General features: G+C 42.5%; 6 protein-coding genes and 1 non-coding gene across 21 annotated transcripts in view; 3 read left to right on the forward strand and 4 right to left on the reverse strand.

Moving 5' to 3' along the window:
- ZHX2 (zinc fingers and homeoboxes 2) overlaps positions 1–21,237 on the forward strand; it is a 76,485-nt gene extending 55,248 nt beyond the window's left edge. For all 5 annotated transcript variants that reach the window (XM_027684488.1, XM_027684487.1, XM_027684489.1 and 2 more), the window contains 2 exons: positions 12,076–14,763; positions 19,972–21,237. In XM_027684488.1, the coding sequence (XP_027540289.1) occupies positions 12,261–14,759 (2,499 nt within the window). In that variant the 5' untranslated portion in view covers positions 12,076–12,260 and the 3' untranslated portion in view covers positions 14,760–14,763; positions 19,972–21,237. The remainder of the gene's footprint in view (positions 1–12,075; positions 14,764–19,971) is intronic.
- A 13,931-nt stretch (positions 21,238–35,168) lies between these two features.
- DERL1 (derlin 1) lies at positions 35,169–52,580 on the reverse strand. Of its 2 annotated transcripts, none has more exons than XM_027684492.1 (8): positions 52,258–52,580; positions 50,110–50,221; positions 46,895–46,959; positions 44,276–44,302; positions 40,909–41,004; positions 40,182–40,234; positions 38,955–39,065; positions 35,169–37,866 (listed from the first exon to the last, which is right to left on the reverse strand). In XM_027684492.1, exons 1-8 carry the CDS (start codon positions 52,408–52,410, stop codon positions 37,728–37,730), a joined length of 756 nt encoding a protein of 251 aa, XP_027540293.1. In that variant the 5' UTR covers positions 52,411–52,580; the 3' UTR covers positions 35,169–37,727. The 2 variants fall into 2 exon arrangements, with proteins under 2 accessions (XP_027540293.1, XP_027540294.1); XM_027684493.1 differs by lacking the exon at positions 52,258–52,580 and adding an exon at positions 51,888–52,017.
- A 513-nt stretch (positions 52,581–53,093) lies between these two features.
- TBC1D31 (TBC1 domain family member 31) lies at positions 53,094–77,683 on the forward strand. 4 transcript variants are annotated; one of them, XM_027684483.1, is made up of 22 exons: positions 53,094–53,174; positions 55,860–56,006; positions 56,582–56,697; positions 58,572–58,750; positions 61,731–61,882; positions 62,302–62,461; positions 62,691–62,891; positions 64,074–64,250; positions 65,055–65,134; positions 65,239–65,385; positions 65,655–65,788; positions 66,765–66,898; positions 67,593–67,772; positions 68,801–69,033; positions 69,639–69,791; positions 70,928–71,063; positions 71,985–72,077; positions 73,818–73,958; positions 74,805–74,999; positions 75,423–75,573; positions 76,527–76,643; positions 77,337–77,683. In XM_027684483.1, the coding sequence occupies exons 1-22, from the start codon at positions 53,098–53,100 to the stop codon at positions 77,477–77,479; spliced, it is 3,246 nt and encodes a 1,081-aa protein (XP_027540284.1). In that variant the 5' UTR covers positions 53,094–53,097; the 3' UTR covers positions 77,480–77,683. The 4 variants fall into 4 exon arrangements, with proteins under 4 accessions (XP_027540284.1, XP_027540285.1, XP_027540286.1 ...); XM_027684484.1 differs by having other exon boundaries at positions 77,346–77,683; XM_027684485.1 differs by lacking the exon at positions 73,818–73,958.
- Positions 77,684–79,347: 1,664 nt separating this feature from the next.
- On the reverse strand, positions 79,348–79,420 carry TRNAM-CAU. The gene has a single exon. It is a non-coding gene; the product is annotated as a tRNA-Met (tRNA).
- Positions 79,421–80,962: 1,542 nt separating this feature from the next.
- On the forward strand, positions 80,963–91,938 carry FAM83A (family with sequence similarity 83 member A). The gene is made up of 5 exons (XM_027684509.1): positions 80,963–81,114; positions 81,200–81,809; positions 84,673–84,840; positions 86,813–86,937; positions 91,357–91,938. The coding sequence occupies exons 2-5, from the start codon at positions 81,231–81,233 to the stop codon at positions 91,901–91,903; spliced, it is 1,419 nt and encodes a 472-aa protein (XP_027540310.1). The 5' UTR covers positions 80,963–81,114; positions 81,200–81,230; the 3' UTR covers positions 91,904–91,938.
- Positions 91,939–98,943: 7,005 nt separating this feature from the next.
- CUNH8orf76 (chromosome unknown C8orf76 homolog) lies at positions 98,944–110,842 on the reverse strand. 2 transcript variants are annotated; one of them, XM_027684498.1, is made up of 6 exons: positions 110,216–110,842; positions 110,024–110,122; positions 107,556–107,699; positions 106,250–106,767; positions 103,201–103,333; positions 98,944–99,233 (listed from the first exon to the last, which is right to left on the reverse strand). In XM_027684498.1, exons 1-6 carry the CDS (start codon positions 110,321–110,323, stop codon positions 99,027–99,029), a joined length of 1,209 nt encoding a protein of 402 aa, XP_027540299.1. In that variant the 5' UTR covers positions 110,324–110,842; the 3' UTR covers positions 98,944–99,026. The 2 variants fall into 2 exon arrangements, with proteins under 2 accessions (XP_027540299.1, XP_027540300.1); XM_027684499.1 differs by lacking the exon at positions 110,024–110,122 and having other exon boundaries at positions 110,216–110,678.
- A 6,320-nt stretch (positions 110,843–117,162) lies between these two features.
- Positions 117,163–143,045, reverse strand: part of ZHX1 (zinc fingers and homeoboxes 1) — a 27,541-nt gene continuing 1,658 nt past the window's right edge. Inside the window, exons 3-4 of one of the 6 annotated variants that reach the window (XM_027684356.1) lie at positions 125,401–127,742; positions 117,163–120,890 (exon numbers count right to left, since the gene is read on the reverse strand). In XM_027684356.1, coding sequence (XP_027540157.1) covers positions 120,876–120,890; positions 125,401–127,515 — 2,130 coding nt within the window. In that variant the 5' untranslated portion in view covers positions 127,516–127,742 and the 3' untranslated portion in view covers positions 117,163–120,875. Of the gene's footprint in view, positions 120,891–124,361; positions 127,743–143,045 lie in introns of all 6 variants that reach the window. The other 5 variants (XM_027684355.1, XM_027684354.1, XM_027684351.1 and 2 more) reach the window with 5 other exon arrangements.

A 143,045-nucleotide genomic window follows, 5' to 3' on the forward strand; every position in this document is an offset into this window, starting at 1 on the left:
GTCAGGTTTGAGGAAGGAGATGGCTTTTCCTGGCAATTTGGGGGTTCATCTGTATCACAGGAGTCTCATAAACAGAGATCCACATTGGGAAGCACATGTTCATCATCTGCCAGCAGTGTAAGGTCATTCATCTGAATTTGTCTAGTGAGTGGGAGATCTGACCTGGCTATGGGTACAGGCAGCATGGGTGTCTGCAGTGTGCTCCCCAGAGCCAGCAGCAGTACTTGTATGGGGTCTGTTCTACATGGCAAACAGAACGTGGCATTTTTGACGGGGGATGCCTGAGGTTTGCCTCCTCTGTTCATCGGGGTATTGAACCATGTGAGTTAAGCCAACGGCTGACTCTTCATGTGCTTAAAACTAGAGCTACCCTGAAGTGCCTTGGACATCAGATTCGTTTGGTATTCTCTGGCTGAGTTTGGAGGACACTGGCTGTTCAGGTCCTCTGAAAATTCATGTGGCAGTTTCTGGGGGGGGCTTTGTTTTGAAAGAGGTGTGTTAAAATTCCTGCTTCTGGAAATGTCCAGGTGAATGTTTCTGTTTCATTGCTGTGCAAGTATTTGGTATGGTGGGCTGCAAGACACTGCTTTGTACCCCAAACCCAGCTTTTGGGCTTCCTTTGATAGTGTCTGGCATTGCAGCTCAAGAGTTTCCATTCAGGAAGTGAATATTTTTAATTGTTACGGTTATAAGCCAAACCTGATGTTTTAAAAGACAAAATTACTGGATACTGAAGCTTTTGTCAGTGGTGCAAAGGTTCAGACTGTATAAGCAGTGTCAGTCTAGATGACTTGAAGGGATAGCTGTTGAGTTCACTGGCGTGTAAATGAGCGGATAGAGGGAAACGGGGGCAGGAGAGAACAGCAGAGTTTGGGAGGCACAGGTAAAACCATGCTGTGAGAGGGAGACGTTATGTTAATCTGCTTGAAGTGTTTTATCTTTTCATCTGTATTTCTCCTTGGGGAACGTGAAGATACACAGAGAAGCCCTTGGGGGGGAAAGGAAAGAGGTACAGTGACTCATCAGGTTCATAAATCACAAACCATATGCAGTTTTTCTAACGCATCATGAATGAGTCAAAGGGGAGAGGTGTGCAGCTGTAGACAAGCAGAGGTTACTAATGTTTTTTATTAATTATTGAGCTCCTTCCTCTCTGTGGCTTCTGTGGGCTTCTTCAGTGCTGCAATTTTGTTGAATGAGGCTGATGCAAAGGCTGCTTCCCATATTGGACAAATAGAGTTGGCCAAGCATCGCATAAAGTCTGTGTGTATTGCTTGTCTTGTTCCAATGGGACATCCTGGTCACATAGATTTCTTCTCCTTTCTTTTTCCCTGAGATCGGAACACTTCTTAGAATTGGTCTGCAGATAGTCTCATGGCCTCAGCCTTCACTCATTCCCCTCTGTCAGGTCCTTTGGGCACTTTTTTCCCTGTTTCCTGCTCTGATGTGTGCCCGTCAGAGCCAAGACATGCAGGGCTGTAGGGACTACTTGTTGAGAAGTGAAAGCTTTTATTTTTTGAGAAATTCAGAGCTTATTTCTACCCTGTAGCCCTGCAAGAGGGATGCCCAGAATGTGCATCTGCAAAATCTGCGAAAACATTTGTGAGTGCCTTGATCATTTTATTTGGAAAAAGTTGACACTCAACTGACTAAAGTTCTGCTGTGGTTCCCAGAGCAGAAAAATGTGATGAGGGAGCTAAACAATGTGAAAAGTACTAAAGTAGGAAAACTTCTGTACTGTCGCTTGTTTTGTAAGCATGTGGAGTAAAGAAATCAAGTGTCTTGATTCTGTCATAGCCCATCTTCTTTCTGTTTTGGAGGCATTTAACTGATAGAGTCTCCATGATAACAATAAATCTGATGAGAGAGAATATATATGTGTGTGTGTATATACAAAAAATATGTATAGTAATAGTGAAGTGTACCTTGCCTAGGTGGCAGTATTATGGAATGATGGATGACACAAAGGAGAAAGGGGACCAGACATTGCTGTTAAGATGTTTGATCTAAGGAAATGGGAAATGATTACTAAAAATTGTTTTAAGCAAAGAATACTTGTTTTAGCACAACCCCCTTTCCCAGAAAAAATCACTCTTTAAAAGCATATCTGAAGAGAAATGAAGCTGAATGTTTTATTAGAATAAACTGGTTTTTTCCTGCATAAAATCAAAGAAGGATACATCCAGGTTTTACCCACATAGCTGAAGATAGCGTCTATAGATAACTTTTGGGTTGTATCTGTGAGTCTCTTGTCCTCCCACTACATGGTGCTGGCTAAAAACTCAATATGAAAAATTACTTAAATCTAGTGACTTTAATCCAGTCCAATTATGAGAATTCAGTGAGTTGCAGAGACAAGTAATTAAACTAATTAGAATGGATGTTTTTATAGCAGTTCTATTTCTCTCTTAAGAACTCTGTTGGTCTTTATGTCTCTCTTATGAACATGCAAGTACCCACCCTAGGAGTAAACACACTACTGATTAAAGGAGATAATTTTGATAGGGTACGTGACTATTATTTTGGAGCTCATTGCCCCTGAAAGCCACCAATGGAGGGTGTTGGAGAGAGGTTCATTCCCCCTGCAGGTGTTGAGAACATTTGCTGATGTATCTGACTGTACTTTGCATGGGTGGTTCATGCATCTTCTTGGTTGGAAGAGGTCAGTCCGTATCTCTCCTTAACAAAGCAGAGAGCAAGACCCCAGGAGTGCACCCACTGTCACCTTCTGGGTTTTGAGTGTGTACAGTCACAGGTGATACTGGGATTTTGGGTCCTTTTGTGTCCCTGAGCATCTGTGACTCCAGAGGAGGGCACCAGCTAAGCCACGTGTTCATCAAGACATAGATGCAGGTGCCTCTGACAGACACACTACAAAGAAAGAAAGCTTTTCCCAGACTGCACCACTCCCCATGGGAGCTGCAGCACTTGCTGATCACATTTGCCCACATGCCCCGTTTCGTGTGCAAGCTGTGTGTTTTCAATCCTTTTTTGGAGGAGAAAGCAGTGGCTGGGAAGCAAGGAAACCTGGATTTTGTCCCCACCTTGGCACTCCAGTTCTCTCCCTCCTGCCCATGGTTTGCCCCATCTGCTCCAGTGTGTGCCCTCCTGGAGAAGGACCATCTCCTGCCTACCCTGAGATTAAGGCCACTGTTATATGTGGAGTAAGTGACTTGCTACAATAAAAATATTCTTTCAGGGCATGAACCAGTTTGTAAAGTGCTGTTTTTCGTCACAAGTGGATTATTCTATCACTTTTCCAGAGAGCAAAAAAAGCTATAAAGCCAGACCTAATCCAGTTTTTAGCCTGAACTTAAGCCTGCATTCAAAAAAGGAAAAAAAAGTACAAGCCAGTGATTGCAGATTGGTATTTATAATAGAAAATTCACAGCACACAATGTTCAACTTCCCCTTCTCTGGGAAGGGGTTGGCCTCTCGTGTTCATCCCACCATTTTCCCCATGTCTTTGGCCTTGCAGCAGCATGAATAAAAACATTTTAGTTCAAAAGAATAGCCTGTGAGCAGAGTACTTTGAAATAAGCCTATTGCGTGGTCCTGCCACACAACCTATTTTGGTCAAGCCTAAGAGGGTTTTTTTTTTTCCACAAATACCTGTGTTTTTCAGAGGAAATTTCTCTCTCTCTCTACACAGTGGTTGCATCACAGCTAAGTTGTTAACATTAAAAGTCAGCTTTCACGTGATTAATTAAGGCATGCGCTTCTTTGGGGTTTTCTACAACTGTTGGTGTCTTTTGAAACCTGTTTCATCCTACCCTCAGCCCACATCCACCAAAACCTCGGATTTTTTGAAGTGTTTTTACAGAGTCTCTCCGTGACTGTGCTGTAGAGGTGCATGGCAGAGGTAGGATGTGTGCTGGGTTTGTTTCTTCCCCCATTCCTGTGTTGGCACGCAGTTTCACAGGACATGTTGCTGGGGGAGTCAGGAGTCCTGGAGGCAGTTTGATTTACTGATGGCCTTTGAAAGGTGTGAGTCTCTGGTCCTCAAAAGAAAGAAAAATTATCAATTGCTGCTTCTCTGTAGACAAAAATTCATGGCCACAGCACCCTGCTACAAATAGCTATGTGGGAATTATTTTTATAATTAGAAATGTCTACACCAACATATGCAAATTGAAAATGTATAGCACTTTCAATTTTATTTTTTCCACATGCCTGCAAAAATTATTGCTGTAATGATCTGTATACCTCCCCATTAATTGTGGTTTATTCAGCTTGCAAAGAACTGCAGAAGTGTTGAAGCTCTAGGCTGCTCTGACTTAAATGCTGTTTTAAAAGCTCTGCCCTAGTTCACAAAACCTGTCTTTCTTTCTATGGTTTTCTTTTGTAAATTGTTACAGTCCTAATCCATGATGCAGGAATTATTTGCCCTGGTTAGCTTCTGCTTATTCTGCTGCATATAATTAAGCGATGTTTTAAGTGTTTTATCACAGTGGAGAGCAACAGCATGTTTTTTGCTGTGCTAGCTGATGTGCTTTTTGATATTACTGTAGCAGCTGCATGCTGAAAACAGTTGTAAGGAAGGAAGAACATCACCCTAGGCACGTTCCTTTTTTGCACCATGAAATGTGTATTTCACCTCTCATCCTTGTATTTGTAGGAGAAAAATATTACTGCAACCTTAGGGAATGTGAGTTCAGTGTGTCTGATATGGAGCAGGATAATAGCTCAGCTCTGTGCTGCATGTGTTTGCATTGCTGCAGCCTTTGTGGGTGAAGAGCAGATGGTCATGGGGTGTTATGATGCTGTCAAGTAATGTCCATTAGTTTCTACTCTGCTCTGCTCTGAACTCTACAAGCATGACTTCTGGTCAGCCACGCAGGTTGGAGTCAAGTGTTAAAAGCAGAGATGCTCACAGGGATACACAAGCTTGGAAGGTTGTGGGAGGGAGAGGATACCATCAAAGCTAACCAGAAATGAACAGACAAGTGAGGTCCGTTGTGGTGTGGTTGGTCACGTGCCCTGGAAGGGGTGGAAAATTCTTCAGCTCAGGAAAAAGGTGGTACAGGTGGTATCTCTGCTTTAAAAGCAACCGGTGGTGTTTGCAAGGCAGTGGGCAGCAGAGCCTGGCTGACATCTGAGGGCAGAGCGTGGCATCTGTGTTGAAGTTTGCTGAGATCCACTTAGTGAGTGATAAAGTGGGGATAGTGCTGCAAAAGAACCCACGGACTGAAAGATTTGTGCCAAACAAGTCCTTGCTGGTGAGCTCTGTGCTATGCACCTCCTCTGTCATTTCTGCTGCGTCCCTGGGCTGGGGAAGGGGTGTGGGAAAGCTGTAAGGAGGAGTTTGTATCTTTGTGATATTGAATGTCATGTTCAGACAGGGGGTGTGTGTTAAATTACATGGGTGGAATTTGCACTTGCTTGTATTGCATAGCAGAGAGGATGCTGTTTGTGGAGACTGAGCTCCTAAGCAGTAAAGCAATAAAATACTTCTCCCCTCTTTAAACATCAGCCAGCCCCTGCAAGTGAGCACTCCTGTATTTCCGTGCCTGTTTGCAGGTATCCTCATGGTAGTGGTTTTCCCATTGTTCATTTTTTCAAATGAGACCAGGTACTGGGAACTCTCTGCCAGCACAGGGCTGAGCAAACCAACACAGTGAGATGAAAAATAAGAAAGATTTTATTGGCAAATTACATAAGTGTCTTTAAAGTAGTTTTGAGGGTTTTTTTCTGGTTGGTTTGCTTGTCTTTTAAAAGCAAGGTGTATCTGTGAGAAGCAAAGATCCATTTGCACCAGCTAGGGGGTTCAACCTGTTTCAGCCTCTGTATTACTTTGTTCCAGCCCTAAGCTGTAAGCAAGATGCAGCACAAAGTCGTGATGTTTCTGGTGCACTTTTCCCTTTCTGTGAAAGTCAAGGTTTTTAATTTGACATCTCTTCAAATTGGGCTTTTTAATTTGACATGTTTTCAAATTTGGTGGTCTTTTAGACAGCCTTTTTCAGACTCAGTCATGTTTTGGGGTATTAGAGAAAAGAGGCAACATCTCACCCTGTCTCCTCACTGTCCTACCACGTCCCCAACCACAGGTTTCAGGGTTTTGACTGATGCTTTGTGCTGCCAAGCTGTGTCCCAGCTGCCATGGAAAATTCCTGCTCTACCATCACTTTGGAGGAACCTGTGGGAAACACCACTGCAGAAAAGGAGTTCAGTTTCTACACAAATATTTGCCTTTTGTTGTGGGGGAAGTAGGATATAAAACTAGCTATGTGCACAAGGTAAAGATGAGAGAGAGTGAAAAGATTTCAGTATTCAGCAAGAGAAAGCTTTTTTAATTTATTTTTTTGCATCCATTAGCATGAACCATACAGTTTGCTGCTGGAAGGTGGCAGAGCTATACAGGCAAAAGTTTTCCAGTGCCATTCAGGCCAAAAAAACATGGTCTCTTTTCCCTGTGTGATTCTCTGCAGTTTCCCCAATCTAGGGGCCAGGTGACCAGATAGGAAATTTGGCATTTCCTCAGTCATGCACAGAGTTGCCATCAAGGTCCCGCTTCAGTCTCTGAGCCATTTTAACAGGGGTTTGATAGGTCACAGGACTGTGGCTGGATTATTTCATTAATTAAACAAATTTCAGAAATTAAAGCCAGATTAAGGTCTCACTCGTAACTGCTGAGACACACTTTTGGAGAGATAGTTTTAAAAGAACATGTTGCCTCTGACCTGTGTGTTCCCATCCTGCATGGCTTTGCTAAAGCAAAACAAATGGAAAGTTTTTGTTCCTGCACATGGGTTCTCTGTGGTTTGGTTTAGACCTCATTCACAATGACACATTCTGCTTGGAGCCAAGCACTTTTGTTTTTCACCTGGTTGCCTTTTGCTGTTTTGCACATTTGCTCATTTAAAAAGAAAATTCAAAAAAATTAGTTGGTTTTATTTTTTCCAACCCCCTGCAGTATGGGAAGATGAGCAAAAGATGTGGCAGGTGAGCTGGGGTGGGTGAGGGCTGACTTCCCCCCCCATGCCCAGGGGGTAATGGCTGCTCACAGAGCCAGCTGCTGACAGCACCCCTTCACTCCATGCCTGTGGCACTCCACACTGGCAGCAGCCCTAAAAAGAGGTCATTTGTCCAGGGTCTTGTCCATAACAAAACAATAATAATAGACTGAACAGGGCCAGCTCTAGGAATAGAGGTTGACCTGACCATGGTGCAGCCCTATTCATCGAACATCAGATATGGATTTTGCTCCTTGACAGGATGTATGTGCTGTGGACACGGCTCAGGTGATGAAGTGTAACTCGGGTTCCCATCAGGGTGTGCTGGTTGCTCAGCCATTGCTGTAGGGTAACTTCTCATCTCCCTGCAAATTTTGGTAGTCTTTGCTAGCTGGAGAACAGCAATCTGCAAGTAAAATCCAAAGGTTTGTTGGGGTCAAGTTTGCCTGCCTGCTGAACTCCAGTGGAGTGACAGCCTGAGAGAGCTGCCTCACTCCTGAATCGGAGGAGCTGAAGTGGCATCATTTAGCAGTTTTGTCAGGAGCAACACCATGTATTTAAAGCTGTCTGCTGGGGCTTTGATTTTCTGGCAAGCAGCTCATGTTTGAAAGCTGTGAGATGCTTCTGATGCTTTCTCTAATGTCCTCAGATGGGATGTGGCAGGACCTGCAAATGTATGTGATGCAGCTCCCAGGGATCTGTCATGGGGAGGGGGGCCCATCCTCCTTTGAAACTGTGTGTTGTTTTATGCCAAATGACATCCCTACTGAGGTCCTGGAAGGGCCATAGCTTGGAGGTCCCAATAAGCCTTCCTTGCTTATGCAGTTGTTGGGCCTCTTTTCCTTCCTGTCTTTTAGAGTCTGGGTTAAAGGGACAGAGACAGTCTCTGTATGGTTATCAGCATCTTGGACTAAAAGTCATTTGTTTTTTTTACTGACCTCCAAAAAGAAGCATTTGACTTGGGCTTGATTTCTGTGGTGGATGGTGATTCTCATGTGGCAGAAAAAACTATTCAAAATGTAGGGTTAGAAACTAGCAATTAGACATGCAGAAAACCACTATGTAGAATAGAAGATGTAAGAGAAACAACTATCTGTACAATTTTCTGGAAAAACTGTAGCAAACAGACTTTTTTATTTTTCCACCCACTTATATATGTTTTGGAGGGACCTTGGTCCTTTCTCTGTATCAGAACATCCTTGTTTGGGGCCACTCCTCCTGTCCTCAGAGTTGGGAGATCAGCTCAGCAACTGAGTGCAGCAGAGAGCTTGCTGAGCTTCCAGAGACTGAGGAATTCAGAACATTGAGTCTGACTTTTAAGAAACCTTTGACTGATTCAAAGTTGTAACCTAGATTGCAGACTATCACAGAATATGCTGAATTGGAAGGGATCCACAAGGATTATCAAGTCCAACTCCTGGCCCTGCACAGGACCATCCTCAAGAGTCACACCATGTGCCCAAGAGTATCGTGCAAACACTTCTTGAACTCTGTCCCACTTGGTGCTGTGAACACTTCCCTGGGGAGCCTGTTCCAGTGCTGAGCCACCCGCTTTTTCTAATATCTAACCTTAACTTCCCCTGACGCAGCTTCAGGCCATTCCCTTGAGTTCTGTCACTGGTCACCACAGAGAAGAAATCAGTGGCTGCCCCTTCTCTTCCCCTCAGGAGGAAGTTGTAACTGCAATGAGGTCTCCCCTCAGTCTCCTCTTCTCCAGGCTGAACAGACCAAATGCCCTCAGCCACTCGTCATACGGCTTCCCCTGAAGTCCCTTCACCATCTTCGTTGCCCTCCTTTGGACAGTCTCTAAGAGCTTAATATCTTTCTTACATTGTGGTGCCCAAAACTGCCACAATATTCAAGGTGAGGCCGCCCCAGTGCAGAGCAAAGTGGGACAATCCCCTTCCTCGACCAACTGGCAATTCTTTCCCCAGTTTGTACATACATCCAGGGTTGCCCCATCTCAGGTACAGAATGCAGCACCACCTTTTGTTGAACTTCATATAGTTCGTGATTGCCTAGTCCTCTAATTTATCAAGGTCTCCTTCTCCACTCTTCCATCCCATTGTTTTATCTTTTTGTTCTTAGCTCTTTCTTCTTGTGGAAGAGGGGGGATATTCGGTGAAATATAAATAAGCCTTGCTCTGTCTTTGTCTTTTGAATTTTCTTCCTTTTGCTGATGTTGCCACATGAATTTTGCACGAGGTCATACATTAGAAAAGGAGCAGACCATTAGGTGCAGCTGTGGCCTGGGAGGGAGAGCAAGCCACAGAGGAGCATCCTGGGAGCCATGGCTCCATCTGCATCTTCATTGCCGTGGCCCAGGGCACTGCCTTACACCTCCCTTCCCTCATCTGAGAAAGTCAGTGTAGTGGGATCTCCAGGGAAGAGTGGGGTGACATGATCAACTTCACTCTCTTTCCAGCAGCAGCTGGGCTTACAGAGCCCATTCTGCCCCCTTCTCTTATTTTTTGACCTGTTTCAGCCAAATTTACTATAAGAGAAGAAGCTTCAAAGATAATTCATTTTCTGCAAGTGTGATTAAACATGGGTGACCAGGAAGATGGGTATTTGGACAGTTGTGTGTTTGTCTCTAGCTTCTGATGCTTTCTTCAGTGGGACAGAGCAGATCACTGCCAAAATATCTGTGGGAAGATAATTGTGAGGGGAAGTAGAAGGGAATTTTGAAGGAATAGGTGGAAATGATAGAAAATATTCTGTGTAATCCAGTTTAAAGGTCAGTCAACACAAATCTACAGAAAACCAGGCATCAGTTCTTCCACTGTTCATGTGCTTGTTTATTATTAAAAGGCAGGAGGAAAAAAGGGAAACAGAAGAGGAAATTTTGGCTCAGAGGTGCTGACACTTTGGGGAATGGTGATGACAACACTGGTGATCCCAGTTTGGAGGGAAATGGCACTCTAATCCTGACCAAGGCAGAGCTGTAAGCCCATGGGCAGCCCCATCTCTGTTTCACGGAGCTCAGCAAAGATGCTCCATTTCCCAGAGAAGCACACTAGGAGCTTAAATGCACCCCTGAAAGTCAACCAGATGGTCTCATGCTTCACCACATCAGAGCAAGTGTGCGGGAGCATCGTTGCTCTGTGTCAGGGCTGGGCAGTGCAGGGGAGGCAGTGACTGTGAACACAAAGCACCGTGCAGGTATGCTGAGGCATCTGCACTGTAACAAACAGTGTCTGTATGGCATCGTGTCTGTGGTGTGTTTGGTGTTTCACAGCTTGTGTTTCACCAGAGCCTTATCTGTGAAGGTGCTGCATGGAGAATTCGCATGTGAAGTGTTTTGTGTATGGAGAATTGCTTCACACTGGGGTTTGAGTACATGGAGCTGGAAGCTGCCATCCCTGCTCTTATTCCCAGCTGGAGGTGCTTACTCTGGCAGTATATCATTTTGAGTTTCCTTATATACAGGAGTGGTATGATCTGTGATGGGCAGAGCAGCAGAAATGTGCTCTAGAGACCTGCAGAGTATTCCTCAGCTGCAGACAGAACCAAGAAGTTAGCGTCTGCTTTTACAGTGGCTATTTCTGACTCTCATGCCAGGGCTTAAGCAAGAGAAGGCTCAGGGACAGCATTTGGGTGGTTATAAACTGCTGATGTGTCCAGATGTAACTGCAGTAGAATTTTATTTCGTTAGATCTTTATATCTTGGGTTCTGAATGCAGCTTATCATTTACAGGCTTCACAAGGAGAAAATCTGCATTTGGTTAGACATGAGATCATAGACTCACAGAATGGTTTGTATTGGAAAGGATCTTTAAAGATCATCCAGTCCATCTCCTCTATAATGGGCAGGACATCTTGCACTGGATCTCTAATTCAGATTCTCCATTTAGTACACTTCTACAGAAATCAGTGCAGGCCTTACCCACTCTGCAAATCTCCACTTTCCAGCCTCCTCCAATTTGTAAACCCCAGTGCCTCTCCCACCCCATTCCAAGTACTTCTTGAGTTTTCTGTTAAGACTGGGAATTATTATGAAACCAGAGACCATCTGATCAGGAAGAATAGCAAGTTGGATTCAGTTATAAATTAGAAAAAGCATCCTGGCAATTAGGGAAGTGACCTTTTTTCTTTTTTGGATTAATGAAACTTTTGACAACTAAATTCCTCTCTTTCGTTCCACCCACTCTTGATGAGTGCAGGTAGATCCTGAAACAGCTGGTGTAGTTTTTCTTCATGCTTTTTTTTGACTCATGTTGGCCTCAGATCCTTTTAAAAACATATTTTACAGAATTCTTGCATTTGGGAACTTCCAAAACTACTTCAAGATATGAATTGTGCTTTAAAATGTTTTGGGGTAATGTTTTGGGGTTTTTTGTTGGTTTTTTTTTTTTCAATTCTGTAGGGAATAAAATGCACAAATTGGGACTTGGTGAGACTATCACAGGAAGGGACCATGTTTAAAAGGTATCTAAGGGCTTCTGATACCTTTGGTAGCTACCTCTGTCAATGTTGAGTGAAAAGTGGTGTTGTAAGGAAACTTTTCTTCCAGAAAAGACTTAATAGGCCTCCACAGATCGGCTGCAGTTTCTTTGAGCCCACTTTTCCTTAAGGCACAGACCTTAGGAAGTGTTGATTTGCATTAACTCTTCTTTATGCCTTTACTTTTACAACCAAGGCAGGCTCTATAGCTTTATTTAGAAATCACCCATCATTAGTAACCACAGTCACTTAGTAGACATATTTACAAGGTAAGTGACAGTGGGAAGTAATTAAGTTTAATATAAATCACACTCAATTTCAAATCTGCAGGCTTCAAAATAATAATTAATAGAAACTGCAGCTTCTATAAAAAGATGCAGTATTTATAGCACTATCTTCTTTCTTTTCCAGCTAAACACATTGAGTCTAGTGGAAATTAAAATCCCCTGTCTGTTCATCTTATTTGTTTCAAAGTAATTTTCTTCCTGTGGTGCACTTCATTGCAATTTACCCACTGCTTTTTTTCTTTGTGGGGAGATTTTTGACTCTTAATATGATGGTGGGGAGGAGGAAGAGTTTGGCATTATCCAAAATACCCTTACAAATGCACATACAAGCTGTGGCTTTCTGATAAATCTCTGTTAAATCAGTGCCTGACAAGGTGTGCTTTGTTTCACAGGTGTCATGCAGCTGACAGGTCCACTGGCGGAGCTGATGGTCACAACCAGGGCAGAAATTCATTAAGCAAAACAGAGTAAAATAATCAAGGTGTTTTGGAGCTGTTTGCAAGATCTACTGACTTGGTTGCTCATCCTGTCAAAACAAGACACTATTTGGGGCAACAGTGTGCTGCCAGTGGCTGCCATGGCCAGCAAAAGAAAGTCAACAACTCCCTGTATGGTGCGAACTTCTGAAGTCATGGAGCAGGAAGGCGCCGAGGGAGTAGAGACTTCTAAAGAGAAGGGGACTGGTGCACCACAGCAGGATTCCAAAAAAAACTGGCCTTCAGAAAACTCAGTCAAAGACTGTGAAGTGGTTGAGGCAAAGCCCCCAGCTGAAAATCAGTCTAAGAAACCCCAGGGTGGTTATGAGTGTAAGTACTGCCCTTACTCAACACAAAACTTAAATGAATTTACAGAGCATGTTGACACTCAGCATCCAAATGTCATTCTAAACCCCCTGTATGTCTGTGCTGAATGCAACTTCACAACCAAAAAATACGATTCTTTATCTGACCACAACACAAAATACCACCCGGGAGAGACTAACTTTAAACTGAAATTAATTAAACGCAATAATCAGACTGTTTTAGAGCAGTCCATTGAGACCACCACTAATGATGTTGCTGTCACGGGTGGGGGGCTAGAAAATGCAGAGTGTGATGATTCACTTCATGGGGGAATTAGCACAAATAAAGTGCCAATGATGAAACTGGGAAAGCCTAAAGGGGAAACCAAGAAGGGATCCAAAAAGCCAGAAGAGGGAGTTATGGAAAACCATGTGGATGGTGCTCTTCCCCGTATCATAACTGAGGCCACTGAAGCTATTGCTTGTATAAATGGAGACCTTCTCCAAGATGTGTTAGCCCATGTTATGCCCTCTGTACAGCTGCCACCAAATATCAACCTTGTCCCCAAGGTCCCAGTCCCTCTGAACAGTACCAAATACAACTCTGCACTGGACACTAATGCAACTATGATCAACTCCTTTAATAAGTTTCCATACCCAACACAAGCGGAGTTGTCATGGTTGACAGCAGCATCGAAACATCCGGAAGAACAGATCCGAATCTGGTTTGCTACGCAACGTTTGAAGCATGGTATAAGTTGGTCTCCTGAAGAAGTGGAGGAGGCAAGAAAGAAAATGTTCAATGGTACTATCCAGGCAGTTCCCCAAACCATCACTGTCCTACCAGCTCCTTTGGCAACTGCAAAAATGCCGCAGCCCATCATCCAGACAGCTTTGCCTTGTCAGATACTGGGCCAGACTGGTCTGGTTTTGACTCCTGTGTCAAATGGTTCAACTGTTTCCTGTTCACCAATTACACTCGCTGTTGCCCCAAACCAGGGGCAGAAGAGGACAATACAGACCTTATCAAGTGCCCCAGAGGCCAAGCGTCCTCACGTAGTTCAGGTGCCTGAGATTCCTGCCAAGCTGACAGCTGTGCCCCTGACACCAGCCAGTGAGCGGAAGAAGACGAAGGAGCAGATAGCAGAGCTAAAGGCCAGTTTCATGGCAAGCCAGTTTCCCGATGATGCAGAAGTCTACCGGCTCATAGAGGCAACAGGTCTTTCCAGGAGTGAGATCAAGAAGTGGTTCAGTGACCACAGGTACAGAAGTCAGAGGGGCATTGTGCAAATTCCTGGCGATGCTTTAGGGAAAGATCAAATAGCACCTTCAGCTGGTCGACGCGGCTGGTCATTTCACCCATACACAGATTTCACTCCCCAGAGATTCAAAGAGATAACCCAAGAGCAGCGTAGGGCCCTTGAGGAGAGTTTCCTAAGATGCTCTTTTCCTACCCAAGGAGAATTGGACAGGCTTCGAGTGGAGACTCAGCTGAGTAGGAGGGAGATAGATTCATGGTTCTCTGAGCGGAGAAAGATAAGGGACAGCATGGAGCAAGCTGTCTTGGACTCAATGGGATCATACAGAAAAATTAAAGCAAAAGGAACTCCCAATGGTGCAATAAGCCAGGCAGAACTTCTGAGTGGCTCTCAGCTCCCTGGTGCTTTATCTGGGTCCTCAACCACATTTAAGAAAACACAAGAGCAGATTCATCTACTGAAAAGCACATTTGCAAGGACCCAGTGGCCGTCACCCCAGGAGTATGACCAGTTAGCATCTCAGACTGGGCTCACAAGAACTGAAATAGTCCGCTGGTTCAAGGAAAACCGGTCTTCACTAAGAACAGGGTCACTTAAATGGATTGACCAGTACCAGCAGCAGTATGCTGTTGATGGTCATAACAAGCAAAGCCAGAAAAAGGGCTCAAAACACGCTGAGAGTCCAAAGAACGGTAACGAGGTGTCTCGGCAGCATTACCAGGATCATAAAAAACTGAATGAAGAGAATGGGGGTAAACCAGTGGTGAGAGCAAAAAGAGACTGTGAACCACTGAAAGACTCTTTGTTGGGGAATCAAGGAGAGGGTATTGACAGGGTGGAGTGCAACAGCCACGATGGCCACGGCAGCGAGGAGAACGAGGAGCCGGCAGAGGTGAACTGGGTGGAGGTGACGGTGGGTGAGGACGACGCTGCGTCGGACTGTACGGACAGCTGGAGCCAAACGGCACCCGAAGGCCAGACAGAGCTGGCAGACTTTGACTCTGAAAGTATATCTGGAGACAATTCCCACATATAGACAGGTAATGCTGATGGTGCCCTGTTTCTCTGAGCCTGCCTCTGTCTGAGTCTGCTTCCAGCATCCTGTAGCCCCTCTTCAGTATAAATCCCTGGAACCCATCCCTGCTGGATCCTTGTGCCTGATGGATGCCTGAACAAAAGGGAGACCCATTCTGCTTGTAAAGTAAAGCCAACTGTGTGGTAGCAGAGGAGTTAGTGCCATTTCCCTTGTTTCTTGTCTCCTTGTGGGTTAAGTCCTGGATAAGGGAGATTTTTCTAGGTTTTTTTTCAGTAAGTGATTAAACCTTAAACTTTCTGCCTTTAAACAACCTATGAAACCTCTGCAGCACTTGATATAAAACATACCAGCTGAGCCACACAAAGTAGTAGTAAGTAACACTAGTTGCTAATATCCCCCTTGCTAAGAGATCATTGATCTCCTGTGAATAGAGGCTGTGGCTGTTTTTGCGCCTCAGGTCCTTCCTTTGCAGCATCCTGCCCGGCTCGGAATAAAAGGTCAGTGGGGGAAGGGCCCAGGACAGAGATGCTTCTTTATGCAAAAGCAAGCAAAAAAGCAAAACGTTGTGGAGACTGAAGTGGCTCATGCAAATGTGCTCTCTTGCAGGTGAGAACTGTCTCCAGCCTCGCTTTGTTCTGCTTGCTCACACTAGAGGCTTAGGAAGTGCCCCAGACTAAGCTGTGTGGGTGTTTTAGCAGCTCTTCTTCACAGGATCTTGAATTTAAAAGCAAGCTGCAGGGCCTTGCTTTAAGGGGGGTTTGTACCATCTTTCACAATGTGAAAGGATGTGTTATTTGGAGATCTGAAGTCTGTTTCTGATCACAGTTGCACAGGTATAAATCTGGAGCAAGCACCGTCAGCATTTCTTGACTTGCATGTTGAATTGAGTTCACTGGAGCCTGTAACATTTTGTGCTCAACCGAATCTGTTTCTCCCAAACTGGAATTTCCTTAAGCTAGAACTTACCCTACAGAAAGCTCAGCATCCTGCATTAACAACCATAGTGAGAGAACACCTGTTTTAGAAGGAGTTAGTTGTTTTCTGGTGTCTAAAATTAAAATATACTTTGTCATTTCTTTTTAAAGAAAAAGAAATACAAAATACAAAAGCCAGGCAGGACTGATAAAGTGCCTCTACGCTTGCACTGAAGACTTTACTGTTATAGTTGGCAGTATTTGGATTGACCTTCCGGTTGCAGATGTGAAGGTTTTGGTAGCAAGCCCTGCTGACTAGCACACCATTTTCTCCATGTGCAGTACTTGTCCAGAAGTCTCCTGGGGCATCTTCTCTGAGTTGAAAAGGAAAACCCTGCAGTGGTATTATTTTTAACTATGAATTGTGTCAGCTAATCTTGAGAAATGTCATGACATCATCTATATAACAAAATATGTTAAAGCTTCAGACTGCAGTGCAAGGCACTGTCGTGCATTATCCTTGCAGAAGTTGTTAATTAGGGATATGAGTAACAGGTTGTGTTACCTGTCTGGCAAAGGCACAGATTAAAGGAAGAAGGATGTGGGAACCTTGGCTGGAGGCACGCTGGGGTGCCATTGTTGTACAGCCACATAAGAAGGGAGAGCCAGGATCTGATCTGCCTTTTAAAATCAAATGTGTGATGAATAAATGCACTGTGGGATTATTTGTTTTCAGGATTGTTATTCCAGATCATTTCCTCCTTCCAGCTATGAATATCGGTTCTGGGGAGAGGGAGCAGACCAGGGGTTAGGAGGGGAAATGGGGAGGAAGGCAGGAGCTGGGGGAGTTGCCTGAAACCGCTCTTTCTTACAAACCTGTTGTACTGTGAAACAAGGCTCTGCAACAGTGCTCTTCCAGCAGCGTAGGTTTGGTGCCTGCACTTTTGTCAGTGCAGGTATGTTGGAGTGAACCTCCTGCCTCTGTGCCCTGGTACAGATGCTGACCATAAAGCTCCAGGGCTTTGGGGGTGCTCAAGTGTTATCAGAGAGGAATTTTAATAAGAACTTTGATCTCAGTTAAAGTTTTGCTGAGTGATCCCTTTTGATGAGGAGCTTTCCGGTGGTTGCATGTAAAATAAACCTACTGAGAAAAGGTGCACTGGAGCAGGACTTCTGCTGTAAACAGCATGCAGTAAGATCAGAGGGCATTTTGTCCTGCTCTTTGCCTGTCTCTCAGCGTGCTGGCCTGGGGACTTGACAAAAGCCCAAAGTCTTTTTAATTTTCCTTTATTCTGCCTGTAAGTCTCAGCGCAGAAACGCAAGTGCCTGCTCTCTGGCACCCATGTGGAGGCATTGTCACAATTATTGTGACACAAAAGTTGGAAGCTTTATATCCCACACTGGTGGGACCCATGGAAAAATCTCAGCTACTGTCTCCTTTTTCCTTAAGGATAAGCTTTCACTCTTTGTCCAGAAATGTTCAGCTAACAATGTGTTATGTTAAGTGACATTCAGGTATGACTAAAAACGAAAGACTGTGCAAGATTGAGAGCTTGTTTCTGCCTGTTTTCATATAAAAGCCTGATTTTTCCTAACATCATATTCCTCAGGTACCATGTGTAAGAGGTGGACTGAAGAGCTGACAAGAGACTTCTCTTGAGTCTCACACAGCCACACTTCCTGGGTGAACCTTTCACTGCTGAGCCTTGCATCAGGCAGAAGCATGCTCCTTTGATATTCATGCTGTTGCTATTTTGTCAGCTTGATGTACATAGTCTAAAATGATCGTTTGTTGGTGATTGATCTCCATACTCCTCTTGGCTGAATTTGTGTGCAGCTTTTGTAAAACCTCATCTCTTCCAGACTGTCTTGGTCACTCTCTGCTCTGGCGTGTAGCTTTGAGTTTCTGGAACTATTGGAGAGCATTTGTGTTACAGCTTAGACAGACCTTAAGCCTTAAAAAAATTGAGTATTTCGAAACTGATCCCTGTTCAGCAGATTCTGCTTCTGCTGCTGCTACAACTACAGGGAGTTTCACAAGTGCATGACCTCCTTGAGAGCAAGATGCATGCTGGGCTCTGAAGTACCATCTCAGAACTAAGAAAAGGCTCTGTTACTAAGTCCATATCTGAAGCTTTTGGCAATATTGGATTTATTCTGTGGAGCAGGTCAGGTTTTCTGAACAGTGAGGCTGAGAGATCTGTCCCCTAGAGTAACAAGGCCTTTAGGATGTTGAGTGGCTGCTGTCAGGTGCACTAAAGCCATCACTGAAAATGTTCCAGATGTTGCATCATGCAGCCTAACCCTAACCCCTTTGTGTCTTCTTTGTAATATGGCCCAACTGCTCTGTCAAGAGGGTGCTTTAGATCCCTTTCCATGAGTATAAATATTCCTGTCTTCCTACAACACGGGTCAAAATTAGGTCTGTTGTCCCCATTTGTGCAAAACTGACAAACAGAAACTGGTCCTAAATTAAGTACAGCAAACTACAGCTCAGACAGGAGAGCGGGACTAGAGCGTGTGTGAGTGCTTGGCAGCTACTGCTGGCTTTCTTCATGATGTTGTCTCCCTGTGGGGTTTTCCCAAGATCAGAGCTTTTGTTTTTTCTCAGAATCATACTTCTTCCCCACCACCACCACCTTTCTGCAGTAAACTGTCTCTTTTAGAGTTATTTCATGATCTCCATTTTTAATCCTGAACCTTGCAAGATGCAGACACTAAAGTTTATGGCTCACAGTGGGAGCAAGGTAGGCGGACACTGGAAGATGTGTGCCCTGGCTCTGGGTGGCTGTGACCATTGCTTTTTTGTGGAGATGTCCCAGAAAAAAAAAAAAAGTCTGAAGGCAGTTGCCCCTTGCAGATGCTGTATGCAGATGCTGGGCATCAGAGGTAGTCTGGGTTCTTTAGGCATTTCCAACCCCTTCTGCACTGCTGTGGGAGCTGAAATCACGTGTTTGCTGGTGGCACAATACGTTCCCATTCCTTGGTGTCCGAAAGTGGTAAAAGGGAACAGCACTGGGGCTTCTCTTGCTTTCTGCTCAAGTTTTCACTCTTCTTGTGGTTTAGGGTTTCATCTAAAAGGCTAGCTACAGTGCCTGTTACTGGTGCTGTGCTCCAAGGCACCATCCTGAAGTAAATCAGCGTGGGATTGACCGCTGGTTTTTGCAGATTTGGGTCACCCTAAAGCGTTTGAAGGAATGAGAATGAAGTAGGGAGGATGTGCTTTTTCCCCTGAAACCAGTGAGGCGCACTGAAGACCTAAGTTCTAATGTAACGAAGGACTTCAGGGGGAGATGCAAAACCCAACGCTGCGATTAAAATTTTCCAGTGAGTCAAGAGGAGCGGGGGCCTGTTTGAGGAAAGGTCTCAATGATGGGGAGGACTTTTCCCTTGATGTTGGTGCGAGCCAATGTCCTTTTCCTAGGTGTGACTGTGTTGTTCTCTGTGTTGCAGATGCCAGACAGAGCTCACTATTTCTGTGGGAAATAACAGACAAAATAGCAACATCTATACAAGGTGTGAAATAATGGGTTAGTTCAGGTTTCGGGAAGCACTGCTGCAGGATGAGTGAGGAGGATGGTGCAGGAAAGCCATCTCATGCAGCTCCAGCATGAGTGGATGTTTGCACTTCTTGCATGTTTACACCTGAGAGGGGAAGAACATGCTGAACATAACCCTTGTCATAGAGCCCTTGCTCTGTGCTGGGAACTGAGGATACATGTAGATTAGGGGCTATTTGAAGATTGGGTGTTGAGGGTTTATTTTTTAATCTCTGGTCCATGGTGCAGCCTTTATGTAGGTGCAGGAGTCATAGCAGAGCCAGGGAGCTGCTCTGCAGAGCACAGGCACATCCAGTTTCTTCCCCAGTAAATTACCTCATAATACTTCTTGTTTTGCACTATTTTAGAAAACGATACACACTGCAAGACAATGGAAAAAAGACCTGAGATCGTCTCGGTTTTAGCACTATATGTCCTGTGGTCACAAAGTAGCTGCCCCAAACATGTGTGCACATCATCTTTGAGTCAGTGTGAGAATCTGCTGAGTCAAGGCTGGACTGTATATCCATGTTAGAAATCCATAGGGGATTATTAGCTGGGTGTTAACATGCAGCAAAACTACAGCACCCTACCACATCAGGCTGTGATAAGGATAGGCTTCAGAGTACAGTTAATAGAAAATACAGTGTTACTGTGTGTGCAGGGATGTAAACTGGAATGCCGTGTTAGTTAACAGCTGGTTAGTTAGTTGTTCATAGTGCCTTCAAAAATAATATGCTACTTTTATAATTTTTGCAGGGGTACTCCTCAGCTGCACTGTCCTGACATTGGAGGGGAAATGCTGTCTGAAAATAGAAGAAAACTCTATTTTCCTGCCTGGGGTGAGATAGCGTGTTGCGACTCCAAGTCTCAAGCGCCACTTGTGGAGGCACAGCAAGAAATACTCTTGTGGAGTGTCATCATGGAATCGTTGATAGTGCCAAAGTCCTACTACTGCATTTCAAAAGAAAAGAAAGAAAGAGAAAAGGGTCCTTGTACATAGATTTCTCTTCAGTTTCTCCCCCACCCACTTTCCTGCCCAGCCTCTTCCTCTACTGGAACAGATTTGTACAACATGAAAATTTTGTTAATTTTTTTAATAGATGCAAGTTATTCTTGCATATAATGCAGAATTTTGGGGTTGACTTGGGGGAGGGAAGTGTCTTTTGTGGGGGAGGGAGAGGACACTTTTTTTTTTCTGAAGTGTTTTAAGACAGAGTTGCAATCTTTTGGAGTCGTCTTGGTGCAGATCAGCATCTGAGCCCAGATCCCCACCCCAGTTTACATTTCAGCCCAGTTAAACATGTTCTGGAGTGGTGGGTTTTGTTTTTTTTCCTCTTGTTGTTTTGAATTTTTTGTTTTGTTTTATGGCCACCTGCTACTGGTTAAAGTATTTAAATCTCTGCTTTTATGTGCTCCTACAAGGCAAGTCTTCTCCAGCTCCTGTACTTCACTTTTTACCAGCCAGCCCCAGCTGTGGGTCTCTAAAGATTTGGCTAGAATGCCTTTTTATGTTTTGGTTTGCTGGGTTTTTTTAGCACTTTTTGTTTAAACTTGCAGTACAACCCCCAGAGGGGTTGGAGTGAGGAAAATAAGATGCTTCATAACTCAAACTTGTTTGTGTTTCTTTGGCTGGTACAGTGATGGACACCATAACCAGCAGTCTGCCCTCCAGCTTTAGATGTTATAGCGCACAACAGAAATTTCTTATTAACCCTTGCCACTAAATTTTTAGATCAATCCTAGGTTCCTGATTGCACTTTTTTTTTTTTTCAAATACTGCTAATATGGATTTGTGTGGGAGTGTCTGTCCGTGCACACGTGAGGAGGAAATGGAGAGAGAGCAGGAGCCTGGGTGCAGGAGCCGTCCAGTGCATTCCTCTGATGAGCTGGGTTTGGAAAACTTGCCCACCTTTCAGTACGCTGCACAAATAGGATGCTAGGGAGTTTGAATAAATCCAACTTTTCTAACTTGTTGCTCAGTTGTTGTAACTCAATAAAGCAAAGGCTAAACATTTTGGTAAACCCTTTCTCATCTCTTTATTTTATTCCATTTAAAATCCAAACTCATCCCAATCTTGGTGCACAAGGACTTGGTGTCTTCAGAGTCACGGTTAGAGTTTTAACTGGTTTTGCAGTATTCAGCTTGGCAAACACTGACCGGATTGAAGTGAACTCAGTGAATACTGATGTTCATTCCCTCTGTGTCAGTCAGCTCCTTCCTGCAGGAGGGATTTGAATAGCGCTTGGGAATGGAGAGTTGGGAAACACCTTTTATTTTGGTTGCAGTCACAACTGAATGAATGAATGAAGCCGTCCTTGTGACTCACCCAAATGTAGTTATTTTTATTAATCATCAGCACAACATTTAAGTATCGAGGGAGGTTTAAAGTGGGTGGCAGCAAGCACTCAGTGACTTTTCTTACAATAAAGTTGTCTGGTTCATTGATGAGGAGGAGTAACTGCATGGGGCACCACTTTGCTTGCTGCATTTGTGTAACAACAAAAGGTGGGGAAATGACATCAGCTCCTCCATGGGCAAAGGCTGACAGAGGATGAGTCTGCACATCTCCCATCACACAGCTTGGATGTTGATCTCTGTGGTGGAGGCAGAGGCAGTGCAGTCATGTATGTACCCCCACATGGGTTGTCAGATCAAGGGATGCAAGCATCAGGTGACCAATAGGAAAATGCAGGACTCTGAAGTTGTAACTGAAACTAATTGCTAGTTTTGTTTGCTTTGCTTACATGAAAGGATGCTAATATTTTAATTGCCCTTGTGAAGTTTTTAACAGCCACTTGGCGGCTTAATGTTCCTGTTTGCATCTCTCATGTCTGATGCGTGTTGTACATCTGTGACTTACTTTGCTCAGCAGGAGGTTTAGGAGGAACAAGACTCACCTGGGTTTTTCTGTATTTGAACATCCCAGACGAGGTGGGATGAAGGCCCAGGACTGGGGCTCTTTAAGATCTCTGCAATTCAAGTAAAACAATAGCAGTGGCCCTGGAGTCTGTCATCACACAGGTACTAAAGCTGAAGCTGTCCCACAGCAACCAAACAGGCTTGCTAAAGACTGGCACAGTCTTTGCCAGCAAGGGCAGACCAGTGGCACCAAGGAGGTTTTTGCAGGCAGGTGGTGGTGTGGCACCAAACCTCAGACGCTGGGGCTCGTTGGGGAAAGCCGAGCCCATGTTTTGTCTTAGCTTAAAGTAACCTGTGTCCCCCCAGAGATTGCTTCAGTGTGGCTGCCAGAACGGGTTCAGAAACTGAGCATTGGAAGCAGGCTTTGTTTTTAATTAATAGAGACGCAGTGACTGTTTCTAGGAGAGTCCCAGCAGGCAGGGGCAATCAGGACATTGTTTGTGCGTGGCGGCCATTAGGGAGAGGCTTGGCCTTGGGATTTCATTGCACATGGATAAAAACAGGCTGCTGACACAGAATTTCCTCCTGCATGGCCCTGCATCCCCTGTGCAGGACCCTGGCATTGGCACCATGGTGCGTGGCTGTGAGCAGGGCCTTGTGCCTGGCAAAGTCCTGCTGTGAGGAGATGGCTCAGGACAGCCTTTCCTGAAAAAACCAAACCAAACAAACAAAAAAAACACAAACCAAAAAACCCCCAAAACAAAAAACACCAAACAAAAAAAAACAAAACAAAAACCCCAAACCAAATAAAAAAAACTCCCAACCAAACTCTTTCCAATCACATCTCTACAGTAGCACCATTTCTAACCTCAAGTCTCAGATTCTGACCTTTGGGAATTTCATTTAATGTATCACTTTGTAAGAGGGAAGTCATCTGTCCTCATTTGATCAGTAACTAATGGAAAGCAGTTGTGAATGGGGCCTGTGACTTTTGAGCATAATACTGGAAATATTCTTAATACAGCAGGAAAAGTGAATGTATTGAGAGTGAAAGCAAGAGAATACACAGTGAAGGAATGAAAAAGCATAAAAAACCAGGACAGAGTTTCTCTGGTGTTAGGCAGTTGAACCATATCCCAATCAGATTACTGCAAGCTCTGGTGAGGACGGAGGTAAGAGCTGAGTGACCGGGTAATTGTCAGACTAAATCACACACCACATGTCTTGAGCACAGCAAGAAAAAGCAGGGTGGTTCTAGTGTTTTCTTATTTCCACCAAACCTGATGCTCCAAAGTGATAGTTCCAATTATATTAAAATTCTCGTAATTTAAGTGTACTTTACACATCCAGCAAGTTGGCTCAGGCACAGTAAATGAGACCCAAACTCTCCATCACCTTCCTCCTTTTTTAAATCTTTCTTAAAAATCTAGATCCTCCCAGACTAGTCATATAAAACTTAGTGTGCAGCAATTTTAATCTAAAAAACAAATAATTTTGCAACACATCTATAAGAGAGTGAAAGGAATAATAGCATTAACCCAAGTTTATGGACAGAGAAGCTGAGACGTGTGTAGTTATTCACAAGACTGCTGAATAAATGTGCTAAGGGGCAAGAGCTGGAGTTCAGCTTGGCCTTGTCTTGACTTCTCAGCGAGGAAGCTTCATTTTATATTTATATCATATCATTGCTGTTCCATTGGCATTTCTGTCTTTCACTCAAAGCCTTTCCCTCTACAAGAGGCAAAGGCAGAAGGGCAGAAATGAGAAGGTCAGGACTAGTGCTGGGGCTTCTCCACATCATGCACAATCCTGCCAGGACATCCTTCTTCAGCACAGCTCTCCAGGCAAAGCTTTCACCTTCCAGCCTTAATTCCCTCCACCTTTAAGTCTCTCCCTAAACATTTTCCCTCCATCTTCCTTTCCCAGAGACCTGTTTTGGGGGGTTGTTGTGGTTTAACCCCAGCTGGCAACTCAGCCTCACACAGCTGTTTGCTCACTCCCCCTCAGTTGGATGAGGAAGAGCATTGGAAGGGTAAAAGTGGGAAAACCCATGGGTTGAGATAAAGACAAGTTAAAAGGTAAAGCAAAAGGTGTGTACACAAGCAAAGCAAAAAAGGAATTCATTCACCACTTCCCATGGGTTGAGATAAAGACAAGTTAAAAGATAAAGCAAAAGCTGTGTACACAAGCAAAGCAAAAAAGGAATTCATTCACCACTTCCCATGGGCAGGCAAGTGTTCAGTCATCCTCAGGAAAGCAGGACTTCATCACATATAACAGTGACTTGGGCAGACAAATGCCATCACTCCAAATATCTCCCCTTCCTGCTTGTTCCCCAGCTTTTATTGCTGAGCATGATGCCATATGATATGGAATATCATAGAATCATAGAACAGTTTGGGTTGGAAGGGACCTTGAACATTCATCTAATCCAACACCCCCTGCAATAAGCAAGGACATCTTCAACTCGATGAACCACAAATCTAAAACATACCCCCATACCAGCTATTGTGAAGAAAATGAACTCCAACCTAGCCAAACCAGCATAGGGGGCACCTAGGGAAGGTGCCAGGTGCCATCCCCCACCTTGGTTGGCATTTCTGGCCATTGCTGCAGCTGCTCTTTTATTCCCATGGAGGGGGAATTTCTTCTTCCTTTATAGTAGAAGCTCACGGCATACTGTGGGGTGCTTTATAAACACATTAGCATGCATATGTGATTAAATCCCTCATGGTATTAGGAGCATTGCTATCTTCTCCAACTGAGAGGAACAGAACTGTTCAGCCTCTTTGGCCTCCCTGAACCACTCACACGAAGTCATTAATAATACCAAAAGGCATTTTGCCACACGATGGCATGTGAGACACATCTGTACCTAAATGTTCAAAGTTGACATATTTTGCTTTTTTATCCTCCCATAACCCCAGCAGTCCCTATCATCTAAGCTGGTGAATGATGATGCAGCTCTTCAGGGAAGTGGAAATACTTGACTTTCCCTCCTGCTTTGATGTGCTCCCAAGACACATATTAAACAGCAGCATCATGTCTTTTTGCCTGACTGTTAAACCTCTTTATAAAGGGATCTTCCTCAGTGCCTATTCATTGTAGCTAGGGTTTCACACAAACTCAGGCTGCTCCCTGATGGTCTGTTGTCTACAACTCTACTCCAGTTCTCCAAGGCACTTTTGAACATTTACCTTCACTTTTGTTGGCTGTAGCTTCAATTGTTTAGCCCTGTGGGTTGGCTGCTGTCTCACCCAAAGGGCCATGTTCCCCCAGAACTGTCTCCAGGCAAGGAGAGGATGCTGAGCGGGAGAGTTGGAAAGTCAGGGAGGTTCCATGCAAGGAGAAATTTAAATCAGCACTAATATTGATTGATTGGGGTAGTTATTCACTATTACTTGTGACACATTTGCACATGCTAAGAGCAAGGGGACATAACTGGAGCAGCTGTGACAGAAATGGGATGGCAGAGGTTTTGGCACTGTTCACCGCATTATACAGAGGGTGAGCAGAAGCACCCCAGAACTGGAAGCACAGCTCCAAACCTCTTCTCCAGCACAGATTCAGCTACCACCAGACTTCAGCCACAATTGAACGAACAGCAGGCAAAGAGCACCAGTGTTGGGGTGAGGGGGCCCATGGGTTTGACCCAACACAGCCCAGGTGAAGAGCCCAGAGCCAGGAATGCAAGCCAAGACCTATCCCTGCATCTGAAGGCTGGCATGCTCAAAGGCTCCCTTATTAGGGATTTAAACAAAAGGAATTTTAATCTTTTTTTTTCTTCTTCTTTTTAATGCCAGCATTTGAATGGGGGGGAATGCAAATTTTAACAAAAAGCCACACACTGAAGGTCATGGAAAGGCAGACATTGTCTTCAGTAACATTAAAAGGAAGACCAACCCTGCTGTATCAGAGCAAAGAAATGAATACTTCTTTTGATTGGAGAGAAAGTTTCTCCATGCCTGGTTGCAGTGCAGCATTGCACAACAGAGGCTGCTGTGGCTGAGAGCAAGGAGAATTAATTACTTTGCTTTTTGAAGCATGGACTGCTCTGCTCTGCTGTGCCAGCTTCAAGAACGATAAGCACTTATCCAAAGAGCGCAGTTTTGTCCTCCAGCGCAGGAGTTTTGCCTGTCCAAGTCACAGGAGGCTGCTGAATATTTGGTTTGTTTTCTTCATACTTGGCCTATACTTGAACACTTGAACCTGAGTCTTTTCAGACTCACAGACACCAATGTTATGCCATCTCAGGGAAGGACACTGAACCGAGCACCAGTGTTGGCCACACAGCGCCGTGGTGTCATTGCATTTGGCACTGCGCCAGAGTGCTGGCTACTGCCACCACAGCACATTACAGCCCCACAGCACAGACAAGGTTTTGCCAAAAGCACATTTATCTCCAGATCACCTCCTCTCAGAGGATTTTGCTTTCAAGGGCATTTCAGCATCTAAACACAGATGAAGTACGCCTCTCTGAGGGAGCAAGCAGTGGGGTGGTGGCACCGAATGATGTCCTCCACGCTTTGTCCTCAGCTAGGGAGCAGCAAGTTAAGCCACAGAATGGGCTTATTGATGATGTGTTTGGCCTTTCAGGGGGCTGAATTATTTTCTTGAGTCTCTTACACCTCCCACCTCCACTTATTCATTTAGGAGGAGATTGGTTTTTTTATACAAGTGACTTGGAACTGAAGTCATACAGGTCAACAAAGCTTTACTCCCCTACTCACAAATAACTTCCAGGTGGCCCTTGGCAGGAGAAAAATGGTTTCGTTCGGTAAAAGCACCACCCACCAGTTCAGGGTAGCTGCAGATGCTGCTGACTGACCTTCAACAGGCAAAATCATATGGCATTTAAATTTCCACACTAGTGCTGAAACCCCTTCTGAAAAAAAGCAGTTCCCTCCTCTCCCAGAGCCACTGTTTCTGGCCACGTGCAGCTCCAGCTTGCCAGTCATAACTCCTAGTGCTCTTCCTATTCCCAACTTTTTAGCAAAAGCTGTTGATTTACCCAAACAGTCGCAAAAGAACCAAAGGACACAGGCATAAGGTAGTTTTTACATGAACAGCTCCTGCTGGCCTGGTGTTAACAGATGCTTCCAGCAACACTGAGAGAACCTCATCCCAGGTCTGTGACTGTAGAGCCAAAACCAATGTCTCCTCAGCATCCTGCACATTGAATTTCTTAATTCATCTTCACAGTCATAGCATCAATAATTTTTTTTTTTTAAAAGCATGCCAAACATAAGACTAAATATAAAAGCTACACAGAGCTTATCAAGCTTTTATCACTCATTTCTTGATACCAGCTAGAATTGCCCTATTCCCATGCCTGGCATAACTGATTTTAATTTGATACTCCTGAACCATACTCAGCTAGCACCTAAGCAAGCCAAGAAACAAGCTGACAGGTAAGAAAGATCAGCACTTCTTTTGAATTATGTTCTTCCTGAATTATCATGTGCAGATAGCAATTTCTTAATTGACACTTATGCTTGTTCAACACTAGATCAATCCTTTGAATATGATCCAGACTACCTGCTTCTTAAAATCATCATCACCACCACAGATGTACAGGGGTGGGGGAAAAAGACAGTTATGCCCCACGTGCTCTCTGCTGTAACGGATATTCAAAAAGAGAATTCCTGCAGATCCAGGGCATCAATACACTTCTTTTTTCCAACTCCCTTCCCATCTCTTTCCCCAGCTCTTTACCGGGGTTGCAGTGCCAGTCAGTGGCTGTTTTTCTGGCAAACGTAGCAAAGCTGAAGCCTGACACACAGTGGCATACTCAGAAATAAATTCAAGTCCACAGAATTGCCCTAATTTGGGCAATATTTGGCTTACAATTGCCCCCTGTCCAGCAAGGAACATCTAAGAGTAAGCTTACCTTTTGGCATTTACTTAACAAAGCTTGCAATTTCAAGACACTCCTTTGAAAGGGAAAAAGATTAAAGCTTTTTAGGTTAGATAGCGGGTGATTTCGTCCAGAGATTCATTTACATCTTAGGTCAAAAAAAAAAAAAGCAGCAATACAGCAAGGTACCTGAGTGATCTTGGCAGTGGCATCAGCGCTGTGTTAAAGATCACCAAACATGAGGGAGATGCCATGTGCTGTCCTGCCCCTCACCCTGGCTGGAAGGGATGCACAGCCCAGACCCACTGTCCCAGCCCTTGCCAACCCACTGGCACTCCCAAACTTCTTCACTGCCGAGACTCTTGTGTTCCACCCAAGTCCCCAGAGAGCAAGCAGGAACGAGCCCAGCTCCAGGCATTAAAAAACAGATTAACCCATAGAGTAGGACTGGATTCCCTCTGGCCTGTTAGCTTTGGAGGCACCTAGACTAAACTACTCTTGGACAACCTTCCCCAGAGTCAGGGTGCTGCCTTCATGGTCACAGAAGTACAGTTGTTTTCCTGCTTTCCACTCTTTTCCCTAGATTACTCCTGCTTTCCCTCCCCTTCAGTAACATGCCTATGCATCCTCTTCAACATGGTTTTTCCTTTGAACAATGCAGCCAAGGGTCATGATTAATCACAGAGTTTTCCATACTTCATTTCCCTGCTCATTGTCCTGTGCCACTTGTTGAGAACCTTATCTTTATTAGCAGGTCTTATCACAACTTGATTACACATTAACAGAAACTCTCCTTACTCAGCAGGATTTCCTTTTAGCTTCAGAGGGCAGCCCTTTGGAGCAAGCCACTCCAGCCTAGGAAGTTACTGATCTCATTCAAGATGCACAAGGGGACACAGAAAGCTCTAGGACAACTGAGGAACTGGCAGGGACAAATTTAGAGGACAAAACACTTCTATAGGGGACCAGACCCATTAGCTTATGTTTTTCATATTGGCATTAAATTATACAGTGAATATTTGGTCCCTGTGAACTGTGCTCTAATAGCAGCTACAGAGATATCTCAGATCCTTCAGCACAGGGATTGCATCCAGCTAAAACATCCCCCTACCCACTTACCCACTCAACCAGATAATACAGCCCTAGGGCCTGTTGTTACCTGTCTGCTTTCAAGAAATTAGACTGATACGGTTCTTAAAAAATTACTAGATCTTCAAGTGCAGTATCATCACACCTACAAGTCTAACAGAGGATCTTTCTCCTTCAATGCTACTATAACCTTGCCCAGGAAGGTTAAATGACATCAACTTGTATCAATTGCTCTTGCTTTTAATTCTTTTCTTAAAAAATACATTACACAGAGGAATTCACTATTTGGAAAGGACAGAATGATGAGTGCAAAAGGAGGAAATGTTAGAGATGAGAAAAGCAATTCCTTAATAGGTGGCTCTGTGAACCCCACAAATCCATCTCTTGTGAAGACAATGGTCCATCCAAGAACTCCACAGCCTGGTGGGACCGCCCAGTGTTGGACAGTCCAGGTGAGAAGCAAGCAGAGCTCACCATTTGGTTAATCATAGCTTCCCTTCTATTTGGGAAGAGTGGCTTGTCTGCAGACATGCCATTCCCGTGGCCCTTCACACTCCCCTCTGCTCTCAACAGTCCATGCACATCTCCATGAGGTGGCTCCAAGGAACAGGAACAAGAAGGTTTGGAGAATTCATAAGACACTCAGCTAAAACAGCTAGAAAAAGAATGGGTAAGACAGAAAGTACAAAACCTCTTCTTCTGAGGTAGCAGCTCCAAAAGCAGTCATGGCATTTAAGGACCAGAACTCTTGAATTTAACTAGTTCCATTCATCAGATCATCTGAGAGAATGAGTAGCTGATATCTGGAAAACAGAGATGGATGTAAGCAAGGGAAGAGGTATTAAAGAGGTTATTACCTACAGGGGAGATAAAAAAAGAGAGATTGGTAATTTACTGCCTGCCTGACAGCCAGCAGAGGAGGCAAGAAAAGATTATAAATCGCTATCAAACAAATATTGCTACCGGGCACATGATTTTAAGTATCAAGACTCAACTTCTGTTTGCATTTGGAGTTCTTTATGTACGATGGCTGTCATGGCCAGCTTGCTCAGTCTTTCTAAACTCATGAGGATTTACATTCTGCAGTGGCATCTGATGATTCCTGTAAGTCTTTCCTGCCTCTGCAGAATGCAGGCAGTGGGTGTGGGTACAATGCAGTAGAGCTGTGAATATCCCTCTTCTTCCTCTTGTGCTATTGTGAAGCATTAAATTAGGCTGTAACACTTTGAGTGCAGTTTCAGATGAAAAAGAAGGAAGGTAGATTTAAATGCAATAATACTGCTCTTACTAAAATATAAAGGAAAACTAAAACTGGGATTGTAACTACCCCAATAAGAGCAGCAGACATGCTAGAAGCTTTCACCATGAATGCAGAAACTCTCTCCTCAGAAGCTACAGGTTCTTAAACCTCTCCTGCTCAGAAAGTGAAGGAGATAGAAACCTCTTGACAATGATCCAAGACAGGCATTTTTGCAACATGCAAATCCCATCTCAGACAAGAGTCACAAAATTATTTCTTTTTATTTTATTGCAGTGAGAAGCTGCCACCACAACACTTTTAGAAACAAAGGCTGCAGAAATGTTTTGCCCTAATCAAAATAGTAGGCTCTGATTTCAGCTTTTAAGGTTTTATTTGAGCTCTAAAAGCAAACAGAAAACCCATCATATCTCCTAAGCTAAATGAAGTCATTTTAGAAATAAAAACCTGAAGCATTTCCTCCTCATCAGTATCACACAAATGAATTATTCCCCTGTTGCAAACCCCCCCATCCCCAACACAATTTCTTTCCAACACTATTCCAGTGAAACCTGCACATGCTGCAAGCACACACAAGTCTGTTCTCCAGCTAAGAACCTTCCCTCTGCACACACCAAGGCTTTACCCCTTTATTTGCAGAGTAGGAGCCACCTTCCCCTCTTCAGCCTTCAGGAACAGCAGTGTACATCTTCAGGTTTCCTTGAAACACTTTGGGAAAGGCTCTACTACTCATGAGGGCCCAAACCAGAGCCTCCTCAAAATAATATGGCCACTTCTTCATCCTTGTCTGTCCTACTCCCTCCTGGACTGTGCAAACCCACCAGTTCAACACAACTGACTATGGAAAGTCAAACAAAGCAAGCTCACAGTCAGGTCATGCCTCACACTTTTCTCCTTCCTCTTAACCCAGTTTCCACAGATTTTTTTTCAGTGTGGTTAGGTGTGCTGGTCTCCCTGGGGAGCCCCTGCCCCTAGCTATGTGCTACTTGTACTACTAAAGCCAAACCAGATGTTGACACAGCCAGAGAGGAACACCCATCCCTGTGAACAAGTGAGGCTGCACTTCAATTTGAACATTGCTAAGACCAAACTGTGGGGTAGAAAAAAAGTAAATATTCCCGTGCTGGATGACCCAGAGCACCTCTAATTTCAGCAAAAGTTTGAACTCTTGCAGAATTTTTGCACTCCTGCTTGTAGATCCTGACCAGGATCTTCTAAGAATATCAATCCCTTGAAGATTAATCTGGTTTCTAATTCTACACAACACAAGGGTTGAAAGAACAATGCCACCAATTGCTTAAAGCTTTGAGGTCTTCAAGCTTCTTGACGCTGCCCCAGAATCTTTGCTGTACTTTTTCAACATTAATTGGATTTTGATCTTAAATTACATACCTTGGGGAAGAAGGGTGAGACAGAACAGAACACAGGACAAGACTAACTTTCCCCCTTGTTATACATTAAAAACCCCAAAGCCTCTAGCACCTGAGCTTTGAATCAGCTTTTAAGAAAATTACTGTATGTAAAAGCTCTGGAGTGAAAATACCAAAACATTAACATCAGTTACAGTTAACTCCTTAGCTTAAGCTCCTAAAACAAAAAAGGCCAATGCCCAAGGCACACACATGCCATTTCTTTTTGCAATTGTTTAAATTCTTAACAGCAATAAGCACAGGCAGTTCAGTCAACAAACAACTGCTTAAAAAGACAGCTACAGTGGTGTTGCAGGCACATGATCAAGGCTTCCTTCCAGCCAAAGGCTTATCCCTGAGTCTAGTTGTAGACACAAATACCAAGCAGTGTCTCCCTTTGACCCTCCACCGCCTGTAGGAGTAAGGATTCAGTAGATGAGGACAGAGACAGGTGTTTCTTTCCTTTGCAGTCTGAACAGAGACTGCCATTTTCTGAGCCCATATTGCAGAAAAAAAAGCACTTTGAAAAACATTCTTTGATCAACAAATACAATCCCCGATTAATGTTTTTTCTTCCCATTCTCAAGTGCACTTAAAAAACAATTTCTCAGCAACTTTAGATTCCTTCCTGACTGATTTAAATTATTCTTCCATCCAAAAAACATTACCTTAGGCTTCTCTACCTCATACATCCACCACCACCACACACAAACTACTTTCATGAAAAAAAGAAGCAAAGATGTAACCCGAGGTTGCATTCCTCCATCACAGTACTTGTTCCCCACAGACTGGGGCTATGAGCACTCACCTCTGCCCAAGTACCAGGCAACAAAACCAGTTTTGATTGCACTGATCTGAGACCCTCTCCGTTGTCTATGAACAGCTTCATGCACGAAGGGCACTGTAGAGACTGCAAAGGGGGGGCAGCAGCTCCTCCAGCCTAATCCCAGCCTCATCCAAAAGGAGATGCACCCCACCCACAGCGCAGGGTGGGAAGGACAATGGGATGACAGCCCCCTTCATCTGCCCTCTTGACTGTGAGTGAACTCTGTAACCATGGCCTGATGGAGGTTTTACAGCACCAACACTGAGCAGTGCCAGCCAAGCAAGTTTAACGAAGCCAAGTGCTACAAAAAGCCTTCCCAGTTGGAGTAGGTGAGGGAGCTCTGATTTTAAAACAGGCTGAGGGGTCTGGTACGGTTAACTACTAATTAACCTACAGGTTAATTAGGGCTAACAGATATACTAACTTGAAAGCAAAAGGAAACATTACTGCAAAGAAACTTCCTCCATTTAACTACCTACCTACCTACCTACCACAAGGTGACCTGAACTCTGTAGTGTGAAGGGAGAGTGGGCTGGCTCAGTTGGTTAGAATATGATGCTAATAATGCCAAGGTCATGGGTTCATTTCCCATGAGGGCCATTCACTTAAGAGTTGGACTTGATGATCTTTGTGGGTCCCTTCCAACTCAGAACGTTCTGTGAATATCTGAAGAGATTCAACAAGCAGCTTGGCAAGCCCAAGGGTTGGCACAGGCAGCATCCTCACACCTCTGGGGACAATTACAAGTGAATCAAACAATTGATAAAGGGATCCACCCTCTGTCCTTTAATCCATGGCCAGTCCAGGGACTAAATACACCCCTAAGAAATACAAATAAACATGCAGATACAAAAAGAGTGCTTCTGATGGTTTTGATTTAAACACTGCCTCCAATTGCCATGATCTTCATCACAAAGACTTATGGCTGGTTTAGTAGTCGAGAGAAACCCAGCCTTAAAAGCTGATTTGATTCTAATGGCATTTTGCAAGTGTTTTGTCCTATGGAGGAGGGGGCAAAATAAAAAAAATGAAGCACCAGAATTAAGGTTTCATCATTACTTTTTGCCCCTCCAACATCAACAGGATTCTGTAGAGGCCTTGCCAGCATCCCATTATTACAGCTCCTTTTATGCCCTTTTGCTCCCAAGCAGTGTAATCACTCCTAGATCATGTTCCAGATGATAAAAGGGTGAGCCACTGCTGCAAACAGAATTTCTTTCATCACCTAAGCACTGTGCTTGAAAAATACAAGCAGCTAAAATGTTTTCATCATTTCAGTTCTAGACAACAGGACATCATCGCTTTGTACATTTAAGTATTTCTGCTTAATATGCACATATTACAAATTTTAACTCAATCAAATCATCACAATAGACTCAATTCTGAACTTCAACTCACACTGTTACTATCATTCATGGCAAAATAAGAATCTACAGATGCATAAAACAAGAAAAGCCATTTACTAGTGAAGGTGATGGCAATGCTGAGAACATCACCAAAATCAGCGTTCTGCCATACTACAGCAAGTGCAAGTTGATCCACCATCCTAAGCGTAGTACAGAACAAGGGAGAATATGAATCATCTTAATTTTATGGATGCAGAACAGGATTACAAAGTCATTAGCTGACTTGTTATATCAGAAGCTTCAGACTGTAATTTAGTGTTATCTCTCCAGCTCACTACCTTAACCATCAGGGCAAAGCAGTCTTCCTCCCTGATAAGCTACACAGGGATATACAAACACAGAATCTTACGTTGTATTGCAAGCAATATGCTACTCTGAGAGTTAAATTCTCAGTTTTTCTAGTGTGACCATTAGATGGCAACAGATCCAGCTTCTCATTAAGTCACTGGTAACACCACATCACCAGGCTGTGTTCAGAGAGGAGCTGTCGCCAAGACAAAGCAATAGGAATGAAAGATGAAGCATTTGATTTCATATTCTTGGCTCTTCTGCTGACTCTTTATGCAGCTGGAGCAAAATCAAAAGGCACACACTTGCCACGCTGTTCTATCTGGTGTATTTAGTATGGACCAAGACTTTTCAGTTCAAGGAGCACAACAAATTCACACAGTGCTTTATGCACCAAATCCGTGATTTTCTTTGATGCCACTGTGGTAACAAGCAGAAGTGCAGTCAGATGAACAACAAGGACCAGAAGAGTCATTCACAGGATGCCCAATGTGTCTGTCTCCAAATCAGTTGAGGTAAGAGCCTCAAAAGGAATTCTGGCAGCTTTGCACATCTGTCTGGACAGAGAGAGTATTGCAGAATTCCAAGCTTACCCCTGGAAAAGTATGTGATCTGTATCAATTCCACAAAGTTTAAGGGTGAGTAGAAGGATGCTTTCTCCCAGAGGACAAAGGATTAATAATCAAGCACACAAAAACCAGCTGTAAAGTGGTAATAGCCCAGGAAGGACACAGACTGTCAAAACTCATGGTATAAACAGAGGCAAAGAAAATGCCTTTACGATTTTGCAACTGATCAGAGAAGACAAGACTCCCACCCAAAAGTAGATAATTTTCTTGAGTACTTTTATCAACAGCAGGAGATGGTGTCACAGTGCAGCTGTCATACAATCCCCGGAGATGTGCAGATCACAAGGCTTGTCTTAAGCTGAAATATGATTTAACAAAACAGAGACAGTAACAGAGATTAAAATTTTAATTTAAAACTTTGCCAACAAAAATTGATTACAAAAAGGGGAAATTATCTGTACAAAATAAGAAAGAAGGTACTCATTTAACAAGAGATTGCCATTGTCAAATGTATGTGGGAGGACAAACAGTGCTTCAGGTCAACTGACAAAGTGAGAAAGTAACAAAGTGAGCTTGTAATATGGAATTTGGAAGTGAATTTTCCATAAACAAAGTAAATTGACCTGAAGCAGCTCAAAAGCTAATCAAGGTTCATAAGAAGTCTATATTCCTTGCTAACCTTTTCCTCCTAATTTAGAGAAGGAGGATGTACTAGAAAGCAAAACCCAGCACGGTGCAATGGGCCAGGACAATTACTTTTGCCATGCTGTCACTCACTCAAGCCTTTCTTCAGGCCTTCCATACAAAGATACTCTACAATTTGAGTGTGCCAGGGCTTCAGCTTCACTTAACAATTGGGTCCTGACTCAAAATGAAGACAAATGCTTTGGGCACAGTGATATCACTATGACTGAAAATACCAGCTGTACCATGACTCCTATCAAAATGATGGTTCTCAGACTGTTCAAGTTCATATCAAATAACAGCTGTTGGTCAATGATAAATTTGTATTTACAACACTGCACTCCTCTTTTCCACCTACCATTTTATACACAGAAAGACACAAGAGCATCTTTAAAACTCATCACTGAATCGACAAAAATGGTAAGTGATTGCTGAACTCCAACTTCCTGTAAAAATAAAACTTAAACACACAATAAGATCACTACCAGTTTTCTACATTTTTCCACAAGCCAAATCAACATAATTGAGTTGCAGTGAAGAAATGGAACATGCACTTATTTCAAGCAGGCCAGCTGAAAGCTTCCAGTCTGACTGTTTATTTTCCACTTGGCTTCCCCTCACGTAGTATTTACAAGTTTTTACACCTTCAAAACCCAGCTTTAGTGAAGAAACAAAGCAGTAATAAAAATGTTTCAGCCCAGATTGACTTCACCTACTTACAGTTACCTGAGATACCTAAGGTGGGGCGGAACAGGTTTCTGTGCCCTACCTACCCAGTAAAATAACAGACAAGTGCTAAAGGGCAATTCAGCCAGACTTGAAACTCATCCTAGTGACAATGCTCTCCTTCCTCCGACCATAAAACAAAAAGTGAGCAACTACATTCCGACTTAGAAGTCTTGGTTAAGCTTTGAGTAATTGTGTTCCTATGTGAAGTGTTGGATTTAAGTGAACCTAAGCCTCACCTGGCTCACTAGCAGCTCCATCCAAGGGAGGTCAGGGACAGCTGTCTTTAAGAATGCTGTGAGACATGCACGAGTCCTCCTTACAGCTGGGAAAGCTGGGATAAGTAAGAAGTATGCTCAAGTCCATGCAGCGAGTCAGTAACAAGCTGGCATTACAGATTCCTGGATCTTAGCCATGTGCTCTGCCCATGGGAACCCAGTGCAAGGAAACTACTGTACAGAATCATTCCCTTTTCCATGTAATAATTTTTTACCAAAAAAAAAAAAGTACAGCTACTAATAAACTGTGTACACAATTTCTTATTTGACAACGAAAGAGTCCTGCAGTAAAACAATCTGTTCTATTGTATCTTGACCCTGCAAAAAATTATTTCCAGCTTTGATTCTTTGATGTCTTAAAGCTTTTAAGAGAAAGATGAAGATTCAGTTAAACAATGCTGCAATCAGTACCCTTTGTATTAACCACAATGATATGTTACATTTTCTAGTTTAAGCAGTGCTTATGCTACCCAATTTGGCAATCAAAACAGAAACCTTGAAGCCAAGAATTCACAGATCTTGAGGGGAAAAAAAAAAGCCAGACAATTTCAGTTTTAACAGAACAAGCCTTGTAACATGCTATGAAGAGTTCAGAGATTTCAATTCTGTGAATATCTGTTATTGACATTTCAAACAAAAGCCCTCTAGTTCTTAGGCTTGCCCAGCCCATGATGTAGCAGATCAGACAAATCCTGCACAGCAAGGAAAAAACTCTCCTCAAAACACAGCTTAATAACGGAAATGAAACATTTGCAATTTGCTTTATGAATGCAGCAGAGAGATATCACTAAAATAATGTTTCCAAAGAACCTGGGACTTTAACACAGCTATGGAAAAGGTCAGCTTCCTAAACTTAGGGGCTTGTTTGAGCCATCTGCCTCACACTGGATCCTTATTTTACCATGGTCAACAAAGCTTTTAACATACCAGGTGAGATAGAACACCATCAGCTTGTTCCATCACATGATGGAACAAGACAGCCAATGGATCCTGTTGTTACAGACAGACAATACTGTATGAAGAAGGCTTATTTTTAATGGCAGAATCAAATTGGACACTACTGGCTAACCTGGAGCAAGATCTACATTTTTTTCCTTCTGGAGTTTTTAATTTTCTCTTGAACCAGAAACATTCCTTCTAATCAGTTAAATCCAAGAGTACTACAGAGAGCTCAGTTCTTTAGGCATGCTCTGCACCAGGAGGGGTCGGTTCTACATCCAGTTAAAACCGAAGAGTTGATGTTTTCCAAGGGCAGGAGTTCTTCACTGGTCACCTAGTCGGAAACCTTGGCCCCAGTTGTGCCTTCCACCACCCTGCTGATCTTCTGCAGCTCTTCTCATGCTGGCAGGAGGAACACCAAACCCCGACACTCCCCCTCTCCTATTTGGCAGCCAACGGTAACTAGGACAAACCAGAAGAGGAGTTACAGAAACAGCTGTACCCTGGGAGTAAATGACAGACTACTTTTCCATGCACTTCCTTTTAGCTGACAGACTTTGCAATAAAACTGGCTTTTCACAGTAGAACTTCAGAGAATCCTGTCCAAATCTAAGCCCTCAGCACATTGAGAAATAGGAATACTGGGGAAATTCCATTTCTGGGATATGTATGGAATCAAGAGAATTGCACATATCCAACAAGACTGATGGCACTTTCAGAGCTGTTACCACCTTGAAAGACATTTTTAAAAACAATCTTCTCTTCTAATCCTTATAGAAAATTAGGTTTACTAGACAGGCTTGCAAACATAGAATTAGAATATAAGCTTCCCTACTGATTAAAATCTGTACACAAAGTATAACTGTAATTCAACAGTTTATGCTATGAAGAGGGTTAACTGAGTTTCTAACAGAAGTTTTATAGAGAAAGTTTCTAACTAAAGTTTGATAGATTTACAGCCCAAAAGGATGAGGACAAGGACAACTGAAGCTAAAAACTTAGGCTTCTGATTGTAGTATTTCAATGCCAAAACAATGAACACATTACAAGAAAAAGCACTTCAGACTTACAGTCTCAGTTAAGGTGACTGGTACAGACTGCAAAGCAGAATCATATTATAGTCCTGAACAAGTCTACAACTGACTCCTATTATTGTTAGACGTTGCTGAACTGGTAGCTACTGTAATGATACATGGGAACACAGAAAAAAGATGACTGACAGGATAAAACTTTTTTTTTTAATACCATCTGATAATTGTTAGGGAGTTCTCTTTATTGCAGCTCAATTCACTAGAAGAACTATGACTTTCACTTTTAAGAGTGGGCAAAGGACATAAGTCATCCAGAGGGGTAACAGAGAACTCTCACATGGACCGTTTAAAAGAAACTCAACATTTCTGATGACTCATCAGCTCAGTCAATATGACAGTCTAAAGCAGGTTGATTTAGCAAAGTATTTTACACTTTAAAATCCCAGCAAATATATGTCTGATGAATCATACAAAAAATTGGACCAAACAAACAGTGAGGTAAAGAATAAGGTCACTTACAGGAACTGAGGTGTGGACAGAAAATTCCTTCCTCCCAAATCCACTGGATATTTAAACATTAAGAAGAAATACAGGTGTCCAACCAGATTTCCTATCAGCTCATTGATGACTCTGTAAAGCAAAAAAAAAAAAAGAACTGTTTTACATGCTGTCTTCTCCGAAAATAAGTGATCACCTTGTGTTCACCTGCCACGGGCATTGCCAGGGCTGTGAGACACAAAAAATTTCCCTTCTCTCAGCATTTTGCAGCCAATTCTTTAGAAGGGCCAACTTTCTGTGCCAACACTTCCAAGCCTTCTCTACAGCCTGTACTGAAAATGCAATTAAATACTTATTTACATCAGGGAATTAGACCGTACAGCTATTAGTGCCTAAAATAATAGTCTGCAGAGCTAGAGAAGTTACTGCTGTTTTCACTGGACAACCTGTCTCCTGCTGTACTGAGCTGTTTTGTTCCCAATTTTACAAAAACACAGCTGACTGGAGGCCCTTGAGTATCTTCTGTCATGCATAGAAACAGCAGGTATCTAACAGCAAGCAGTTCTCACAAGTGACGGATGAGTCAGTAGGAGGCACAGCCAGAACAGGGAATTTGGTTCTGCTGTGCTATCTCCTCCTTTTATAAATCAACCTCAAACTTGTTATTGTCACTAATTGTGTTACAGCGGCACCAAGAGGCCCCAGCCAATGCAGGGCACCAATGAGACACAGAGAGGGGATTTCTGCATCATGGAGCTTACTCAAAGAAACCCAAGACAGACCAAAGACTTCATCAAGTGCTAATATGGCACTCTGTGGACTTATTCCCATTTTCCCTTGTTTCACAAACTGAAAAAAAATCAGGATAGACAAGACTGGGAGGGAAAGAAGTAACAGCACTGTCAGAGGCAAGCTAACTTTGTTTCTAAAACCAGTAATGATTGCTAGTCACGTGAATGACATCTTTCTTTACTGTGTGTTACTTTTTTAGCATGGAAAAGGCCTAAGGCATACAGTCACTAGAAAATAAAACAAACTTATTACTTTCCCTTCATCTAGATTCTCTAGTTCTCACATGCACACCTCCTCTTTGCTTTTATCTTAAATCATCACCATGTGACACTAGGCATTATCAGTCACATTATATGGTTTTAAGCTTATTGGAATATTACTTCTAAATTCAGCAGCAAGTTAAATAGCTCTAAAAGCTTTTATAACTTCAAATTGGCCATAGAAGTAAATACATACGATCCACCAATGATGTAGTTGAATCCCAGAATAACCCATGGAAGGTAACAGGCCTGAAAAGGAATGCAGTGAAGTTTTAAGTACAAGTTAAGGATGTAAACCTGCTCTCAACTTCCCACTGCACTAATGAGCATGATCATAATCTCAGCGGGTTAGGTATTACACAAATCCTGATCTATTAACTGAAAGAGATTCAACCTACAAGGGAAGATACTCCAAACTGAGTGAAGACTAACATTTTTAGACAAAACATACTCATTTAAACATTAAAAGTAGACATGCGTTTTGCACCCCATGTTCCACAGCATGCTTGCATCTGGAACAAAGTCCTAAAGTTTCCGACTTTGAAACGGACTTGAAACAATGATCATAAGAGTTTCCACTACAAGACCTGGCAGAAACAGACAAGGTCACCCAGTAAACAACAATTTAAAGTATCAGCATTTTGTCACTACATTCAGCTTTTATCCAGGCTAATGTTTATCAGGAATTTTTTCTTTTCAGAACGATGAATTTCAGTTATCAGGACATCTTTTCAGTAAAGCCACACTGAGTGACACCACATGGAAAACCACGAAGAAATCTGTCTTTGCCGCATCTCAAAGAGTATACAGCTATGTAAAAGTGTGGAACATCTTTAATAAGAGAAAATATTTATATTTTGCCCCTCACACCCTACATATGCATCTTATGGGCAGGAACCTTTCCAATATCCTGCCTGACATACCTTAAATCTTGTTCCAAACCAAAACGATACAATCATGTCTCTGTTCAGCTGGGCCCACACATAAAGTACTGACATGATGAGTGGAATCATCAGCAACTGCAATGTTAAGAAAGAAATAAAAAAGGCAAACAGTTACAAACACTTTCACAGACACTAAAGAAACTTAGGCAGCAGGAGCTATAAGCTTCAAAAGTGGCTTGTAAGCATGATACGTCAGTAAAGTCTTTACAGACTGCCCCAGAATCTTTGCCACCACGTGTCATGGATCTGTAAAAAAGCCATTGAGAAAGCTAAGGAGGAGAACCTATTTGGGTCATTCACTTTTGCAAGACCATGCCAAAGCAAAGGGCTCCAACTTGCACCAAGTGAAAGAGCAGCTGTGGAGAACTCCTTTGCTCCCAGCTGCCTGGTAGGACACCTACAGCAGAGCCAGCCATGGACCAGTGCCACAATCATTTCCAGGGCACTAACCCAAACAGTTACTCCACTGAACTGCCACCTATGAGCAAGCCCAGAAGGAAGGGGCACCCGTAAATCACCATTTCAGGGCACCACAGCCAGCATTGACAAAGCTGCCTCGGTGTAGTGGTTTGAACCAGGTTTTCCCCCTGAAACTAAGAAAGTGGTAACCCCCAGGGGGTGGTGACCCTTGGGGCTTGACCAATCAGTGCTCCTGCAAAATATAAACATATCTCTGGAGACTGGAAGAGAAGCAGTGGTTCTTGTTGTGAGAAGAAGAGGTGGCCATGTTGTAGAGGCCACGAGGAGAAGGGGCTCCGGCCCCTTAGGGGGCTCTGCCCCCCCCAGCCCCCGGTTGGGGGGCTGCAGGGACTCAGAACTGGGCTGAGTGCCTGTGGCTAAGAGCTGGGAGAATTTCTCCCGGTAGGCAGCCTTGGGAGACGCTGGGAGCAGACGGAGCAGCAGTAGACACAGCAGCGTCCGAAGAGCAGTGGCAAAGAGCCAACTGATAAGGACCAAAAGGAGCAACACAAGCCGGTATGCTGCATGGAAGACACAGAGATGTCTGAAGAGAAGGAAGAAGCAGCAGCAGGAGTAGAACCGAGCCAGCAGCAGGAACAGAGTTTTGGAGGGTAAGAACTGGACAAACCAAAACCCCCAAACTCGCTAGAAACCCCTCCGAGAAAGAGGAGGGGGTGGTGGACTGAGAGGAGTCCTAAAGTGCAGTATGCACTGCTGAGAGGAGCTAGGAAGCTCATGGCCTCTTGAGAGATAAGCCAGGACGGCCGAAGGAATGTGTGTGTGGGGGGGGTGACCTTGGCCCCCCCCTGCTCCAGCTTCAGAGAAGCTGGCAGCCATCTTTGAGGCAGAGCATGGGAGCTCTGCACAGGGGCTTGATTTCCCCTGAGGATACCAGACCGTCACGGAGACCCCGGTGCTTCGTGATATGACCATGGTGTAGCGGCCGTGTCTGGGGTTACGCAGCCCATGGAAAGACCCCTTGTTTGGAGACGGGGGCCGAGAGAGACTTGGAAACCTCCCTCGTGTGTGCTGGCAGAGAGCCAGCAACTGTTTCTGGTGGAAGAGAAGAAGAGAGCCTGCTGCCTAGAGAGGAAGACCTGCTGCTCACAGACTGGAAGGGGTCTTTTCTTCTTCTTCTCTCCTGGACTTTTATTTGGAGAGAGAAGAGATTTGGCCCACTGTAAATATTATTGTCATGGTAGAGATAGATATAGAGTTAAGATTGTTTGTAATGTATTATAGTATTTATTTATGTGTATAGTCTTTGTAATATATTCCTTCCCCCATATTGAGTCTCGTGTTTTTGTCTGGAAAACCCATCTCACATGGGGTTGAGATGTGGGTGGGGGGCTAGGAATAGGAATTGGATTTTGGGCCTTACTGAAACCATGACACTCGGTAGAGCTTGGAGTTAACCCGCACTCCACGCCAGGAGGTGAGACTGTTTCAAACGCTTCCTTACTGTGACTGTATATTAGCTGATTGGACTATTTCTAGTGAAAGAAATACAAAGCACTATTTAGCTATCTGATGATTTCTGAAGGCAGACTGCACCAGCAACATTTCCATGAACTGGCTGAATGCTACAAACCAGCTCCTGTGTTTAAAAGAGGTTAAAACTCATCCCTTAACGGGAGCTTCTATCCAACAGGTTCCACATTAACGCTGGCACACCCCCACCAGCCCAGCCTTCCACAAGCCCCACGCAGCAGCACTCTGACTCACCACATGAGCACCTTAGGGTCTTTAGTAAAACTCTTTTCATTTTACTGGAAAAACAAAGCAATATCTAATTTCTGAAAGCATTTGACATAGGAATAGTGCCAGCTATCCTACTCTATCTTCTCAATTTCAAGTAAGGCCACTAAACACAATCAAAAAAACCCCCATTTTTTTTAAGAAAACCATGTTTGTACATCAAACAACTGATTCTCTTTTAAGCAATAGTTTGTATCCAGTTTAAAAAAACCCAAACATTTTAAGTACCTATTTTAAAATGTACAAATCAACACAATCAGTCTAAAATTCATACAATGTATGGGTGACTGCAGCATGCTTTTGTAAAATTTTGAGATGTCTTCCCCACGGCAAAGAAAGTTTTAAGTGCAAAGTTATAGACAGCCCTTAACAGAACTCAGTCCTGACTAGAGATTTTTGGTTTTGTCTACCAGGGGAGCCTGATAAGTGATCCAATAAATGCTAAAATAATTTTGTACAAAATACTACAGATACTGGTGCAGGCTTTAGGTGCTGGGGACAGATAAAGATAAGGAGAGAACAGCAGAGGCAGGCTGAAGATACTGATACTCTGCTGTGCCCAAGACACACTTCCCAATTTTCCCCTTTAATATCTGGGGTGATAAGAACTACCTCATCGAAAATTTACACCACTATCTTAATCATTCTTGTGAGGATTTTGCACTTCACAGTTCTGATCTCAATCTGAAGCTGCGTTTTTCATAAAAAGATCTTCCATTGGCAAGTAAAAGGTACACTAAATTTGAGAAGATGAATGAACCCAAGAATCATTTTTAAATAAAAAAGTAAGAATGGAGATCCACTTTCATTAAGGGAAACAGCGCAGAGGTGACATCTTGTGTCCATTTTAGTAAAAGGCTGAACACTTCCTGACTGCACAATGAGTCAATTTTAATTCCTGGATTCCCTAACTGGGTTAGGTGTGACAGTCAGATCCAGGCTTAAGCCATCAGCTGAGGCTAACCTGAACTAAAAAATTAACAGCACACACAGCAGTCCATTCTGATATAAACTGAACCAGCCTAGCTTAACATTGTTCTGCAGTTAAGTCGATAATGATCTCTATAAAGTTATTAAGTAGTCATAAAGTTCCTCAAAATTATTATTTAAGAAAGGGCACCGCACTTACCTGCATGTCCATTGCCAGGCCAGTTATCTGTCATTGCACCGTTAAGGAAAATACAGCAAAACCTGACAGACTAAGACAATAAAAAGAAGGTGCAGACACACTGAACACACATGTAAAGGCCTTTAATGTTTAAAATAGTACTACACAGGAACACTGTTTTAAGTTAAACACTGAGTAAAAAAATAAAAACATCCAATGATCAAGAGACTTACACACTTAGTTTCAATAATTGCCTTTTGGTAGCCTTTCAAGCTCCCACCTCCAGTCATTACCCTGAGGGGTGAGGGATGCACTGGCCTTTCCTCCCTGATGGAAACTGGCTAACTACAAACTCAATCAGCCCTTGCTTGCATAAGAGCACATTACAAGTTTAACCACTGGATTCTTTCATTTCTTCAACATTGAAATTTTGGGTTTCTAGCTAAATAAATATCAGGTCATAAGAAAACCCAAATACATTGCCAATGAGTCATAGAAAAGAAATAATTTCTTGAAGTGCATCAATGCAGGCTTTTAATACTCCTCTCCCACCCTGGAGCCCAAAGGATCTGTTGTAGTGACTGCTGAGTAGAAACAATCACTGAGGGATTTTGCTATGATCAGAATGCTTTTAGCAGTTCATGAGTACACATAAAATTACACCCACCCTTTTCCCAGACCATGGATCCAGGTTGCTCCTTACATCATATAGGGAACAAGCAACTGGAAGCTTTTAAATGACCAGTCTGAAAGTCAAGTCACAATTAGATTCATTCTAATATCTCACAGTCAACAACCTGCAATCATAAAGAAAACCCTTGTCTTTGTAACAACATAACTAACAGCACATTGTTACTGCTGTGGCTCAACAGGACCAGCAGGAATAGCAATTCCCTCCACAGAGTGGAATGCAACTGGAGATAATCTATTGGTAAGGCATTTCTACACACTAGCTCTCCTGACTATATCTGGTTCGCCCTGATGTCATTGCTCCCTTTTTTCCACATGCTGTGCCACTACAAATTGCTACAAGGAAGCAGCAACAGCACAGACAGAACGGGAGCATCTCCAAGGATGGAGGTTCCACAGTCTTGTCAGTGTTTGACAAGGGGGTCTTTCTTACATTTAAATGGAATTTCTTGTGCTTCATTTTGTGGAATTGGTGTCCAGCTACAGAGTCCTTAGCACAGAAAAGACATGGACGTCTTGGAGTGGGTCTGGAGAAGGCCCACAAAAATTATCAGAGGATGGAACACCTCTCTTATAGGGAAAGGCTGAGAGAGTTGGGGACAGAGCATTTTGTAAGGCCTGTTGCAATAAGAAAAGGGGTAATGGTTTAAACTAAAAGAAGGTTGATTTAGATTAGATATAAGGAAGAAAATTTTTACAATGAGAGTGGTGAAACACTGACAGAGGTTGCCCAAAGAGGTGGTGGATGTTCCATCCCTGGAAACATTCAATGTCAGGTTACAGGGCTCTGAGCAACCTGATCTAGTTGAAGATCTCCCTGCTCACTGTAGGGAGGTTGGACTAAGGACCTTTCAATCCAAAATACATATGATTCTATGATAAAACACTCCAGGCTGCACAAGCCCAGCTCTCCCAGCTTCTTCTCATGTGACAGATGCTCCAACCCTTTCATCATCTTCATGACCTCTCACTGGACTCACTCCATTATGTCCATGTCTCTCTTGTACTTGGGAACCTGGAGCCGGATGCAGCCCCCCATGTATCTCTCAAAGGCTGAGCAGAGAAGAGCAATCACCTGCCTCAACCTGGGGGCAATGCTCTGCCTAACACAGCCCAGGATGCTGGTGGCCACCTTTGCCATAAAGGCACGTTCCTGGCTCATGGTCAGCTCGGTGTTCAGCAGGACACCCAGGGCCTTTCCAGGAAGATACTCTGCAGACTGTCAGTCTCCAGTCTGCTCTGGTGCCTGAGGCTGCTCCTTGCCAAGAGCAGGGCTCTGCAATTCCCTTTGCAGAGCTTAATTCCTGAGCAGCCCATTTCTACAGCCTCTAAAAATCCCTGAATGGTAGAACAACTACCTGGTTTATCAACAAGTCCTCCTAGTTTTGTATTCAAGATCTAAAATAAAATTCAGATAGAACAGCACATGGAAAAAGTGTTTCCCAGCATTCTCAAACCAACAAGCCCATATTTTTCAGGAAGTTGGCTCAGTTCAGGTATTACAACACTGCTTTCACAGATGACTTTTACCCAGCATGTAAAGGATCTCTCCATGAGGTACCTGAATTTCAGGGAGTGGCAGTGATCAGTCCTATTTGCACATAGCAGCTTGAACACACTAAATTCACTCAGCTCACACAGCAACCCACAAAAGCAGCTCAGTGAAGTGATACAGAGAACACCACAGAAGCACGAGCAACACACAACATGAGCTGAGCTTTATGTAAGCAGAATTCTAGTCCCCAGATTACATACCCCTATCAGCACATTTATTAGTGTTCTCCCTGCAAGCCACTACCTTTCCAGGAAGATTACACACTTACAAACTCGCCTGTGAACATTTGCTACATTCCAAAACTGTTCCTTGATAAAACTCGGTCTTTGAACATACTTAAGGCAGAAACAGGAGAACCAAAATATTCTCAAATTTGATGATGAGCAGAAGGATACAACAATGCAGATCCAGTTAAACAGCAGCATGAACATGTAATCTGCTGGCCTTCCATCAAAAGCACCTGTAAACAAAAAAATTATTAGGAATGGTAATGAAATTTTGATAAGAAATTAAGACAACTTTTTTTTTTACTTTTTGGAGTCTAAGAACAGCTTAGTTATTAACAGTTGCTTTACATGCAGTCTGTGGTTTACAATTTATTTTTTTTTAATTTTAAAAAGCCTTAGAATAGCACAACCTACAGACTGAAAAATAAGACAGCCTACTGCAGTGTCTATGCTTAAAAAGAACACATTGATTCTGGAGATAAGTGGTTTTAACTACATAAGCCTTCAAAATGGAGTTAGATCTCATCCTTCATATGAAACTGCCAGTCAGAAAGACAGAATAAGAAAATACACGTGCACAGCAAAGGCAGAGACATTAAGCACAATGACTGAGTCATGTGAAAAACAGCCCTTACTTAGGCAAATTGCAACCTCTTTGCATCATCTAGTCAGACTCGAGATATGACAGTTTTTACACTCCAGAAAAAAAATAGCATCCATGACAAGGAAGGTACACATTTGCAGCACATTCTGTTCCTTCTTCTAAGCTAATTTCCCATTTCAAATGTGTCAGTTTTTTGAGGACAGTGGAAACAAACAAACAAACAAAAAAAAGCAACATTCCCTGCAAGTCATACTAAACAAAATTATCTTTAGATGCCCAGTTGGGTTTGTGACCTGGCAGAGGCAAGAGTTAAAAAACAACCCCTGTAACAACTCCTTGCAAACATGAAAATTTGAGGCTCTCACTCTGGCAAAGTGTGGTAAAAAGCTTACACAGACCTTGACACCTGTGCAAGACTCCCATCAACTTTCATAGAGTCCCAGGCAGGCAAGGAAAGCCTGAGAATGTTGTTGAAAAAGACCCAGACCAGTGACAAACAGTGCACCACAGACAAGCTGAATTACATGCTCATAATTAAACATCAAAAGGCCTAGGAAGAAGGCCATTGCTTCATGTTAGCACTATTTGGCTGCCTACAAGTATTTTACATGTCCCAAAAAAATGTAAAGGAAGAAAACCTATTTTTAAGCAATAGCTTTTTAGAATAGCCTATGTAAAACAAAATTACTAAAATAACAATTTTAAGTTTATTATTTAAGCTCAGCCATGCAAATTACATGACAGGAAAAAAAACCACTTAGAAAAATATATTGGAAAGTTTTAAAGTTGAAGAAATGCATAAACTGAAGTTTTCTCCTTACTGTTGCTATACAACAAACAAATAGAAACAAGAAAAGAGAAGAAGCTGACTAAGGTTGCAGAAACACCAGCTCAGGAAACCCTCCAGAATACGAAGAAATCAAAGCTCTTATTATGCCCTTAAGTTTTTTCACTTCTCGTTATCTAGGAGACTGCTAACAAGAATATTAGACAAGCTATTTAAGTTGACTTTTCAATGAATATCTAAGAAAACTGAACTAGAGATGCCAGAAAGCTCAGAACAGCTATAGGTTGAGCTCTATTCCACTGGGTCCTTCTGTAAGGCCCAGGGTATAATCCAGTCATCCGGAAAGAGCTGCAGACTCATAATCTCATCATTCATACTGTTGGAGAGTGAACTCTTCATATTCTGCTTTCTATGTTGATATTTGTTATGTTTGTCACCAACCCAAACAAAACAAAAACATATCAATCTCCCTTTCCTCGGGAAGCTACAGGTCAGCTTGTTACAAAAGCACAAGCACAGTACAAACCCATATGGATATTTTTGACAACTAAATTTGAAGCTGGCATGCAGCACCAGTGTGTGCTCAAAAAAAATGTACAGTGCTGAAAATAGAAGTTTCACTTCCTCAGTTTCACAGACAAAAGGAGGCAGAGACCAAAACTGATTTCCACCTGCAAACATTATCAGCAACTTATATACCTCCCACATGTAGAAGGATTCCAACCTTTTTCACAGAAAGAAGGGCCAATCTAAACAACAACTTAATTTATAACCAGAAAAATGACTGTAATAAAAAAAATGCATTGGTTCAAACAACAACACAGCTGACTTTCCAGTTTCAAAATTCATATGTGTTGCACAGCTGGAATTTACTGCTAAAAGAATTTACTTCCTTTCCTGAGACCTGTGCCACAGCAGAGACAACTTCAGAATTTTCTAAGTGTATGTGCATTCAGTGACATCTTAATTTGCATCTATTAACCAGGAACTCTTCCTACACCTGGCTTTGCCTGGTAGAATGTTTGAACTGCCACTCTCACATGTTCATAATCTATTGCAGAAAGGCTCAAAGAGGAGGAACCATTTCTAGCTGTAGAACTACTACTTTCTTTCACTAAGAAAACAACCAAATACAATCTGGCACCACTCCTCCCTTTCCCTGCTACTCTTCTTAAGACTTAAATGGGGTTCCACAGTAGTCTCTGGATGGCAGGTCTACCAGGGATCTCTTTACTGTGGGACTTCCCAAACATCACCTTGCAATGCATTCCCCCTTACACCATCAGTTCTAAGACTCCATTAGAATTATACTGAAATTCTTGTTCACAAAGGCTTCTGGGAGGAGCTTGGCTTTGAAAAAACTTTTATTTCTTAATTCAACTAAAACAATTTTTGTCTAGCTTTAATGAACTGTGCAGTGCAAAATAAAACTAGTTTTGAAGCTACCTTGCAACAACAATCACTTTTTTTGAGAGAAATGATCCATTATCTGATCTCCTTTCTTCCACTGAATTTTTCTCCTTAACTAAAAATCCTATTAGTCCCTTAACTTTTCCATGTATCTGTTTGGAAGAATGGTACATTTCATTTGTAGAAGGTATGTCTCAATTTAACACAAACCAGAAAATAACACAAGAAAGCATCCCTAATAAAAAGAGGAAAAGCTGATGTTATTTTCTCCCAATGGATATACCCTTTATTACATATGCTTTAACATCCTCCTGTGTCAGAGGACACCAGAAACAAGAAAACAGAGGTAATATCATTTAGTCTGTCTCACTCCCTGAAATCCAACAACTAAAAGCACCAGGCCCTCCTACTAAAACAAGTATCAAGTTCAGATCCTAAATGGCCAAGGGAAGGCACCAGTCCCAGAAAATCAGTTTTCGGAGCAGTTTCACACCAACCAACATAAGCTGGTACAGAGACGAGCCACCTTTATCAGCTTCAGGTAGAGTTCAACACATGCATAAAAATTAATAGGTAACATACCTGTTTCTAATCGTGATGAATATTGATACAAGAAATACAAATTCACCAAGTAGAGAAATCCTGTTCCGGGTCCCACTGGGAAGAAGAAAGTTGCCGTTATCGGCCGCCAGATCTGTCCAAATAAAAAGAGAAAGATGTATTTATATACTGTAGAATGAACTCATATGCACAGGCTTTTTGTTTCCATTCATTTTCGATTACTTGGAAGATCAAGGAAAGATTAAAAACAGTCCAAGCATCAATTCCTGATGCTTGAGCAGCTTTCACAGGTATGGGGTTTTTTTTAATCTGATAAGCAAAACTGTTAAGATTACAACAGAAATCACACAAAGTTTCCCAGATTGCTTTCATTACAGCTTTGCAGTACTGACTCTTTACTGCAGTGCAAAAGGATGCTACGCTGTTCTAAAAGCATCCACACAAACTCCATTCTTCCCTGTTGAACAGAGGCCAAGCAACTCACACAACAGTCTTTAGTGTACCATTCCAGACAGCACATGCTGCTCTGAGCATTTTAGACCTGCTATAGAGTCTCCCAACAATCAATAGTGGGCACAGCCAACTGCATGGCAGCACGTAGCAAGGACAGAAAGTGGCCATTCATAATTGAGCTCCCTAAGCAGCAACAGTTCCAAACAGAGTATTAGGATCCTGAACATCACAGTACCAGGAGAAATAACAAAACTAGAGGGAAAACAGTCATCTAAGCTATTAAATTTTGGGGACGATACATGGATGGCCCCTCCTAGAGCCATCTTTTAAACTTTTTTTTCACACTCAGCCTTTTGCACTGAAGATATAATGAGCAAATATAATAGAAATGTAAAGGTCAAGATCTTCCCTATTCCTTCATCTTCTGTTCATCCGAGTCCTTTCCCACTACACACCTGCACAACAAAACACTGAACTTGTAGCATCACAATGCAAGGAAAAATACTATGTCCAGCTTGTGAATACTTCTGACATTGCTAATGCACTCTACATCTGACACCTGGGGTTTTAGTTGTTAGTTTGTGTGACCCGTACCTACGCACAGAAGCTGACAATCCCAAGCAGAAGCTTTTTCAAATTCCAAGCCAGAAGGTGCAAAAGATGCACTTTTTTACAGAATCACAGAATGGGTCAGGTCAGAAGGGACCACACCAGGTCATCTGGTCCAACCTCCCTGCTCAAGCAGTGTCATCCTGAGCACAGTGCACAGGATTGCATCCAGACAGTTCTTGAATACCTCCAGCGAGGGAGACTCCATAACCTCTCTGGACAATCCGTTCCAGCGTCCAGTCACTCACACAGTAAAGTTGTTCTTTCTTCCTCACGTTCAGGTAGAACTTCACGTGCATCAGTTTCTGACCATTGCCTCTTGTCCTATTGCATGTCACCAAGAAGAGTCTGGCTCCATCCTTTGACACCTCCCTCTAGATATTTATACATATTGATAAGGCCCCCCTCAGTTGCCTCTTCTTGAGGCTGAGCAGGTCCAGCTCCTTCAGCCTTTCCCCATAAGAGGGATGCTCCAGTCCCTTAATCTTCTTTGTTGCCCTCCACTGGACCCGCTCCAGGAGCTCCATGTCTCTCCCATAGTCCCGAGTCCCCAGAGCCACCCGCGGTTTGGGATGTTTGCACAGCTGACTGTCACCTCTGCTCCTGGAGTCACACCCACACGGTCACACAGAGTCACCTGAAGCCACAGCCACGGGTTTTGTGGTCACAGAGTGCCTTGGCACAACAACCAGCGCCAGCCAGAACAACTCCCACAAAAAAATTAGGGAACGACACACCAGAATGAGACACAAGACGAACTGCGGGGCTGCCAGGAGCCACAGCCCTCTGTCACTGTCACTCTGGCAGGGTCAGGCACCGCCGCCCGGGCCCTGTGAGCACAGCACGGGCTAAACCCGGGCCCTTAACCCTGCACGGGTTAAGCGAGAAGGAGGGCTCGGCTCCCGCCGGAGGGGCTCTGGCCGCCCCGGTGACCCCCGAGCGCTGTTCTGGTGCGAGGCCGCAGGGCCCGGGGAGAGCGCCGGCCCCGCCCGCAGCCCCGGCGCAGCCTTGCACTACAACTCCCAGAAGGCCGAGCGCGCGCCGAGCCCCGCTGCCCTATGGCGTGGGCGCCGCGGGGCACGCCGGGAGCGGTAGTGCGGCCTGTACCTGGAAGCGGTGGATGAAGGCGTCGGGCCAGAGGAAGAGGCTGACGGGGCTGACGAGGCCCAGCTTGCCCACGAGCGGCACCGCGATGGAACCGGCGAACCAGTAGCGGGTGATCAGCGGGATGCTCCGGAACCAGTCCCCCAGGTCCGACATGTCGCCGCCGCGCCCGGCCGTCGCCGCCGCTGCCGCTAAGGCCTCGCCACGAACCGGCCGCTGAGGGAAAGGCGAGACCAGGGTCCGGCTGAGCCGCCGCCGCTGCCTCTCGGGCACCGAGGGAGCCCCGAGCCAGACGTGGCGCCACCGAATTCGGCCGAGCCGCCGCCGCCGCTTCCGGCCCCGCCCCGGCCGCCCGCAGTCCCGCCCCGGCCTCCCGCAGTCCCGCCCCGGGGGTGGAGCGGGAACGATCCGGGTGACGGTGCCACGGGGTCCGCCAGTGGGCCCGCCTGGAGCGGTGCTTATGAGGCGGGGGGGCAAGAGGAAACCGGCAGCCAGTCCCGCTGGAAAAGCCGTGTTCTGAGTGACCCCGCGCACTGCGTTATAAACAGCTTTGCCTGCGGGAACGCGACGTTTTCACTCCACTTTACTCACTGCGCAGGGCTGACTGCGCTCCGCTCCCCAACCGCGCGAGGAGAACTACAACTCCCGGCAGCCCCCGCGGCCGCCGGTGGGGCTGTTCCATTTCCCGGCAGGCCGATACTTGCGGGAGGGAGTTTCCGCCCCCGTTCCCGCTGCCCTCTGTTGAGTGAAGCGGGGGCGGGCTGTACCACTCGCGGGGCGTCCCCCGGCGCGGGCGGTGGGCGGAGCTCCGCCGGAGCGCGCCAGCGGCGGCGCCGGGCGGGGATGGAGCGCTGCGACTTGGGCGGGCGGCGGAGCGGCCCCGTGTGGGCCCGCAGGACCGGGCCCGCGGCACCGCGGGGGTAACGGGGCAGGGCCGGGCCGGGCCGGGCCGGGCTGGGCCGGGCCGGGCCGGGCCGGGCAGAGGGGAGCGGCAGCCCCAGGGGAGGGGGCGGACGGGGCACGGTCGGCCCGGGCCCGTCTGAGCCTCTGCGGGCTGGATGGAGGGGCAGCTCGGAGATGCCCGGGTGGAACGCGGGGGAACACGTTCCCCTTGAATCATGGAATTGTCAGGGTTGTAAGGGACCTCTGGAGATCATCCAGAGCAGGTGACACAGGAACGCGTCCAGGTGGGTTTTGAATGTCTCCAGAGAGAGAGACTCCACGCCCTCCCTGGGCAGCCTGTTCCAGTGCTCAGGGTAAAGAAGTTCTTCCTCATGTTTAGGTGATACTTCCTGTGTTTTGGTTTATGGCCATTGCTCCTCCTCCTGTCGCTGGGCACCACCACCGAAAAGAGTCTGGCACCATCCTCTTGGCACCGCCTTTGAGATGTTTATTGCACTGATGAGATCCCCTCCTGAAGGCAGAGCAGGTCCCCCAGGAGGCTGTGAAACCCCCGTGCTCAGGCTGCTCACAGCTTGGCTGAGCACTTACCTCAGTTTAGGACTTCAGTTTGTTTGTACTGAATGAAATGTCAAGGGGAATTCCCAGAGTTTAATCACAGTATGGTATACCTGGTGGCCTAGTGGTTAGCATGCGGGACTCTCACCGCTGCGACCCAGGTTCAAATCCCAGTCCCCCGGGCAGATGGAGCTCGTTAGCCCTGTAAGGCCATCCATCTATGAGAAGGTCACTCTAAACAAACCTACGTCCTGAGGACCTCACTGCCATTGTCCAAACTTGCTTGGCCTCGGCAGATGAACCTTAGGATTAAAGGGTGGGCTCAGTTCAGCGCATGCTGTGTCTCACCTAAAAAAATCCATTGCGCAGGCTGGAAAGGTAAAAGACCTTTCCCAAAATCTTCGTTCGCAAAGATGGGCCATTATATATACAATGAAAACACTGCCTGGTCCAAGCTAAAGAGCAGCAGCATGTATGCTGCTTTGAGTGTATGCTGCTTTGAGTGCCTCTGCCCTGGGGACTCTGGATGCAACCCTGTGAACTCCTAACTCTGTTCTCCCGAGTCTGTTTAGTAGCAGAGGAACTTTTGAAAGGCAGAGAGTGGCATAGAGAAGGTCGTGGGAGATGCTGTAACTGCACTGATAAGTACTCAGGTTTCAGGGTGGTTTTAGAAGCAGAAGTCATACTTCACTTGTCATAAAAACCCCCACATCACTAGTTGTCAATTATAATTTAAAATACCTTATCTTTCTAGTTTCAATTTTATGGCCCTTTTATTGTAGAAAAGAATGGGCTTAACAGTGATGTACAATTAGTTTTGTCTCTAGTCTGTACCATGGCTGTATGGCCCTTCTTCTGGTGTTCACTCAGACTTTGTATCATACCTCCACAGCTGCATGTGCATGCTGGGTGGCATATTCTGTGTCTTAGAGAGGTGACAGCATCTTACATAGCCACAGTCACAACATCCAGACAGTGCTCTGCAGTCCTTAATCAGCCTGCCAATGTCCTGCAAAGTTTTAGATGTTTAGTTTGACTCTGAATTTATATCTAAGTGATGATAGAAAATAAATTGTTTGCTTAGTAAGCTTAATAAATCCAGGAATAGCAGATCTCCCAAATCTTAGTGTCCTGCTTCCTGGGAAATCCTTACTCTTGCAGCTTATTCTGCACATGGGTTTCATTTCTGCATCTGGCTCTGTTTTAAGGGACAGCACAGTACAAGTATAGAAGTGAAAAAACAGAAACTTTTGTTCGGTAATATCTCAGATGAATAGTGATAAATACAGCTTTCTTCATAAAATCATAGAATGGTTTGAGTTGGAAGGGACCTTAAAGGTCATCTTGTTCCAAGCCCCCTGCCATGGGCAGGGACCACGTCCCACTAGACGAGGTTGCTCAGAGCCCCATCCAACCTGGCCTTGAACACTTCCAGGGATTGAGCATCCACAACTTCTCTGGGCAACCTATTCCACTGTCTCACCACCCTCACAGTAAAGAATTTTTTCCTAGTATGTAATCTAAACCTATTCTATTTCACTTTGAAGCCATTTCCCCTTTTCCTGTCACTACATGTCCTTGTAAAAAGTCCCTCTCCATGTTTCTCGTAGATTCCCTTCAGGTACTGGAAGGCCACTATTAGGTCATCCCAGAGCCTTCTCTTTTCCAGGCTGAAGAAACTCAGTGCTTTTGAAGACTGTGGAAAGAAGTGATATTAGAGCTGATGTACCCCCACATCTAATCAGAGTGGTTTCTTACAGTAATGCACAGCTTCTCTGTTTTCTAGCACGTTTCTTTGCATTGGTAATGCAAGCACGTTCCTTGCTGAGAGCTGAATTGGGCTTTCAGATGCATTGGTAGATGATACATCAGGATATATGTTAGTGTTATTCATTAATAATGAAAATCAGGCAACCAGGAGCCACATAAGAGGATTGTGAATGGTGGATTTCCCCCATCTGCTTTATATGCCTCCTACCTACCTTCCAATACAGTGAATCACTTCCTTTGTAGTATATTTTTTATATTAAAAATACATGGGTTTATTGAAGATTTTTCACATAGAAGCATTTTAATCCTAGGTCTTGGAGAAATACATAATAATAAAATTATTCTAAGCACAGTTGTTTTGCTTGCTTTCTTCACAGACTTATAGTGAACATAATCCATAGTGTCCAGGGGTACCATTCAAAGACAATACGTTTTCTGAATGTGGCTTTTGACAGTTCTGGAGATTCTCTCCTCGCTGGGGACCGCCAGGGGAATATATATGTGTTTGACTTGAATGGAAACAGGTAAGAATATTTCTGTCAAGTCATTTTAATTGTCTGAGACATCCGTAACCTTCAGGGGTGTGGAACTTGCCTGGACAGGATCCCATAGGTCAGGTTTTAACCCTCATTTTCCCGTGAATGTGGAAATAGATAGTAGTTTGCTCAGAGCTGAAACTACAAGCCAGTGTCTCATGTAGCCTCCCTAAATATTATTTCTTTAGTTTAGCTGCTCAAAAAGAGCAGAGGCTTGTAACTAAACAGAACAGCAATTTCATAGAACTTAAGTACTACCCCAAGGAGTTATTCTTTGGTCAGTACGGATCAATGAATGAGCCATGAATTGCAATAAACTAGTGGATTTTTATTTGCAGAAATACATCAACCAGTCTTTTCAACTTTCCACTACTGAGTTTTAAAATATTAGGACTGATTTTTAGATTTATTGTAATTAGATATGATTTACTTACTCCTTTTGAGTTGATTTATTTTTTTTCTCGGTGAAATATATATTGAAACTGATTAAGTTATTACTTCAAGTATTGCTTCACTATGAACCAGAGTTTCCTAATACAATGAGAATGTGTGTTTTTAAATAGGTTCAACCTTGTCCAGCGAACGATGCAGGCTTGCACTGCTTTGGCATTTAATCTTCACAGAAAGACAGAGTTCCTGGTGGCTTTGGCAGATTATTCTGTTAAGTGCTTTGATACAGGTAAGGAGAAATTTGAAGGATTGGTATGAAAACTTATATCATTTTAGTTTTGATCTTGAATTCTTGGACAGTTTTTTTAATGGAAATCATACTGTGTATTTCATGCCATCTGTCCAAAAAAGAAAAGTTTAGGCCCATGGGGGTTATAGTTCTGTGGGTAAATGAACCTAAATCGACCCTTTTCTTTGCCAAAGTTCCTTGTTCCCACTAAGTCACCCAGGCATCTGTTTAACTGAAGTCCAGCACAGATCACAGTTATGTATGTTACCTTTTTTTTAAGCAGCTCTGTATATGTGTGCTTAGAATGAGGTGCTCTATTATAATTAAGTCAAAGTCAGTTACAGTATGTTAGTTTAGCAACTGAACCAGTTCTTAATTATATTTACAGTAAAATATTTGAACAAAGTGACAGTATAGAATAAAAGAACTGTCAATACTTTTGAGTATTCAAGTAGTTCTCTATCCTTGTTCAAAAGCAATGTTAAAAATTAACTTCACAGGCCAACTGTGTGTCTCTGACTTGATTAGAAGTTAAATGGTGAAGGGCATTGACAATTCATTCTTCTTAAATTGATCTTTTTCAAAAAGTGCAGTTGTAGTGTCTCATAATCTGGATTTAAATCTTTTTAAAAAGCTGTAGGAATCACTCATCTGCAATTTGAGGGTTTGAGACTGCTTTATCTGTGAAGATTTTAATGTAACACAATGTTCCTCAAAAGAGAGGAAGCATCAAAATTAAGGTCTGAAATCCTCTGCAGTTGTTCTCTTCCTTTCAACTACAGCGAGACCAAACTTGGATGTTTGGATGCACTTAGAGCAATCTTAATTATTCCAGAAAGTACTGAATGTTTATATGGTGCTGTTTCCAGATACCAAGTCATACTCAGAAATGTTTTAAAATATAAATGGTATTCACATAAGTCAGTATTGAGTGAACTATCCTTAGAGGTGTATTAGATAGTACTTGGTGGGCTCCATCCCCTTCTTTAGAAGCCATGCTGTCTAATCCCATGTCACCTCTCAGGTGATGATAGCACTCAGTTGTCTGTAAGCACAGCAGAAAGTTTGACTGGTATTCTTTATGAGCTGCTCTATAGCCATTTCCCATGTTTGATGCCACAGCAGTAGGTCAGCTGGAACAACCCCATGGGCTGTCAGGCAAACCACCCACTGTAAACAAACCCACTGTATTTGCCAGAAGTGCAGTTTGGTTGCTGAGGGAAGATTAGTGGTCATGCAGTCACAAGTGGGAGACAATGTAGTCAGAGGAGCCGTTTCCTTAGTATGCAGTGCACAGTATAAAAATGTTTTGGATCCTAAAGGAATTCATGAAGTGTTGTTTTCTGACTGTACCTTTCTGTAGTCATAGCCAGTTGCCATTAAACCTTTCTTCCTTGCACCTGTAAATAGCTGCATAATCATTCACACACTCTGTCCACAAGTAAAAACAAGTGGAGAATTCTGACTAGAACATTCAGTCTCAACTTCTAGAGATTACTGTGGGTGTTCACATCAGATATTCTCTGAGGCATGCTGAACTTACCTGATCACGTTGTTCATGGCTTTTGAAGATTGATTTTTAGGCTTAATTAAACAAGTCTGTGCAAGTTGGCTTTCTGTGTATAACTGAGCATAATTTATAAAATCTGTTAGTAGGAGATGTGGAGAAGGTTATGCCTCTCTAAGGTATAATAGCTATGTGAAGACTGATACCTTTATTTCTTGTTTATTGGGCTGATGGTAAATGGTTATATATTAGTAATGTTTATAAGTCTATTCCACTGCATAGTGTTGGCAATACAACTAAGGTAGTAGTTCTTTCACTTTGAATTACTTTCATATCCTTTCCATTTTTTTTTCAACAACTTCTGCAGAAACCAAGGACTTAGTTAGTTGGATGAGAGGCCATGATTCATCAGTGTCTTCCATCTCTGTGCATGGCTCAGGCAGGTATGCTATCACTACTTCCACTGATACAGCACAACTGTGGGACTTGGACACCTTTCAAAGAATAAGAAAGCTGAATGTTCATCAATCTGTGGGTATACAGAAGGTGAGTAAAGAGCAGTTGCTAAAGGGTGAACAAGCACACCTCAGTAGGTGTAACACCACATAGCAAAATCACATTTGTAAATATTATTTCAAATACAGCTGAATCTTTTCTGTCTTCTTTGGGCATATCATCTTAACTGTCATCCTAACACATCACCCAGACCACTGAAATACTGACTCAATAGTTGCAGAGGTCTGCTGGGAACTTTTAAGGAACTTCCATCTTTAGAGATACTCAAAAGTTGCTTGGATATGACCTTGACTATCCACTTTAACCTGGAAGTTGGAGCCATAGTTTAGATTGACCTTGCTTTGACCTGTCCCAGGGGACAGGACCAGCTGCCTGTGGGATCCAAGCCTTGCACAGTTACAGCAACAGCCACACAGTCATGATGGTGGGCTCAGAGGACCTCCATAGATTGATTCCAACCTGAATGATAGTGGCATTTAAGGGTGTTGTTAAAAACAGTTTTGGTGTTATAATGGTCCAAGTCACCACCACCTGCCCCATTCAGCTGCTTCTTCCAAAGCTGCTCTTCTGTCTGCACACTAAGAACTGAGAGTGGGAACAAACAAGGCTGAAAAGGAACTCAGCAAAAACAAATTGCTGCTTTTCAGCCCATTGGTTTCTTTGTTTCTGTTTGCTGCACAGACACTTATACTGGGACAGCACGGGATTACAACGATGACATGTTTATGTCAGGGAGTGGTTCAAATAGGTCTTCCTTAGAGTTACATTGTTTTAAATAGGTCTGCCTGCGCCACCAAATGTCACGCTGTGGCATAAGTACTACAGAAAGCCCTGACGAAGAGCCTGGGCATGGCTTGCGCACGTGCTGCCCTGCAGTGAATACTCTGACAAACACCACTTCAAACCAAACTTCTCGTCAGGCTGGTCACTAAAAAGCCATGCTGATTTTGCAGAGAACAAGGCTATTCATTTGAGTGCCTTCACTGTTCTAGGTCAGGCAGAAATTCTGACAGCTTAAAACAGTCACCTAGCAATTACCATAAAAAATGATCCATACATCTTTGTTTGTTTGTTATATTGAAACTGTTGTGTAGTGCATGTTGCTAAAATAGTTATAATATCTCCCCTCCAAAGATGGCTACATTTCTTTAGTGGACAAGATCTTTCTACTGCTCAGTGTCTTTCTTTTTGTAGGCCATGTGTAGGGATTTCTTATTGATCAGGATGTTACAGTATGGAAACAACCTTTAAAGCCAAACAAGGGTTGAATTAATAAATTGTGTTTGGGAATCAAGATCCTGCCTTTTTTTTTTCTTTGGTGCTGCCATTTCTGATAGGACATTATGCAAATAATCTGGATTTCATTTTCCTGTCTTTAGAATAATGATACTTATTCCCATGCCATGATTTAAGACATACAGATAAGTAAGTGCTTTATTGAAGATTAGATTTATTATTAGACTGCAGCCCTGACACTCAGTGTCTAAATCTGGATTCTTGCTCACTGTCTGAGCCTGTGGAGTAGAGCATCAATCTCATGTGCTTTTTGGTGCCTCTTTGCTTAAGCCCAGCTGCACTCTATCATATGCCTTCTGTTAAGCTGGTGTGGGGCAAAGCTAATTTAAAATGAGAGACTGAGCTGCACAGTGTATGGACAGCAGGTGAAACAAAGGAGAAATAAGACAACACATCTGTAGTGACCATTTCCAAAGCATCACTGCTTATTCAACAGCTGCTTGTGACCATCCTGGGGTATTTTTCTACAGCAAAGCAGAAAATTAGGAGCTGTTCAGTAGTCCAGTTTGCCAAAAATTAAACTTCATCCATCTGCATGATAGACATCTGCTCTCATTTCATTGTCTGGTCTTCTTCAGGGTCCCTGAAGGAGGACAGACAGCTCAGTCTGTCTGAAGATAAGTGACTGTGGTAGGTGAGGCAGCTCTTTCCCTACAGGTAATTTTTGCTCACTGTCAAGTGATTAATTTGGCTTGAACGTCCAACTTTCAGTCACTAAGATGAATCCCATCCCACTTATCCAGATTTACAGATTTTCAAGGCTGTAAGAGACCATTCAGTCCAAAACTCTGAACTTTTGTAGCACTGACTGTTAATCTCAGCCAGTGAGTACTTCAGGTAGTCCCTCAGTGTTCAGATATCAGAAGACATTTTCAGTTTCACATTCAAAATTATAGATACTGGGAATTTGCTGAAGCTGCATGAGCTGCTGCCAAAATAGAACCTCTGATCTAAACCAATAATTTATCATTAAGCAAGAATGTATTTGATGACATCCAAAAATGTAAATAATCCAATTTTTATTCTTTTGGAAACAGGTTACATATAAACAATAAACATGTTCACAATAGTTGAAAAAATATATATATTTACAGACTTTTTTGTTCTACCTTTATTCATCCTCACAGTAAAATCTGCATTTCATAGTTGGAGAATACATTGCTAACCGTTCTACAATATTTTAAATAGTTGTATGCAAAGCTAAGGAGTTTAAGTCTAGAGATGAATGTTTCAGAGAGTGCATTTGCAGGCTCTTGGTACTGTTTGAATGCTTTTTAGTTTGTAGAAGATGCAGGAAGCAGTTGTTCACTGAGCAGTTCTGGTTCATGTCTCCCATCCCTCCCTGCTCCTGGGTTTATGTTCCCACTACTTATATTGCATCCTCTGTGGCACCCACCAGAAGCCTCCACAACACAGTTTTAACAGTCATAAAAATAACACAGATAAAATTTGTGTCATTTTGGCAAGTTAAACTGGCTTAGCAAAGGGTATGACAAGTTTTGAACCAATGCAAGGGAGAGCATGCCCACCCCTCTCTAGGCTGTCCCAGGGGACAGGACCAGCTGCCTGTGGGATCCAAGCCTTGCACAGTTACAGCAACAGCCACACAGTCATGATTTCCTGCCGTGTTTTATTTTGCCATGCACTTTCGTTCAGTTTAGAGTGTACTTCTTTGACAACATCCCATTTTTTTTTCTTTTCCATATTCTTCCAGGTTTTTTTTCTTCCATTGAGTAACACCATTCTCAGCTGTTTCAAAGATAATTCTGTTTTTGCATGGGAATTTGATACTCTTCACTGTAAATACCAGTTGCCATCTCCTGTAGAAGGTTCTGTATTACTTTATAAGGTGTTTGCAGTTACCAGGTAAATTGCTATTTTAAACATTCTAAGGCAGACTACAAAAATTGTAGTTTTAAACAGGTTCTCCTTTATTTGTAATAATTTATGGAAGTACTGAGCTATATAGTAAGATAAGCTTTTGAAGTCTGCTGTGACTGGTACTTTCAGCAACGATCAATAGCAGTGTTTATTATAGTCCAATAGCAGTTGAAATAAATAAAGTTGATTTTTAATGACCATTAAAATAAGGTTTAAACTATCCTTTACCTTAGCAAAGGCTATTGTTTAGTAGGTGTTTTGTTCTTTTGGGAGAGTATGACAAAATAATGGAGGATTCAAAAGTGACTTGAGGGCTTAGAACAAAATGTACAATCTCTCTCTTTAGCTAATACTAACTAAAATTATAGTATGCTGATGGAAACTTTACTTCATCTGTGATCCAGAGATGGCCGGACCTTTGTAGCTGGTGGAAAATCAAATCATCTTCACTTATGGTGTTTGGAATCAAAGCGGTTGATAAAAATAATCCAGATGCCTGAGAAAGTGCGAGCTGTCCGTCACCTGGAATTCCTCCCTGACAGCTTTGATGGGGGCTCCAATCAGGTCAGTTTTTTTACAAAGCTTAAGGCAGGAATATTTGGTTAGTTGATTCAAGACCTATACTTTGAGGGGGGACACTGGGGATATGGGCCTGTACCAAACAAAAGGAAAGTGACTGTGCTCCATCTTTGCTCAATTGCTCTTTTAGCTTAATGGAATATCATTGCTGGATTGGGTATTCCACTTTGATTTACACTGAATATATTAATTGAGGAATCCTTTTAACTTACAGGTCCTTGGAGTGTTAAGTCAAGATAATATTATGAGGTTTATCAATATAGAAACATGCAAACTCCTTTTTGACATTGGGAGTCCTGAAGAAGGAATTAGTACAGCAGCAGTTAGTCCCAATGGACGGTATATTGCATCAGTAATGGAAAATGGAAGCCTTAACTTATACAGTGTCCAAGCTTTGACTCAAGAAGGAAATAAGGTAGAGTGTTTTACATTTCTTAAAACAGCAGTAAATCCCCTTGAAGTTAATATTTGTCTACATATCTTTTGTACCAGCAGTAGTTTGCAGACACATGTTGGAGTGCCATATTTAATAATACAAGTTCAGAAAAAGTGGTTTGTAGAGTTTCCTTCATAGTTCCTCCAGTCTGCCAGATAATTTGATATTTTTAAGGTATATGTATCACTGTGTTTCTGGTGTTGGAACAAGGGGGAGATGGTATTTCTTTCTACAGCAATTTGCATGCATCAGTTCTTTGTGGAGTGATGTTTGAGGGGATATGGAAGCAGCATAATTGTGCTGCTTCTGTTCTATTTCCAATAAGAAATGTTTAGCAAGTAATGCTCTCTTAAAGTGTGGGCATGAATGGTATTTTTATTACTGGTGATTTTGTTCTTCTTACTGTGTTATTGGATACCAGCATCCATGATTTATGGCACAACCATACCCCTAATCTTTCCTAAATAAGAAACATTCTAAATACCAGTTCTTATTTCATTAAAGTAATTTATTAATGAGAGTTAGGTTTCTAAATCCAGAATTCCACATATCTTTAATCACCATGTCTTTGAAGTAAACAGTAACCAGCTCTGGGTAATGATGGAGTTGGAGCTGAGGAAGGATGTGTAAAGATGTCACACGCATTCCATTTGCACTTTTGCTGACGGTTTGACATGGACTGGGAGATCCACTTTGTTACTTGCTTTCCCAATCTCCAGCGTTGAATTAATTAATGCCTGCCTGACACTGAAGACTAATTAAAGTTTGTAAAGGTCTTCTGTATTCTTTTTAACTGGTGCTATAGAAATGCAAAGTATTTTAATGACACTGAGAAACACACTAAAGTAAATAACCTTAACAGTACATGATACACATCTATACTATTCCAATTATATTTTAGTGTTTGCTAAGCAAGGAAATAACACGATTGAGTTGGTTTGGAAGTTATATAAACCTTCTTATAGTTAAAGCAGTTTTTATTCACTGACATTCTTTTTCAGAAGTATACAATCCATATATATCTATGGTAGAAATGTGTTTCTATTGTTCTTCTTATGGCCATCAAACTCAGAAATGTGGCATGTAAAATAAACAACAAATTATAGTGTTATGTAATCTGTCTTACAAGATTTTAACCAAGGTATTTGCACTTAATATTAGCCTCCACCATCCATGTTCAAAGTTGTACAAGATGGGTCCAAGTGCACATCAGAGACAAATAAACTGATAATGAAAGTAACTCCAGGAAGGTCAGAGGGGCCTTGGAAATCCAAAGGAAGCAAAATTCAAACCAGATTGCTAAAACTGCATGGAAACGCATCCCTTGAAAATAAAGAGGTAGGAAGAAGTTGCAAATATTTTGTTCTCCCATCTGCAGCATTTAAATTTCATTGCCATTTATTTTAAAGAATAAGTTCAGGCACTGATGCACTTGGATGTTTGAGCAAAGAAAGGATTAAGGAAATTTTAGTACCATTTTCTCTCTCTCTTTAGCCCTCCTATACTCCTATAGTATGTGACACAGCCAGAGATACCTCCAGTCATCTTGGGGTACCTCTGAGGTTGTTCAAGCAACTTGTGACACATTTGGATATTTGCTAGATCTGATCTGCTTCACTGCTAGCAAACTGGCACCTTTAAAATGTCTGCCTAAAATAATTTCATTTTTATTAATTATTTAGAAGATGAATTACTGTTAAATTTATTTCCCTTCTGTCACCACTGTGCCATTTTCTCTCTCTGTCTTTATCTTGTGTCTCCTATGTACACACATACAGACATACACATATCTGTGTGTATATATATCCTCTTGTAACATGTGTCACCATATGATCTATTCCTTATGTTAGTGTTCTTTATGGTTTGCTATATCCATCATTTAAATGTACATGGTTTAGTCAGGGTCTGATCTGCTTCTCACTGAAATCAATGGCAGCTGTTCCTTGAGTTCACGAGACAATAAATGATGTTTTGAATTATCTTTTCTTTGTTGTTGAAATACCTAGGACTATGTAACAAATAGCAATAGACATTTTATTTTTTAAATATTATGTCAGGAACTTCAATATTTCACTACTATCATCGATCAGAGTGCAAAAGAGAGCAAATCATTACATTTGTTGTTGATCCCCTATTTTGTAGAATGAATTGCCGGGTGGATTAAACAAGAAACGTCTGCGGGCCTTATTGAAAGGATTTGGAGAATATCCAGCAAAGTACAGGTATTTTTTTGTGTGCAAGGTCATGCTTGCACAAAATAAAATTGCTTGTATTTACTGGCCTATGAAAGAGAAGTTGCTTGACTAAGGCTGCATTTTAATTGCAGGATGTTTGTTTGGCGTTCCTTATTACAACTTCCTGAAAACCACCTGGCATTCAGTAGCTTAATAGATAAGGGAACCCACAATGCATTTGTAAATATTCACAATAAGTATCCCATCAAAAGCAGGAAACTGCTGAGAGTTCTACAGAGGTAAAATATATATTTGTATTTATTTAAATATTATAGATTTTTATTTTCATATGGTGATCCAAAATGTATCCACTGAGCTGGAATCAGCTGTAAGGAAAATTCTAAAATGAAATAACAGTGCCCTTATGTAATTTTGTTTTGATAACTCATACAATCTTGCATCTGTCTTGAAGTTCACAATCTTTCTATGTTGTGGTTCTAAAATACATATTATATTTTTGTCTTGTTTTATATTGATTTTCTACACCCTTGTTTGCCCTTGTGCACAGGACCTTATCAGCTCTAGCTCACTGGTCTGCTATCTTTGCTGAGACACCTTATATTCCTTTGCTGGCATTCCCATTTGTAAAATTATTCCAGAACAACCCGCTGATCTGCTTTGAAGTTGTTGCAACAGTAGTAGGTAAGCAATGATTTTAAAAACTCAAATATGCTGCAATGCGGTTAAGCTTTCCAATGCAGAAGAGCATTTCCTGCTGAAATGAATGAGGTATTTCCTAAGAGGTCATCAGGCTCTCTTCTAATTAATATGTAGCAACTGTGTGCCTAAAACAAAAACCTCAAGATATTAGACTTCCTTTTGCAGTGTATCTAGCAAAAACTTAGCAGTTTTAATAGTATTTGTAAAGTCTAATCAGCAAAACCAAGTGTATCTAGCATAATTATATCATAATAATTAGGTCTCTTAGACATGGGAAAAGTAGTCACACCCACCTACCCCCTCACCCGCTGCCAGTCAAAAGGGAATGATCTCTTTCAAGGTTTTATTGCGTTTAGTTGTCCTAAGCATGTGGCAACTCAAAACTAGACATTTGTCTGAACACTGGCTGTGGCTGTCTTCTGAAGAAACATTCTAAATTAAAGTGCTTTACACTTAAATTAGTTGTTGCAGCTGCTGCTAAGTCTGCAGAAGATACGTGCTGCCAAGCATACGCACCCGCTTTGCAAACACATGCTGTTAGTGGACAAGTATCCAAGTTTACAGAAATTATTCTTAGTATGTTAAAAATTACTTGATCCAGGCTTTAGTTTCACGAGACAGAAATACTAGTTTAAGTATTGCTGTCTGCCACTGATGCTTTAGTCCCACAGCACATAGACTTTTTTCATTTTATATTTGAGCCTTACTAGTTCTTCAGTCTGATTCACAGTGTGCTGACACAAAAACTCATGCCAGTGCAGCTGGAGGAGCAGTGTACTGTGGGAATGGTTTAGGAATAGATGCTAGGAAAGAGAAGAGATGGGAGTATCTTAAACAGCCTTTGCTGCCTGAAACTACCTCTTAAATTCATGGCTTTTGTAACCAAACTTGAAGGTTGTCATGAGTCTGTCACTCTGGATTACAGTGGATTGTGTTGGGCTTTTTATTCTCTTTTCAGTTAATTTTTGCCAGCACTGGTTTGAATATTTTCCCAATCCTCCAGTTAATATCCTTAGTATGATGGAAAATGTTTTGGCACATCATGACAAAGAACTACTCCAGCATTTAATAAAATACAATGTGACTTCACAGGTAATATTCTAGCCAACTTTTGTATACAAAAATGTACTGCAGTGAATACTAGGGCACTAGTTTTTTATTTTGATGTAGTTCTATTTTGAGGAAGTTTTCATTAAATAACAGTGAATGATATGGGAGTGTAAAGAATATACCATTGCCTTCCTGTTGTTCTTTCTTGTCTGTGATCATAAATCTCATACACATGCTACTGTATTTCTTAGAAGTTCTTTGCTTTCAAGTCCACATTGCTTGAAAATCCACTCATCAAATTATAAATGTACCTTTTTTTTTAAGTGAACATAGAGGGCTGCTCTTCTCCCATTGTGGTAAAACTTGCAGACACACAGAAGGACAAAGAGCAGAAACGAATTGCTCAGCAACTCCAGCAACAAATGCAACAGATCAGTGCTGTTGAATTAATTTTGTAATTCCTATTTATCATTTGGGATGATTTTAGCTTCACAAATTTAAACAGAACATTTAGACATCCTGTGAAATAAGAAACATATTTATAATCACCCCGTATTTACTCTGAATATTTATAGTTGGTGATGAAACTTATCTTCAAATGGTCTGGTTTATTTCCTGTTTCTTTCAAAAATCAATAGATTCTTGGTATAAGGCAAGAAAAATCATATTATGTCTTTTAAAGGGATGGTAAAATTGTACTAATGGATTATTTTATCTTTTTTCCTAATTAATTTAGGTTTATGCTTGGCCTCTCCTAGAAACGCTGTTATCTGAGGTTCTAACAAGAGAAGAATGGCTGAAAGTCTTTGACAATATCTTCTCCAACCATCCTTCATACTTTCTAATGATTGTTGTTGCCTATATTATATGTTCCAGAGCTCCCTTGCTTCAGTGTAATCAAGCAGCCGATTTTGAGGTAAACTTCTTTATATTTAAGTCAGTCATGTGCAAGAGATGTATAAAACATTGTATCTGTTGTTAGAGAAGTTAGAAGGAGATGTTTCATTTCCACATTAATATATTAATACATGTTTCTGAACAAAGTCATCTGGTACTTGACAAATATACAATAAATGAGTAAAACATTGAGCAATTTCCTGCATTTCATGCAAGGAGAACTTTAAAATCTTTCATAAGCTTTCTAATGCCACTAAATGCCATTTTGTAAATTTCAGTAGTTCATCAACCACAAAATAATTCTGCCACTTTTTTGGGGATCTGATATGGACTTCTGCCTCTGGAGACAATACACAGTCGTTCTGTTATGTTGCTTCATAATCCTGTTTTCACATTTGCAAAATTAGGCAGTATTATTGAATGTCCTCTGAAGCTAAATGAAAATGTTTCCTTATGTTTAGCCTTACATGGGGGAAGGAGTTTTTTTCTTATGAAAACATTTCTGTAGGCAAACAGGGTTCCACCTCTAAAATGTGCTTTTAGAGTCAATTTGACTGACATTGAAGAGAAAACATTATTGCTGTGTTTAGTAATTACCAATTTAGATATTTTCTTGGTGAATGAGGTCTTTGATGGGAAGAATAGTCCTGCAAGAAGAGAAACTTCCAAGCTTCATGTTTGAACACCAAAAGTCAAGGGAGGTTCATCCAGTGGTAGGAGTGTCTGTTTGGGCAGTGGAACACTCTAAATTGACACTTAGCTTTCCAGATCCCTTACACAACAGCCATTTGAAGAGAAGGAAAAGAACCAGAGCATACTTTCACAACTCAAAGAGGTTTGGTTCAAGTCATTTGAACTGGTAATATTTTATGAATTGGTAGGGATAACTAAATAAACCCTTTGTAGATTAACTGTTGAAATATAGATCTTGCTAACTTACCTAATTAATCCCAAAGAGGTGTAATAAAAATAAATATATATTTATGTAAAAATACATAGAAGTGCATAATCTTTTGTAGAATGTAAATGGAAGCATGTCTCTTACAGTATTTCTTTCATCACCGGAACAACCTGGAGATCACAGCTGTGATTAAGGAAGCCTATCGTCTTATGGAGGCTACACCACTAGACATCCATCCACAGCGTATGCTTGAGGACTTTATACCACTTACAAAAGGACAGTACCCTATATTTAATAAATATCCCAAGTTCATTGTGGATTATCAAGCTCAGGAACGGGAACGGATCAGACAGGATGAAATGGAATACTTAAAAGAGAGGTATTAATGGGAAAGTTGATGACAGTCTCAGACTGGGAGGGACAGTCTCCCAGTGGACACAATTGCCTTTTTCTTTTGTAATGCATATGCTTGAGAAGAGAGACAAGACAGAAGATTCAGGAAGATGACTAAATAGTTGCTAAAGGTTCAGTATTATTTGGTTTGACACATTTTGAAGTCAAATCATCAGTTTTATCTTAAACAAAAAATGTTTGCTAATTCACAAAAAATATTGGGCCACAGGTGACCAACTTGGAATCTCATAGTCAGGGCCTAAACCTTTGTTGACTTTGTGGGGTCCAACTTTTGAAGGGCCGGGAGTTCTTAGCTTGCTGTTGAAATCAGTGGGTGCCATGATGCCAAGGCATCTTTAGAAACTAGTTTTTGTTAAGAACGTGAAGAAGAAAATACCTGCACTCATCTGCAATGCCCTGTTTGTCTCTAATAGTCAGTATTGTACTTTATCAGTACAAAGGGGATGCCATATTCTGTCATGTTGTCTCATTTCAGCAGTTCTTTGCTAATACAGTCATTAATTTCTAAGCAATCAAGTAATTTCTTGATAATTGACTTGAGTTATTAACATGTGACCTCCTTCCATTTAGACAATTAGCACATGAATCAGAAGCTAAAGCAGAGGAACAGAAAGCAGAAGATGAAGCCTGGTATCAAAAGCAGAAATTACTTCGAGAAGCTGAAGAACAGAGGCGGAAAATGCTGCTGGAAGAAGAAGAGAGGTTGGCAGAACAGAGGCAGAGGTATTGTAATACAAGAAGCATTAGGGGTCTGGCTATTGCATCCTGCTATTACATTTTTAACCACAAGTAAAGGAGAAATAACCACTAATTTGTATAAATTGTAATGTGGAATAACTGTGGTCTGGCAGGTCATATTTTGGTGTGAGAATTAAGTGATCTGGGTTGTATTACTGCCTTGCCTGAGGGAATACAGCAGATTAGAGGTCACTTCGTATTTTTTTCTCAGCTCCCAGCCTTTTGTCTGGTCTCTTTGGACTGGGAGTACTTTTAAGCAGTCAACTGCTGTGTGTTTGCACACTGAGACTTCAGACTTGCACTAACCCACACTACAAATATGAGAGTTGCTATAGTATCAGTGACTGTACACAGTCTTGTATTTCTAGTGGATCTAGGAAAAAGACTGTTTTATGTATCAGTTGATGAGCAAACAGTTGTAACAGTAATGAAGCTGAACTGTTAGTTTGTATGTTTTGCAGTTGTGAAGGTTTAAGAGAATGTCAGCATCTCCATAGTTTCTTAAATCAACTAAAAGTAATTGTAGAATCAGTTAGGTTGGAAATGACCATTAAGATTATTGAGTCCCACCATTAACCAGCACTGTCAAGTCCACTGCTAAACCCTGTCCTTAACCATCACCTTTGGGAGCACATCTCTTAAACCTCTGTAACCACAGAGGTTTTTTTAAAAAAAGCAGTGAGCCTTTATTTGCAAAATAATTCCTGAGTTTATGGTTTTGTTCCTTGAAAGAGTTTGATATTTACCAAATAAACTTAGGACTAGTTTTGTGCAGCAAGAGGGACCAGGACACTGAAGTTATTCTAGGAAACAGTTTCCAGTTTTGGATTGTTGCAATACTAAACTAGTGCTTATTAAAGTGGAACAGAAACAGGTCCCAGGACTTGAAAGCTTAATTGGGGACATTGCCATTAAACAATGTTTGTGTGTCTGTGAATTTAGTTTTGTCTCATAAATGAAAAGTGGAAAAGTTACATGAATGAAAGCAACTGTCCTAAACTTTATAAGTTAGAGATGAGTTCACAGTAACTAATGGCTAACTGCACTGTAAGTTTGTGCTCTTTGGTACTGACCTTTTACATATACAAGTTCCCTTGTTTCTGTTTGTTTTGGCTTTGAAGACTCGCTGCTATTAAAAGAGATCTGAAAGTAAGGGAACTACAACTTCTAGATGCTTCAAGAAGGCGTTTTCTGAACTACCAGCAAGATCAGCTTCAAATGGAACTGAAACGTCTTGATGAAGAAATTGCAAGAAAGGTTGAGCATTGCTAAAGCAGTTCTTTTCTAGAAGGTTTAATAGTGAAAATAAATAAGGAAAAAATGCATAACTGAAATTGTAGTTGATGTACTGTGATTTGTGAGGCCAGAGGTGTATTTAGCAAGAGATGGACTGCCGTAAGTAGTAAATGCATAATTTTACAGGGTTTTTTTGGCACTTAGTATGTTCTACTGGCTTGCTTTAACTGGGAAAATTCCTCAGAAGAGTCAGATTCATCTGATTATTGGCAGTGTTGAAAAATGTAACGAGTTCCTTAAATGGCTGGTGAATTCTCAGCTATCTGTGGGCTGTATGTCCAGATTGCAAATTAACTCTGCCATTGATTGGGAGGCTCCGCAGTGGCCTCTGGCCAGGCCTGGCTCTGTTTCCATGTTACCAGCTCGGGGACCATGGCATGCAATGCTGAGAATGGAAGCTTTTGAACCTCGTGGGCACGAATTGAGCCTTTGCAGGGCTGTTCCCTGTGTCTCAGCACCACACTGCAGAGCACAGTGCACAGTGTGTGCTTGTTCCCTCAGTCAGGGTGCTGTAAGACTCGTTAGCTCCAGCTCAGCACAGGTTCTGCCAAGTGGCCACTTGCCCACCTGTCTGCTGTCCTCCACAGCCTTCTGGGTTCAGAGACTCCTTATTCGACTCAGAGCTGCATCTGGCAGGTTATTAGCACTAGTTCAAGCCTGACATTTCCCTAACAAGCTTGGCTGCATGCAAAACTCTTTCTATGCCTCTTCTCCACCTTGCCCTGAGCTTTTGATGTGCAATATTTTCTGTTCATGGTATGACAGAAGGTTAACTAGAACTTAGGAGAGGGTGTAGCTTGGGGGATGCACATTCTTGATAATGTTTTTTTAAGAGAGAAGAATTTCTTTACTATATTTTCATGTGTTTCTCTTCTCCTCAAGGCATCCATGAGAGAGCAGGAAACAGCTGCTGCTGTTCAGGAAGTGGAAGTACGACGGATGGAACTTGAATCACAAAGACAGCTTTTTGAGCAGGTAGTTGTTAGGGAGCTATACACATGTTTATGTTTAATGGTTCTTCCTTTAAAGTTCTTGGATTCCATTGTGTTCATTCAACCAGATGTTGTCAGGAAAAAGGAAGCCTTTTTGTTTCCTTTTTCTCTTTCATACCTTTTTTTTAGAATAAACCCTCTGTTGATAAAAGCGTTAGCAGAACTCACTATTATCTGGTTTTTTGGGTGAAAATACTCGTATCCTCCCTGTTTTATTCTTACCCTGTGCAGAGATAGCATTTGGATGCTGCAGGATTTAGCTATGTGCTCAGCTGCTTTAGGGAAGCAAGGAACAGGTAAATAAGAAATAAGTCTATAACAATGTGTTCCTCATCCCAGAAACTCCCACCTTTTCATCTGTGATATCCAGATATATCTACGTTTTCTGGAGAGAACAGTATAGCAGATTGATGTAGCTGATGAAAAACTGTCTAGTTGCCAACAACATCATTAAGCAAAAAGGAAAGGATGTCTTGTTGGGAATGTGCAGTTCCTTTCTGAAATGACTGACTTATAATTCAGAGATCGCTAGTAAATAATAAAGGGCTTTAATCAGTAATACTGTTTAAAGTTAAATATGAGTTAATTATTATAAATAATTATTATAAATTACTGAAAAGGAAGGATGCCAGTGGAAGGCTTTAGAAATGTTTGTTTTGGTTAGAAATAGTAAGTTATTTAGAAATCATAGCTACATGTGCCCATCGTGCATGTGTGTAGATCCAATGGAATGAAGTGGACACTCACCTATCTAACCCTTATTTTGAAATGTGTGTCTGCTTGTATGTGGTTTTTTAAAGATTTTGGCCATATACTTTTTATAAGCCATGCTGAGCATAACTGGGGTAAATTTCTTTTAGCATCTATTTATTAAATACACAGCCAGTTGTATTGTGGCTACATAACACAAACCAGGCTAAGCTCATTTGTATTCCAGTACATGTAAAGTCAGCTCTTTAGGGGAACTAATTCTACAATGATCATCCTCTTTAGTCTAGAAAAGTATCAGTTATTTAACTAACTGAGGATATATATCTGCCCACAAGAATCTGTGCAGACAGGCTTTCCCTGCCATGCCCTGAACTGTTTTGCTGCCATGAGTGAGGGGCTTATTCTAGCTTAGAAGGTTGTGTATCTTTACTTTGCCTCAGCTGCTCAGTAGATTCCCACAGGCCTGGGAAGGGGTTATTTCTTCTCCAGAAAATTGTGTAGATTTGCCCTGGTGAATGTGAAGAAAGATGGTGAGAGTTAAAATGCTATTTCTAGATCTGCTGCTGGTTTGTACTACTTTGGCAAATCATCTCTGCATTCAAGCTGCAGATGTGTTTATTATAACTCCCAGTACCATGAAACACAATTATTATTTATGAAACATTTTGAGGTTTTGGCTAAAATTTCCCATAAAAGTAGAGAATATTTTCATGATTAATCTAATTCATTTAAGTTGGAATTCTGGTTTTATGCTCCACTGTAATCCAAGGATTGGAATTACGTCCGTATCAACCTGAGAGACCACTCTCATGACTCTAGTGTTAGTGTAATTCCAAGTTAATAAAACAGCAGGAACTATCATTTTCTTGGACAGTTATGATATGTAGTGGGATGAGATGTGTGGATATATTCATATACTAGTTTAATGAAATTTTTAATAAATGTTAAAGAGACAATTACAAATGTGAGCTAGTAGCTTAGCAACAGTAATTTTTGTTTGTGTGTTTGGCAGCATCTAATCAAAGATCAAGAGGCAGTTATGAAGGAAATGAAAGAAAAGGTGGATGCCCATCAAAGAAAGGTGGATCTGGAAGATCATTGTGTTCAGAGATTGATGGAAATAGATAGAGAAGAAAACCAGAAAGCTCAAACAGTAAGATGACTGGATCTTAACATGTGTTTGGGGTAGCCAGTATGTTATCTAGTACAAGTAGTACTAGTTAATAGTATTATGATTGCAATTAACTAGTTCAAGTTAATATAGAAATATTTTCTAAAGAAATCTAATTTCTAGATACCTATATTAATACATTAGGATGCTATGTTTGAAGTTTTGAGGTTTTTGAAAATCTGACTGAAGTGTCCAAACATCTATATAATACTGAAATTCCCTGGATCTGCCAGGAAAATTAATTTTTTTTTCACTTCTCAACAGTTAGAAGGCACGTAAGTCTCAAAATTGATTTTCAAAGTAAGTCATCCTCCTGTTAAGAAACGTGTTTTGTTTGTAACCATAATAAAACAAAAGTAATCCTCAAACGAGCTTTCAGTTGGTAGTACTTGGCAGAAATTTAGTGGTAGAAGCTGTTTTCTAGATCACAGTAATGAATGTGTGTAGCTTGACATTAGGAATTGTTCAGATTTGCAACCTCAGAACTTGTAACTGCACGGTTGGAAAAATAGTTGCAGCTATCCCACTGCCCATATGCTTGTCATCTGCATTTGTATTTTGTCTAGAAATAAACATATGGGCCTGAGTTTTTGTAAACAGCATTCGATTTTTGGAAGCAGATGGATGTGGGTGGAAGTATTGGCATTCAGGTATCAGTCTTGTGTCAGCTGCACCTGTAAATGACTGGCACTGCAGGAGCAGCCTCCCAGCAGGGACATCCAACAGTGATACTGGAGAATACCTCAGTTCGTCTTGCCTGGTCTGTAGGTAGGGCTATGCAACTGGAATAGACTAAGTGGATTGCTGGTAAGAAAGGTGTGTCACTAGGTGGCCGAAGGAAACGTAGCCAAAGCCGAGCAGAAGCGCATTGACACCGACTGGAGGCTGCAGGTGCTGCAGAGGCTGAGGCGCGACGACCAGGACCGTGAGAAGTGCTACGAGGAGCTAGTCAAGCTCCTGCATGACAACAGGGTGAGAGAAGCTGAACTGCTGAAGGCCATGAGGGAGACAGAAGAAAAAAAGGTATTTGCATTATTTCTTTTTCCTAAGTGGGCCTGCCACACTGGATAACTGTCTTTTGCCCATAACCTGGAGACCATAAAGCTGAAAGATACTAGAGAAATATTTTGTTAGGAATCTCCTTTCTTGTTTTGACTGGAAGTTTCTGGAAGAACTACAGAAAATTGGTGAGAATGTTTTAGATTTGGGAAAGTATATTCCTATTTCTGTAAGTTCCTCTCTTTTTTTTTTTTCTCTGACCCAAGACTTTTGGTTTTCTCCAGGTGTTTGATTGAAACATTTTTCAAAATAAAACATTCAAACATCTTAGTAACATATATTTTGAATTAAGGGTGAAGTGTAATCTGCAATAATCCAGATGGTTTAACTTGTTGTTTTTTCCTTGCAACACATCTGTTGAAGACATTTAATATCTCTCTTGCACAGTGGGAAGACATTATACAGAAAGAAGCTCAACTAGAGGAAGAGCAGAAGGCAGCTGCTGCAGCAGATGAGCACAGAAAGCAGTTCTTAGATGACAAAATTAATGATGCATTACAATTGGCTGAAAAGCTGGAAAGGGAAGATGGTTATTTTGGTGAGCATATAGATAATGCAATTCTGTGTGGATGTTGGCATGAAGCATTCAACAACTCAATGCAAACTAAGTGTCCAGTATTAGGGATAAACTTAAGCATAACTCCTTTACATAAGTACTTTTTGGCAGTATTCTTTCATGAAACCAATATATCAGGCCAGACTTGGAAAGAAATCTCAGTTTGATATCTATCAGATGCAGCAATATAAGTGGCATTTTTGGTAGGGACACACACCTCAACTTAAGCCAATCCATTAGAAATCCTCTGTCAAATAAGGTTGTCCTGTGATGATATACACTATTATACCAGAAGTGACTTTTCCAAGTGTTTGTTCACAGAAGAAAATCACATGAATGTGCTTTCAGAACTGGCCAGTACATCTTTCCCAAATGCTGCATTTGTGTGTTTTTGCAGATATTTCTCTTATCCCCCCCATGTCTTCAAGGCTCACACAAAATTAGTGATTAGTATTAAGGTTAGGTGATTAGTATTGCTTTGGGCAAACATTTTCAGCCTTTGCCCTTATTTACCTAATGTTTTTGGTATGGAGTAATTTCCAAATGTGCATTATTAAAATGGGTGTTTCCTTAAAACTGCAAGTATGAGTGGCCATATTCCACATGATCTTAGTGGCATATTTGTCAGAAGATTAATTATATAGGAAGAAACAGCACATGTAATTTCTTAGAGAGCTGTAATTTCTTAAAGGGAATTTTAAGAAATTAATGAAATTACAGAGCTGTAATTTATTAAAATGAAGTGCAGTGATGCATAGCCTTGACCGATAGAGTAGGAACATTGACTTCTGAGCAAATTGTACTTCCCATTAGCTGGAGCGAGTGACTGGTCTAGGTTTGCTTCCTGAAAAAAACTGTTTCACCTCAAGCTAGGAAAATTCACTAGAAACTTACACAGTTTTAATTCACAAAGAATCCTTTTCTCCATTCCACAGAGAGACCGTGTGATTTAAAGGCCAGACGTACAGAGAGAGGAGTAGAAGTCCAGCAGGTGCCGAGGTCTGGAAACATCTGTCTGAATGATTTATCTGCATTAGTGCAATCACCACACAGTAAGTTTCAAAGTTAGGACTCTATTTTCTTTCATGTTTAGTTTCAGAAGCATTACTGGAACACCTCGTTGTGTGATTGAGTCATTACTGGTTGTGTGGGTGTTTAGTGGATAGTAAACCAGTTTATTGTTGTGTTCTATTTCACACCTGAAAAAAAAGTCTTTGCTACCAGCACACAAAGGAAGTGCCTGAAGCGTGTCACATTATGAGAGTAGTCCTAGTAAACCTCAGCTTAGTTTAATCGCATTCTGACCTGATCATTTTAGCTATGCTTTTCCTATCTTCATATTTATGTATGATTTGGGAATGTTGAGAAGATGTAGAGCTGTCTTTCATCGAAATCTTACTGGGAGTTATAGTCAAGAATTAGTCTAATAATTTTTTCTGGGCTGTCCTAGCAACTCTGGCAGTGAAAGCACAATTTAAAATCCTATGCACCTTATGTACAAAACTCTGCAGGCAATGGGAACATGTATCCATGGACCTGCTGTAGCCATCCATTAGCATCTGACCTTCTGGCAGCAAAACAGGTGCTGCTTTCAAAGAACTTGCTCTTTGCAGGTCTGAGGGCTGTCTCACAGTGGTACTGAAAAACAGCATTTCTGTGCCAGATACCTGTTTTCCAATAGGTATTTGTAGTGTATGTGGAAAACCATTAGCTGCAATACTAAGTCCGAGTTTCTTGCACTTCAGTGTCTTTAGACAGAAGACGAGAACTGGCACGCCAGGAGCGGGAGCTGATGGCAGAAGTGCGGCGGCTCAGACAAAGGCTGACCTCACAGGCTAAGAGTAGACATCCTCCAGCTCATTTCCCAGCTACAACGTGGACACCGTGACATGCTTTGCTCTGGACCTCAGCGTACTTTGAAATTATTAATCAGTGAAAAGCTAAATATATATAGTGTGATTCAGGATGGGTCATAGACTGTTGGTTATAACAGCCTTTGGAGATATTTTTTTATATAAATGCTAGATAGAAAATATGTGTGTTGTTTGTAACCTTCTTGTTATTTTTTACTTAAATAATAAATAAACTCAGTTTTTACCACTAGGCTATTGCCCGTGCAGTATTTGTATACTTTTTTTCAGGTGCCTGCCATGACTTGAAGACAAACCACTGTTAAAATGTGGTTTTGCCAGTGATGTGTAAGTGGATTCTACAAGTTGCAGCAGGGAAATTTGCAATTAGAGAAAAAAATCATTTCCAGTGAGAGCCAAACACTGAAACCAAGGCCCAGAGAGGGTATGGAGCCTCTGCTGGTGGAGATGTATGTGGCTGTTATACATATGAGCAGGTTCATTTCATGAGAAAGAAGGGGAGAGAGGATTTCAATAAATACACTGCTCTTCATACTGCTAGAAGTACTGACCCAAGAAGAGAACATCATGTAGTGTCACAGTAAAAAAGAATGAGGCAAAGTAAAATAAAGTGAATAATTCATAAAGAGAGGAGCCCTGAAGAAAAGATACAAGGACTCCCTGAAACAACATCTCAGCCTTGGCCACATTGACCACCCTAACTGGTCTACTCTGGCCTCCAATCGTGAGGCCTGGAGACAGACCATCTATAACGCTGCTGATGCTTTTGAGAAAGCTCGCAGGATCACCCTTGAAGAGAAAAGGCAACACAGGAAGAATCGTGCCTTGCAGAATATACCATCTAAGGAGTCTTTCTGCTGTGCCTTTTGCAACCGGACATGTCTATCTCATATTGGCCTTTTTAGCCACCAACGCGCCTGCAACAAACGTGGGTAGAGCCCTTCCCAAATCTTCGTTCGCGAAGCCTGGCCATGATTTGACACACAGTGCTGAGTAGACTTGGCCCTGTGAAAATAAGAGGACTGGGATCCTAATTTGTTCTGCTTCCCCTGGGGTTTTGCTGAGGCTCTTTGGGGCAGCGGTGTCAGAGCAGCACTGCCCATGGTCCCCCGTGGGGGCTGAAGCACCGGGCAGAGGGCAGACCTGCAATGATACATGTGATACCAACCTTGTCACTTGGGGCTGGGAACAGTCTTCCTGATTCTCCTTAAATTACATGAAGACCTAAATGCACAGAGGTACTTGGTTATCCTTGCCTTAGCATCCTCTGAGTCTGGAACTAGAAACAGTCACATTAGCAGTGACCAGGATCCATGGAAATCTCATCACAGCCCTGCAGGGAAGAGGCATTTTCCCTTTTCAAAGGAGAAAAATGCAACAGGCGAGGATCATCTCTAGGAGGCAGAGGGAGTACTTGAGAAAAATTATCTTTTTCTGATGATTGTCTTGGAGTTTACATGCGATTATTTCTATATTTAAAGGGAAAAAATAAACCCTCAGAGTTTTTGGCCGTTCACACATATGGTTTGTAAAACAGTCAAAGCTGTAAATGTGCATAAACCGGGATGTTTCCCTCCGGCGGCCCCGGTGCCTGCAGCCGGGGCTGCCCCTGGGTGTACCCACAGCCCCCCGCAGGACCCACTGCCCCATCCCCAAATCCCTGTACGGGCTCGCAGACGGCTCAGTAGCAGGAAACCCTCTGACAAAAAGTAGAACAATCGCGGAAGTCACTCCCATAAACCCGCCAGCAGAAGAGACAGAACTGGGACTACAACTTCGTAAATCACGACGGTCACGACACGCTGAGGGGTCCGAGCAGTGTCGGGCGGGTCTGTCGCCGCTAAAAGCGTGGGAAGGCGGCCGGAGCAAAATAGCTGCCCGCCTTTGCCCCGTGTGAGGATCGAACTCACGACCTTCAGATTATGAGACTGACGCGCTACCTACTGCGCTAACGAGGCGGCTGTGCAAAATCGCTCCGGGCCGATTCTCGATCCTGCCCGGCCCCGCCCCGGTGACTTCGCTCCCCGCCGGGGCCGCGGGAGGACACGGCACAGCCCGGACCGCCCCTTCCTCCTCCCACATTGCTCCCACCCGGGGGGGGATCCCGTAGTGGCCGTGCGGGGCACCGGGGTGACAGTGAGGGACCCTGGCCGAGGCGGGCAGTACCGTCCCTGGCCCCGATCGGCGTTGGCAGGGCACAGTCCTGGCGTGTCAGGGTAATTAGGTGGCATAATTTTCGGCATAATTGAGCAGAACAGTTCAGGAGATAATTAGTGAGCTTCGGCCGCGTCTGGCAGCTGCGGGCGGATGTTGAGGGCGGGGGGAGGGACGGGGTAGTTTTCAAAATCACCCCAGAGCTCAGGACGGCCCCGCCTCTCCTCGGCCCCACGTGGGTGTGTCCCGCCCTCCGTGGCTCGGGGATTGAAATCCGAACCATTTAATACCCTTTTCTCTTATCGTGTATATTTGTTTGTCTCATCCTTACGTGTAATTACTTTTTTTTTTTACCCGATGAGGCATCTGACATAGACACGGATCCAGAATCTGGGAAGCTGCGCTGAAAAACTGTGCCTGTGCCACCCTGTGCACCCCTGAAGACACCTGTGCTCCCGAGGCCAGGGCGGCAGGACCCTCTCCCTGCTCAGACGTGCCCGCATCCAAGAGCCCAGACTGGCACATCCCCATGGTCCTGCGCTCCCCTCTGGAGCTGTGGCACATGGGTGCGTGGACACAGAGCGCAGGGCGAGGGCGAACCCAGCCCGCGTGAGAAAACTGTGTCACACGTGCCTCTGCATCCAGGCACGCACACAGGTATGTGCGGAGACCTCGGGCAGGTGCCTTCCCACCCCGCCTCTCCTCGGTCAGACCAGCCAGCCCGGCTCCCCCGAGGCTCTGGCCTGTCACCCTGCTCCGAACCTGCTAATGACACAGCAGTGAGCTGCCACGGGGACAACGTGACTCCAGAAGCTGCAGCCTGGAAAAAAAAAAAAAAAAAGAAACCAACCAAACAGCCCTAAATGTGCACAATCAAGTGATGAGTGTTTGTATTTCTGATGCTTTGAGGCCAGCTCACAACCCTCCCTCCACATAATATTCAGGATGTTTGGGAAGGGGTGTTTTGCTTTTAATAGGATGGCGTAGTCACAAAGCTTTAAAGAAATAGATGAGTGAATCGTATATGGTAATAGCAACATACTACAGACGGGGCACAGTGACGAAGTTCACATCTGTTTTTAAGCCTGCCTGGCAGCATGTAGGTGTAGACCAGAGCCCATGACCCTTTTTGCTGTTCTGAAGCCATGGACATGGCTGCTGCCTCTGTTCCAGTTCAACATCAGAACTGTTTTTTCTCCATAACAAATACTATGGGAAGACAGAGAAGCCTCAAGCTGTTTTGAAGATTGTGCAATGATGCTTGGGAGCCTACCTGCTTTTGCTTGAGTGCTTTCCTCACTCATATTTCACAGGATGCGACAGGAAGGGAAATACAATCGAATCGGAGGGCCGTGGTAAATTGGACTCGAATCCTTCGTATGCCCTGGGGCTGAGGTGGGTGCCTCTCAGATAAGCAATCTAATCAGCTTTGCATTTGTGTCCCATCTGGAAACAGACTGTTGCCGGAGTACACCACCACCTGAGAAGCAAACTTCAGGTTTGTTTTGAAGATAATTGTACCGACAAATTCAGGGAGTGTGAATTTGCCTGCGGTAATAAGATCTCTTTATTTTTATTCACAGTTAATTCATTCAGCCAAGGCAATTTCATGCCATGATGCAGTCCCCAAACAAGGATGATTGCACTGCCTGTCCCACACATATGCATGGTGCCTACCCGGCAGATCGGCTGCTGCGACTACGAGCCATGGCCAACCACTCCAGACACATGGGCAAGATAAGGAAAAGGCTGGAGGACATCAAGAGCCAGTCGCCAAAGGTAAACAAAGTGGATTTCAGCCACAACGAAAGCATAAGGTTGGCCACCGATGCCTTCCTGGATGGTGGGACAGACTCTTACCTCGAAACTTTAAGCAAAGAGGGTGAGGTGGATTTCCTCTCCTCGGTGGAAGCTCAGTACATCAAGGATAATGCCAGGGAGTCCTATTATGCACAGGAGTCCTCAGCTGCCGATGGGGCGGCTGTGCCAAAGCAGAACGATGCCGGGTCACTCCCTTCAGGGACCTACTTCCCCACCATTTCTGACTGCAGTGAGCCGGCTCTGCTGCACACATGGATTACAGCGGAGAAGCCCTATATGAAGGAGAAATCCACTGCCACTGTGTATTTCCAAACAGAGAAGAACAGCAACATTAGAGACATCATACGCCGGTACATCAACAAGACCACTCAGGTATGGGGAGAGAATTGCTGTTCCCTCTGCACTTGGTTGTCTTCTTGCTCTTAAAAGATCAAGTAAACATGGTGTTTGATCCAAGGCAGCCTTGTGTGTTGCAGTGTAGCTTTGCTCTAGGAAGTGGCTGTAAAGAGCCTGTTGTTCAACACAGGCAGTGCCTTTTATTATTTTTTTTTAGTACTCACACCAACACCTTCTTATGTTGGTGACTTAAAAAAAAAGCACTCCCTCTTCTAACCTCCCATTAACCCAGTGGATCGAATGTGTTGTAGAAAGAGCAGCTGGGTATGTCTCTCCTTGTGCACCCCCAGCAGGATGATTTACTTTGTTCAGACCACTGCACCATTAATAAGAATTAAACCTAAAAAAGTTCTCAGCCATTAGGAGTTGTTCAAGGGGATTCATGGGAGATATGGGTGAAGGGGAGGCTGGAGAAAGGCAGGTGTGTCTGGTATGCCAGTAGCCATCCCCAGAGGAAGGAAATTATTCAGAAAAGAGACCTTTCATCCCTAGAACGTTGCCAGCATCACTAAAAGTGTCATGTGGGCTCCATGTGGAGGCTCTTCATCGTGACTTGGCACACTGGAAAGGTGCAGATGATGCCCCTACTATACGCAGGTGACAAGGGCCACAGAGAGGTGCCAGCTACAAGCCAGGCTCCCCACGCTCTGGGATACCAGAAGCTGAGCAACTAGAGTGGAACAAAAAGCCTCTGACACTTGTGTTCTGGCAGCTTTCTTGTTTTCCTGGAAAAAACATTTGATATTTCAAGGCTGTGTTTACCATCATCCAGGAGTTTTCCCCTTGTATAAATTCGAGACAGCACCAGCAGTTTCAAAGGTCAGGAACCAAACCAGGCTGTAGTGCTGCTGCCCAGCACAGACTTCCAAGCCTGCGGGAGACATGTTTCTTCCGCTTTGTTATTCCCCTGCAAGGGCGTTCTGATAACATGGAGTGTAATGGCAGGGGAGAAGTATCTCCGTTGGCAACTGCTGTGTCAAAGCCTACAAGTGCTTACCACATCAGGGGAATTATAGATCAGTCATTTTAAGTTGGCAGCTTCAGAAAGGTGCAGAAACAGAAGAAATGTCTCTGTAATGATAAAATAAGCGTCAGGTAAAATATCAACTCAGAAAAATTTTCTGTCCCAAGAGAAGAAGACTTGTAGGGGAAAAAGTGGGAATTGTAAAATAAATCCATGGTTCACATGACCTTCTTTATCATCTAATTTACATTACAAGAGGCTGCTGAAGCAACACTTAGTAACAGTATAAATTTGTCAGCTGCTTTTTCAGCACAGTTTTTCAATGGCAGAATTTATTACTTATCATCTGGTAAGGGTCCATCCTGGATAGTCTAGTATTTGATATATGCATTAACAACTTGAACAACAGAATAAAGACTGTGTTTGTGGGTCACATCAGACTGCAAAGGATTGGTAAGTGGTACTATAATCTTAACACATTTGTAGAATTGGTGGAAATCATAAAATTAAGTTTGGGCAAAAGAAGCGAGAAGTACTGCAAGTAAGAGAGGGAAGTCAGGTGCAGAAATATAAATTGGGAACAGCTGTTTAAAAAGGAGTACTAGGGAGATTTGTCTGGAGCTACAGTGAGGCTGGATCAGCATTGTACTGTTTCAAAAGACAGTAAGTGTGGATGTGAGATATTGGACATAATTGTGCCACTTACCTCACAGTGGCAAGGCCCTTTCTGAAGCACCATGTTTTGGCAGCAGGAGGAGGGTGTGAGATCCTCACTGCCCCACAAGTAGTTTGGCTTGCCTGAAGAGCATTCTGGTTGCACAGGATGTGCTTAGTCTTGTAGGATTTCCTCATGGTGGCAAAGGGAATAAGCTTGTTTTTAGGTGTGGGCATGGGCTTTGGAGAAAGACTCAGTGCAAGTTGGCAGCAGTTAGTAAGAGAGATCTACAGAGATACTTTAAAGTTTGTTTTGACTGAAGATGATATCCTGTGAGCACAGTTATCAAGGCTTCCCTCTCTGGTCAGTGGAGAAACAGTCACCTCCTAAAGATAAGTCATGTATTAGCTGGGCTGAATTGCCCTGGGGAGTGACCCTTTCCATGGCCAATAGCAGATATCAATCAAGACCAGCACCTTCATGAGGCTGTGTCCAACACTGAGCATAGGGACTGGAGTATGGAACTGGTTTTATGTCACATTTACAGTTCCCTTGATCCACACTGGCTGCAGGCTGTGCATTTAAATAGCTGTTTTAATGCCCAGTACTGAGACTTTTATACACTGTTCTGCCAGTTGTGATTTGGGAAGCATGGATTTGTCGGTAAATTGAAACAGTTAGTTTATAAATCAGTATTTAAAAAAAGCAACAGATGGAGCTGTTGGAATCCAATCCATTGCTCCACCATCACCAATGGAGTGAGGATTTGAACCCAGGACTGTTCCAGGTGTAAGTCACAACAGAGAAAGCATCATCCAGTGATTCTTGATGAACACATGTGCCTTACAACAGCCAGTCAGTTGTTTGGCAAGGGCTACGGTCTCTTATTTTAGCTATGTCTTTATTATTCTCTGATTAGCATTTCAATATATTTCCTAGTGCTGAAATCTCACCTACAAACTCGTGCGTCATCTTGGGTTATATGTTGTGTGTAATACTGGTTTTATGTGAGCAATAAAACAACGAAGCAACGTGTCTCATCAATTTACTGATTCAGGCACTTAGGGGGAAAACCAGAGCAAATATCTACATATATCTCTGAATATTTGTGTTTGTTGGAATTTGTTTTTAAACAAATAAACTGCATGTCAGTGGCCTCATGAGCAACCTGAAAGTTATGTAAATTGACTCTGCTAACGCCTCTGCTTTTTTTCCCCAAGGTGCTGGCTATCGTGATGGATGTGTTCACAGACACTGAGATCCTTTGTGACCTCCTGGAGGCAGCTAACAAGCGCATGGTGTTTGTCTACCTGTTGCTCGATCATGGCAGCATAAATCTCTTCTCAGAGATGTGTGACAAGTTGCAAATTACTGAGGATCTCTTCAAGGTACTGTGGCTCTGTGAAGCTCTTAGGCTCAGATTCATCTGCCTAACTTCAGGCACTCTGAGCTAGAAGCATGGTTATGCTAGGGTCAACCCACCTTGTAATTAAAAGGGAGCAAGAGATCACCTGAGGTAGTATTAGCGCACCTAATTCCTCTCTGAAGAAGCCTACATTTTCCCATGGATATTATAGGAAGGTAAGGCATTTCCATCAGGTCCCTAGATGAAACTAATCAGGGCCCTGAAGTCTTAAAACAGAGCTTAACTCTCCTAGTAGTTGTCAAACATAAGCATTGCATCTGCTTCTGTTTAGTAGCTCTGCAGCAGCTGTGGTCTGGCAGCCATGGGGAGAAGGTGTATGAAACTCTTTTGCATGGCAATACCTTGGTGGCACTGGGTAGTGCCTGATAAAAAATGTTAAATCTCTGTTTTAAAGATAAATAATGCCTCAGATTTAGCTGGCTGTTAGCTTATTTTGTCTTCATCTCTGTCAGAGGGAACTGGCTTTAAAAAAACCTCTCCTAGGGATCATTTCAGTGGTTGCTTGAAATGCTGTAGGGCATCTGTGGCATCTCCATGGGGATGGGTGATACCACAGAGGCAACAGACCTCTGAAACAGCAGCTGTGGGGCATGCAGGAGGCCTGAGGGCATCTCACATGCACCAGACACCTGTTTTTCAACAGCTGAATTTCACCTCAAATATATAAAAAATTTAAATTAATAACAGTGTTTGCATGTTTGTAAACCCCCACTTATAAGGAAGAACAAGCCTGTACTATTTATTGTGAGTATACAGCTACAGCACAAAGGCTTTCAAAATAAGCAAGTCAAACCCTTGGTGACACTCCTTTACTAAGACCTTGATTCTGCAAAGTGTGTGTGTGGCAGAGTCATGCCCAGGTGCCTGGCGAGTCTGAAATGTGTTTGCTCAGGTACAAGGACAGTGCAGAGCATCACACAGGCCAAGCTGACACGTGTACTGACATCTGATCCTGAAGGACAGCAACTGTCTGAGCTGCTCCAGAAGAGCAGCACATATGTCCATGCAGGCCCAGATGGATTAGAGGAGCAGAGGTTTTTCCCTGCTGTGTTGTGCCATGGCCAGTGTAAAACAAGAGAGCTCACAGCTAGAGCAGGTTGGGGCTGGGTGTCAGTGGAGGCAACAGGCTGCTCTCAGCTGTGGACACATCCTGCACTCATTTTGGTTGGGGTATCAGTCACACAGCACAGCTCCATCTGGATCAGCTTCCATGCAAGTTTATGTCCCCAGTGAAACAAGTGAACCCTGTGGCAAGTGAGAGACCCTGGGCGCATTCCTCCCATTGTGGGGTTCCATTTCCGAAGGCTTGAGGTGGATGGGGAAGGGGTTACTCCAGCTCCAGGGGTTTCTTCAGGGTCCTGGATGCATGGAGGGGTTAGGTGCTCACCCCTCCCCCCATCCACGTGTTCCCATGGCAGCCGGAGAGAGAGCACACAGCTCGTGGAGAGGAGGCGAGAGAGACAGTTTATTGTGGTTAGGGGTTTATAAAGCTCTTGGGAGGGTCAAAAGGGACCATGTAAGGTAAGGGGTCTTACAAAACACCAATCAGGCAGGGAACAGCCAAATAAGGAAGGGGTTAACAAGAGACCAATGAGAAGACTTCTTGATATCTTCTCAGGACATTCCTGAGACAGAGATAAGAACTGGCCGTGGGGGATTTTGGGAAGAAGAAACATGAGTTAGCAGAGACCACAAAAAAGCCATTTTAAAACATGCTTAAACCACAGTTTTCCCATATAATGCAGGTTTACTGCTACATCAGACCTTGGCTAGGTTGCCTCTAGACACAAACCTTCAAATATCACATTGGAGAGTCCATGAAGAAATCCAGCATTGAGGAAGTGAAGAACTAAAGGTGGGGGGGGAAGGGCCCTTCACTTCTAATTTTTGATTGTTAAAAAATGTAATTCACTCAATTTTATTTTTATTTACAGAATATTTCAGTCCGCAGTGTTACTGGAGAGGTTTACTGTGCGAAATCAGGCAGGAAATTTTCTGGACAAATAAAAGAAAAATTTCTTATCTCTGACTGGAGATATGTGCTCTCTGGATCTTACAGGTGAGATAAGCCATTGCAGTTCATGTCTAGGTACTCTTTTATGATTTTTAATGTTACTTCACAAAAAAGTGCCTTGGAAATTTTTGTACAGGTAAGAACATTTTGTGTAACAAAGAAACCCTCATGTTTTCAAATATGTGCAATTTTTCAAAAATCCATTTAACTTGGTTTAAAGCTGGTATTAGTTCTTTATGGAGCATGGTTTTTAATTCAAATGTTCAGAAACTAATGTAAGTATCTTTGCTGGTTCAGCCCTGGAGCAGAACTAGAAATGTGTACAGCTTAATATTACGCTTTCCTCATTGTTTGGTTCTCAGGATAGATCTCCATCTCCCTCGGGATCCCTTAATGTAGCATATGTCACTCAGCTTATCTGAGGATTTATTCTCCATATGACAAGTTTAGTGATTAAAGCTAAAACATAAATTCTTCAGAGACTTACTGTTTTTCCTCGTGTTTCATTAGTAGGTAGGCAGTATATATCTATGTGACTGCTGTACCTTCATTTTTTCCCCCTTTTTTTTGTGCTGCTGTAATTATTTCAGGTAGAGGATATAGCATCTCACCAGCTGGGTTTTTAATTAAGATCCAAGATCCTTCAGTCAGGGAATTTCAGGAGACCCTGAGCTTGTATCAAATAAATGAAGTTCCTAAGCATCATGGCTACATAGATAAGCTTCACAAATGACTAAGTGTATCCTAGAAATCCAGATACAAAAATACAAGAGGTGATTATTTAATTAAAAGGATGTGATTGTGTTTCTTAATCCCAGTTTACAATTTGGAAGCTTAAATGCCCCTGGTCTGATAAAACTGCATCACCAGGAAGAGTACATAACTATAGTAACAAAGGTAAATTTAGGTGACTATGTGGGGATGGGTTGCAGGAGCTCAGGTGTCCACATTCCATTTCCAAACGACCCATCAGACAAAAAGTGAGTGGACACTCAGGGTTTTTTTATTGACCACTCTTTGGTTTTCTTGTTCCTTCACGTGTTTTTTAATCCCTCACCAGAGATGTGCAGAAATGCAACAGCAGATTTACATAGAGAGTAGAAGTGAAGGATGTGTGGAAGAAGGACAGGACAAGTTCTATTATCTTTAGCCAAGAAGCTTTCTTTTGGCTTCTCTTTCAATCTTGAGAAAAAAAATTAAAACCCCTCGAAGTACTGTGCAGTCACTTCTGTCTTTCTCTACTGCTGTTGCAATATCTACTGACCTCAAGTACATAATCCTCTATCCAGCAGCAAACAGAGAGGCTGGTAAGGAACAAATCTATACACTATTTAACTTCAGCACACTCAGCACCAGCAGTTTGCAGATTCATACGGGTTATAGCTGGCTATCAGTGTATGGCACTTCTTGTTAGCTCTTACTTTATTGATCTGAAAGATTTCTGTTATGCCTGAATCTTATCCACCAACCTCTTCAGGTATAAACAAAAATGATGTAGAGTAAAACAGAACTCAAACTCTTCTGCAATGCATTTGTTGGAAATCAAATTGGAAGAGATCTTAAAACTAATACAAGAGATCTTAAAATGCAACAGCAAATTTCACTGTGCACCGTAATGCATTGTAATGGCAGGGGGGAACAGGCCAAGGAAATAAAGTAGCCCTTCAGGACATACTGCTCTAAAAAGGGACCCTGGGTCACTGTTTCCCAAAGTGTTTGGGGACAAAATATATTTGCCCAGTAGACAATGAAGAGGACTGAAGCTGACTACTACTTAGAGGCAAAGGAACCACCACTGAGTCTGTGGCATCTGCTGCTCTGGTGTGGTTTTTAAAACCACACTAAAAACCCATTGCTTTGGTCAGTGTAAATAAGTGTGGTCCTGCTGCACAGGGCAGACAAGAGCTGAGAAACTTCTGAAGGCTCTTCCACACACATGTCAGCACAAGTATAGGGATGAGTAAGTGTTTTAAGTTAGTTTTATTCTCAATTTTTGTTGCCAGTGTCTATGGTGTGAGGTTAGGATGCAGTATTTCTTTTTGCTGCACATTGCTGCAGTGCTGCAAACACAAGGATGAGAGCATCCCTAATGAACTGCAGCTGCAGCAATGCAGAGGGGACACTTATTATAAAACAAGTCCAATACTGAAAGGAGAGGTGGGTTATGATTCAGACAATCATATATGAGAGGATCTGGAACAGGACATAGGTTTTGGGACAAAGCCTTGCAAGATGGCTGAGAAGCATCTATTAATGACTGAATTTGTGATACAGCATTGGCCCCAGTCTAGGCATTACTTCTTGCTTTCTCTTCTTCCTGATGGGCCTTATTCAAAGAGGCCTGGTAGAAAAATTATCCTTCTGGGCAGATAGTGACAAAGACTTCTCTGAGCCTTTCTCAGAAGAGCACTTGGAATTGTAAACTAAGGAGCTAAACAGGGCCTAAAACCTTAACAATTAATTTTCTCTTAGAATTAAGCCAATGAAAATCTGTTAAGTCTCTATGTCAAGTTCGGCTTTGTTCTTCAGCAAAGTGCACAGAATGTACATTGCTGTGACTACAAACATTTGTCTAAAATCACATAGGTCTCACCTTGTAACTTTGCAGCTGACCTATATGCCATCAGTTCTCGGAGAATCTTTGGATCCAACTTTCCATTTACAAGGGTTACAGATAGGATCAATGAACCACAAACTAGTATCTGTCTGTCATGTACTCTGGGAAGTTACACGTGGGAGTAAATTATCAAAATTGGGCAGAACAGTTTTTTCCTCTGAATTTTTTTGGCTTTTAAAAGCCGTTTACAAATGCAATTGATGTTTTTTGTCTACATTTTCTTTTATAAACTAGATGTATCTCTAGCACATAAACCTGCTACTTTACACCTCAGCCTCAGAAGGACATGCAAAGGTTTAGAGAGCACTGCTTAGTGAATAAAGGCAATGTTGAGCTGGCTTAGCAGATGTTACACACACAGCAGGGAGTTAGCTTCCTGTGCTCTTTACCTTGGCTCCCAAGGTTTTGTCCATATTTGGAATGATTTGAACAAACTGGATGAGAAGTACCTGTATTCTAGTAGCTTACTGTGTGTTTTCTTGTCCAATCATAAAACAAACAGTATATATTGTTGGGTTGTCCAGTGGCATTGAACTACTGATTTCTTCACTCCTCCCCTTGCTCCTGAAGCAACAGTATAAAACCACCGTATGCCCCAAACCCAACCCTCTTTAGGAATGCTCTGGACAGGCATATGTAAATTGTCTGTCTTACTCCCTTAGCATCAGCTCAGGCTGTCAGTCCCACTGAGATTCAAAGGAGTTTTGTCAAAACATGACAAGAACAAGATTTTAAATGTACACACCTACAGCCAAATCTGGCTCTCAGCAATCCTTGTGCAAAGCCAGTGTAGCTAATAAAGTCACGCAGGATTAACCATGGCAGAGCTTTGCCAACACAGAATAACCTCAGGTTCAAATCCACTGCTGCTCTGTATCCTCTGCTGCAGAGCTCAAGCCCTGGTCAGCTCAGGGAGTAATTACATTTTATTCTCTCAACTATGCTCATTTTATTGGTGCTGCTGCTGGTCAGACATGGCAGCCTGCACAGCACAATCAAGCTAGCTTGTGGTTCTGTAAAAGCACAAATTTATGTTTGCTGACTGCATTAGGGAAGCACATAAAAGAAAAATCATTTAAAAGCTATGGGTTATCCTAGGGTGTGTCTCTGGACTACCAGAATGAAAACTATTGTGGTGTTTCTCCCTTACTTTATAGCAAAGTAGTATATTTTTTTTTAAGGCTGTAGGAAATAGTTATAATTTAATTTTCTCTGTAGTGAAGAAAAGAAGCATTTGTCAGGTGTGGTGGTTTGTTTTGTGGGTGTGAGTGACAGGGAGGCTGGGTTTTTATGTGTTTCTCTTAACCAATGCAGAAAGATTATGGCAAAATGAAAACTAAGGATGGTTATTTTTCACTAGTCTTTTTGATGCCAGCTTTGAGTGAGTAAGAGTTACCAACTGGCAGAGCATTTTGCAGGGTACAAGGTACAGTTTATGTGTGTGCAGATAAAATCTGGTAAGACCTGAATTTAAACATTGTGTGTGGAAGAGAGATTCCAAAGACGGGTCTAAACTCCTTTCCATGGAACAGACACCCAAACCTTGGGTATTGTAGCTGACATTTAGCCCTGCAGTGGATCTGGATCGCCACTCCCTTTAGGAGGTTGCGTAACTTTACAAGGTTTCTTGAAGATTTTAGAGGCAGCTGCAATAACAAAGATTGATCCAAGTCAAAGAGCACTGATGTGAACTGACCTGAAATTCAACTGCAACACCATCTTCATCCTGTGTTTAGACAAGAAGCTTCAGCAGTAAAACACATTTGCTTTTCACATCACCCCTGTGGGGATCTCCAGCTCCTCATGGCCGGCATTAACACTAACCCCCACCTTGTCTCTTCTTCCAGCTTCACGTGGTTGTGTGGGCAGGTTCACCGCAACCTCCTCTCCAAGTTCACAGGTCAAGTTGTGGAGCTGTTTGATGAGGAGTTCCGGCACCTCTACGCGCTGTCCAAGCCGGTGAGGGGCCCAAAGTCCCCCCCGCGCTCCCTGCCCTTCCTGTTCAGCCGGAGCTGGGCTGCTCCGCGCAGCCTCCCCTACAGTGACGAGGGAAGTGCCAACACTCTTTCCGATGCCTTCAGCAGCCTCTCAGCTGGCAGCACCCACCAGACCAAGCAAACCCCACGAACTCTCATGTTCAACAGCAACTTCACCCCCCAGTCACCTCTCCATCGAGTTAATTCCTTCCACAGCTATGTCTCCTTCACACCCCCCCCTCCACAGAAGGCCATCCAGGCTAACTACTACCAGCCACACTACATGGCCGAAAACTCCCCAGTTCCGTATAACAACATGAACGTTTACAGACCTATAAGACTTAGGCAAGAGGAACCGAACAGGACAGGGTTAAGCTCATCCTGGAGATGCCTCCACAAAGCTAACCTGTTTGCATAATAACCACCTTGTTTGGAAATGCGAGTAAACGTAGTGAGGACCTGTTTAGCAATCGCTTGTGTACTGATGAATATAGAAATTCTGCATAATACAAAATGAGGATGATTTCAAGCCTCTTGTTTTGTTGCTTATGGATGCTTCGTTTCCCTAATTAAAAAGCCAAGCCTGCTAATGTGTGAACCTCAGGTGCATCAGGATCCCAGGAAAAACACATCTAAATAATGCTGCTCACAGTGCAACACTGCTGCTGCCTATCACCTGCCCTTGGCGGCATATTTGTGTAGCAGGAGTACAGTAACTGTTCTCTTTATGTCCAGGCAACTGAAAGGGGGTAAGGCACAGTTTACTACTAAGCATTTTATGCAATTGCATAAGGAGTCTGAAGGCTGCTATTTCAGTGCCAAACAGAGGCGATGCCAGCAGCAGCAGGCTGCCTTCGTGCTGTCATCACATCTTAATTTTGATTTAGGAGGACTCCCTTTGGGCTGGCAGGGAGGGCCTGCCCCAGCACTGTCTCAGAGCTCTCTCTGTGTGAGCAAGGACGTCTGTTCCCAAGGATTCTAGGAAGGGACCTGCTACCCATGACATGGACCAAGCCCGACAGTTCCGCTTACGGAAGACACCTCGTACCCACCACATGCTCACTTCCACTCATTAGCAACACGGGTGTGTTCCAGCACCCTGGGTTACAAACCTCCAATCCTACCAGCTCAGAGCAACTTTCCTTATTGTGGAGCAGCTGTGTGGATTCAGACTGGAAAATGAAGCTGAGTTAAAGAAGCAAAGTCCTACTAGTAACACCCCAGGATTGAGTTCAAATTCATTTAGCAGCATGTGGATCTTAGAAATCCTCTCCATGGTCATTGGACTGATCATGATGTTAGAGATAATGATGCTTTATTTCTGAGTTCTTCAAGGTTTCTTATTTTTAAAGAGAAACTCGGTGTCTGTAGTGCCCATGGACTACAGCTACAAAGGGTTACAGAGGTTCAGCAGCTTGAACCAAATCATAAAAACTTTCTGCCAAATAATCCATGAAAACAAATGAAGCTTCTGTAAGGAAAATTTATGAAACAAAGTTTAAACCAAAGTTACCAAGATGCCTAACATCTGTTTTTAGTAGATTATTTTTTTCACACCATCTTTGTAACATCTTTAATCTGACTCCAACAGAAAACAGAAACCTAAACACACTTGCATATCTGGCCTGTTTTCCCTGACTTCTCACCTGCTCAGAAAGGAATACAGTTTAATTATGTAGGCTGTGGATGATGAAAAGTGTACGCAGCAGCAGGATCTCAAGTGAGGAAAGTAACTCATCCTTGGAAGAGTACTCAGTTTAAAGAACATTATGAAAGGTACAGGATGGACACATCCTGCTCTAGCTTCAGTATGGGTGTTTTAACCAGTGATATCAAATGTTGGAGTCCAAAGTAACAATAAACTATTGCATATAATTGTAAATTCTGTACATAGCAACATTTTTTTGATTCCTTGGGAAGAAGGGAAATTTGATTTTCGTTGTTATGACAATTCTACTTAATTATCTGAATATAACAACCATTTAAATAAAAGAGAAGACTTTCATTAAAATCCCTCTGAGAATCATTTTGTTTCTTCATATTCTCTTGACTTACTCTCTTCTCTTCCAAAAGCTGAAGGAGTCCCATACAGTAAGAGCCCAGGTGAAGAGGAAACACATTTCATTTCTTCTGAAATCAACAGGAACAGAATTAAGGTGTCCCACCAGTCTAATTAGGATTTTTCTTCTAAATGTGGTTCAGTTCACTGAGCCTCTTGTGGCCCAGCTGGGGGTGGTACAGAGGGGGGTGTGGAAAGAAGTTTATAGACTACTACCTCTGAAACCTTAATTTTCTCAGGCCATGACCCATGAAATCCATGAAGGAGCTCTTCTCATCTCTCTGGGGCAAGATAGTTTGCCTCCAGAAGCTTTGGAGAACACAGCTAATGAAAAGTAGATAAGGGTCAAGCTAATAATCCAGAAGGGCCACTGTGAGTTAAGAGTTAATTTTGGTGGGATCAGTGAAACGGCTTGTGTTGGTTCAGGCAACGTCTGAAATTGAACATCAAATGGATGAAATTTCAGTTTTGATGGAAGACTTTACAATTTCAGCAATGACTTATGCTAAAAACAGGCCCCCACAAGCATGATCACTTAGTGATGAAGGGCAACATGATTACAGGCAGCTGCAGAAACCATCACGAAGGCCATGACAGAATGCTGACCTACCTACCTCCCTGCTGCACCCATCTGCGGCAAGGGATGTGCTCAGATAAACACTCCTACCACACACTGCACCCTCTGCAAGTTTGGGGATGACACCAAGCTGAGTGGTGCAGGTGATTCACTAGAGGGATGGGATGCTGTCCACAGGGAACTGGACAGGCTGGAGGCCCATGTGAACCCCATGAAGTTCAACAAGGCCAAGTGCAAGCTCCTGCACCTGGGCTGGGGCAATCCACAGCACCTGTACAGAGTGGGGATGAATGGATTGAGAGCAGCCCAGAGAAGAACGTGGGGATACTGGTGGGTGATACAGTAGACATGAGCTGTCAATGTGCACTTGCAGCCCAGAAAGCCAATTGTATCACAGATGAGACAGGAAGGTCAGCTTTCTCGTATCAAATGAACCCCCCTGGGGCCAGGGCTTGGAGGGTGTCCTCTCCCAAGTTCCAGGCACTCACCCTGACACAGAACTACACAAAGTTTGATGGAGTCCTGAAGTACCATCAATTTCCTTCCAGTTTCCCAGAATTTCTCTCACCAGTAAACCCCATTTTACCTTATCTATTTAACCCCCCAACGACTGATGCTGTCCCCAGATTTAGTACCTTCCCAGGGAATGTGGATCTTGCAGGGAAGATGGGGTGAACTCACCCAGTACCGGCTGTGTCATATCCCATCACCACGCTCACTGGTGGAAACTCACAGAGTCCCACCTGGGTTGCCAAATTGTTACCAAAATGGATTTGCTTGCATTGTCCATCTAGCTTTTGAGTGTGTATACCTGAAAGAAGGCAGAAGTTGGCACCACCTAAAACCCCTTTGCTACTGCCAGCAATAAAGGTGGCTCTCAGCTGGGAGCACAAGCAGGACCCCATGTTACAACTCTTGATTCCTTACAAGCAATCTGAAGACTTTTCACATCCTCACTTTTACAATGACATGGACTTCTGTTGGAAAGTAGAGAATAAATATAGTTTTGTTTTCCTCTGTTTCCCTGTGCAGACTTTGCTTCTTCTCTACTAAACTGCCTTTATCATGAACCACAGGTCCTTTTTTTTCCATCTTATTTTCTGCTACTCTGTGGTGCTGGGGAAGGAGGGAGTGGTAGAGCATCAGGATGGGCTTTGAGCCCCATGGTCTAGTGGAAGGTTCCCTGACAACCCCCCTAGTGGGAGGGTTGGAACTAGATCCCCTTTGAAGGTCCCTTCCAACCCAAACCATTCAATGATTCTGTAATGAAGAAAACTGTGTACACATTACAAGTTACAGCACTAACATGTTCCCTCACCTCCAAGCCAGCAGCAAACACTCAATAGTAAGACACATAATTAAGAGTGTATTTGTAGGCAGCAATCATTTCAGGAGCATCAGAACCAGGGTGGGAGGGTCCTTCCCAAAGCACCTGTGCCACAAGCAAGTACTGAAATAACAAAATCAAACCTCAGTAACTGTTAAAGGATTCTCACTTGCAATGTGCAACACTAAAATTTGCTATTTAACTCAGCATGGAGTACTGCTGCAAGTACAAATACCAACAATAATATCATAAGAGACAAAACATGAAGAAATCTATTACAGGCAGATGTAAAATTATGCAGAACGTAGAAGCGACAATGAGGCATTCAATGCAAGATGGAAACACAAAGCCCCCCTTGAGACATGATCAGAAACAGAAAACTGAGTTAGAAGAGGCATGCCAAAAAAGTGAGAAGCAGGCCAAAAAAGGACGAACTGAAGTAGTTGAGATGAGAGACAGCCAGGCACAAGTGGGACAAAGGAATATTTTATAGCCCCAGTGCAATAAACACTGGTTATTTGGAACAGTAACTATGTAACACATTCAGAACAACATTCATCTTGTTTTCTTTGCAGTACTTAAACTCAACATTTTTGCTTTATTGTTATGAGAAAATACTGCCTGTTCTGAAGAAATGCCACTTGCCTTTCACTCCTGGAGCCAGTGGGGAGTTAACCACTGTGTTCCCAGCCTGAGACACAACCTCAAGTCAAACAACCTGCACATACACCAAAAAGTTTCCAAATCCTCTCTGTTTCCAAATATGCCATGTATTTTGGACATCTCCATCACAAAATGACAACATTTGGCAAGTATTTAATTTGCTGTTAAAACAGTTCCAATGCTATTTGTGGAGCCAAATCATGTGGCGAGTTCCCATTAAATATCTATACAGACCTGATTCCACAAAAGCTGTGTTCTGGTGTCCTAACTACTGAACCTACTCCACAGCTGAGACAGAAAAAATTACAGCCTTTTCATGTGGCTACTCATGACTTTAAGTTTATGAAGAAACTGGGAGATGTCCCTGTTTCATTTTTTTGCTGACATATTTAGCATTAAGCTTTCTATATTTGCTGTCTTTGTCGTAATATTCTACTGTTGATCCCAACATTGTAATTAATTTACAGCATGTTGTGGACAGTCCCTACTGAAAACTTACACCACCAATTAGTCTTAAAAGCATTCCCAGCTCTTCAGGTGGCCTTTACTGCCACCCGACCATAGCACTGCACAAACGCACACAAAAACCTCCACCTAGCAAAGCACACACATGACTAAACCAAATACTCTGTAGTACATTATGAGTACACTAATGCTCACCGGGTGTACTTGCCAAGTCATCATCTTTCGTAATGAGCTGACCAGGATGTGGTTTAATCACCTTAACTCACCAAACTATCAAAGATAATTTGACATGGTTGAAGGTGATATTCCATTTTTCTGGAGAGGTTTCAGTCAACTTAGCAGAGGGCCACACCACACCAAGGGTTCAATCTCTTCATCAGTGACATAGACAAAGGGCTTGAGTGCACCCTCAGCAAGTTTGCAGATGACGCCAGGCTGAGTGGTGCAGTTGACACACCTGAAGGATGGGATGCTATCCAGAGGGACCTGGACAAGCTGGAGAAGTGGGCCCATGGAATCTTGTGAGGTTTAACAAGACCAAATGCAAGGTGCTGCACCTGGGTCAGGGAAACCCCTGGTACCAATCCAGGCTGGGGGCTGAAACAGAGCAGCCCTGCTGAGGACTTGGGGGTGCTGGTGGATGAGAGGCTGAACATGAGCCAGCAATGTGAGCTTGCAGCCCGGAAAGCCAAAGGTGTTCTGGGCTGCTTCAAAAGCTGTGTGGGCAGCAGGGTGAGGGAGATGATTCTGCCCCTCTACTCTGCTTGGTGAGACCCCACCTGGAGCACTGCATGGGGCTCTGGGGCCCCCGGCACAGAAAGGACATGGACCTGTTGGAGCAAGTCCAGAGAAGGCCACCAGGTCAGGGAGATGGAGCACCTCTGCTATGAGGAAAGGCTGAGAGAGTTGGTGCTCTGCAGCCTGAAGAAGAGAGGGCTCCAGGGAGACCTTACTGCAGCCTTCCAGTACAAGAGAGGGCTATGAAAGCTGGAGAGGGACTTTTTACAAGAATATGTAGTGACAAGACAAGGGGGGATGGCGTCAAACTGAAAGAGGGCAGATTTAGATTAGATATACATAAGAAATTCTTTAATGTGAGGGTGGAACAGGCTGCCCAGAGAAGCTGTGGATGCCCCATCCCTGAAAGTGTTCAAGGCCAGGCTGGATGGGGCTTTGAGCAACCTGGTCTAGTGGAAGGTGTCCCTGCCCATGGCAGGGGCTTGGAACAACATGATCTTTAATGTCTCTTCCAACCCAAACCCTTCTGTGATTAGTGACAGGTTCCCTAACCAGTATTTTCAAGATTGAAAATTCACCTAGAAGTAGCAGAAACAATTCACACATGGTGAATTACCATTCAATTGTGAGCTATTTAAATTTTCAGCTCTCTTTACTACTTCAGAAAGAAAACACAGGAAAACACGAATAAAAGTGACAGCAAAATATGTCTAGAAGATTCCTAGTTTTAAGCTACATCCATTATAGAACACTTTTATAAAAAGGTACAAAGAATCTAAGTCTCACGGTTTAAGAGAAGATGGGGGAAGAGCACACCATGTATGTCTGGAATGTAAACTATTTCCAGTGAAACAAACTACGGGAGAATCTTATCCCTTTTCTGTAGAAACCCAAAGCATGCAGTATCAGTGTTCAGAAAGCAAAGCAAAGTGGTGTCACTATCAACTGAATGCACAACAGAGGGAGCCGTATGAGGCAGAAACAACACTGCCAGTTTTCACAGCAAAGATCTTCCTTGCAAGGCTTTTACAAAGGATATGTTTCTGACTAAACACTCTTCAGTACGCATATAAACAACCTTGACAGTTTTTCTCCTCCCTCATCTAAGCACACTGAAGACAAGACTATAGCTTGTTCTACGCCTGCAAAAAACACTTAGCTTTGAAGAGAAAAAAAATCTCCTAAGTGAAATATTACTACTTAGATTTTCTTCCTAAAACATATGGAATTATCGACAAATTCTCAGCATAAATATATTTAAGATTTCTAGCTATCCATCTCTGAACAGAAAATTACTATCACTTAAATTAACTAAGAAAATGGCTGATTCCATAGTTCTAAATGCAACAATATTGAATTTGATACCAAGAAACTTCCAAATTGCACATCATAAAGGAAGCCTTCCGTCCCACTGGCATTGCAGGCCTCAAAAAAATCACAGGTGTTTCAAACACAAATTGGTGAGGTTTATGATGGAAAGCTATCTCTGAAAGCTGAATTGAAAGCTTGATTTTATACTGGATTCCTCATCAATTTAAATACAAACAATCAGTTAACACAGAAATGATGCAAGGTTAAGAGTTTTAATGCAGATATTTATATCCATTCTTAAAAGACATACAAAAAGAATTCTTAAAAAATGCAATATGAACTTTATTGCATGTATCATGCCGTAATCATTTGGAGATACAAGAATAAATACAACAAAACCTTTAAGTTACTAAAGGTGGGACATATATATCTGAATAGAATTGATTGTCAAAGTGCCATAAATCATCTTGGAGATTACCGAACCATTTGACTTCAAATTCCATGACTGAAGCATTTACCAATGATGACAATGCTGAAGGGCCTATGCATTTTACCTCACCCTGAAACTCCTCTTTTAGTTTTTCTGGTATAAGATCCTGCCCCATAACCTGCAAAAAGAGTAAAAAAAGAAGATTGGAAACAATAAAACAACTTGCAGAAAAAAAACCAGCAAACATGGCTTTAACAACAGATCTTTATGAGCAAAGCCCTTGTCACATGAACCACACACCATCCTGGAGAAGCTCCCAGGTCACACTCAAGTTGCCTGCCTGTGGAATTCTGCAGTGGACAGGGAGAGCTGAGCCCAAGCCTCACAGCTGGACAACCCCTCCAGGCTTCTGGCTACACTTGCACGGCGTGTGTGTGTGGGGGGTTCACTCTGAACAGCAGCGGAAATCTCAATGCCAACTCTGCATTCAGTGCTCACCTCGCATCAGCATCAACACTGAACTCCTCCTGGGGCGTGTCCGAGCAAAGGGAAGTTTCTTTCCTTCGCCTTTTCCAACCCTGAGATAGCCTGCATGCTACTGCCCTCTCGTGGATGCAATCCCACAGACTGACTGCCAGCCCGGCAGTGGCTCGGCTGTCACTAACTAAAGCTGTAATGCTGAAAGCAAAGTTAGAACCTCACTGGTTCCCTTTTGTTCCTTAAGATAGAAGTCAGAAGCTCCATAAACAGCACTAAAAATGTTTAATCTCTATGAATAAAATCATGCAATATTACTCTCTTCCTTTGTATTTCTTTAAACTAGAAACCAGTACATCAATCATGGCTAGGCTTCGCGAACGAAGATTTGGGAAGGGCTCTACCCATTTTTCATGCAAGCGCGTTGGTGGCTAAAAAGGCCAATACGAGAAAGGCAAGTCCGGTTGCAAAAGACACAGCAGAAAGACTCCTTAGATGGTATATTCTGCAAGGTTCGATTCTTTCTGCGTTGTCTTTTCTCCTCAAGAGTGATCCTGCGTGCCTTCTCAAAAGCATCAGCAGCGTTATAAATAGTCTGTCTCCAGGCCTCCCGATTAGAGGCCAGAGTGGACCAGTTATGGTGATCAATATGCCCGAGGCTGAGTTGTTGCTTCAGGGAGTCCTTGTATCTTTTCTTTGGAGCTCCTCTCTTGCGGCAGCCGGTGGCAAGTTCACCATAGAGCAGGATCTTAGGGAGGCGGTGGTCCTTCATCCTAGAGATGTGCCCTGCCCAACGCAGTTGCGTTCTCAGGAGCATGGCCTCAATACTTGTGATTGCTGCCTGTTTGAGAACAGATGTATTGGTCACATAGTCTGACCAATGGATGTTAAGGATTGTACGGAGGCAGCGTTGATGGAAGCGTTCTAGGAGACGCAGGTGGTGGCGGTAGATGACCCATGATTCGGAACCATATAAAAGAGTAGACAGCACTATGGCTCTGTAAACACTGATCTTGGTGCTTTTCTTCAAGTGTTTATTACGCCAAACTCGTTTATGGAGTTTTCCAAAAGCACTGTATGCCTTCGCTAACCTATTGTCTATCTCCCCATCAATCTTACCATCTGAGGAGATGAGGCTGCCTAAGTAATTAAACTGTTGGACTGAATTGAGTTCTGACTGGCCGATGGTGATGTGGGGACGGTGGGGGACTTCCTGAGGTGCAGGCTGATGGAGAACTTCTGTCTTCTTTAAGCTGACTTCCAGCCCAAAGAGCTCAGCAGCCTCTGCAAAGCAGGATGTTAAACGCTGCAGAGCTGCTTCTGTGTGGGCAACAAGGGCGGCGTCATCAGCATAGAGCAGCTCCCGGACAAGATGGTTTAGGGTCTTAGTATGGGCCTTCAGTCGCCTTAGGTTGAATAGGCTTCCATCAGTACGATATCGAATGTAGATACCGTCCTGATCATCGAGGTCTGCCGAGGCCCTTTGAAGCATCATACTGAAAAAGACTGTGAATAGGGTAGGAGCGAGAACGCAGCCTTGTTTCACACCATTCTTTATTAGAAAGGGCTCAGAAAGTGTGTTGCCATATCTGACTTGGCCGTGCTGATCCTCATGAAGTGAGATGATCATTTTAAGGAACTTGGGGGGACAACCTAAACGTTCCAAAATCTGCCAAAGACCTTTTCTGCTCACAGTATCGAAAGCCTTGGTGAGGTCGACAAAGGTTACATAGAGACCTTTGTTCTGTTCCCTACACTTCTCTTGCAGTTGTCTGAGAACAAATATCATGTCTGTGGTGCTCCTGTTGGCTCTGAAGCCACACTGACTTTCAGGTAGAATTTCTTCTGCTATAGCGGGTATTAGTCTGTTCAGGAGTATTCTTGCCAAGATTTTGCCAGCAATGGAGAGCAGAGTAATACCACGGTAATTTGAGCAGTCTGATTTAGTACCTTTCTTCTTATACAAGGTGATGATGACTGCATCACGAAGGTCTGAAGGTAGTTCGCCTAGTTCCCAACAGCGCACCACAAGCTCATGAAATTTAGCATGGAGTGCAAGGCCCCCATGTTTCCAGACTTCAGGTGGAATTCCATCAACCCCAGCTGCCTTGCCGATTTTCACCTGCTGTATGGCCTTGAGGGTTTCTCCTAGAGTGGGGGCAGTATCCAATTCGTATTTCACTGGTTGTTGTGTGATGGACTGAATTGCTGAGTCTTGTACTACACGGTTGGTACTGAAAAGAGTCTGAAAGTGTTCAGACCATCTATTCAGAATGGAGGTTTGATCTGTCAGAAGCGTTTGACCATCTGCACTGAGTAGTGGGCTTTGGACTTGGTATGTAGGCCCGTATGCTGTTTTCAGGGCCTCATAGAATCCTTTGTGATCCCCTGTATCTGCACATAGTTGAGTTTTTGCAGCTAGATCGGTCCACCATTTGTTCTGGATGTCACGGAGTTTCTGTTGGAGTTTGCTGCAAGCAAGACGAAAGGCTGTTTTTCTAGCGTGACAGGAAGGCAGTGCAAGGTGTGCTTGGTGGGCGGTTCTCTTCTTCCTCAACAATTCCTGGATTTCTTGATTATTTTCATCAAACCAGTCCTTGTTCTTCTTGAGGGAGAACCCTAAGGATTCTTCAGAGGATTGCAGGATGCTACTTTTAATATGCTGCCAAATTGTTTCGGGAGAGGAAACTGCAGAATCTGTGGAATGGTTATCAAGCTTAGTTTGAAGGTTTGCCTGGAATCTTTCTCTTACTGTGGCTGATTGGAGATCGTTAACTTGGAGTCTTCTCCTTGGGATACTGCCCCTCTTGGGTTTGAATTTGAGATAAAGGTTGAGTTTACAGCGCACAAGCCGATGGTCTGTTTGACATTCTGCGCTGGGCATCACGCGGGTATGGAGGACATCGCGGACATCTCTCTGTCGCACCAAGACATAATCAATGAGGTGCCAATGCTTAGACCTGGGGTGCATCCAGGTTGTCTTCAGACTATTTTTCTGCTGAAAGATAGTATTGGTGATGGTGAACTGTTGCTCCGCACAGAATTCTAGCAGAAGTCGACCATTATCGTTGCAGCTTCCAACACCATGCTTGCCTAATACTCCTTTCCAGGCTTCAAAATTCTTACCTACTCTGGCGTTGAAATCACCAAGGATAATGATCTTATCATCTGCGGGCACCTTTTGGGTAAGACTGCGCTGCCAGTACATCAAACAGAACAAAGAAATGTAAAATATTATCTCTGGCTTTTTCTGAAAATATGTAATACATTTTCTGGAAGTGTTTAATATTGCAGTGGCCATCAAAGTAATATCCACTTCCATTTCAGACTTGTGATTCACTTTGGGGCATCTAAAATTCCTGAGATAAAATGTGCATCCCAGGAAATGCACAGCAATGACACACCCGCAAATACAGGTCCAGTGAGAAACTTAACAACCCTGAACAGTCCTGAAAGGAGAATCTCAGCAGATCAGAGATACACCCATGACGCAGGCCAGAGCTCTATAGGCATCCCTGTCAGATCCAGGTAACACATTGCCAGCAGCCCGCCCCAGCTAATTTCCCTTCTGTCCTGGCACAGTTCAATAGCACAGGGGAGTGTCATGCTTACAGGACAACCAGTCTACACAGAGCTGAGAACTTGCACACAGCAAAACATCCCCTTACCTTGGTCATCAACAGCAAGGAGTTTTCATCAAAACCAAGTCGTGCCACTTTGTCATCGATTTCTTTTTGACCTTTTCTGTTATTCTCTAGCACAAAGGACGACTGTTGCAACTGGGTAAGCTGAAATAGAAGCCTGGAAAAAGAAAAGCAGTTAAAAATTGGCACGGCTGGCAAAAGAGTAAGTCGGCAGACCTAAAACCAACCCAAATGTAGTACTTTAAAACAGCCATTCCTGACTTTTGCTGACTGCAAAGTAAATACATCCGTATTAACCCAGCACAGGTACGGTGTATCTGTGCTACGACAGACCTGCTGAGAAGTATTTTTGAAAAACAACATGCCAAGTATCTCTGGTTGCTCTGCACAAACATTTTTCTCCCCATATATTCGATACACCATTCTAAAATGAGGCTCAGACCTGTGATCATAACTGCACCCACCAGGTGTCCCACGTCCTTACTGCAGCCTAACAGGACAGCAGCACATTTTTTTCCTATGCAGTGATTATCTTTGTAACCTGAAAAGCTAGAAATTTGGGGGTTTTAGACAAATATCAAACATTCTCCCCACACAGGCCAAACCTGGAATATTTTATAAAAGCTTTCACCACAGTTTATGTTCAAGCAGTGCCCCAGAAGTCACCACCACCATTCAGTGAAGGGTAGACATGCTCACCACATGGCTTCATGTCACAGAGTCCCATCACCAACTGCTCAACCAGAGAGAGCAGTGGCAGTTTGCAGAGCCCTCCTCACACAAGGACTGTAAAACATGTCATCAGAGGAAATACTCAGGTATCCGTATGTTTGTCTCACATCTGCCCGTCAGGTGGATTAACAGGTACTGTGCTTTTTTTACACTTCTAGGAACATTCAGAGATATTGCATTTCCTGTGAACTCTCTGAAATTCACAATGGGCATTACTGTAGGGATAAATATTAGTTTTAGAGAATTTATTAAGGTCCAGAGAAAGGCCACGAAGGTGATCAAAGGACTGGGAAGCCTGCCATTCAAGGAATGGCTGGGAGAAATGGGTTTGTTCAGAATTGAGAAAAGGAGTCTTAGGGGAGACCTTGTCACTGTGTTTCAGTATTTAAAGGGTGGCTACAAAGAAAATGGAGACTTCCTTTTTACAAGGAGCCACATGGAAAAAATGAAAGGTAATAGGTATATATTAATTCTAGAGAGATTCCAACTGGATATGAGAGGAAATTTTTTTTACAATGAGAACAATCAGTCATTGAATAATCTCCTCAGCAATGTTGTGGATTCTCCAGTGTTGGACAGTTTTAAGATTCAGCCAGAGAGGGTGCTGGGCCATCTTGCCGAGATCATGTTTTTGCCAAAAAAGGTTGGACTAGATGATCCTTGAGGTCCCTTCCAACTTGGTATTCTATGATTCTACAATATTCAACCAAGGGATCATTGGAACTTAGCTGTGTTATTGCTGAAACCGTGTTTAATTCAAGCTTTATGCATAAAGAACAACAACAAATTTTTTAACACATTTACTGAATTTAAGTGAAGCTGGTGTTATAATAATGGTGTGCATTTTTTAAAGAGAAGACTCAAGATCTTAGACGAAAACTTTCATTTGAGCATTATAAGCATCAAAATTTACAAATCTGAACCAACAAACCATCTGTAAATTCAATAAAGTTTTGACTGGGAAATTCAAAGTGAAAATGGAAAGTATTTTTAATTTATAAAATTTTATGTTTCAAAATTTGCATCAAAACAATGTAAAAAAGAATGAAATATCACTAAAAATTAAATAAATTTCTCCAATTTTTTTCAAAACTAGGAGAGTCAACTGCTCATAATGCCTTAAAACAGAACCTTATTTTCTACAAAAAGCAATACTAACATCCCTTTCCCAGGTGCAATTTATCCTGCACATATATTTATGCAACATTTACATCCCACTTAAAATCCAGCACACCTAAAAATGTTAGACAGCCTATATAATGTGTAAGCCCTGGGCAGGGAAGAAGCTTACCCTGAACAAGTGTATGTGCAAATACAGTAACACTCTGTGATACTGTGCAGCCAAGCAAGGAAACCCTACCATTTATAATTGGCTCAATCCTGAACCATACACATTGAAACAAGCAACACAAATTATTAATATGAATGTAGCTTTAATATTCAATATCAGTACTAAATCAGTTAACTTCTTCCAAGTAGCAATTAAAGTCTCCATCTCTTAGTCTGAGTACAGTTAAAAGCCACTGTATGTTTTTTTTATATTTCCTAGATCTTGCCCTAACAGGGCAGTTATAAAGTGTTCTCTGTAAACATTTGTGGAAGTTTCTAAGATGCCTTTAAATACATTCAGTGACTAATACATTACCAAGAGGCAAGAGGGGGAACAAAACATCCAAGATTATTTTAACAAAACCAGTTCTTAATTATCTCTTTGAAAGATTACGTTTTGGGGATTTTTGCTGCGTGCAAGAGTTTTAGGATGAGGGGAAAGAAAAAGAAAGAGCGTTTTAATGCAGCCCTGTCAATCAGTTGTCACAGAGTTCATTTTTCAACCTCATCCATTATGCAGATTGGGGTATTATTATGAAATACATTTTCACTCAAGCATGAGGCTTCAACCAAATAAGACAGGTGGCACTCACAGAAGGAGGACTGGCTATGCCTTCCCTTTGGGGCACTTCTGCTGCTGCATCTTTAATATCAGACCAGGGATCAGCCATGGTCTAACAGGAGCATTTGTTGAAGAACACACCCCTTTGTACATAATTACTTGAAAAGATTCACATTATAAGCTCATTAAAAACTGCTTTATTTCTCAACGGTGCATGACACTGGTTTATTCTTTCCACTCAGATTTAGACTCTTCACAGCTACCACGCTAGTAGGCTTTGCTTTTTAGATCTGCAGCAATAGCAGGAGGCTTCTAAGTTAGTGTTGCCAACTCTGAAACAAACATTTAAACTGAAAATGTAAACTGAAAATAATAAGGCAGGGAAAAATATGCTTTACATTGTTCTTGACTGGGAGAAGTTAACATTATTCTAAGAATACGTATGGTTACCTTGCTCTAATAAACGAGGCACATGCCTTTATCCCAACTTTCTTCGACATGTTCTGCTTCCAGGACTTGGAGTCTGCGCATTTCCCTTTGTCCGTCCTTTCCAGTTCTCCCAAAGTGCAGAGGAATTCTTTCACCACTTGGCTGCTGCTACAAGTCACTGCATTCTCCCCCTTTGTTTCTGCAGCAAGGCTGGACCAAGGGCCTTCTTTCTGGCCATCTGATTGGTGAGGCTGCAAATTAATCTCTCTTGCAGTTGGTGTTTTGAAACGACTGTCACTTACTCTAACCTCTTCAGAACGATTTAGATTTGTTCCTGGAACGACTAACGGAGACAAATTCTGTAAAAGGCCCATATAAGCTTCAGCAAGAAATTTCCAGAACCAGGGGTTGAAAGGATGTAAGCAGATCAGTTGCTGCAGACACAAGATCTTTTTTTCTACATTTTCCACACCCTGGTAAATGGAAAACTGCAGGTTGAGAACCATCGTTAAGTGATCTGTGTTGGTAGCGCTGTTTCTCTAGAAACAAAAGATAACAGATTAAAAACAGGAGTAGAACAGAATCATCCTTCAGAGTCTAAGAAAATGTCTCCCTAAATAAAGACATACAAACACCACAAGGTAATTTTTAAATTGTCCAAATGGTGCTCTTAATTTTAAATGATACAAGGGGATACAGATCTTGCATGATGGATCTGACAGCATTCCCTCAAGCTGCTTTGTCCCAGTCTGAAGGCAAGAAGGTCCCAAATGCTGTCATTTGTTTATTTGCCTCCAGTGTTATACAGCTGCCTTTCTTTGCAGTATAAATACCTTTTATATAAGATAAACAGCATCAGTAAAATTCCACCAGACTTCAGAGCCTCTAGATTTTTTCCTTTACGGGAAAAACTCAATTTGTGCCTAGATACTCTTCTTGGTGGCAGTTTGGCAGCAAGTATACGGAAATAAAAGGGAGTTTTGAACTGTCACTTTTATAGTGGAAAGATTTAAGCACTCATTTATCCCCTTTCTTATAATTCCTATTACATTGCATTAATTCTGCCTGGCAGAGCATGATATTTAGTCCCTTCCAGGACTACCAGCTTCCCTGCACAGGGAGCTCATTGTGGTACAGGGTGTTCTGATTTCTAAAGAGTGATTATATCTGCAATGACAGTTACCCTCTGTTTACCAAATACTCTGAGCATTGAACATCCTGAAGGATTATACAAATGAAAATTATTTTTCCAGAAAATGGTCTGTACAAAAGAACTACTGGCAATGTTTTAAAGTTCAAAGCCTAAAAGAAAAACTGCATTATTTACCATTTTTTCTGTAATACCCAGAGCCTCCTTGTGCCTTCCTAAGCGAGATAAACACCGAGCCTGGCCCTCTTGGACATCGCGTCTCATTGCAATGTTGCCGGGAGGTAAGAGCTGTAGGCAGTTTGAGTATTCACACAGGGCTTTCTGGGATTGTCGACAAGAAGAAAAGCCAAACAAAACAGTGAGAGATCTTCATTTAAAAGCAAGCCTGACAGTATGTTTACAACTACAGTCACAAAGGGAATTCAGGACTTGAAGTCCACATTTTCATTTCTCCAGACTCAGCTACCACCTGTGCCAGCAGCAGATGAGGTTCCAGTACCACACAGCCAAGTCTAGATGGTGAGGAGCAGCCTCAATTCTAACTCATGTTTAGGCTGCAGCAGGATTCACCACGCATCTGTCCACCTCTCTCCCACCAGCCTTGATCCAGAAGGATCATTTACTGACCTGGGTAATATGTGACACAAGGCATCTTTCTACCAGCTACCAACACAATGATCTGAGCACTCATCCTAAATCTGGGGGATCTTGTTTCTAATCCATGACAGTCTCCATGGGAAGGTTTGAACCTGCAAGGACCTCACCTCACACAATCAGTAAGTCAGAGAATACAGCAAGGAAGTTGAATCTCCATCATTCCTGTAGGGCGGTTCTAACGTGCATGAAATAAATATTAATTGGGCTAAGGAAAAAGACAAGAATGAGTAATACTGCTGTAGCTTAATGCTCAGGGCACTCACTGGGACTCCAATTAACATTTAAATACATTAAATTAAGTATTCAGTGATACTAACTCTAGAATCTTGATTCCTCCCCCGTTGTGTAAATGCTCAGATGAGAAGACTAAAGAGCAGTGCTCATTCTCCCATCTCTCAAAATGAATATTTAATTATTTCCTGCAAACTTTAATGGCTCCAACAGAAAAAGCTTCCAGGAGACATACCCTAAATACTTCCTAGCAAAATGGCTGAAACATTTTTCTTCCCTGGTGTTAAGCTCACATTTCTTCTCAAGCAAAAGAGGGAGCTCTGTGCCCAGTGTGTGCACCAGCCACTGGTGAAAATGGATCAGAGGTCTGAGGACAACCCTATTTGCCTTGTTACCTGGCAAAGGGATATAACCTGGCAAGGATCAGGCATTATGAATCCCAAACAGATTCTACAGTCCTAAAGATGGGCACAGCTTAGATCACTGCTGTCCTTGGCATTTCCTACCAAGTGGCCTAGCCTGAAGTAAAAAAGTATTCATAAAAGTGAAGAGATTACTGTCCCCATTTATATGTTTCCAGCCCCCTTTCTAAGGCCAGTGCTTTCAAATCTTTAATTTTATGTGCAGTCTAGTTCTGGTTCTTGTTCTGCCACAGTGATCTAGGTTAGCAGTAAGACTGAAGACATTTTTAACATGGATCACTGCAACAAAAAAAGAGTCTGTTCCATTTAGCAGATTTGAAGAGGTGTCATTCTTTCCTGAGAGGGAACCACAGCACACAAGAAGAAATCTGCTCTTCCTGAGGGTCACTAGCCACGTCCAACCGCAGCCTGAGGCATCTCTCCTCTCAGCACACTTCTGTGAATCCCTTCAGGGCATCTCAGCTGAGAGTGGAAAACATCTCTCAGCATGATCATTATGGTCAGCGTGATCAGTGCCAACTGAGGTACTAAAAGATCCATAAATCCAATAGGCAAGGCAAAAGGAGTAGAGTCAGAAGTCAGCTGAGGGCTTTGAAATCAGGGAGCCTGAAATGCAAACCGTGGGCTGAAACAGGAAGCTATTACAGCTGAAACACGGGCAGGAGCTGCTGATTTCAACAAGGAAACAAGGTAACGAGAGACCGGATCCTGCAAATAGGACTGCAAACGGCAGGGTAGCATGGATGATGAGGAATGCGGCTCAGGAAGTACCCAGCGAGGAGAGGTCTAGGACTACAGCAGGCAGGAACAGCAACGGGCACCATCAATGCACGGCAAAGGCACAAGCAGCCATCCGGAGCGGGCGGAGGCAGCAGAGAGCCGGGACGATCAATGATGGGGCCGACGCTACTACTACCTGACAGCGATCCGACAGCCTGTCTGGGACATGGTATCATCCCCAGGAGCTGAGAAACCCACACGCCAAGCTCTGTCTGACCACGACTCCCACGGCCACAAACACTCTCTCCGCTCACGCTGAGCTGCTCAGACGCGCACGCCGGGCTGGGATCAGTTCCGGGGCAGCGTAGATTCCTGCACGGTTTGCTCCTGCTGGCTCCAGGATGGATGGGGGCAGCAAGGACGGAGCCCGGCCGGGAACTGCCGTCCTTTCACCACGACCCAGGAGCCACCGAGCCGGACTAACCACGGCACAGCCCCCGGAGCCGCAGGCCGCGGTACATCCCGCACATTCACACCGGCTCAACGCGCCAGGGGCTGCAGGAGCGCCCCGGGATATGTCCCCACAACCTCCCCCGGCCCTCGCCCTGGCAATACCTCGAAGTCCCGCTGCCGGTACGCCCAGTCCGCCCGGAACTTGCTGCCCGTGACCTCGTCGGCGCCATCCCCGTCCCCGCCGTCCGCGCTGAGAAACCACTGCGGGCACACAAGAGCACACGCGGGCCTGTCACGGGCTGCGCCGCGCCCGCCCCGCCCGCCCGCGCTGCTCCCGCCGCCCCGGCCACTCACCTGGGGCTCGCAGTGCCTGGCGCCGCTGGGAGCCCCGGCCCCGCCGCCCGAGAGCCGCTCCCGGCTCGGGGAGAACAGGGAATCCTCGAACTGCGGGCCCAGCTCCATCGCTGCCGCTCCCAGCGCGCCCTCCGCCGGCCCCGCGCCGGGTCAGGGGGAGGAGATCGGCCAACGAGCACTGTGAGGGGAGGGCTGTGAGATCGTGTAATAAACAGAGATCGGCCAGCGGGCACTGTGAGGGGAGAGCTGTAAGATCACGTAATAAATAGCTGAACCGGAGCCCCGTGTGCTTTGATAAATTAACTGCGTGACTGTAGAGTTGCTCTGTGAGTATCTCGGCCCCCGTGCCGGTGCAGGGATGAGGGGGAGTGTGTTTTGATAACTTCGCCATTTGGTTTCAGTTCTGCCCCAAAACAGAAGGGGAAACTTGTGTGTAACCTGCTCTAGGTGACTGTCCTTCATAGTTGGACTAGATCTCCAGAGGTTCCTTCCAACCCTAACAGTTTGGTGATTCTGTGAAATCTCAGGCTTTCCACAAGAGGCTTTCCCAGAGGCCCCTACACTGTGCTATGGGAGATGGGGACATGACCAAGTGAAGACTGATCCTAGACCATCAGGATGTCAAGACTCAGGCACAGGGCTGCTCATTGAGGGTGCCCAGGCGGGGCTGTACCTGTCCCAGCTGTCTGCCCTGCCTCATGGTGCAACCACGGTGCTGTTTTAAGTGTAGTACAATGCTGTTTCCTCTCTCCACCTTGCCTGTCCATCCATCCATGAAGGTCCATTTTATCTCATCTAATCACCACACAGGTTTGGAGGTGGTGAGCTGAAAAGTTCTTCCTTAACCTGCAAAGTGGACTAATGAACTTCTCTATACCAGAACAGCTTTTGAGGCCAAAGTACTGCTTGTATGGATAATTGTAAAGGTTTCCTTCTAGTAGACGTGTAAAACGTGTTCTGGGGTTGTTAGGGTTTTTTTTCTTTCTTTCTATGTGCTTGAAATACCCTTGCATACCATCATAGCTATGACTGAATATAGCATGACCCGACATAAATACCAGGGTAGAAACTCAACTTTGGCAGGTAGATTTGCTCAGAAAAATAAATGCAAGTTGACGTTTCTTTTGCTTTTAAACTTACTGTTTAGCAAACAAGCTCTCCAGGACAGAGGAAACTGTTCAGCAAGTCTGGAAAGAATCAGTTTACTTGACATGCTTCAGTCTTTCTGCTACAAGTATCAAGGTAGTTGAGGACAGAGCTGCTTCTATGTGCACACCAAAACCAGGCTGGCTTCCTGCTGCCCACAGGCAGAGGAGTCAGACTGTGGAGGTTTGCACAAGTGTCTGAACAGTTACAGCGCCTGTAGGTCTCCTCACATACACTGGATACACACATTCCTTTCCCACTACCCCAGGACTGCAGGTCACACTGCAACACACCAATATAATGAATGAGGCACAAAAATCCAGAAAGACAAAGAAGAACAAATCAAAAAGAAAAACTAAAAAAGAAACATGAGTAATCAAAGTGAAATGTGGCCCCAGCTCAAAGTAAAACACAAAGAGCAAGGCACTCCCAGGGGCAAATCCCACAGCAGCTGGTTGGCTGCCAGCTTGGATTGCAGAGTCCTCCAGGGCTGGGGGTTTCAGCCATCATTTCTTCTGAGGATACAAACGTGGTCTGCAAAGGCTCTGTTGCAATGCAGAGAATGCCTTTGTCTGGTAAGTCAGTGATAGGAGAGCCATGATTCCTGAGTGCCACACAGGGGGCCTAGCAGCTGACTGTCATAAGTCATAGGCATAATATTGCCTCTCTTCTTCTTTTCTCCCTTGCCTGGCTCTCCCCTGCCCCCACCTCCCCTCAAGACATTTAAAAGGCTCCTCATATATTAGTTACAGAAATAAAAAAATGCAAATTTAGGACATTCCTCTGCCATGTCAGCACCGGAGATTTGCTCAATTTCTCCCCTAAGACCCAAGTCGTCAGTGTAGCTGCCAAATACAAATTCTAACTGTACTTAAGTAAAGCTGTTTGCCTGAGTTTGCATGGCATGATTTGCCATGGTGCTGTTAGCCTTGGCTTCATGCAGGAGAAAACATCATCCCTGGAAGAGGCAGCTTTGAGGGGGCTCAGATACACGAGCCCTACAACAGTCTGTGCTGCTGCAGCTGCTCTGTGTAGGCAGCTTCAGGAATAAAAAGAAGCTGTAGATGAATCTCTTCCTAAAGACAGCCAATGTCTTACTCCAACCCCAGGCTAAACCACCAGCTCAGCACACGAACACTGGACCAGTAAAACAAATGGGTTCCAGTAAGCTGTGGTCTCCAGCAAGTTCCTGCATCAGCAAAGCTATTGTGGCTGTTCACACGAGCGTGCCTTGTGATGGCAGCAGCGAGGGGCTGTGACCCAGCTTCAGCCTCGGTGAGCAGGGGCAGGCGACCGTGCTTCATCTTGCAGTCAGGGTGAGCCCAGAGACAGCCCAGGCGGTGGAGACAACTCCAGTGATAGGCAGGAATTTGTCACGCTGTCCTATTGCCCAGGTCTTCTGGCCAGGGAAAGAAAATGGAGCATGGAAGATGGAGTTTGCCTAAAGCCCCTCTTCACCCTTCTTCCCAGTCTACTCTGAGGAAACATTAATTCAGAAGAATTGTCCTCCAGTGCTTCTTTAATTACTGATATTATTTGTATTGTGATAGCCTCCATGGGTCCTCACCACAGCCCAGCCACTCTTGTGCCAGGAGAACACACATCACACATGTTTCAGAGACCATCAAGCACACATGGTAGAAAAAAGAAACCTCATTCAGCAACTAGGGCCCTGTCTTGGTAGGCACTACCCACACACACTGGCTAGGGAATAATGCAGCTCTCATATGGTCTATAGCTTTATTAAAATATGCTAGAAAGGAGCTGCCTTTGGAAGAAAGCAAAAGAGAGACTAGTTCCCTTCTCAAAGCAAGAGCGCTGCCTGTAGTGAGGAGGGCAGTAAGGCCCACAGGCAGCATTCCTCAAAGGATGGCGTGGCTCCTGAATCCTTAAGTGGATTCTTCCAGACATTGTGAAATATTCCTACCTTGAGGGAAGATTAGTTTTCAATAGTCACAACACAGGCTCTTCCCTTAACACACTCATGAAAAGAGAAGAGGAGCAGTTCTTTATTTGCTGACATTGTCTCACTGTGGCCTTGTCTCATGCCTTTTATTTATATGGCAAGTTCTTTACAGCTTCATCTTCTTTGCATGATGTCACACATAAGGGGATATTGTCCATGACTAACTGGGAGAGTAATACAAATAACAACATTTCATAGCTGGGGGCAAACAGAGGTTATCACTACTACAAACTACAGACAAAACTGCAGTTAAAGCTCCCATGAGCTCAGATGAACTCTAGCATATCTTACTATGATGGTAGTAAGTTCTAGTTCTAGTAAGACACAACAAAAATTGAGTGGGGAGGTGAGGGGCTGTGCATCATGGAAACCAAAGAGTACAAACTGTTGTTAACATAAGCCAAAAGCTTTTTAGAGATCCTTAGGACAGACAGGAGAAGATGAATCCCCCAAAAGATGGTTCATTTGCCTTCTCTAACTTAAGGCAGTACAACCTTTCAAATCCCTGGCAAGCCATATTAACTAGGCCATAATCCTTCCCCCTCAGGTGTAACAAAACCCAATAAAGTTGTTATTGCCAAAAGGATCCTCCGCACACAGATGTGTTCAGCTATTAACAGGGTTTGCAACTATTTTCTGTCTAGTAAGATAAATGGTGAACAGAATGAGCATGCCCGGAGTTTGACCAGAAAGCTGATGAAAAGTGGAAAAAAGCTTTCTGGAAAGACAGAAGGAAGGTGGTGATCAAATGCTAGAACAAATCCTAGAGCAGGGATCTTCCTGTGCAAGCCTACACATTTCCAGTACTGATGTGACCATGTGCCTTGTCTGAACTGCTTCACTCAGCCGTGCTGTACAAGCACTAAGGTTGTACCTTCATGGTTTGTGGACACAAGGTGGATGCCAAAGTCATGACAAAGGGTGGTATCTCCAGTCTACTGCTCTAACCAGAAAAAAACCCAACAGACCAGTGGTAAGACCCATGGGAATGGCCTGAAGTTGTGTCAGGAGAGGTTTAGGTTAGATATTAGAAAAAGTGATTCACCCAGAGGGTGGTTAGGCACTGGAACAGGCTCCCCACAGAAGTGGTAATAGCACCAAGCCTCTGACAGAGTTCAAGAAGCATTTGGACAGTGCTCTCAGGCACATGGTGTGACTCTTGGGGATGTCCTGCGCAAGGCCAGGAGTTGGACTCAATGATCTGTGTGGGTCCCTTCCAACTCATATTCTATGATTCTGTGATTCTATGACTCTCTGTTGGGCATGGTGAAGTTTGTATGCCTTCTTCTGTGCCCTTTTTTCAGTTTTATCAGTTTTTGTGAAAACTCATTAACTTGTCCTGGCCACCGTTATGCTGGTTGCTTAATTACTACTTGTGATGAAACCAGGCCACAGAGACCACAGTGGATTCGTTCGTTACCTCTCTAGGTTAAAACTTTACTCCTGTGGTTTTCAAGACTGGGCAGGACTAAGTACCACTGGTGGTAAATCCTCTAGGACACCATTTAAGACCTCTATTTTAACAACATCAAATAAACTGAGCTGATTTCCTACAATATTGCTGTGTTGCACCAACAAAGAGAAACTATTCAAAAGAACTAGAAAAAAATATGCTACACTGAAGGAATAGACCCAGAGCTTCAGGACTGGCCTTCAGGGACCCTCACAATTCATGGGCTTTTTCTATTCCACTCTCCTTTTCCATATGGAGGCTGCCTCCACAAGGGAAACCACCACACTGCTGATTCTCCACTGCCTCATATCCCATGCAGCTTTTGCACTCTGGAGAGGACTAGTGGAAAGAAACTGCTATTAAATTTAGCTTCTACGGCTTCACATTTGCCTTATACAAGTATCAGTGCCTGCAGAAAGTGTGAGGCGCAGCAGAGGGAAAGCACTGCTCAACGAACACATGCAAACAAAATGCAGAAATTCAGAATGGACTTTGCCCACAACTGCTCCCTTCCCCCAGTTATTGCTCTTGAAATGAATTTAGAGCAAAGAAAATCATAAAACATACATTGATGATGCAGTTTTTAACTCTGTGGTGTCACTAAGAAAAGTAACGAGCCACTTCCATCACAGGGCTTCCGCGGGCCTCCATTTCTGCACTTTGGGGGTGCCAGGTGTGATACCTGCTCAGAAATCCATGCAGCTGGACTTCATCTGGAGCCTCTGGCCAGATGCTGGAAACAAACTTCAGAATTGAGAGCAGTTACAATTTCAGTACTATTTGTACCATCTCCTTCGTTTCAAAACACATCACTATTAGAGGCTATTTGTGGGCCCTCTTCCATGTTAGCCCCGTAAGACAGGCTTCACTGAAATTATATTTTTTCCACTCTTTGGCTTTCATTTAGGAAAACTGAAAATCACTAAGAGCAGAATTACAGCCAACACTGACCTTTATTTTCACCCAAAGACACAAATCAACTAGGTGTGACACACACTTTCATTCCCTTATTCCATCTTTTCTTTCTTCTACCAAATATTTTAAGATAATGAAGATCAGCTCAGCACTGAGCCTGTGAAGAAACGCACATGGGAGAGGAATTAGTCATAATGCTTATAGTTCAGCATTATAGCAGTAGAAACATATACTGAAATGTTTCATTTTACAGTATTTTAAGTGCAACAAGTCATTTAACCACCAAAATGTTAGAAATCACCATGTGAGACTGAAGACCACCACCAGCAATATTTCAAAGCAACACCAAGCCCACAGGGAACAATTTATAGAGGGAACTTTTTGGCATTCAAAGGAAAATAAAGCAGTGAACAAAGTAGCTCGGTATTTTAAATGCGTAAAAATAGTAGTTGACAGTATTGTTATGAAAACAAATGCAAGATGAAAGAGGCTGGGAAGAGGAGGCTGAGAGAGGGGAAACAACCCACAGGGCCAGCTGGTCTCTTGTGAAAGTACCTACTGAACTGCAACATTCTGGAATGGTTGGTAACACTATAAACGAAAAGGTAACTTTTACAAAAAGGTGACTGCATACATAACCTGAGCTTCTCATAACTCCCTCATTAGCTGATGGATTCTTGAATAACCTTTCTTTTGTTTTTACCAAACTGAGTAAAACTATGTGGCCAAGCACGAAGCTGTACTGACTACTTGTGCTCAAAGCAGTGTGTGTAGGTCACTGCTTCAGCTCACGATGTAGTGTTTCACACTAACATGAGCTACAGCACAGGAACCACTCTATGGCTTTAAACATCTTTGGTGGGGATAGGTCTGTAGGCACAATGCCAGGTCCTGCTGGAAAAACTAGGTCTCGAGCCCCTCCAGCTGCAGCACAGCAGTTGAAGGAGATGGGTGATGAGTCACCCAGTGCAGAACACAGCACTGCCTCCGGCAGGGAGCTGTGAGCGATGGCAATGGCAGAAATGCAGAGCTCAACAGCAGCTCTTACCTCAGACCCTCCTTCTCTGAGGACAAGGCACATGTTAGAGTAGCCACAAAGCATCAAGTCCAACCAACAGGGACTTCAGTGAGGAGGGGGTTCCTACTCACCCCTACTCTTCCCATCCCAAATATTTAAAATGCCATAATAAAGACAATCTGCCTTAATGAGAAAAATCCCATGAACATCCCTGGGCTGCTGACATGGCAGAACACTTCAGCAACGAGCAGCTGTACTGACTCACACATGAAGCTGACCTGACACTGGCTGTTCAGCCAAGCCAGTTCTCTAAATTCAGTGCATCTGAGGAACTGGTGAAATTCAGTTTTTGTGTAACAGGAAAAAAGATATTTGAGAAAATCTGGTCTGTGACATGTTCATACAGACAATCATGATTCCTGGTTTTCACACCACCTCTTAAAACCACACACACTCAGTAAGGAGACATTTATTCCATTATTTCTGTTTTCAAATTTTTGGTACAAAGTTTATTTTCAGAAGTTCTCACATGATCCTTTCTTCTACCAGCATCTTTTAGGATTTTTCTATCTCTGATTTATTTTCTTTATCTGTTGAAGCAAAAGCAATAATTGCTACAGAAAGCAATAATGGCAATATTACAAATATTTTACAGCAGCATCCATTCATTTCTTTGCCTCAAAAAAATAACAAAAATAAATCCAAAGACAAGATCCATTCGGCCACAAAGGCTTAGGTTTTTGATATCCAGAAGTATGCTGCGTTCCCATATATGAGTTGTACAAGTCCAGCACAACCTTCCAAGTTTGTGCAGAGCCTGATAAATAAGACACAGAAATATCAGTTACATTATACTGTTTCTAAGAACTTTTACTCTGTAAAATGTTTGGTCACTCAAAGCTATAAGCTTAATCACATATCAAAGAACACAGGCAATAAAGCCCATCTTACTAGAACATATAGTATTAGGCCAAACAAAATATAAGAGGACAAAATCTAGTGGTCACTGAAGCCTCTTCAAAAAAGGTCTAAAACAGAATGTTTCCATCATGTATCAGAATAAAAACGTACTGTATTAAAATTTGAATTATTTTTTTTTTACAAGCTGTCTTTTAATCAGTCTTCTATTTACAGTGCAGAACTGCCAATTGCAGTAGTTTAACTTTGGCACAACACTAAGTTCCAATCCTTTTGAGTATTCAAGTCCTGTGTGTGTCCAAAAATTTTCTTGGTTTCACGAAAGATTAGGCCCATTCACAGTTAACCAGTTATCTTGAAATTTTTCAAGAATTGCTTCCCCTTCACCACATTGGGCAGCTACAAAGGAAAGACATTGTAAGCTATTGCATCATTCAAAAGAAACTCTTCATTCTAAACAGTGACAGTATTGTTGCTTCCTTTAACATCACGTACACCAGACAGATCACACAGACAGCTACATACTGGACACCTTTCTAAAAACCTTGCTGGTCGTTAGTGAATCATCTTCCTCATACTTCAAATACATAACAATGCATTAACTTAATTTCATTTCACATGTCAAACAGGACATTTAAATATATTGCAATATATTATAGAAAATTGCAAAGCGCCATCATTTCTGTAAACGAGACTGACACCTGTTAACTCTCCTGTGCACATGAAGAGCAGTACCTAGTGCCACATTTTCTATACAATATAAAGCCTTCCCAGGTAGGGCAACTCATTTTAGTGCATTTCTGTACAGACTGTAAGCACACATGCAGATAGCCAACTATGCAGGGTTGGAAATACTTTTGTAAGCTGAAACTTGGAGGGTGGGGGCAACATTCCGAAATCATAGCAGAGCTCTTGTGGTTCATTGTTTTGTAGCATAGATGAAGACTTGAATCTTCTGTTGTTCTAGCAGACTCTTTAGGGAGAGTTTCCTGATAGGTATCTAGTATTGAATAAGCATAAGGAAATACTTTCATCAACTGGGACACAAATATTATGTGTCCTAACACATTCTAAGTTATGCACAGTCCAATGTTCACACAGTAACCTCATCTCTAAAATACTTGAGAAAACCCAAAGCATTTTTATGCCACAGTATTATAACCAAGGATCAGTTACATTACCCATCACTGTAGTGCCTACCTGCTCTAGAATAAAAAGAAAAAAAGAAAAAGGAAAAAAAAAAGGGCCTCACTTCCCAACAAGCATCAGGTTGGAAGCAGAGGTAAGTACCATTGCTAACCACAACAGAAAGCTCAGCGCTGCAATCCAGACAGAAGATCCATCTCGCCTCATGACAGGTGTCTGTAGTGTCAGTGGCTGCCTGCAAGCCACGTGTAAGTCAGGGGAGCCGGGGAGTAGTTCATCGACCGACGCCAGGCACCAGGATGAGCAGGTTCACATTCCTTGGCTGTACTTGCCCCAATGCAAACATCAGCATGCAATCAGAATCCCACCTTAATTCAAGAAAAGTGCTATGGGATCCTCAGTTATCACTCTATGTTTTACAATGTTGTATGAGTCAGTTTTGCAATGACTGTCCACTGAAAAAGTGCAGATGTTCTTCATCACAGAAAGAGAAAACTCCCCCAAGAGCTCCAACCATTAAACTTACAAATACTGGTTAATACTGGTGGGTACCTGTGCTTCAAAATCTCCCTTTTTAGAAGTGGGGAAACAATGCGGAAATTTGATCTATTGTGTGTAAGTAGCTATTGAGGGGGTTTTTCACTTTCTGTGGCAACTTCCATTTCAAAATATTTTCCTACGGAATACATCACCAAACCTCAAGTAACTTCACCTGTAAGTTTGTGTCATGCTGCTGGGTAAATCTACTTATCCTAGGATATCACAAGCTTAATGGAGAATACAGGTGTAACCCAGCACTGTTCAGTGTAGGGAACTGAGCCCTCTACTAGCTCTTTCCATCTCTAACTTACACAGTCATTCCAGGCATTATAAACAACTCCCAACAGTTTTACTGCGCTCCGGTCATTGATACTATCTTTCCATTACTACTGAATGCAAGCAAAAATATTTTCAAAGGAAAAAATAAATTAAATCAAAGAAAGTAGCTGTAGTTCATTGCACTCTATTTTTGTGCCTTCAGGTTAGGGCAGGGATATTTAACACTACAGAAGCTTAAAGATTATCTTCTCTCCTTGGGAGATATGAATATAGACAGGTATGGGACTCAGGTGGAGGACGCAAATTGGTACTATCATATTTACAGAAGCAAATACTGATATCCAGCCTGAATACACAGTACTCCGTTAAGTGCAAAAGGGAAAATGCTCCCCACCTTAAACTACTGCCTCATTACTCAGCAGTCAGAGACTGACTAGTTGTCAGAGTTACTGCTGTGCTCTCATTTCAGAGGAAAACGGAGGAGGAGAGTGTCTGCATCTTTGGGCTTTCTGGCCTACGGGGACTGCGTAAGGCCATGAATCACTTTGTATGGGATCCAGAAATGCTTTCTCTGCTCTGTGGAGGAGAAGGGAGTGCATTTTCCTGCCTCCAGACTTCGTTGGTGAACAAAAAAAAATCAGCTTTTGTCCAAAGTCAGCAAAACATGCATCAGGAAATTATTTCATGTAATGTGTGGACATTGCATGAGTTTCCTTCCCAATAATCAAAGTTATACTCAGACACCATATTACATATAATGTAATGAAAAAGCCACTTTCAAAATTGTACTGGACAAGGTTAAAAAAGGGAATGGCCTCATTTACTATAGTGTATTAGAGCTAATACACTAAATTCTAATCATTAGGTACTAGATACCTTTTCCTCTCCTTTGCTTTCAAGCAAAGCAGATAATTCTATGTGCTAAAAATTAGTGATTGAAATAATTTACTCTTTCTGTCAGAACACTTCTTATAAGCCAGCATTGTTAGATCATTCAAACCTTCAGGGAGGAATAGGTCTGACTTTATTTTTACAACACTAATTCTGGGGTCATTGAGAGGCTGACACTGGGAAGACAGCACTGTTTAAGATGGAACCGTGCTCTTTCACTGCACTCAGAAGCAAGGGCAAAACATGCCATGAAGAGGACAATACTGGGATGTCTCACCCAGTTGTGACACTGCTTTCTTTCTTTTAGCTCTTTTCCCTCTCCGTTCTGGCTCAGGATTATCTGTATTCTCTCTTTAGCTGAATTCCAGAGACAGCACAAGTAGCATCATCAGAGCAGGTACTCCTGGCATAAACAGTACATGAAGAGGAAAGCACTAGCTTGGCTCTACAGGAACTGATGCTCACAACTGAATTCTGATTGAGTGGTCCCAACAAATACTGAGAAACCAGCCACCCAGAGTTAAGATCTAAGCAAGATCAGAGTTTCTTCATCTCACTGTCAATGACAATCACTGAAGCCTGGCTCATAATGAGCTCAAACCTAAGAGGTGAAGCTCCACAGAAATAGAGAAAACATACCACAGGTTCATCTAGACACAGTCCTTTACCAGTAAGGAAAATCAACAAAAAGCCACATGGGCAGTCATCCCTGGACAGATGTGTTTTCTTGCCCTCTCGCTTCACACTGTCAATATAGTGGGAAGTGGCTTCCAAAACACCTTACAAGTGTGCATAAGCTACAAGAGGGAGCTGGGCTTGCAGGGGTGCACTGCTTATGAGCACAGCAGTGCTCAGATTCATAGTAATTTAAGTCACTTGCTGATGTGCTAAGTTCAGGAAGTTTCCTACATTTAACTAATAGAATGAGAAGGTGCCATATCCTTTCCACCCACCAGGCAATTTCTGTTTATCTCAGGTGACTGTACAGTGTGCCCTGGGCCCCCAGGTAAGGAGCACAGCAGCCTGAGGTTGGCTGAGATGAATCTGGGCTAAACCACTGCTACCAGTAGCTTTGAGTTCCTACCACAAATCAAGATACAATTGACCAGCATGCTGACAGCTCTTTCCAATGCTTCTCATGTCAGGCCTGAGCTGGGAGGCCTCCGGAAGTAGTTTCCCTCTCTCCCAGCCTGCAGTGCAAATACACACATGTTGTAAACACTAAATAAACTGGTAATTAATGGACTCTGCTTGTTCAAACATATAACAGTCAGACTGTCAGCAATAATGAATGCATACGACTTCTGTCTTCAGGCTGAACCCACCCAATTCTCCTCATCCTTAGCACAACTGAAAGGCTTAAAATATGCCAGCAGCACAAAGGAAACACGGGGACTCTGCATCTCTCATTAGCTGATCCACAGCACATGGTTTAATTTAAATTTTATATTCTGCAAAGAGACAGTTTTGTCACTGGGCTGTAAATACTACTATAACCAGTGGAATACATGGAACTCTAATATTTACAACAACTGAAAATTTGGCCCAGTGTACATCAGCCACCGCCTCTGACCACTTTACTGAAAGAAGACCTCCAATCCAACTGTATTTAGTCTGATAAACAATGTATTTCCTCTTCCTGTGTTTTTGAGACCAGATGTGCTAAGGCCTACCACTGTAGGCTGACAATTATTTCACAGAACAGTGCCAAAGTAGAAAATATCCCAGTTTAATAATGTAATTAACTTGGATCTCTATTTTTTCCCATTTTTAAAGAAGGTAAGATTCCCAGCCAACCTAAATGCAGTCTCTGCTAACAAAAATGGAGATATTTATTTGGACGCATTGCTTGGTTGTTGTTTAGGGTTTTGGTGGAGTTTTTTTGAAAGAAAATTAATTCTGGGTCAACCTTAAGGATTAAGGCAACTGCAGATTTTGCTTGCTAGAGGCATATTCCCAAGGATTTGTTTTAATGTTTTTGGAAACTTAAAAATAGCATCTATTTTCATTCCAGCTTTTTCCTTTCCTACTCAGCAAGCACAGATTCTTGACCCTGGATTCCCAGCAGAACTTGAAGCCAGTGTGAGTCTTTCTTATATCTGCTGGCATCTAAAACAGCCTCATCCATACCATTACCAGCCAAACAAGAATCCCTCCCAACCACATGCAGCAGTCAATGCTGAAAAGGCCAGATCCTGATCTCTCTTGCACCACCTCCCATCCAGAGTCATAAACACTCCATGAAATACGATGACAACATTGGTTTGCTTCTCCCCCACCCCAATGGAGGGGATTCTTGGCTAGTCCTCTTTAGCACCCTTGACTGCTTTGTGCCTCACCAACTTGAGTCTTGGAAGCCAGGGAATAGTTTTCATCATCACATTCATGACACACACCATAAGCTATTGCCTTTTTCTCTCCAGTAATCTGAAGCAGACAGAAGAGTTCACTCCAGCAAATGACCTTCATACAGAACATCCTCCTGCAGCTCAGAGAGCTTGTTCAATCTGTAAGAAGGGCAGCTACAAGTGTTCAGAGAGGAAGGTGAGCCTGGGAGGTTAACAGTATTTTTTGTCAGACATCATTCCCTTTCTTGCTTTGACTTGAGCTTCACTCACAATCAAGTATGAAAACCAGATGTAACACGGACTCCTCTGCTTCAGAAAATCATGACTAAAAGGGCTTTCTTGGTCTTTTCACAGTATGGGAGAAAGAATAATTCTAGAATAGATTCTTGGAGATGGGGAAACATTAGGAGACATTTTCTCTACACTAATCTGTTCTCAGTCACCAGATGCAGAAGCCTACAGAGAAGATGCTAACAGATGTGCAAAAGGAGACTGCTAGTATCCTTTCCATTAGTGCCAATGTAAAAATCAGACAATGCTGGTGGCAGCAGCACCAATTCATCATCATCTTTTGACATCTAAAGTAACTTATCCCTAAAACTGCAGGCTCGCAGTAGCAAGAACACAAACTACTCTTCCTCAGAGTACCCGTTCTCTAGGATGCCAAACATCTGCCTAAACTAACTTGTGTGAATTTGGCCCACTGCTTTTAAGTTGATAATTCAAACGTACTATGATGCAACTGTCTTGAGACCAAATTTTTTTTTTCTATTTTAAATACACTTATTCAAGATGTGGATGTTTTGTATCAGATTAAACTACTACTGGAGTCCAGTTCAGGTAGCTCAAACCACCTCTAAAAATAAGTGCATTCACCCAGCAGTGCTAAGAGCAATGAGCACAGTGGAGAGTTCAACAATTAGGATAAATTACAGTTAAACCCGCACGCAAATCACTCAACTGGGCTATCGATGAAGAACAATTCAACACTAGTGTGTTTATAATTCCTAAGCATCTAATAGCCATATAACCTAATCATTTTGTTTGAGAATTAAACACTATGTCATTGCCACAACTTACTTGAAAACCTTTCTTACTAACACCAAAAGATGCTTTTCATCTCCATATCTGTGTACTCTTACAAACCCCTAAGCAACCGTGAATGACTTTTAGGCAGTTTCCAGCTCATATTTACCTTAAAACTCAGTGTAAGATTTCAAGAAATTATTCTTTTTAGCTAGAAATATACATACTTCTCTTACCATTTCCAACAAAGGAAAGAATGCACAAGCTAAAAATGAGTGTTACTATCAACTGCATCAAGTCTGTCAGGCATTTAAATTAAATTGATGTAGGATACACTGATTAACTGTAACAAAAAGCATCTTCTAGCATCAGACTCATTCAGTTAGCTCATAATTATCAATAAGGAAGATTTCAGTCCAAGTTCTGTAAACCCCAAACACTCTGAAGATAAGCAAAAGGTGCTGATGTCACCTTATTTTCTTAAAGCAATCAATCCTCACCCCTAGGTTCATTGATTCCTTTTGTCACACTTTTCCCCTTCTCTTTTTGTTTCGAACTCTTTCCTTAAGAAATAAACCCAGGCCTTGAAACCTTTAAGATGAAGTGATGTTTCCAAAAAGACATCTAAGATTTTTGTGTTTTCCTCCTTCATGAGCAGGCAAAATGTTCTCCTACATCAACAAAAAAAGGTGTCTGTGTTTTTTTGGAATCAAACAACATAAGGCAATTAAATACTGAGAAGCAGTCACATGTATGATGAACATGAACCTTCCCATCAGTGATGTGGAAAAGGAGCTGAACTTGATCTGATTTATAACCCCCTGTCCTAGGCTGGCCTGAGGATGTTCATCTCTGTAGCAACGAAGCAAGCAGTTGTTGCCTCCACAGGTAGCATCGTGCCCATGTTCTTGTAGGTGGAAGAAAGATGCTAAGCAGCTGCTTGCTAAACTGAAGGCCATGAAAAATCATTTGGCTCTTCACTGTAACATCAAACCTAATTCATAGGTTTTTGGCCCCCAAATCCCAAATTGCACATCAGTCTGTTTTTGAAAGTTTACGTTTAACATGTCTGGGGGGTTCCCAAGTATCACTATCGTCTGTTTCTTCCTCGTCTTCCTGATCGTCCAGCATTTCGTCTTCCTCCTCGTTCTCATCAAACAGCTCTATTCCAAGATCTAATCTTCTTTGCCTCTCTGCAAACCACTCTCTGACCTGCTCGTATCCCATGTGAGATTTGGCTACCAGTTCATCGAGGTCTTGCTCATTAAGGAATTTGTGCTTCATATAGTAGTCCTTCAGGATTGCTGTTCCAGTTTTAAATTTTATGACAGACACACCTCTGTCCCAGCAATTTAACCTCTTGCTTCCCCGAGGTCTCCCCCGAGGCCTCCCTCTCCCCCTCCCTTTTGGTCTTCCTCTCCCTCTCCTCCTGGCAAAACCTTGGCCGTTCAGACTGTTTGCACTGGCGCTCTGGTAATAGTAATACCATTTCAATCCACCATTTTTCCAGGCATAGCGAGTATCTCCAAACCAACTCACAATTTCTGATCTTGGAAGCCCAGTTTCTTCTGCCAGCTTGTTGTATTCTTGTGGAGATGGCCACTGAGTACGAACAAAGGAACTTTTGAGCATGTGCAACTGCTCTGGTGATTTTTTGCCTACTTTGCTCGAAGTGGAACATTTTGTTCCTGCTGCTCCATCTCCCACAGATGTTTCTCCAGCCTCTTCTTTTGAGCTGCCAGCATTGCTTTCATTCAAGTCAGCTCCCTCTTCCTTCAAGACATTTGATTTCCTCTTTTCTGTAAACCAGGCATCAATCTCTCTCCTAGTCAGTTTGGTTTGGGCTCTTAACCTATTCATCTCTTCATCAGTGAGAACAGGGTTATTCAGAAAACTTGCCTGGAGGACTTGCAGTTGTTCAGCAGTCTTCTCTTTGAATTTCTGTGGGGTGAAATCAGGAAAAGCACTCCACGATGACTTGCTCTGTGGAGTGACTCCTGTTGGGGACTCATTCATTTCATCGCTTGAATCAATAACAATGGTGGCACATGAATCACTGTTGAGGTGAATCCCATGATTATTCTTTGAGTTTCTCTGATTATAGCGTGTATCACTGAACCACTTTTTGATCTCTCCTTTAGTCAGGCCTGTTATTTTCATAAGTCTAACAATCTCTGAGTCTTGAGGAAACTGATTTTTAAGGTAGCTGACTTTCAATTCTGCCAATTGTTCCTTAGTTTTTTTTGCTCGGATGCCAAAGGAGTCAGGATTCATCACCGTGGATTCATTTTTGATGGGCTGAGGGGCTGGAACAGCAGCTACTTGTTTGGTTTCTGCAATAGGCTGAGCACTGTGAATCTGACTCTTCTGTAGCTGTGTTTGGTTTGGGACTCCCGCTACAGTCAAAGCTATCGGGGCTGTTACTGGTAACGTATTTGCACCTGCAACTTGAGTGAGAACAAGTCCTGGCTGACCAACTATTTGGCATGTCTGTAAAATGGAAGGTAAACCATTGCTAGCGGCAGAAATGTGTGCTGGAATAACGGTAATTGTCTGTGGCACAGTATGCACTGTGCCATTAAATTGTTTCCTCCTTGCTTCCTCCACTTCCTCTGGCGTCCAGCTCACACCGTGCTTCAGACGCTGGGCAGAAAACCATATTTTAATCTGTTCCTCTGTGTACTTGGCTTGAGTGGAAAGAACAGTGATTTCCGACATGGTTGGATATGGGAATTTGTTGTAGGTGTTAAGCAAAAGAGGATTGTTATCCAAAGCAGTATTATAGGCTGGAATGCTATTTACAGGTATTAGGACTTTTGGAATCAGGTTTGAGTTCTGTGGAGCTGTAACAGCTGTTATAACCTGTGCCACCCCAGGCTGAAGCACTGGTGCCGGGGTCACCACTGCACCAGCCACATCTGCTGCACTGCAAACAACTGAATGGCTTGGTTTTGACTCAGAAACTGCCGGTGGGGGGTTTTCTACTACTTCTTCAGAGTTTGGCTCATTTTCAGTTTCCTTTTCTTCACCAGGAATGTCATCAACTACACTGTGGAAAACAGCGATACGTTTAGTCTCGGTTTTGTTTTTCATCATTTTCATGATAGGAGTTTTGCTAATTGAGATCCCTGATGACGGGACCTCAGAAGAGTCGGCCTGTCCAGCATTTTCTTCTCTAACAAAACTTCCATCAAAAGTGAGATCATTTACTGTTTGTTCAAAGATTGTCTGATTATTACGTTTCACCATGGTCAATTTAAAATTCTCCTCTCCAGGGTGGTGCTTCACATTATGTTCTGAGAGGGCATCATATCTTTTGGTAAGGAAATTACATTCTAAACAAACATAAGATGAATTTAACACTACGTTGGGATGTTCTGAATCCACATGAAAAGTAAACATATTGAGATCTGGAGTCTGGAAAGTACAGTATTTACACTCATAACCACCTTCTACTTTATTTGTATTTTTCTGATTGTCTGAATCCACATACTCATGAACATCCTCATCACTTGTTACACTCTCTGCTGTAGGGTTTTCTGCTGGCGTGAGCACAGGTTGTCCTTCCTCCAGGTCTGATACCATTTCCAGATCTGGGTCCTGCTCATTGGCTAAGACCATGCACGGTGTTGTTGATTTTCGTTTACTTGCCATGACTGTTACTGTGAAAATGATACCGACTGGTCAGATACAGACTCAGCTTCAAGCTCTTCTTGATTAATAATAATAGTAATAATGGCTTTCGGTACTTTAAGTCAGTTCTTGTAAAGTCTCAACATTTATCCCGTTAGCAGCTTTTCCTTTGTAGTGCAATCAGATTTAAAATAGATAGTTGAGGATGAGATGTTGAGACATGCTGTTTTAAAGTCCACATCCACCACCTGTAGCAAAGAAGAGACAGTGAAATTAGTTCAATTTAAAGAGTAACTTCTATTCTGCTACATATTACGGCTTAATGTTATTCAGTCCTTTGAGGTTCCATTGTTATCCCCTTCAGGGGATAACCAGCAGACCCATTCCAAGAAGAGATAATCGAAGCTAAGAAAGGCAAAATCCAATCAGTTTATATCAGGCTGAAATTTGTTTCAGTTCATGTAAATGCAGTGAAAGAACATAAACAACACAATGGTATAAAACAAGTAACTTCCTGACTGTTTCCCTTTCTTCAGAAGCCTTTTTCTTGGCACAGTGCTGGGGTCACTCTTGCCTTTGGATGCTTTGCCTAACCTATTACAACCTCTCTCCACAGCTCTGTGAGCTGAAGTTCTTCCTATCATTAACTTGAGCCCGCTATGACATCTCCACTACCAAATCCGTCATGTCTTTCATGTCAGAGGCTCTGAGGGGTCCCAGAAAAGGCAGGTTTAGAGTGTTTTACTATTGTATTATACATGCAAGCATGACCATGTGCAGGGCCTTTCTCCCATGTCTGAAAACAGGCAAAACTATCTTTTTAAGGCACTCTGACAGACAACTATCCTTTCTTCCTAGCCTCCCAATTATCATTCTCCAATTGAAGACCAATCCCAATCCAATAAAAGTTGATTGCTAGCACATGGCAATTAGCTAAAATCTGTTTTCATGCCTCTATGCATTAACGGAGAGATGACTGATTGTGTGAACGTACCACAGAGAAAGAGCATTAAAGAATGATATAGCAAGCAGAAGCCAAACAAAATTATGTATTCTCTGCTTGGAATTCTTTGTGCATTTCTAAGAAAAACTGAAGTACCACCAAATAAAGCTGAGGCTTACAGAAATTCAAAGAATATATTCTTAAATTAGCATAGACTGGAGTGAATTTTATCCCACAGAGACCACAACTAGTCTGCTGGAAATGATGCACAAACTTCCGCAGAGGGTTATAAACTCTGTAATAGTTTTCTTCTTGAATTAAAATCTGATACTGATTTCTCATACCAAAAATCCCATAGGTACAAGAACTTTGAGACAGTGGAACATCATCTACTTCCCTAAGTGGGGGTATCCTCAAGTCCAAGAGGAATGCATCCCCAAGTAGCTGTTTCAGAAAGTTTAGAAAGGGAACAGAATGTTAACAGGTTAAAAAATGAGGGCCATCTTTGCAACAGAAAGTCTTAAAGGAAAAAGAACAGTGTAAAAGAAAGCAAGGCAGTTACAAGAAATGGGAAGGGGAAAAGAAATACTATTTTTCACTGTATGATGATTCTTTTTTGATTATGGGAGGGCAGAATAGGAAGGAAGATCAATAATTCTTAGCTTCACATTTTTTCTTCAGACAAAAGACAAAAGTTTTCATCCATACACGCCATTAGAGCTGCCCATAAGCTCTGTTTTTGAAACTGGATGTCTCACCTCACTTCTTCAGAAATATCTTCCCCAATAGTTTCTGTCACCCTCTGCACTACTTCTGTGACTACCTCCAAAGTGCACAGCCTCACATGACACACTTTTTATGCCAAGGATATGGTTAAATGGCATTAAGGACACTGACAACACTCAATAAATCTTGGGTAATCATCATTCCAGTAGAAAGATACCCTTCTTCCACAAGTTAATAGTGGCAGTCTGTAAAACTGAGCACTGAAGTGCAAAAGATATTTAATATATATATATAAAATACATATTGCAGGCGATGTCATTTCTCTCAGCAGCGAGAGAACCATGAAGCAAAGCTAAATGGATCCATTTGTCTCAGTGTCTTGAGGGACAAGAGGTAGAGCATTATTAACCGTGCTGCTTCTCTGTGGAGCTGGAGGGCTCTTGACAAAAGAAAGACAACTGCCAAGACCATGTTGAGCAATGCTCTGGGGGAAGAGCTGGGTGGTATTACCTAATCGTTCTGTGATCTTGAGTAAAATTTCAGAAATGCCAGAAATGCCCATTTTCAAAAGTGACTGCACAGCTCGTTTTGCTAACTGAAGTTGCATTTTGAGAAGGGACTGTGGCACTCTGCGGTGTCTCCTCCCAGGACAGCATGTAGGATCTATACACACGGCAGCCTGAGCGAGCTCAGGGGCTTGCTAAGGGTCCTGCTCTGGGATGGCCCAGTGTGCAAGTGAAAGCAATATTTGACCTGATGTGCAGTGTTGAGCCATGCTCAAGATAAGGCTGGAGATAAGGAATAAAATGGGAAACCTGTCCAAAAAAAGGAATAAATGTTTTTCTCCAGTCCCCTCCTGTACCCAATGGCATTCACAGTGTCTGTAAGCCTACAGGTCCACGTGCAATTACATCACCTGCAGCCTTTTAGCTAAATCTCTGTATCACATCTCTGTTGTGGCTCAATTTTGCTCACAGTTCATAGGCAAATTATCCTATCCCTCCACTGTTTACCAACAGAGCAACACATTTCTTTGATGCAAGCAGGTCTCAGAAAAAGAAAGCTCCATCTGTGCTCTTCTGATTACACTATGTAAGATGAGTGTTTTTTTTAAAAGGATGTTGTGATGTCAAAACCCTGTTTAATTCATGGCTATGAAGTGGTACAACAGCATTCATAAAATCTCAACAAAGTGAGATGCTTGCAATCCTTCCCAGCCTTCCTTCCTCTACAGACTTTACAGAAACCTCCACTCCCTTCTCCCTGGTGCTTATGTGATTATTCCACCTGTAGCACCATGTTCTCTCAGTTTAGCAGGGGATTATGAAAACTCACACTTGAGTAGTTTATCAAACCAATTATGCATCACCCTTGGAACCTGTAGTTCCTCTAAAACACCCCTCCCGTGCTTACAGGAATGTCAATTGGGACCTTGCCATGTATCTTGATTTCAGTAAGGTTTGCAACATTCCATTCCAGTAGGCCAATGACTCCAAAAAAAAATTAAATCAGATTGGCTTGACATAATGTGGTTTTGACAAATCCACCTTTGTAAGAACCTTGTTACAATTCTTTATGTTCTTACAGACTGTTTTTAAATAAATTCTTCCTGTATTGGCCTGGGAATGAAGACCCTGTTAACCAATTCGTGATGCACTATGTGTTCTCCTCCTCTACTCAGGTGTCTCCCTTGTTTAAGAGTAGGTACTATGATACTATGTTTGCCTGTCTTGAGTCCGTTAAGACCTCCTCCTCTTTTCCATGAATTCCTGAAGATCATCACTAATAGTTCATAGATTGTGTTCTCTCGTCCCTTACATATATTAGGGTCCAAGATGTGATTTAATATTGTTAAAGATTTTCTATTTTGATCTGGACTGTATTTTTATCCCTCACTGTTAATATTGACATTATATTGTGCAATTTGGTTTGTAATGAAATATTAAGCAAGGTGTTTGCTTTATGTCAAAAGCAGAATTTTTTTAATAAAAGAATGTGAAGAAAAATTATTTACACTCTTAATTTCTCACGACACTCATCACTGCAATCTCCTTCTCTAATTTCACCTCAGATTTTCACGGAATTGATATTCCTAGCAAATCAGCCCACAAAACAGACATTTTTCTAGGAATATAAAAACAGTAAGTGCAGGTATAGTTTTCTGAAGGTCCAGGATCTGATATTTTATCTTTCAGCAGGAAATTGGTCAGGACACGGTTCTTCAGAAACAGTTAGCAATCCCAATTAATGAACAATTATATTAAGACAGATTAATTCCAGAGTGGAATTCAGCATTTACAGTTGTCTCTATAGCAGTTTTAGATGGAGACTTACATAAATATTTTCTAAATGGGGGCAGAAACCTTCTAACCATTTGATTATAGTTTGAGAACAAAAAGACACAAGGTTGACAGTGAAAGACATACGTAAGGCACCTGTTTCCAGCACAATTTTTTTACTCACTTCTTCCTTCCCTCCCCCAAACAGCAGTAGCTGATGCAGCAAGAAAATAAATGAGTTTACAGAAAACGCTGCGTGTTCAGGGTGTATGGTTTATGAAAAGGCATTGCTTCCTGCCTGCTGTACAACACTTCCATCCAGCACGCAGGAAGAGCATGCCAACAAAAAATCCAAGCCCATGTAATGTGATTTTAAGAACATACACAGAGCGGCTCAGGAGAAGATGAAGTAATAGAAACTGCTTCTCACTTTTAAATCCAACTAGATTACAAATTGCCTACGACCTCTCTCAACACAGAAAATGTTGCCTTCTCCTTATAACCCACGACAATGTGCAGTTGCTGATCCTTTGTTTAGCCTCCTTCTATTACCATTTATTCAGAGTACATGTATCTATGTCAGAAACTATTCTGCAAAGAGCTCAAATAGGCTAATATGCTCTGATTTGTGCTGCCTCTCAGCGAGAAGGGTGAAGAACTTTGTGGTACAGTGCCATTTTCTTCAGTTGTTCATTATCTGTGAAGTTCAGAGGGTTACTGCTCATGACTACAAAACAAAGCCACATCTCTATATAAATCCTGCAATATTCACATTTGATTCCCATTTTAAAATAATTCAACACAGGAGCAAAACTTGTCACACTGATTTCAGCAGGACTTCATGTGTGCTACAAAGATAAGGGCATACTTGGGGGCCTTGCCCCAATACAACTGGTAATGAGGGAGGCGAGTACCAAAAGCAACTGTGCTGCCCATGCAGAGCTTCAGGGTGTGCCAAAGCCAGCCCCGTGATGGACACAAAGCTTAGCAGAGGCTGAAGGGAGCCTGCCACAGGACATGTGACTAGGCTTTCTCAGCTACTCCCTCTCAACACTGGTTTAATGGGTAACAAGCAGGTTCCATCAAAGTAAATTTCAGAATTTCATGCCAGAAGTGACCACCAAATGACCTAGATTATCTTTCTCTTCCAAAATACACTCCAGCTACCTCTACAGCAAGCACAGTAACTTCCGCCACTGCTTTTGATACAGAAAGCCATCACCAGATTTTATATCATGTATATCACGATCAAATGTCCCACTTAACAGTCATGGGTGCACTGATGAAGACTTTAACATATATGGTGCATGTCTCTGCTCCTCAGTCTTGTAAGCATGTATCTTCTGTGAGATACAGTCACCTTTAGCAGCTAAACCTCACATAGGCAGATTGTTTATTTTGTTGGCTCTACAGTGTCCAATTCAAATTGTGAGCACTCAGTACTTTTAACATCAGACACCTCTACATGATTATTCCTGAAAGTGAGTATCAGACTTGTGTAAATACTTATATCATAACCAACAAAATGGCAGCAGAGTCAGGGATTTTTTTTTAACGTATTTACAGCTCTGTTTTGTTTTGATTGCTTTTACATAGCAAAAAGAAAGGACAAAGAAATAAATTACTGACATGAAGAGAAGTTTTAATTTTAAACATTTAATTCAAGCCCCCAAAATGTTTCATACTGGCTTTAAAAAAAACCAGACCAGTAAGAAATTATTCATTTTAAAAATTGTTTATAAAAAAAAGTTTCTCCTTAAAACATCAAAACAAAAGATTTAATTCTCATGGGATTTCCTTCTTTAAAACAAAACAATCTGGCACACATATGATTTCACAAAATGTTCTTTCGACATGATTCTGCCTTTTTTTTTTTCCCAGAAGAAAAATTTCTAGAGGCATTCATTTTCCCAGGCCCTTGTCTAATACTGCAAGTACAAGACCTTCCTTTAACTTCCTGGAGTTCGTATCCCCAGACACCTTTCAGCTTCTTCAGAGCCCGAAGCTGCAGTCCCACAGATGGTGTCCTCGCTACCGAGCCCGACTCATTCCCTCATCATCCCTGGTGCTGCACAGGAACCCCCGCGCTTCTGAAGGTGACACAGCTCAGCACAGATTGTCTCGCTCTCCTCTCCCCCTCCTCCACTGATTCCCTCTATCCGTACGCGTCCCTGTCACACTGGAAACTACACTTCACATCGGCTGCTCTCTGCTTTCATTAATATTTGGCTGTCACTGTTCAAAATGTATTTCTCAACAGTAATTAAGAGTATTGGAAGCGCTCTACCCTTACAAAGTAGGACTAGGTCTCAGGGTTGACCAGCTTCCAGCACCTTTATACCTTCTGCTCGGCCAGTGGCCTTTGCAGAAGCCTGAGGAGCAGCTGCAGGTTAAGGATTACACTGATGCATGGCAATACAAGAACCCAGACAGACAGGGAAGGAGAATCCATTTAATATAGGTGGTTTAAAGCAGCATGCAGTTGTGCATGACAGGCATAAAAGCATGATCAAGAGAAGGTAATAAAACATCCTGCAAATTCTACCTTGGATACAAAAAGGTAGTGATATATTATGTCTCATAATTCTGCCTTTTTTTTTTTTAACAGTGGAATGCATTTCTCAGACCTCAAGGCTAGATCCTTGCCAAATTTCAAGTTCCTATGTCAAATCCCTGAAGCACAGAGCTGCTCAGAAAAAGAAAGATAATACGGCATTTACATGGAGATTGCTTCTCTTCCTCTCCTTGCTTCCCTCCTCTCTCTGTTAATTTTGCTCTTGAACCAGCTGAATGTTCCTCCAAAACTCAAGGAACAGAAAACAAAAGCAGCCTCAAGACAGAAACAATGTGTGAGAAATTCCCATTTCAACCATCACAAGAAACTGAAAACAAAGACTTACAGTGGCCTCACCAGGTGACACTAATACACATTACTACGCGTTCCACACATACACACAGACTTGCATATACGAGGCCCATAATTTAGGAAACTTCTAAAAGATCTCAAAATACTTGAAATAAATGTATAAACTCAGTGTTTCCATGAACCAGTGTTTTATGAATGAGGAAAAGCAAGGACTTGGAGTGTCACTTGAAAAGCAAAAAGGATCATAGTTCTATTACACTGACTTAGGTAACCCCATGTCAAGGTGAAGGCTATAAGGCATATTTTTAAGGCTTCAACTGCTCTTTAGAGCCTCCTCTATCACTGGGTCCACCACGAGCTTTTGCTCACATGTGCAGAAGAATCTTCCCTGTGTGCCTCGGACTCACCTGCTTCCCACTCCACACCCTTCTTAAAGCCTCCTCCAGCCTCGCAGGTCTGCTACCACTCCGTGAGAAGGTTGAGTGCAGAGTACGTAAAAAGTCCTTTATGTTCTTTGGCACATGACTTGCATCTCCATTTATGAAGCAAAAAATGCGATTTCGGAGCTGGTATTTTAGGAGTTTTTTTTAATGTGGTTCCAGAATATTTCCAGTATCATATAACAGCTTTACAGCTATAAGCTGAATCACACAAGTTAAGGACAGACAAAACAAAGAATTGATCTAGTCCATGCTGACAGACTCCTCTATACTGGAAAAATGCAGAAGAATTTCGTGTTCATGCTTGCAAGCAGAGAGGATCTTACAGCATTTCTCCAGGATGTTATCCTCTGACCTTGAAACAACCAACGCTGGTCACAGAACAGCACATTCACAACTCAAATACAGCATATTAGTTCCCCTCTCTGTATTTAGGGTACTTGGTCACTGCCACTAAGTGCAAGTATTCCTAGTGCAGCACTAAATTGGGCTAGCACCAGGGGGACTGTCAAGCTAACTCAGGCTTGCCTCTCCCTGCAACACCAACATACTCTTGGTCTGCAGCAGACAACTTTAGGGGCATGGTGATGGTGGAGCAACAGCACCTCAGCACTGGCAAGGAATTGTAACTAGTTGTCTGGAGAGGTTGTAAAGATCTGCTGGGAACTTTTAAGGAATTTCCATCCTTGAAAGTATTCAAAACTTGGTAAGACCCTGAACAACTCCATCTACCGTCACAGATAACTCTGCTTTGAGCAGGAGGCTGAACTAGATGATCTTCAAAAGTCCCTTCTACTCTAATGTTTCTCTTCAGGATTTTGAGATGCTTCAGCCTCTAACAAAGAGGAAGGAGGACAGGCCAAGCTGCCTGCATAAACACTCTCTGCAGGTCTCAACTATCTAGTAAAATGCCATTGTGTACCAAGTTAACCTTTGTGAAAAGCAAAGCATTTTTATTTGCAACGGTGACCTGACTCCACCCCCCTGCTGAGTACTGTACTGTACTTCTTGGATGCTCCTGCTGATTTCTGTGGGAGATAATGTCTTACTCCTTGTGTGACAAGACCTACTCCCTCACCCCCTACCCAGCCCCCTCATCATGCATTCACAGAGGGGATAAACATTGTTTACTGCCCATCGGCCCAGTGACAAAAAAGGTAAAAGACAGGGGATTACAGAGCCTTTCAAACACACCCCGTGTCACTGTGGAAGTCAGAGAGATGACCATGTACTCAAGTTACCATGAAGTAACAAAGGGTCTTAAAGAGTCAGCAGAACAGAACAAGTATCAGCCCATGGCAACAGGGAGCAGGAGGTTTGAAGTTACCGTGTTTCACATATTCCACCCCACAGACTCTCTTGGACCAGGAGCCCACAGTCCCACTTGCTCCTGGTTCACCTAAAGGAAGGCCTTCACTGCAGCAGCAGACTAACTCAGCACAAATCAACAAGTCTTTCACCAGGCTGGTTCCCTGTTCCACTGTTTTCCAGGCTGATGCTCCAAATCTTGCTTGTAAACCTCACCTCTGTGACTTCCTCTGCACCAGACCTGTGACCCTTCTCATCACTGCTCAGAGCCTACTCGAGAGGACGATTCCCATTCTGGGAGCCACCAGATGAGGAAAGAGAGAGGCTGCACCTTTTGCCCTGTTCTGCTGGAGCTGTCTGTCATGTGAGTCTCTCTTATAGGACAAACACAAACCTCCGATGTTCAGTCCTGGCAGGGAAGTAACAGTGTGGATTTCTGAAAACAGACTACCCACTTTCACTTTTTGTCTCTCAAGTACAAAGCATAAGGGTGGAAAATTAGCAGAACAGGATTTAAGTGGAATATACGGAGTTAACTAAAACACTGCGCTTAAAATTAATAGCTGTGGAGTTGCTTTTTTCTTTTTTTGCATTAGATTTAAACACCATCAAAAAATGGATTAGTTCTGTTTTAAAAAATGTAGGTAGCTTAAAGCTGCATAAATATCTCACTGATTTAAGTGACAATGAGCAGTAAAATTTTATTAAGAAATATTGTATGAGTTGATAAAAACACATTTAAGAGGCAATAGAAAAGCTTAAAAAACATTACACAGCATAAAAGAGCATCAGGGTTGGGGAAGGAAGGAAAATAAGAATCAGTACAATGTTTAAACCACAAAACTATTTCGAGTAGGAAAATCAAAAATTTTGCTCAGAAACACTTTGTTCATTTACATTCATGTTTCAGGAACACATTCTCTCATATGAGAAACACCTATTTAATTTACCAACATTAAACCAGACATACTTATTAAGAGCACCAATGACTGCCTGAAGGTGTAACTGTAAACAGCTAAGTTTTTATTAATAGAATAAAAGCACTTAAAAAAAATCAGTATTATGACAGTTTTAGTTCATATCACCACTTTTTTAGTTAACTAGGTTGGAAATTCTTAGTGAAAACACTAAATTAATGACAGTTAATGACTAACCTTTATACAGACATTCACTTGGTACACAGTGAAAGTAGAAATTACTTTCTGAATGACAGAAGTGTCCTGCCTCAAAGTTTAAAAAGCAGGACAGGTTTTTTTCTGTGTAAGACCTCCAATTCAAGCTTGAGGGCTAAAATCTTAACAGACATGGATACATCATCACAGAAACAATAAATTTAACCTAGTAAGTTTAAAAAAGTATCATTTTCTGTCTCACAAAACAGTAGGTTTAAAAAAAAAGTCACGTTTGAATAAATGTGTTCTTAGGTAGGCTATATTTACAATAGTTTAATAATACAGACATGTTATGCTGTTTGGGTGAATTTTAAATTAGATTTTGATTTCCAATCAAATGTAGTTTGACATAAATTGGGAATAACAGGAACTAATCACTAACTGAAAAACAGGATATGTATAATTCACTGTTTTCTAAGAAAATGACAAAAGCCAAAATGAATACTCTGAGTGTATGTTGAGATAAAGAACTGATCAGCTAAACGCTCCCTGATATAATGTATCCCTTTACAAAACAAAACTCTCCAAACTACCACAATATCAAACAATGAGAATCCCTCACCATTTATTTAAGTTATCAAAAGCACAAATCCAAATCAAGGCAAGCAGGAATCATTTATATCGAGGTTCCCTACGTGCAGATTTGAGCTGTGATCAAATCACCTATTTTAATTATTCCATTTCCTATATATCAGGATTGTTTTTGAATTAATCCATTAGTTAAACGTTATCTGGGGGAGATGGGGGAATACAAATACTGGTAAGGAGAGGTAAGACGAACATGTTTTGTATGATTATTAAATCAACCAAATCAGAAGAGCCCAGTACACGACTGGGGCGTGGTACCTAAAGAGAATGTTTGTAAGAGTGTCCAAGTTAAGCACAGAGAATAGGCAGGCCTGGAAGCCCTATGGGAGTAAGATGCATCTGTTGTTGTAGGCAGCCCCAGCAAAATGTTACTGGTTCACTAGCCTGGGGCAAGCTTTTTCTTTTTTTCCTTCTTTTCCTTTTTTGACAGCCAAGTACAATATTAGCTTGCTTTTTTTCTGTTTTATTGTCATCGTCAAGCTGAGGCCGGGTGAGAATATTTAGTGTCTAGACTAATAAATGTTTGTAGGGATTTTGCAAGACTGGTTTATGGGAACAGAATCCACTTTTTGTTTTTCTGCTGGAAAAAGCAGCATTAAAAGCAAATGAGCACCATCATGCATTTGTTTTAAATTGCATATTAGAGCACTGCTATTTTCTGTGCAATCAATACATAATTTGGAAGAAAAATGCTTTTAAAATTCAAAGCTATCCCTGAGCAGCTAAGGTTCTCTTGGAAACTGAAGGAGGAGTCTGAAATTATTGTTCTTTTGTTTGCATCCCCCAGTGGGAAAGGCAGCACACAACTAGAAACCACTGTGCTTTGAGGCAGCACGAATCACTAAGAATAAAGATCAACCCCCCCTTCATTTAAACATTAGATATTAAAATTGAATATAGGATGAAGGCAAACTAAACACTTCCCTTTTCAAGCAGTTTTTGGGTTAAATAAAATAGCAAAGGGACTACATAAATCTTGTAACTGTCTCTACAGAAATTAAGAAAAGGTATTTTGCATAACATGGCCTGTCTAGACCCCAATTACAAGCATCAACTTAATCACTGGAAATTACTAGGATATGCATGGGCCAAAGCCTACATTTTCTTTTTAATATTTGTTTTGGAGGGCGGGGTATCTCAAGATGAAATGGCTGACTGAGCTTTTTATTTCACTGCTTTGGGTGGAAATGACTGAATCTTTCCGCACAAAGTAGTGCTGAAGAAGCTGCTCTGGTGCAAACCAATCTCCAGTCCCAACCCTCCAGCCAGCTCTCACCCTCAGCCTGTCTCTCTCTCTTGCCAGCTCTCTGCAGCAACAGGGCTTAAATGCAGCCTGGTGAGGAAGAGGGCTCCTGCTCAGTAATTCACAGATAGTAATTACTATCTGTAATTCAGCATTACATCTGGAAATAGGATATTCACTCATATAAAGGAGCATATAGCTGCAAATTCTGCCCTCAGAACTAGCTTATGCCTATATGCATCTGACTTAAACTGCTGTAGAAGTATTTCCCACTCTATCAGTAAGCGTGTGTGACATCAGAGTATGGTGTTCACACTGTCATCATCCATGAAAGTATTAATATACTAGAAAGCTTTCAAAGCAAGGGATTCTGAACTAAAATTTCAGTGTATTCAGTAATGTAAAAATTCTCTCTCTGGACATTATACACAATGATATATCTTGCTAAGGATGTGCTCATGTGATTATTTCTTTACTACATGTGGAAAGAGTAAACTTATTTTACTTCAGTATTACTCTTTTCTCCCACCTCTTCCCTCCTTTCCCCAAAAGAAACACATAGCTGATAATAACAAAGCCTTATACTTCCCCTAAAGGAACCCAAGAAGTAGAGAATTAAAAAAAAAGGCTACTTATCAAGAATCAGAGTTAAAATGAATGGGTTTGGACTGTAAGATAAAACACCCAAAGTTGTAATCACCTCACCAAAAATAGTCTTCTTCCATGCTAAATTATTTCTTTTAATGAAATAAAAAAAATTAGTTCTCTACTTACCAACAAACTCCAACAAATTTAAGTAAAATGTATTGAGAAGTCAAATTTGAAAAACACTCACAAGGTACAAGGAGTAAAGTTGTGTGTGTTTGCATCATATTTAAACAGATACCTACAATGCCAGCAGGGATCTTGTAAAGCCATCAATTCCTCACACTGATCCATGCACAAAAAACATGAACTCGTGACACTCCAGGTATGGCAAACCTTTTGTCAGACAGATCCCCACCGAGGAGTTTGGAGAACAGAGAGCCATTAAGTATTCAACACTGCAAACAAGGCTGAACATTGTGCAGTGCTGAACGCTCCAAAAATTCCAATGAAGCTACAAATGTGTTTCACCTTGTGGAGAATCCTCCTGAGAAACGGGAACCCCTGAGCCTTCATGCTTGCTCCATCTAACTCACTTGGCAACTGCTGCCAAGTGCCCAACTCCTCCTGATACAGCTTGGATTTGCAGAGAGCCCTCAGCTCCCCTGATTTTGCCGAAGGCATCTGACCCATGTATAAGAAGTCAGTATTTTTCTACTTTGAAGGTATTCTAAACATGAACGAGAAATCTGGACTTTCTGAAAAAGCACACAGCTGTAAATAAGGTATTACGATCAGTCTTCTACAGCCCAAGTAGTAATAACTGTTCTTTCCTGACTCCTTCCGCATTGTGTCCCTTTTACTCTTTTTCGCACACAGAACATTCCTAGATCTCAACTGACCTGATTAACAAGAACCTTACACCCATGCACAGAGCCAGCAGGAGAGTTTTTAAATCAACAGCATTTTGGCATACAAAGCATGTCTTTCCATTATCATACAGGGAGGAAAGTAACCACATTAGTACCATGTTTTGTTTACATTAGTGTGTCTCATTTTTTAGGAAAGGCAAGCTTAGAAACCTCTACCAAGACTGCCCTGGACTATACAAACATGCACTTCCATCTATGAAGTTCTTAGCAACTTTCTAAGCTAAGACAATGTTAAGACAATCACATCCTAACCTATAACCAGTGACTCAAGCCTTAAAATCTATATACAATAATTGCCCAATTCACAGAATTAATTCAGGTAACAGCTATTTTCCGTCCAATACAGTTGGTTCAAAGATGCTTTGAAGATTCAGAGTGCTGAACACGTGGAACTTTCACCATCTCCATTAGAAAGTTCAAAAGCTCATATCTGTCCTCCTGCCTGGTGGAGTGAGTTTGGCACTCACAGAACGACGCTGGCTTTGCCAAGCAGCGAGGGCTGGTGTTACACACGCCTCATTGCACAGCTCTGTCTGCCCACTCTTCAAACAAAACTGCCAGCCTTTGGGTCTTGCTTGAGCAACAACTTCAAACTGTGGGTCCCTGGAAGCATGTTAAATTCCTTCAGCTCCTAGTGAGACCAATAGGCAAGGAAGGTGAGGAGCGTGTTGCAAAACACCACTGGGAGAAAGCCAAGCTGCACAGAATGAACCTAAAATACCAAATTCACTTTCTTAAATGGCTCCAAACATGATGTGAAACCTGTTCTTTCAGAGTAGAATATATTGAGCTCCTTTAGACCTGTCAGGCACAAGCAGAGGTCATGCTGCTAAAGGATGTTTGCAATATTAAGTTCTTTGCTACCTTTGACATCACTTAGGGAGTGCAAAAAGTAGCATATTCAAAGTTCCTTACAATTTTTCCCGAAGATTGTTTAATCACGTAACATCCATTCTTCTTTTAGTTGTCAGTAATTTTCCTAGCTTCTGTGCTTTAGCATGACAATGTGTCTTTTTATAATTTTAATGGTTTAATAAACATACACTACATTCAAGTTTTTGCCCCTTTTAGATCATACTCCTTTTCAGAGAATCCTACTGAACTGTAACATTTACTATGATCTCAAAGCACTTGAGGATAAAAGAGTGATACACATCTTCTAACAAGTGACAACAGCAGATTTTTGCTCAATTTGAGCTGATCCCTGAAGCTAGTTAGAAAGAATCCACTGGTAGTAGAGACACTGTTCTAAGAAATATGTACCACTTCACTGAACTTTGAAGTATATGAAAAAGACTTGAGTGCGCCTTCTGAACTTCATTCCAGTTCCTTGACAGAAAGACCACGGAACTGGAAATGCATCATCAGTTAAAGTGACGCAAGGCATAGAACTATGAAATGCTATCTGGGTCGCACAGGATAAAGAAATGTATCGTTTTTGGTAGCTTCCATCTCCACAGAAAAAGAAACAACTGTTTATGCAGCAAAATGGTTTGACTACTTGGAAAGATCATGAAATAGCCATGAAAAAAAAAAGAGAGAGAGAGAAAAAAAGAGAGAGAAGATGAATTGGAATAAGGACAATAAACTTGAATGAATAAGACTAATGATGCTGACAATATAAGAAACTTAATAACAACAAAATTGTATTCTTATATATTCGCAAAGCTCATGCTACTGACAGGTAGTGGGGAGCTACACGAGTAGAACACTAAGATCAGTATTGATGTCTATTTAAGAAATAGCAAGAAAACAAAAGGGAAAATGGTACTATACTGAAAATTGCATCACTTGTTTACAAGTCCCTGACAGCTCAGTGGTGAACCATCTTAGACATTTATGGATCAATGACCCCGCATCTGAAGCACAAGGAGAGAGAATATTGACCATTAATATACAGAATAGAACAGCACGTCCGTGCAGTCAGCTAAAAATGGGCATAACATTCCCTCACGCCACAACCCCAAAACTGTTATCACACAGGACTTTTATTTAACAGATACTAATCATTCTGTAAATGTACAGATCATTCTGTAAATTTTACAGCAGGCTCAGGACTTATAAAAATCAGAAAACATCAAAATACTGAATTTGGTACCGTGAAACCTTGACTAGATCTCAGCTTGACAAGTAAAGAGAAACTGATCATCAAAATAAAGATGAGCCAGAACTTATCTACAAGTGATTGTGCCTTGGTTATATTTATTATGCGCAAACAGAATAAAACCCAGTTCATACGTACTTGGTTCTTTTAAAGTTCCAGCTTCATAAAGCTGCAAAAAATCCTGTACTTGGATTTGAGGAAAGAATCTGACTTCAAAGACATATGACTTTTTATCAAGTAAGACTCTTTGAAAGTCACGTACAAAACAAATGGGTCACTGGTCGTAAGTAGATGAGAGTTAACCAAAAACTTAAACCTTTCCCTCAGAGTACATATAAACAAGTGGAGGGAAAACTAGGGGGACA

This window comes from Neopelma chrysocephalum, unplaced genomic scaffold, assembly GCF_003984885.1.
Source record: "Neopelma chrysocephalum unplaced genomic scaffold, ASM398488v2 Primary Assembly neopelma1_66, whole genome shotgun sequence".
In the NCBI taxonomy this organism is placed as follows: domain Eukaryota; kingdom Metazoa; phylum Chordata; class Aves; order Passeriformes; family Pipridae; genus Neopelma; species Neopelma chrysocephalum.

Bases quoted from the DNA above. Each gene is read 5' to 3' on its own strand.
- DERL1 (XM_027684492.1), bottom strand. From the start codon at position 52,410: ATGTCGGACCTGGGGGACTGGTTCCGGAGCATCCCGCTGATCACCCGC. The intron at 41,005-44,275 runs GTAAGTGCGGTG...TTAACATTGCAG, and splicing joins GCCTGGCAATGGACATGCAG to TTGCTGATGATTCCACTCAT. The intron at 39,066-40,181 runs GTATGTATTTAC...TTTGCTTTACAG, and splicing joins AACTACATCATTGGTGGATC to AGTCATCAATGAGCTGATAG.
- TBC1D31 (XM_027684483.1), top strand. From the start codon at position 53,098: ATGGAGCGCTGCGACTTGGGCGGGCGGCGGAGCGGCCCCGTGTGGGCC. The intron at 65,386-65,654 runs GTAAAATATATA...CCTTGTGCACAG, and splicing joins CTGCTGAGAGTTCTACAGAG to GACCTTATCAGCTCTAGCTC. The intron at 69,034-69,638 runs GTATTAATGGGA...CCTTCCATTTAG, and splicing joins ATGGAATACTTAAAAGAGAG to ACAATTAGCACATGAATCAG.
- FAM83A (XM_027684509.1), top strand. From the start codon at position 81,231: ATGATGCAGTCCCCAAACAAGGATGATTGCACTGCCTGTCCCACACAT. The intron at 84,841-86,812 runs GTACTGTGGCTC...TTTTATTTACAG, and splicing joins TTACTGAGGATCTCTTCAAG to AATATTTCAGTCCGCAGTGT. The intron at 86,938-91,356 runs GTGAGATAAGCC...CTCTTCTTCCAG, and splicing joins GTGCTCTCTGGATCTTACAG to CTTCACGTGGTTGTGTGGGC.
- CUNH8orf76 (XM_027684498.1), bottom strand. From the start codon at position 110,323: ATGGAGCTGGGCCCGCAGTTCGAGGATTCCCTGTTCTCCCCGAGCCGG. The intron at 107,700-110,023 runs GTATTGCCAGGG...CGACAATCCCAG, and splicing joins ACCGGCAGCGGGACTTCGAG to AAAGCCCTGTGTGAATACTC. The intron at 106,768-107,555 runs GTAAATAATGCA...TTTTGTTTCTAG, and splicing joins TGGGTATTACAGAAAAAATG to AGAAACAGCGCTACCAACAC.